At 36.2% G+C, this 103702-nt stretch overlaps 20 protein-coding genes, 1 long non-coding RNA gene, 3 other non-coding genes and 4 pseudogenes across 28 annotated transcripts; 14 read left to right on the forward strand and 14 right to left on the reverse strand.

Annotated features, from left to right (window-relative positions):
- Nucleotides 1-4610: 4610 nt before the first annotated feature.
- LOC116145077 lies at nt 4611-6925 on the reverse strand. Its single transcript, XM_031430520.1, has 5 exons — nt 6348-6925; nt 6036-6263; nt 5621-5942; nt 4999-5112; nt 4611-4872 (listed from the first exon to the last, which is right to left on the reverse strand). Exons 1-5 carry the CDS (start codon nt 6642-6644, stop codon nt 4751-4753), a joined length of 1083 nt encoding a protein of 360 aa, XP_031286380.1. The 5' UTR covers nt 6645-6925; the 3' UTR covers nt 4611-4750.
- A 3311-nt stretch (nt 6926-10236) lies between these two features.
- LOC116145079 (universal stress protein PHOS32-like) lies at nt 10237-11491 on the forward strand. The gene is made up of 4 exons (XM_031430522.1): nt 10237-10602; nt 10698-10807; nt 10908-11026; nt 11126-11491. Exons 1-4 carry the CDS (start codon nt 10428-10430, stop codon nt 11214-11216), a joined length of 495 nt encoding a protein of 164 aa, XP_031286382.1. The 5' UTR covers nt 10237-10427; the 3' UTR covers nt 11217-11491.
- A 130-nt stretch (nt 11492-11621) lies between these two features.
- Nucleotides 11622-13674, reverse strand: LOC116145078 (probable glutathione S-transferase). Its single transcript, XM_031430521.1, has 3 exons — nt 13553-13674; nt 12093-12418; nt 11622-12014 (listed from the first exon to the last, which is right to left on the reverse strand). Exons 2-3 carry the CDS (start codon nt 12402-12404, stop codon nt 11676-11678), a joined length of 651 nt encoding a protein of 216 aa, XP_031286381.1. The 5' UTR covers nt 12405-12418; nt 13553-13674; the 3' UTR covers nt 11622-11675.
- Nucleotides 13675-14453: 779 nt separating this feature from the next.
- On the reverse strand, nt 14454-15206 carry LOC116144924 (annotated as a pseudogene).
- A 1408-nt stretch (nt 15207-16614) lies between these two features.
- Nucleotides 16615-18890, reverse strand: LOC116145098 (glutathione S-transferase U7-like). Its single transcript, XM_031430541.1, has 3 exons — nt 18799-18890; nt 17060-17285; nt 16615-16959 (listed from the first exon to the last, which is right to left on the reverse strand). The coding sequence occupies exons 1-3, from the start codon at nt 18888-18890 to the stop codon at nt 16615-16617; spliced, it is 663 nt and encodes a 220-aa protein (XP_031286401.1).
- Nucleotides 18891-19190: 300 nt separating this feature from the next.
- TRNAV-CAC lies at nt 19191-19264 on the forward strand. The gene has a single exon. It is a non-coding gene; the product is annotated as a tRNA-Val (tRNA).
- A 3376-nt stretch (nt 19265-22640) lies between these two features.
- On the reverse strand, nt 22641-23649 carry LOC116145020 (glutathione S-transferase U7-like). Its single transcript, XM_031430470.1, has 2 exons — nt 23253-23649; nt 22641-23145 (listed from the first exon to the last, which is right to left on the reverse strand). The coding sequence occupies exons 1-2, from the start codon at nt 23562-23564 to the stop codon at nt 22783-22785; spliced, it is 675 nt and encodes a 224-aa protein (XP_031286330.1). The 5' UTR covers nt 23565-23649; the 3' UTR covers nt 22641-22782.
- A 763-nt stretch (nt 23650-24412) lies between these two features.
- Nucleotides 24413-25422, reverse strand: LOC116145023 (glutathione S-transferase U7-like). The gene is made up of 2 exons (XM_031430474.1): nt 25033-25422; nt 24413-24929 (listed from the first exon to the last, which is right to left on the reverse strand). The coding sequence occupies exons 1-2, from the start codon at nt 25342-25344 to the stop codon at nt 24567-24569; spliced, it is 675 nt and encodes a 224-aa protein (XP_031286334.1). The 5' UTR covers nt 25345-25422; the 3' UTR covers nt 24413-24566.
- A 502-nt stretch (nt 25423-25924) lies between these two features.
- TRNAD-GUC lies at nt 25925-25996 on the forward strand. Its single transcript has one exon. It is a non-coding gene; the product is annotated as a tRNA-Asp (tRNA).
- Nucleotides 25997-27299: 1303 nt separating this feature from the next.
- Nucleotides 27300-28035, forward strand: LOC116144974. Its single transcript, XM_031430427.1, has one exon. It carries the CDS (start codon nt 27392-27394, stop codon nt 28004-28006), a length of 615 nt encoding a protein of 204 aa, XP_031286287.1. The 5' UTR covers nt 27300-27391; the 3' UTR covers nt 28007-28035.
- A 73-nt stretch (nt 28036-28108) lies between these two features.
- On the forward strand, nt 28109-30140 carry LOC116145043. Its single transcript, XM_031430493.1, has one exon. It carries the CDS (start codon nt 28674-28676, stop codon nt 30138-30140), a length of 1467 nt encoding a protein of 488 aa, XP_031286353.1. The 5' UTR covers nt 28109-28673.
- Nucleotides 30141-30437: 297 nt separating this feature from the next.
- LOC116144975 lies at nt 30438-33157 on the reverse strand. 3 transcript variants are annotated; one of them, XM_031430430.1, is made up of 6 exons: nt 32751-33157; nt 32297-32396; nt 31722-31888; nt 31524-31596; nt 31375-31435; nt 30438-30588 (listed from the first exon to the last, which is right to left on the reverse strand). In XM_031430430.1, exons 1-5 carry the CDS (start codon nt 32874-32876, stop codon nt 31419-31421), a joined length of 483 nt encoding a protein of 160 aa, XP_031286290.1. In that variant the 5' UTR covers nt 32877-33157; the 3' UTR covers nt 30438-30588; nt 31375-31418. The 3 variants fall into 3 exon arrangements, with proteins under 3 accessions (XP_031286290.1, XP_031286289.1, XP_031286288.1); XM_031430429.1 differs by lacking the exon at nt 30438-30588 and adding an exon at nt 30966-31164; XM_031430428.1 differs by lacking the exon at nt 30438-30588 and having other exon boundaries at nt 30966-31435.
- A 1788-nt stretch (nt 33158-34945) lies between these two features.
- Nucleotides 34946-35027, reverse strand: TRNAS-AGA. Its single transcript has one exon. It is a non-coding gene; the product is annotated as a tRNA-Ser (tRNA).
- A 627-nt stretch (nt 35028-35654) lies between these two features.
- Nucleotides 35655-36962, reverse strand: LOC116145113 (annotated as a pseudogene).
- A 1227-nt stretch (nt 36963-38189) lies between these two features.
- LOC116145083 (subtilisin-like protease SBT4.3) lies at nt 38190-41186 on the reverse strand. Of its 2 annotated transcripts, XM_031430525.1 has the most exons (10): nt 41133-41186; nt 40955-41046; nt 40776-40867; nt 40420-40666; nt 39797-40295; nt 39618-39693; nt 39318-39555; nt 39120-39231; nt 38817-39030; nt 38190-38722 (listed from the first exon to the last, which is right to left on the reverse strand). In XM_031430525.1, the coding sequence occupies exons 2-10, from the start codon at nt 41029-41031 to the stop codon at nt 38190-38192; spliced, it is 2088 nt and encodes a 695-aa protein (XP_031286385.1). In that variant the 5' UTR covers nt 41032-41046; nt 41133-41186. The 2 variants fall into 2 exon arrangements, with proteins under 2 accessions (XP_031286385.1, XP_031286386.1); XM_031430526.1 differs by lacking the exon at nt 41133-41186 and having other exon boundaries at nt 39318-39527; nt 39599-39693; nt 40955-41055.
- A 6563-nt stretch (nt 41187-47749) lies between these two features.
- LOC116145044 lies at nt 47750-50627 on the forward strand (annotated as a pseudogene).
- Nucleotides 50628-52058: 1431 nt separating this feature from the next.
- On the forward strand, nt 52059-57393 carry LOC116145045 (wall-associated receptor kinase-like 1). Its single transcript, XM_031430495.1, is given in 3 exon segments — nt 52059-52116; nt 56157-57211; nt 57214-57393. Coding segments are annotated over 3 exon segments (1293 nt in total).
- A 7182-nt stretch (nt 57394-64575) lies between these two features.
- On the forward strand, nt 64576-69379 carry LOC116145046 (exopolygalacturonase-like; the record flags this gene model as incomplete). The annotated part of the gene is made up of 5 exons (XM_031430496.1): nt 64576-64628; nt 67225-67288; nt 67402-67704; nt 67803-68318; nt 69113-69379. Coding segments are annotated over 5 exons (1203 nt in total), but the record flags the coding sequence as incomplete, so codon positions are not given.
- Nucleotides 69380-72378: 2999 nt separating this feature from the next.
- On the forward strand, nt 72379-74193 carry LOC116144976 (UDP-glucose iridoid glucosyltransferase-like). The gene is made up of 2 exons (XM_031430431.1): nt 72379-72883; nt 73085-74193. Exons 1-2 carry the CDS (start codon nt 72403-72405, stop codon nt 73951-73953), a joined length of 1350 nt encoding a protein of 449 aa, XP_031286291.1. The 5' UTR covers nt 72379-72402; the 3' UTR covers nt 73954-74193.
- A 117-nt stretch (nt 74194-74310) lies between these two features.
- Nucleotides 74311-74911, reverse strand: LOC116144981. The gene is made up of 2 exons (XR_004130346.1): nt 74778-74911; nt 74311-74639 (listed from the first exon to the last, which is right to left on the reverse strand). It is a non-coding gene; the product is annotated as an uncharacterized LOC116144981 (long non-coding RNA).
- A 335-nt stretch (nt 74912-75246) lies between these two features.
- Nucleotides 75247-77116, reverse strand: LOC116144980 (elongin-C-like). The gene is made up of 4 exons (XM_031430435.1): nt 76853-77116; nt 76411-76516; nt 75714-75838; nt 75247-75575 (listed from the first exon to the last, which is right to left on the reverse strand). Exons 1-3 carry the CDS (start codon nt 76962-76964, stop codon nt 75760-75762), a joined length of 297 nt encoding a protein of 98 aa, XP_031286295.1. The 5' UTR covers nt 76965-77116; the 3' UTR covers nt 75247-75575; nt 75714-75759.
- Nucleotides 77117-77505: 389 nt separating this feature from the next.
- LOC116144979 (elongin-C-like) lies at nt 77506-78603 on the reverse strand. The gene is made up of 2 exons (XM_031430434.1): nt 78368-78603; nt 77506-78031 (listed from the first exon to the last, which is right to left on the reverse strand). Exons 1-2 carry the CDS (start codon nt 78477-78479, stop codon nt 77838-77840), a joined length of 306 nt encoding a protein of 101 aa, XP_031286294.1. The 5' UTR covers nt 78480-78603; the 3' UTR covers nt 77506-77837.
- Nucleotides 78604-80596: 1993 nt separating this feature from the next.
- On the forward strand, nt 80597-82527 carry LOC116144977 (ras-related protein Rab11C). 2 transcript variants are annotated; one of them, XM_031430432.1, is made up of 3 exons: nt 80597-80713; nt 80798-81014; nt 81856-82527. In XM_031430432.1, exons 2-3 carry the CDS (start codon nt 80850-80852, stop codon nt 82339-82341), a joined length of 651 nt encoding a protein of 216 aa, XP_031286292.1. In that variant the 5' UTR covers nt 80597-80713; nt 80798-80849; the 3' UTR covers nt 82342-82527. The 2 variants fall into 2 exon arrangements, with proteins under 2 accessions (XP_031286292.1, XP_031286293.1); XM_031430433.1 differs by having other exon boundaries at nt 80601-80713; nt 80815-81014.
- A 518-nt stretch (nt 82528-83045) lies between these two features.
- On the reverse strand, nt 83046-85980 carry LOC116144993 (metal tolerance protein B). Its single transcript, XM_031430448.1, has 2 exons — nt 85486-85980; nt 83046-84211 (listed from the first exon to the last, which is right to left on the reverse strand). The coding sequence occupies exon 2, from the start codon at nt 84209-84211 to the stop codon at nt 83081-83083; it is 1131 nt and encodes a 376-aa protein (XP_031286308.1). The 5' UTR covers nt 85486-85980; the 3' UTR covers nt 83046-83080.
- A 5963-nt stretch (nt 85981-91943) lies between these two features.
- Nucleotides 91944-94553, forward strand: LOC116145047 (serine/threonine-protein phosphatase PP1 isozyme 1). Its single transcript, XM_031430497.1, has 4 exons — nt 91944-91947; nt 92412-92971; nt 93075-93238; nt 94260-94553. The coding sequence occupies exons 1-4, from the start codon at nt 91944-91946 to the stop codon at nt 94273-94275; spliced, it is 744 nt and encodes a 247-aa protein (XP_031286357.1). The 3' UTR covers nt 94276-94553.
- Nucleotides 94554-95144: 591 nt separating this feature from the next.
- On the forward strand, nt 95145-96195 carry LOC116144994 (extensin-like). Its single transcript, XM_031430449.1, has one exon. It carries the CDS (start codon nt 95243-95245, stop codon nt 96155-96157), a length of 915 nt encoding a protein of 304 aa, XP_031286309.1. The 5' UTR covers nt 95145-95242; the 3' UTR covers nt 96158-96195.
- A 224-nt stretch (nt 96196-96419) lies between these two features.
- On the forward strand, nt 96420-97373 carry LOC116145107 (DNA-directed RNA polymerase II subunit RPB7-like). The gene is made up of 3 exons (XM_031430550.1): nt 96420-96912; nt 96999-97164; nt 97253-97373. The coding sequence occupies exons 1-3, from the start codon at nt 96566-96568 to the stop codon at nt 97349-97351; spliced, it is 612 nt and encodes a 203-aa protein (XP_031286410.1). The 5' UTR covers nt 96420-96565; the 3' UTR covers nt 97352-97373.
- A 2722-nt stretch (nt 97374-100095) lies between these two features.
- LOC116145111 lies at nt 100096-102642 on the forward strand (annotated as a pseudogene).
- Nucleotides 102643-103702: the final 1060 nt, after the last annotated feature.

The raw sequence follows: 103702 nt of genomic DNA on the forward strand, positions 1-103702 counted from the left end.
TCTTGAACTTGAACTCCTCGTGATGGTTGGGCTGTTAATAAGTCCATTCTTGAGGTAGACCAATATCTTGATGGTTCATGGCGGCACGTCCAGGGCTGGCGATGTTCCTGTGAATAAAAGCATTCCTTCATTCCCAGCCACATGCATAGAATCTGAAGAATGAAGTAAATTATTAACCTTTTAACTTGAAAGAAAAACAGGATTATACTATATAATTTAGATGCTAGAAACTCCTAGAGAATCTGATTTACGAATATTTAACTGTAGTTTACCATGTTGCAGAGGGAAATTTTCATTGAATTTTGATGCAGATGGCACACCCACTTTGTCAAAGTGTTTGTTTTAGGACCTGTACCACTCTGCTGGTATAAGAACTGTAGAACAACCTATGATGAAAACACAAACATTAAAAAACAAAATAATGGGTCTGCTATGCCGAAAGCAACTCTACCAGAACCCACCCCCAACAACGTGGACCAATGGGAAGATTCCACTGCATCCTTATCATATATCAATCTCATCATCTTGGCCACCACCCATCTAGAAGAATATGAAAGATGAAAAAGAATCTAAGAATATAGAACAAATTAAAACACAAACTCAAAAAAGTCACAACCAAATAATGGAAAATCCAAACCTAATCGACCTATAGACTAACTGATAGTCCACTCAAAATTAACTACCCCAACACCGTGGAAACAAGAAGAAATAAGGCACCAAAACCCAAAATCAATACTTATTTAAGACAAGTATAAATTATATTACCTGGTTTCTTGCGTGATTCGGAAGAGTTGCCGCCGATTCCTTTAGGCAAAAAGACACCGGTTCCACTGACCCAGTTTTTGAACCCGGCTCACCGAGGAACACCGCTCTCTACCCAACTGGGTTGTTGTTGGTTGCTCTGTTGCTGCTGTTGCATGTTAGAGTTAGACCAGGGCTAATTGAACTTGAAGTCGGAGAGGCACAGTCTTTTGCCCAATATTGTTATATCCACTATAGCTCTCGCTTTGTTTGGTACACTTTAGCTGTTTTTTGTACTCGAGTTGTTTCATAAGCTGCTCTTGTTTGAGCTTAAGGAACTTCAAAAAGATAAAGATAAAAAAATTAGTTATATAACAGAAAAAGAAAGGAAAAAAAAAATCTAATTTTGACAGGATCTATGCTTACTCGAATAGCTCGTATTTGATCATCAATAGAGATTGTTTAGAGTGAAACTCAACGTTGCTGTTGCTCATGCTTGAAGGGACTTCACTATTCATCTTCATCTTCTCAAACTCCTCCATCATGATGGTCCTGGTGGTGACGGTCTCGAGATATATCTATTTGCCTCCATGGTTCATGCGTAAAGGTGACCAATCGTTGATTGCGGCGAACCAGCCGAACCCCTGACTGAAAATTGCAGTAAACCACGAATTAGAGTCTTAAAATCAGATAATGCCAGAAAGGAACTAACTTGATCAATAAATTAACTACCTTTTCTATGTTATCATCTCCTGAAACATGAAGTGAACTCTGACGAATCAACTCAGCCATGAACTCTTCGTCCGGTCGCTTTCTGTCTCCGCCGAACCCACTTCTGACGCAACTTGCGAACTTAAAAAGAGTCAGATGAAGCAAGGAAGACCAACTGCGGTGGTAGGGATGGGCTTGTTGTTTGGTGAGGCAGAGACCCAGTTTGAGAGTGAAGTATCACACACTCTTGAAGATCATAAAACACAGAAGGCAGTGAGTGATCCGCGTTGCGTAGGTGAACATCCATAATAAATGGCTTTGAGTTGTGTTCAACAGAAAAGAGTTGAGTTGACAGAGGTCAGGTTTTGGTTTTGGTTGAATTAAATGGCCATTCACCCCAAATTCTGTTCCGATACTTGAATGTTGCCAACCCAAATTAATTTGTGGTTATTGAGTTATGTGGATAACCACCTCAACAGCCAAATGAACTACAGATTTTAAGGCTCTTCTTGAAGTACTTAGCGTGAGAATTTCTAGTTAAGAGATGAGTAAATGACTTTTTCCCACCCAAATAATGGCTTAATGACTATTTCTCATCCACAGAATTTTAAAATACCATTTTACTACTTAAATTTATATTCTGTTTTCGATTTTAGTATCGTTGTGACCTCACACCACTACCATTCTCTTTTTTAATCACCACTTATTAAAACCTCTCAAACCTTATTTCTATCGATCTCGTAAATTACCGATAATCGATCGATTAGGGTTTGCGAAACCACCATTCCCAAGTCAAAATCCAATCAATCCCAATCATTAAAATCCAATCTTCTATTACCAAATCTTTCCTCCTCAAAAACTTCAATAGTTTAGATCGAATTCACTCTTTATTTGTCATTAAAATATAAATTCAGATAATAAAATGATATTTTAGATGTGATGTAAATAGAAAATTATCATTAAATAATATCATTATTTAATGATACAATATGTTGAAGTAATACCTAGTGGGCCTCTCGATAATGGGTCATCCACTGACAAAGTTAAGACTTCAAATCTTTAGAAATCCAAGTAGTGACTGTCGAACTTCAGCCACAAAAACCAACTCCTTCCCTCACATGTGACATGTTTGTTTACCTCAATAGACTTTGACCCTTTTGTTTGCTTGGTTATTTTGTCATGGTGTTCCAAACCCGTGATATTGAGTAGTACAAATCCTTGGAAATAGCGGTCTGTGACTCATTTTCCAAATTCTAGATCATTTAATCATCATGAAAAGGCTTTATTAACTTGTTGCCATGCACAAGACCTTGGGGAAACCCATTTTACCAGAAAGTTTACGTGGAAAAAACTTCAACCAGCCGTGTACCTGGGTTTCCACCCGGGCCAGTTTGATAGCTCATTTGCACATGTTGCCAAGTCTTCGAGATCAACTCAACTGACTCTAACGATACAGTCATCTTGGATTCTCTCTCTTTGTCATTTTATCCTAGAAACAACCTTAATTGGCTTCCAGCTGGGTTTCTGAAACAATGTTCCAATCAGAGGGCAGTGGTCCCTTGTGGTTTATTGATAGCCGTGCACTTAATCTGCAGTAATCAAAGCGATGATATGCCCAAAAAGACGCCATGTTTGAAGGCGTCTTCAAAGCAAGCAACATCATCATCAACCCACCGTTTCATGTCATGTGTTGTGTGTACAAATTAATATCTATAATATAAGTCATGTATGTGTTGGATGATTAGCAAGTGACTTTTCACTTTCCCGGTGATTGTAAACCAAGAATGATCAATCAATTTCAGCCCAGAGTGGGGTGCAAATATTCCTTTAAGATTGAGAAAACATGACCAAGCAATCGCCTGAGCTTGTTTTGTCCCCTACCATTTATGCATCTTGAGAGACAATCCACTTGAAAACGCATGCAGGGTAAATCATTTCTCACTGTTAAATGTTATATTTCAAGCCACTTTATCCATTTGGGGGACAACATCACTTTTTTTAAGCCCTGCTTGTCCCAGTTGTGTGCTTCATCTCAGATGAAAACAAGTATAAAGTCTTTTGAGTCAGAATGATAAACAAATAAAAAAGACTACATGGCCTAACTTAATGATCTAAGAAGAAATAATTAAGACAATTAATGATTCTTTTCTCTTCTCTTCTTCAATAATATTATTATATAAACTGGGTGTAACAGTTAACATGAATTGATAAATTATTGGATCCGGCTGTTTGATTAATGGAACAAAGATCAGTGTCGTTTGTGATTCCAATGCTGCTGAGAAGTTAAACTAAAAGTTTGACCGTGTCATCAGATCTTCGAATAGAAGGAATCTGAACCGACAACCCCATATGCAAGGACTCTGCAGATATCCACATCAAGTCATCAACCCCCAAGTCCAAGACATCTCAAAGCTCGCCAGGACATCAGCTGCACGAGGGAGAGAGCTATTAAAGAGATGACAATAGTACAAATACGTAGACTAAATTCTCGCTTAACACCCCACCAACCTAACTCAAGTGTTAACTAAAAACTAAAGTTCAACCAGCCTCACTAGAGCAACTTGGATATATACCTAGGGTATATGTATCAATTGTCAAATTTTCTTGAATTTTTCCTCATAATATGTTACGTATATATAACTCCTCGAAAGACCTATGTGGCATGTTAAATGCAGGCAAAATGGGTCACAGCTGACATATGTTTATATAGAAACTACTAATAAAATAAGGGAAGTTTTGATCAGAACTAGCTAGAGTTCAACTGACTTTGAAAGGAATATGCATTTTGCATCAGCATTTCATCACAGAAAGCAGCATGCGAAGGCCTGCAATGAGAGATCGCATAAATTAATGTTTGCTTCAATGTTTTTATAACATTTAAAGACAGAATGGTCCAATTTGGAGCTGGGTTTGCTTGTCCTACGCGTAAGTAGCAATAGATATAAAAAATTGCACGGCATGAAAGCAAACAAAAACTATAACAATCAAGTCTGCATTGCTGACAACTGCATTATTATTAAGGGACTTCAAAAGGCATCCTCAGGTTACAACTACTTTAATCAATTGAGCTACATAAGCCAGAAGAAGGTACGAAGCCTGTATGAATATCTTTCAGACACCTTTTATTCTCATTTTTCAGACTAAATTTGGCTTTCCTCCGATAGTAAAAATAGAGAGAGAAATATTCTCTTCATCTTTATTTGTCCACCTACACTATATCAGATTCCCTATATTTAACCAATTTCTATTTTTTGTCCAAATCTGTCTTGAACTTGAACTCCTCGTGATGGTTGGGCTGTTAATAAGTCCATTCTTGAGGTAGACCCATATCTTGATGGTTCATGGCGGGCACGGTCCAGGGCTGGCGATGTTCCTGTGAATAAAAGCTATTCCTTCCATTCCCAGCCACATGCATAGAATCTGAAGAGAATGAAGTAAACTTATTAACCTTTTAACTTGAAAGAAAAACAGCGATTATACTATAATAATTTAGATGCTAGAAACTCCTAGAGAATCTGATTTACGAATATATTAACTGTAGTTTACCATGTTGCAGAGGGAAATTTTCATTGAATTTTGATGCAGATGGCACACCCACTTTGTCAAAGTGTTGTTTTAGAGCCTGTACCACTCTTGCTGGTATAAGAACTGTAGAACAACCTATAGATGAAACAACTAAACATTAAAAACGAAAAATAATAGGTCATGCTATGCCTTCAAAGTGTGTGTGTGTATGTTGATGATAAGATAACCATCGTGAAGATTTAATTAGAAGTAGAATCTATCCTAACTTAAGAATTTGCTGCTGTAATTGGCTTAATATTTTAGCCGAAAGCAACTCTACCAGACCCCAAACCCAAACAAGTGGACCATATGGGAAGATTCCCCTGCATCCTTATCATATATCAATCTCATCATCCTGGCCACCACCCATCTAGAAGAATATGAAAAAGATGAAAAAGAATCTAAGAATATAGAACAAATCTAAAAGCACAAACTCAAAAAAGTCACAACCAAAATAATGGAAAATCCAAACCTAATCGACCTATAGACTAACTGATAGTCCACTCAAAATTAACTACCCCAACAACCGTGGAAATCAAGAAGTAAAATAAGGCACCAAAACCCAAAATCAATACTTATTTAAGACAAGTATAAATTATATTACCTGGTTTCTTGCGTGATTCGGAAGAGTTGCCGCCGATTCCTTTAGGCAAAAAGACACCGGTTCCAACTGACCCAGTTTTTGAACCCGGCTCACCGAGGAACACCGCTCTCATACCCGAACTGGGTTGTTGTTGGTTGCTCTGTTGCTGCTGTTGCATGTTAGAGTTAGACCATGGGCTAATTGAACTTGAAGTCGGAGAAGGCACAGTCTTTTGCCCAATATTGTTATATCCACCATAAGCTCTCGCTTTGTTTTGGTACACTTTAAGCTGTTTTTTGTACTCGAGTTGTTTCATAAGCTGCTCTTGTTTGAGCTTAAGGAACTTCAAAAAGATGAAAGATAAAAAAATTAGTTATATAAGCAGAAAAAGAAAGGAAAAAAAAACAATCTAATTTTGACAGGATCTATGCTTTACTCGAATAGCTCGTATTTGATCATCAATAAGAGCTTGTTTAGAGTGAAACTCAACGTTGCTGTTGCTCATGCTTGAAGGGACTTCACTATTCATCTTCATCTTCTCAAACTCCTCCATCATGATTGGTCCTGGTGGTGACGGTTCTCGAGATATATCTATTTGCCTCTCATGGTTCATGCGTAAAGGTGACCAATCTGTTGATTGCGGCGAACCAGCCGAACCCCATGACTGAAAATTGCAGTAAACCACGAATTAGAGTCTTAAAATCAGATAATGCCAGAAAGGAACTAACTTGATCAATAAATTAACTACCTTTTCTAGTTTATCATCATCCTGAAACATGAAGTGAGCCATCTGACGAATCAACTCAGCCATGAACTCTTCGTCCGGGTCGCTTTCTGTCTCCGCCGAACCCACTTCTGACGCAACTTGCGAACTTAAAAAAGAGTCAGATGAAGCAAAGGAAGACCAACTGCCGGTGGTAGGGATGGGCTTGTTGTTTGGTGAGGCAGAGACCCAGTTTGAGAGTGAAGTATCACCACAATCTTGAAGATCATAAAACAGTGAAGGAGGCAGTGAGTGATCCGCGTTGCGTAGGTGAACATCCATAATAAATGGCTTTGAGTTGTGTTCAACAGAAAAGAGTTGAGTTGACAGAGGTCAGGTGGTGGTTTTGATGATTCGCTATGATGAGTGTTGCTGGTTAGACAAGATTCATAATATCTTGGTCTCTCACACACTGACACACGCACGCACCTCACAGGTACACACAAAAGAGAGAGGCTGAGTGAATCTGAATGAATATTGGACAAAAACACAGCTTTAAAGTGAGCTTTATATAGGAGAAGATGGTTGTTTTAGAGAGGATAAATTGGCTACAGGACATTTGGTACTTAAAACTAGTCAGTTGGTGGGTCTAGTTTTCGGGCACTAATGTTTAGTTGAACTGGCGTTAGTAGTTGGACCGTACATTTGTCCAGCTATACAACTCACCTGCCATTTGTTAAGGATTGTGATTTCCCTCACTTGGAACAAAGATATGAACTTAGTCTTGTAAATTCCTGCAGCTTTAACCTTTATTCTATTTGTTCTTTATGTTAAGGAACTGATAGAAAATTCATCCCCAGTTGTTTTCTGTCTGATGCTAGAGTCAAATAATTTGTTTGTCAACAAAGTCAGCTGGTTTTGCATTAGGTGAGTTAATGGAGTTGTTTCTTGTCAATTTTTTACTTGGATACTAAACTTAGAGATTGCTATATGACAAAAAAAACCTCACTAGTTCAACATTAATGGGCAGCTTGTAAGTGGATTTTTTACCAAAAAATTTCCTCCATATTCCCTTTATTCTCCCCATGCAGAAGCCATTTTATATTAAGATAAAACTTCAGTTTTCTGGCAAAATAGAAAAAGAGCAGTTGAGTTATGGGTAGTTGTTTTTACTCAACTGGACCGCCTTATTTGACCCATTAAGTTGGAAATCAGGGTCTCTGCCTCGGGCCCTCCATTAGTCAAAGGAACAGTGATAATAAGTTCTGAGAAGAAAATGGGCCAAATCAACCTCTGGGTTCCTGAAGTGGGCTAGAACTCTGTCAAACTCAAGATTAAGGGGAAGAGACTCCCTCATGCCATCAACATAAGAACATCGATTGAATTGATGTGATTACTGATATCAAAAACAAGAAGGGGTTGGGGGCTGACGAACAAGTTAGTTAAAACCTAATTAAAAGATTAGAAGAGAGGTTTAATGGAGCAGGTGAATGTAGCCAGTAGGTGAAGTTGAAGAATGAAAAGTTAAAAAGTCTTGGTGGTTAATATTATTAACAAGAGTAAACATTTTTTTTTCCTACCTAAATAATGGTTTAATGACACTTTTTCATCTATAGACTTTTAAAATACCTTTTTATTACCTAAATCGTTGCGACTTTATACTACCACCATTCTCTTATTCGATCATCACTCATCAAAACTCTTCAAACTCTACTCTTACCGACACCATCAATCGCCGACAATCGAACGATTAGAGTTTGTGCAACCACCCCTCCTTAGTCAAATTTCGATTAATACCGATCATCAAAATCCAACCTTTCAATACCAAAAGACCCATCAATCTCTGCTTTTTAAAAGTCTTAATAACTTAGACAAAGTTTACTCTTTCTTTGTCACCAAAATATAAATTTGAATAATAAAATAGTTTTTTTAAAAATGTCTAAGTGGGAAAATGTCATTAATCTATTATTTGGGAGTGAAAAATCTTAACTCTATTAACAACTTAACCAATATTTGTTCAATTCTCAAGAGACTGAGTACAGAGAAGCCCGTTTTGGTAAAAACTGATCCTTCGCGTGCAGGAGAGTTGACTAGTTGATTAGAATGGAATGGCAGTTGAGAGGCAATAAATCATTATAAATTTTCACTTTCATTTTCCAGACTTAATGATTATCTACTGTTACGTGCCATAGATACTGATTGAGTAATTAATTCCACCAGTTATCCTATCTAGAGTGGATGGTCTTCAGGGAACCTTGCTCTAACCCAAGTCTTCAATCAAATCTTCTCAATGTATCATAGATGAATTNTTGTTAAGGATTGTGATTTCCCTCACTTGGAACAAAGATATGAACTTAGTCTTGTAAATTCCTGCAGCTTTAACCTTTATTCTATTTGTTCTTTATGTTAAGGAACTGATAGAAAATTCATCCCCAGTTGTTTTCTGTCTGATGCTAGAGTCAAATAATTTGTTTGTCAACAAAGTCAGCTGGTTTTGCATTAGGTGAGTTAATGGAGTTGTTTCTTGTCAATTTTTTACTTGGATACTAAACTTAGAGATTGCTATATGACAAAAAAAACCTCACTAGTTCAACATTAATGGGCAGCTTGTAAGTGGATTTTTTACCAAAAAATTTCCTCCATATTCCCTTTATTCTCCCCATGCAGAAGCCATTTTATATTAAGATAAAACTTCAGTTTTCTGGCAAAATAGAAAAAGAGCAGTTGAGTTATGGGTAGTTGTTTTTACTCAACTGGACCGCCTTATTTGACCCATTAAGTTGGAAATCAGGGTCTCTGCCTCGGGCCCTCCATTAGTCAAAGGAACAGTGATAATAAGTTCTGAGAAGAAAATGGGCCAAATCAACCTCTGGGTTCCTGAAGTGGGCTAGAACTCTGTCAAACTCAAGATTAAGGGGAAGAGACTCCCTCATGCCATCAACATAAGAACATCGATTGAATTGATGTGATTACTGATATCAAAAACAAGAAGGGGTTGGGGGCTGACGAACAAGTTAGTTAAAACCTAATTAAAAGATTAGAAGAGAGGTTTAATGGAGCAGGTGAATGTAGCCAGTAGGTGAAGTTGAAGAATGAAAAGTTAAAAAGTCTTGGTGGTTAATATTATTAACAAGAGTAAACATTTTTTTTTCCTACCTAAATAATGGTTTAATGACACTTTTTCATCTATAGACTTTTAAAATACCTTTTTATTACCTAAATCGTTGCGACTTTATACTACCACCATTCTCTTATTCGATCATCACTCATCAAAACTCTTCAAACTCTACTCTTACCGACACCATCAATCGCCGACAATCGAACGATTAGAGTTTGTGCAACCACCCCTCCTTAGTCAAATTTCGATTAATACCGATCATCAAAATCCAACCTTTCAATACCAAAAGACCCATCAATCTCTGCTTTTTAAAAGTCTTAATAACTTAGACAAAGTTTACTCTTTCTTTGTCACCAAAATATAAATTTGAATAATAAAATAGTTTTTTTAAAAATGTCTAAGTGGGAAAATGTCATTAATCTATTATTTGGGAGTGAAAAATCTTAACTCTATTAACAACTTAACCAATATTTGTTCAATTCTCAAGAGACTGAGTACAGAGAAGCCCGTTTTGGTAAAAACTGATCCTTCGCGTGCAGGAGAGTTGACTAGTTGATTAGAATGGAATGGCAGTTGAGAGGCAATAAATCATTATAAATTTTCACTTTCATTTTCCAGACTTAATGATTATCTACTGTTACGTGCCATAGATACTGATTGAGTAATTAATTCCACCAGTTATCCTATCTAGAGTGGATGGTCTTCAGGGAACCTTGCTCTGACCCAAGTCTTCAATCAAATCTTCTCAATGTATCATAGATGAATTGTCAACCGTAGCATGTGAGTATGTGACACTTGCGGAAAAGCATATTATATTACCACCTTCATTGTATTTGCATTAAATAAATCACACCTAAAATTCAACAACTCAACAGTACCATCTCATATCTTCTTCATAGATCTTCCTCAAATCCCAATTGATTCTCAAAATTTAAGTTATTTGGTGTTTTGATCTTCATTTGAACTTCTTACAGGAAGAAGAGAGAGAGAAAAAAAAGTAAAAAAAGATGACAAATGATCGAAAAATAGGTGTAGCTATGGACTTCTCAAAGGGAAGTAAATTAGCTCTCCAATGGGCCACTGATAATCTGCTAGACAAAGGTGACACACTATATCTCATTCACATTAAGCCTTCTCTTGATGATGAATCCCGAAACCTTCTCTGGTCCCCCAGCGGTTCACGTAAGCACCGCACTATTGTTTTTGTATTAAGTTTTCATATAAACGGTGATATAATCTTTTCTGTTTCTGAATTAGTTTAATGAACTCTTGTCTAGCCTTGATTCCATTGGCGGAGTTTCGAGAACGCGAGGTGTTGCAGAAGTACGACATTCAGTTTGATCCTGAGGTTTTGGATTTGCTTGAAACTGCTTCAAGGCAGACACATGTACCTCTCTGTTACAATAATTGTTTTGTTGTGTAATTATGGGGTTATCTCTTGTTTTATTTTGTTTTTCAATCGAATTATGGGTTGGAATTGATTGTAGGCGAGTGTAGTAGCAAAGCTATACTGGGGCGATGCTAGAGACAAGCTGTGTGAGGCTGTTGGAGCTCTGAAGCTTGACGCTTTGGTTATGGGAAGTAGAGGTCTTGGCAGCATCCAAAGGTATAAAGATACATACATCTTATTAACCAAAACTTATTGATAGATGGGCTAGTGATTTGTACTCTGAGTTTGAGAAAATTATTGATTGATTGGAAATAGGGTTTTGCTGGGAAGTGTGAGCAGCTATGTGATAGCAAGTGCGACATGCCCTGTGACAATTGTCAAAGACCCGAGTGCTAAAGGTCATTGATTCTGATCTCAAGTTCTTAATCTCATCTTGCAAAGGATTGTATGATTAGGAATAATGTGTGCTATTGTTTCTCTCTGATGGTGGTTTTCGTGAGATAGACAATTGCACAATGTTATTTTCAGAAAGTATTGCCACAGAGTCAGGCTGTTCAATGTATAAACCTTATTCCAAGTATGTTTAAATAATTAAACCTTGAGTATGTTATTTATGTTCATGGTTGTGTTACAGTACTGTAAGTGACAATAATATATATCTGGGTTGTTTCTTGCTTCTTATATTTGTTTCTATCACAACTTCAATTTTATAGTTGGTGTTTCGAAAGAATTATATATACCTTCAAATATTCAGAACGGTGAGAAAAAAAATACTATTATTAGATCTTCAAATCATAAAACATGAGAGTTTTGAGGCTCATAGGGTCCTATCAACTCACATATGAGCCCTAAACTTTGATGCAAATCACTTCCTGAAGGCTTTCCGGGTATGTGCAAGAAGCTTTTCTCTTGGAGGCAAGGATTCCTGGACCATGGCAATGTCAAGGAACTTCACTATCCAATTATGTAAAATGGGAAATTTCTCTTCATTAATCAACTCTACTTCTAATACTTCTTGCATTATTCCAAACCAATGAGCCACGACTATCCCAACAATGTCTAAGTACCCGATGGTGTCACCTCCAAAGAAGCTCTTGTCCTTGAGCTGGTTTTCAAAAAATTTCAACTGCAGAGAAGCTTCGTCAATCGCCTTCTCCAGCTCATTCTCTTTGCTTGTGAAGGCCTCAAACACTGTCCATAGCAGCTTCAAATAAGAAGCAAGTGATTTTTATTAATTGCTGCGAATATTAAAGATTAAACATTTCTGGTATACTTAATTTACCTTCTCATCTATAAATTTTGCCCAAAAGCGTGCCATGGCTCTGTCATAAGGATCTTCAGGCATGATCGGATTATGTTTCCAAGTCTCGTCTATGTATTCGAAAATGGCTAGCGATTCTGAAATGGACTTTCCATTGTGTACAAGGACTGGAACCTTTTTATGGATGGGGTTATACTGGAGAAGCAAAGGACTCTTGTTGGAAAGGTCCTCTTCTATGTATTCAAACTGAATCCGTTTTAGTTTCAAGGCCATCTGTATTCTCTGACAGAATATGCTTGCCCACATGCCAATCAGCTTCACTTCTTCACCCATTGTCGATTTGGCACCTGGAAAATGTTATCGCAACAAGTGACTGATGTGCATTTTCTTGTATAATTTTATCCATTGGTTATTGGTAAAAGATGCATACTAAGGTTACTTTCCTAATAGAACTTGAGGCTGTATTATCATAAACATTGCCTGGAAAGCTACTGTTGTTGTCTTTTTTTTTTTTCGTGGTTAAAAGGTAATTTTATAAAGAACAATGAATTACAGCTAAAAAAGAGAAAGAACCCTTAACAACCAAGACCCCTGGACAGGACCAACCAAGGGACAAGCTACACAAAAGGTACCAAGGGCATCAGGCTAAAGACTGCCCATAACAACAAAACAAAACAAGAACTGTTAAACTCTAAGCAAAAAGTAAGTCCGGAACCAACAACTCTGTACAGACAGCAAAAAGGCCCTCGGAAACAACTCAAAGATCAGCTTCCAAAAGCTAAACCAGCCTGTACAAGCTGTATACCAGCAGCACCACACTGTACACGCTGCAAGGATGCAGCAACCACGGAGCAAAACAGCTGCTGCCTTAGCTGGAAAATACAGCAGCCCAAAACCACAGAGAGCAAACAAAGAGCAACCCAAAAACAGACAACTGTTGTTGTCTTTTTCTATGTTTGCAAGATGGAGAACCCATACTTCGAAATTTACTGGGTATAACCAATGATCTCTCTAAGATACGTCTTTCTGATCAAATTAAAATAGGATAACTTTCTGCTAATATGTTTCAAAGCATGCTGCTGATTTTTTTTGGGCAAGCAGCTAAGAAAAATTACAACTGTCAATAACTCTCTTAGAAGAATATAACTTGGAACAGGCAAATTTGTGTCAATCTGATAACTGATAGAGAGTTGTAACTTGGTAAAGTCAACAAATTTAGTGAAAAGGGTCATTTGTAAATTTTCAAGCTTAACCAAACTAAAACAATAGAAGTCCCATAACATTCTTCTGATATCTTCTGAACAACTAAGTGAACAAAATCCAATAAGAATCTGTTAACATTAATGTATCTAATGGATGAGAGGTATAAACTTTTACAAAATCGCATCTTGTATACTATACAAAGAAAGCATTATAAGCTAATCATACAGAATCTCAAACATGAGGTATAAAAGATACAAACTTATTATCCTTAATCCTACCTGATTTAAATGCAAACCCAATTTGCCGGCGAGCTCTTTCTCTTCTCTCCTTTGATAGCCTATTGATTTTCCTTTGTCACTCTTCTCTTTCACTCGGTTCTTTCCCCCCTTTTTCTGTTTCCTCGAGCTTTGACTGTGACCTGGGCATCTTCCCTAGTAATGCGAACTCCTTAACAGTCAATTTCGGCTCCTCCCTAACATGACGATAATTTACAGGGTTATTATCCCTCACCTCCCTTGAGGTTCAAAGACACCCCCACATGTATAATAAATTGTTTCTCACCTCCCTTGGCATTTCATTAAATCTGTCTTACCTCCCTCCTCCCCCGTTTATTTACAGAAAACTTTCACACCTAGTTGCTTTTAGAACTTTTATGTCATTTTATTTGTTGTTTTCTCTTGTGGTTTGGTTGACTGGTTATCACTTATCTGATCAACCACCCTATATTTACCTATCAATAATTATTCCCAAGAATTAGTCAAGGAAATTTTCTGAGTGAACAGAAATGCAAAGTTTTGTTATAAAAGCAATATCAAGGATCTAAGCCTTTGGTAGTAAATTTCTGCATCCTCACAAATGGGAGTGAAATAGCTATATCTAACTCATCCTCTGGTTTTGTACTGTTTTTACCACCCCTTATTTGGGGAAGTGGGTTTGGCCTTGGGGTCTTGCTAATGGTTGAAACAGAATTCAATTTGTCCTACTTTAGTTAACCAAGAATGGTAACCTCTTTCAAAAGCATACAGAGTAAGACAAAATAAAATTGCCATCGCAGCAAACAAACGAAGGTTTTATTTACGTCAACCCAATTAAACGTACGATCTCAACAAGTGGACACAACATAGTCATAAAACACAAGAGTTGGGCTGCAATCTTATTAACAAACTAGATTAATTTCTTCTACTTGGGAGCAGAGTTGAGTTTGAGGGCATCAAAGCGAGCTTTATCATGAGCAAGGTGTTTCTCTCTTGGTGGAATGCATGTGTTGACAATGTCAATGCTTTTGAGTTTCTCAATCCATTTGCTTAGAGCTGGAAACTTTTCTTCTGTGAGTAATTTTTCTCCAGTAACCTCTTGTGTTACTGGGAACCAAAATGCAATAACATTTGCAACAATGTCCACATACCCAATTGTTTCACCTCCAAAGAAGTCCTTTCCATTGAGTTCACCCTCCAGCATTTTCAGCTGCTGACGGATTTCTTCCATCAGTTCCTCTTTTTCTTTCTCTTCAACAATTGATAATCTTCATTCCTGTTGTCAAGATCTGCATAACGATATTGATATCTAAGTATTTAAATACATGGTTCCTAACGTGATCTTGTTGCAACAAAAAAACACTTACCTTTTCATCAATGAACTTAACCCAAAAGCGAGCCCTGGCTCTTTGATAAGGATCTTGAGGCAAAATAGGATTGGTCTTCCATGTTTCATCGATGTATTGAAGAATGACCAGGGACTCGGCCAATGGTTTTTCATTGTGTAAAAGCACAGAAATTTCTTATGAACTGGGTTATATTTTAGAAGTGAAAAGCTCTTGTTCTGTAGGTCCTCTTCGAAGTACTCATATGGTACCCCTTTTAGTTTCAGTGCAAGTTCAACACTGCGGCTGAAAGGGCTTGCCCACATGCCATAGACCTTCACTTGATCAGCCATTGTGTCTTCAAATTTATGAGAGAGACTGTTAGAGATGCGAAGATAATGTCTGTGGGTTGCGCTAGTTCATGAATTCGGCGCCTCTATAAGTCTTTTCCTTATCAAGTTTCTTGATGATCAAATCTGTCATTTGTAGTAAATGATCCAACTACTTTGAATTCAACACTCATGAGTGTAAGTATTTTTTTTTTTTATCCAGTTTCTTGACAACCAAATTTGTCATTTGGAGTAAATCATCCAACTACTTTGAATTCAACATTCAGGAGTGATTTAAAAGGATATACTTTTTCCACGGAAGTACAGATAAATAACACCATTTTTCTTTAGGTTGCCAAGACCTGCATACAAAAATCAATCACAAACGTAACAATACTGATGAGATAAATGTCTTTGAATTAGACCTATGAAGTTAGAAATATTCACTCCCTTACTTTGCTGAGATTTTTTTTTTTTTTTTTTTTTTTTTTGGTAATTAGGGTGTTTAGACTAATTTACGCGCATCTCAATTAATTCTCAGAGTCTATTGAATACCCTATAAACCTAATGAACCAGACAAGGCACAATTATACATTGACGTCCCAAAGTTTGAACCCAGAAAGTCAAAGAAAGGAGTACACCCCCTTAACCACCAGGCTAACCCGTTGGGGTTAGCTCTTCATATTTTGTTTCCGCCAACCATCATTTGGGAAAAAACCATTGGATATGGGTCACTTGAAACCTTCAAAGGAGGTTCATTTGTTAAGCCTTCAGTATAACTCTACCAACTTTAGTCACTGGAAAACTTGATACATCGACCAACTTACCATAAACAAATCAATTAAACTCAGAACATGTAACCTCTTGGACAAGCATGCAGATAGTGATAGGATGTAAAAATTTTATTGATAATATTACAAGAATTTATGGATTAGTAATAAACTGACTGACAGAAAAAGTGTAGTATTGAGTAACATCGAGGAATCTCTCTTCACTGAGCTGCTCCATTCCCACGAAATCTTGCAATAATCCAAATCAGTGAGCTATACCAAAAGGTTAAAATGCGTAAGTACCCAATTGTTTCACATCCAATTAGAGAAGTTCTCAACAATGATCTTATTCTCAAGAGCATTTGAAAAACTTCTTCAATGCCCTGTTCTTGTTCCTTCCCTTCAAAAAGATTATCCTTCTGTGCTGTTGCTTCAAACCTTTCCATGTTTTTCTCCACTAACTTTTTCAGGTATGATTTAGCCCAGAATGGATCGTGCATGGATCTTGAGGTGAAAACCAATTTTAATAGCATTTCACGCCCTCTATTAATTTTCAACATGCATAACAAACCAAACTTTTATTTATAGCTAGTATGCAATACACAATCATAAAACTCACAAGAGATGTGGGTTATGATCTTATAAAGGTAATGTATAACTCTTCATTTGGCAGCAGATTTGAAAGCTTCATAGCGAGTTCTAACAAATTCAAGATGTTTTTCTATAGGAGGTCGGCATTCATTGACTGCATCACTAGCTTGGAGCTTCTCAATCCAGTTAAACGGAAGTGGGAACTTTTCTTTAGTCAATAACTCTTCTTGTGTCACTCGGAACCAAAATGCTATAACAATTGCCGCAATGTCCACATAACCAATACTATCACCTCCAAAGAAGTCCCGCCCATTAAGTTCCTTCTCCAGTAATTTCGGCTGCTGAGAAGCCTCTTGTGTGCATTTCTCTTTTTCCTTCTCTGCACCAAAATAAGCCTCCCAAACTGTTGGCAAGACCTGCATACAAGAATCCAATGTACAATACTGTAAAAATATTCAGATCAACACATTATGTTCACACCATTTTCTGTTAGTTTAATCTTTCTGAAGAACTTACCTTTTCATCTATGAACCGAGCCCAGAAGCGAGCCATGGCTCTTTGATAAGGATCTTGTGGCAAAATAGGATTACTTTTCCATATCTCATCGATGTATTCAAGAATGACTAGTGACTCAGCGATTGGCTTCTCATTGTGTACAAGTACAGGAATTTTCTTATGAACTGGGTTGTATTTTAGAAGTAAAGGACTCTTGCTGGACAAATCCTCTTCAATGTACTCTAGGCTTCTTGCATTTTAGGCTATTGGGGTAACAATGGAGGTATTAGAGCATGATCTTGCACACGCGTGGCAGGCTGACCTTGGGCCCAGGCTGTTACCCCAAGGAAAGGGGATCCGCAAAGTCACCCAAGGGGTAAAGAGGCCGATGTGGAGCCCACGCAGTAAGGCCCAGTGGGCCTCTGGAGGGGTCGAGAAGGAGAGTTGCTGATAGGCTTCTAGGTGAAACAAGACCCAAAGGGAGGGCAGTAAAGGCCGATGAGGGCGGGCGCTCTCTAGAAAGAAGACCAACGAGGGCGTTGGGTCTCAAAGTGTAGGGGAATGTTAGGATCCCACATTGAAAGGGAAAAGGGTGAGCATGTGAGTTATAAAGGCTTGGGCACCCTCCCTTGGCAAGCCAGTTTTCCAAGGAGAGTTCTACCCAAACCCATGAAAGACCCATGGCCTAGCCCAAATTGTTGAGTTATTGGAGTGGGTTCCTATCAACAATGTTATGATCCCACATTAAAAGGGAAAAGAGTGGGCATGTAGGTTATAAAGGCTTGGGCACCCTCCCTTGGTAAGCTAGTTTTTCAAAGAGAGTTCTACCCAAGCCCATGAAATGCCCATGGTCCAGCCCAAATTGTTGAGTTATTGGAGTGAGTTCCTATCAATTGGTATCAGAGCATGATCCTGCGCACACGTGACAGGTTGACCTTGGGCCCGGGCTGCTACCCCATGGAAAAGGGATCCGCGAAGTCACCTAAAGGGTAAAGAGGCTGACGTAGAGCCCACGCAGCTGGGCTCAGTGGGCCCCCCGAGGGGTCAAGAAGGAGAGTTGCTAGCCTGACAGGCTTCTAAGCGAAATAAGACCCAAAGGGAGGGCAGTAAAGGCCGATGAGGGCCGGCGCTCTCTGGAAAGAAGACCAACAATGGCGTTGGGTCTCGAAGCATGGGAGAATATTATGATCCCACATTGAAAGGGAAAATAGTGGGCATATGAGTTGTAAAGGCTTGGGCACCCTCTTTTGGCAAGCCGGTTTTCCAAAGTGAGTTCTACCCGAGCTCATGAAAGACCCATGGCCCAACCCAAATTGTTGAGTTATTGGAGTGGGTTTCTATCAATTGTCAAGTTCACGTTAGAAGAAAATATTTGGATTAATTCAAGGAAATCCACAACCTCCAATACTCACTGATTGCAACTGTTTCGATACTTTTCTCATTAACATGAAAGACTTAAATACAGTTGGAAATAACAACTGACCGGATTACAAGGACTCAACCCATAAAAATAGCATAAATACGACGTTGATATTCAACTAACAACCCAACCTGAAGACCTATTCTTAAGCCAAAATACTTAGCTGTGAATCAACGGCTTAAGAACAAGTCTTAACCTGATGCCCACATACAGTTATTGGACCCAAATAATCAGACTAACCAAACTCAGCTGGACTCTGAACTCTACCAGATTAAATAATAAGCAACCAACAACTGGGCCCTTTATGCAGACCATGACCCAGCCCACTTGCACATGCCACTCATATGGTATCCCTTTCAGTCTCAGGGCAAGTTCAACTCTGCGACAAAAAGGGCTTACCCACATCCCATAGAGCTTTACTTTTTCAGCCATTTTTGCACTTCCAGAGAGATGCAATGAACTTGGTGAGACTCTACATTTTCTTCACTTATATTTAAAAAAAAAAAAAAAAAAAAAAAAAAAATCTTGGTAACCAAGAAAATATTGTATCTAATTCAAATGGTTTAAATTCAACGTAGTTGAGGTCGCAAGTGATTAACAGCAGACTATAGTGAAAGCGACAAAGGTGAATATGTCAACTACTCTTTTTGAAAAAAATTGAACTGGAAAAATGGAACTGATCAATTTGGTTCAACTTACTAAGATAGGCAAAAGTAGGCAAAACTTTCAATTGTCTGGGTGGTGTAGTTGGTTATCACGCTAGTCTCACACACTAGAGGTCCCCGGTTCGAACCCGGGCTCAGACATTGCCGATGTTTCAACATGTTTATAATTTTTTTCTGATCAAGGTGCTCTCTTCATAGTTCAGATTCTGTTTAGTAACTGGAAAAAATGATTTTTTGCTGTTTACATGGTACAGAATCCATCTTAATTTGCAGGAGCTTCTGACATTAGTTTCCCTCCATGGTTTTTGAGCTTGTTGTGACCACAAAACTAACGATCATTGATTGGCAATTAGTGCTGTTATTACGGATTAGGCAGCATCCCATATATCTGGCCAGCAATTGCTGTTTAAAAAAACAGTGCCAACTCCCAGGAAATTCCCCCACAAGTGAAGGCCACTATCTCAATTTTCTGTTGGTGAAACATTCCCAGTGCAACAAGCCAAGCTTTTATTCATATCAATAAGATTAAAAATACAATCACTCCAATGTCCACATACATGATATGCAACACATAAGAAAGGTGGGGCGGATGATCTTGTCAAGGCCAATAAACTCTTCACTGGGCAGAACATGCAGTTTGAGGGCTTCAATGCAGCTTTAACATAAGCAGATATTCTCTATTGGAGGAATGCATTCGTGACGACTCAAGGTCTTTGAGTTTCCCATTCCTTGTATAGAACTGGAAACTTTTCTTCAGTCTGTAATTTACTCACGAATTTCTTCGGTCACTGGAACCAAAATGCTACAGTATTTGCACATGTTCAGATATCCAATACTTTCACTCCAAAAGTCTTTTCCACTGAGAGCACCCTCCAGGATTTTCATCAGCTGATACATTTCTTCCATCACTTTCTCTTTTCATTCACTGCTCGTATTAAACTTGATTCCTGTTGGCAACATCTTCTCAATAATCTTTCTCAGAACATTTTATCTAAACTATTAAATTAAGAAAGATAATATTTTGACTTTCTAAAAAACACGAATTTCAATATCTTACTTTTCATCAATGAATTTGGCCCAAAAGCGAGCCAGGTCTCTTTGATGCGATCTGGCAAAATAGGATTTTTCTTCCATGTCTCACGTTGTACTCGAGAAGGACTAGTGACTCAGCGATGGGTTTTTTAATGTGCAAGCACAGGACTTTCTGATGAACTGGGTTATATTTTAGTAGTGGGGGGCTCTTGTTGTACAGGTCCTCTTCATGTACTCATGGGTACCCTTTCAGTTTCAGTGCAATTCAACTCTGCGGCTAAAGGGCTTGCCCAGAAACCATAGAGCTTCACTGTTTTGTGTTAGGTGTCAAAAATCGTCTTAGGCTTAACAAGACCCAATACGAAATACTATGTCACGGTCCAAGACCTTAACCCAATCTCGATTGAGCCTACGTTTAAAATCATCTTGCGACCTACCTATTTTATGAGTTGGGTCATCCATAAGGTTAGTTAAACTTGTTCAGCTCATTAGCCTGTAATCTATAAATAGGAAATCAGATTCTCATTCTATTTCCTCTTCTACTAAGATTTTAAATCTTACTCAAACTATTAAATTATCTCCCAAATAAGACTTAGTGTCCTATTAAGATTTCAAATCTTATTTAAACTATTAAACTTAATTTAATAAGGTCAAGAAATCATATCTCATATGATTATCTCCCAAATAGGACTTAGTGTCTTACTAAGATTCAAAATCTTATTTAAACTATTAAACTTAATATGATAAGGTCAAGAAATATATTTCTTTCTTGATAGGGATTATCTCCCAGAAAAGAGGACTCAATGTCCTACTAGATTCTAACCATTGAGTTCACTAGAAAAACAGAGGTTTGCCCTCTCATCAGGGGAATCCCCATAGTCAATCTATATTATTCAAAACCTTTATTTGCTCCTAAGTTCTTGCTCCCAAAACCTGACGCCTCCGCGTAGTCCTAGCCTCCGACAAGATTCCTAGTAATTCTCATCTCCTTAATTTATCAATAATCTCTTTCAGTCTCGTTGACTTGAGCGTCGAGTGCCTACGGCAAACACCACCCTGATATTTTCCGAAAGTTTCACGCTTGCCCTTTCATGTGTGCAAGTCTAGCGGATTGTTAGTGGCCCCAACCTCACGGATCAGACCCTATTTTCATGACGGTAGATTTTTGCATCTACAGTTTTTGGCCCAACGGCTTCTCTAATCACACAGTTTTAATCCTAAAATACAGTAGTAATCTTCTCAAAACACCCAAAGTCACTCCGAGAAACATGAAAAGAAACCTACCAGAGAAATGGGAAGAACCCACAAAACATGTCCAGCCTTCATCACACAAAAACCCCATAAACAGACACAAACCCTCTTAAAAAAAAATCTACCGTCTAAATAAGGTCAATCTCTGAAGTTGGTCACTAACAATCCGCTAGACCTGCACACATGAAGGGCAGTGTGAAACTTCCAAAAAACACCGAGGCGGTGTTTGCTATAGCGAGGTTGAAAGAGATTATTTGATAAAATTAAGGAGATGAAGAATTACCAGGAGTTCTTATCAGAGGCTAGGACTACGACGGAGGTGTCTTGTTTGTGGAGCAAAACTTGAGCAAATGAATGGTTTAAATAGTATTCTGTAGATTGCCCCCTAATGAGAGGGCAATCCTCTTGTTTTATAGTGAACCCAAGGGTTAGAATCTCTGGTAGGATTTGAGTCCTCTTTTGGGAGATAATCCCCTATCAAGAAGAAATATATTTTGACCTTATCAGATTATGTTTAATAGTTATTAAGATTTTGAATCTTAGTAGAACACTAAGTCCTAATTTTGGGAGATAATCCCTATCATGAAAGAGATATGATTTCTTGACCTTATTAGATTAAGTTTAATAATTTAAATAAGATTTGGAATCTTAGTAGGACACTAAGTCCTATTTTGGGAGATAATCCCTTTCATGAAAGAGATATGATTTCTTGACCTTATCAGATCAAGTTTAATAGTTTGAGTAAGATTTGAAATCTTAGTAGAAGCGGAAATAGAATGGGATTCTGATTTCCTATTTATAGACTGTTGCAGGCTAATAGACTGAAACTCAGTTTAGCTTAACTTATAGGATAGCCCAACTTATAAATTAGGCAGGTCGCAAGATGATTTTAAGCGTAAGCCCAATCAGGATTGGGTTGGGGCCTTGGGCCGTGACATGTTTATTTCGTTATTGGGCCTTGTCAAGCCCAAGACGATTTTTGGCTCTAACATTCAGCCATGGTAAATGTTGAACTTTCCGAGAACTTTTTGAGCGTGAGAGACGGTAGAGATGTAACGGACTCTGTTCCTTTATAGTTTTAATTCTTACAAAAGTGTCTTGATAACCAAGGATGCGATTTCTTCTAAATGAACCCATCCAACAGCACTGAATTCAACAATGAAGAATTCGCTGGCTTTTATCAAAAGAAAATTAAGAGAATAGTCTATTAGATTCTACTGGTAAAACATTCCCATAACAACAAACCAAATTTTTTATTCATATCAATAAGATCAAACATAAAATCTCACCAAGTCCAAATATTCAAACTTTGCATTACTAGATCATAAAACACTGGAGATGAGGGCTATAATCTTATCGAGGTGATACGAAATTCTTTACTTGGGAGCAGAACTGAGCTTGAGGGCTTCAATGCGAGCTTTAACATAAGCGAGGTGTTTCTCTCTTGGAGGAATGCATTGGTTGACAACATCTATGCTTTTGAGTTTCTCAATCCATTTGAATAGGACTGGAAACTTCTCTTCGGTCACTGTTTTTTTTCCAGTCACTTCTTGTGTAACTTGAAACCAAAATCCTATCATAGTTGCAACAATGTCCACATACCCAATAGTTTCACCTCCAAAGAAGTCCTTCCCAGTGAGTTCACCCTCCAGGATTTTTATCTGTTCACAGACTTCTTCCATCACTTTCTCTCTTTCCTTTTCTTCAGAATCTTTAGCTTTTAATGCTGTAGCCAAGATCTGCATATATAAGAATCAAACATACATGAAGATAATGTTTTGTTCAAATTTATGCGCAAACCATTTTCTATCAGAGAAAGTGTCTTTATCATGCACATATTACTCACCTTTTCATCAATGAACCGAGCCCAAAAGCGAGCCATGGCTCTTTGATAAGGATCTTGAGGCAAAATAGGATTGTTCTTCCATGTTTCATCGATGTATTCAAGAATGACTAGGGACTCGGCCAATGGTTTTTCATTGTGTACAAGCACAGGGATTTTCTTATGAACTGGGTTATATTTTAGAAGTGAAAAGCTCTTGTTCTGTAGGTTCTCTTCAATGTACTCGTATGGTATTCCTTTCAACTTCAGTGCAAGTTCAACTCTGCGGCTAAAAGGGCTTGACCATGTGCCATACAGCTTCACTTCTTCAGCCATCTTGACTCCTGAAACTTTCGAGAAAGAGATGCAGAGATAATGTTCTGTTACTCCTATGCATTGAACTTGGTTCCTTTTTATAATTTTTTGTTTACATAAGTTTCTTCGTAACCAAGTTTTTCATTGAAATTTGTAGGAATAATTTAAGGGAATAGCCGGCACCAAGGATAATTAAAACTATATATCTTTTACGTTGACAAGACTTGCATACAAGAATCCAAAACATATTATAGCAATACTAAAACAATGACAATGCTGTATACCATTTTATATAGTTTTGATGATAATTGCATTAATGTCTGTTCTCTGCCATTTTACTGTGTCAACAACTACTATCTTTGAAGAAACTGTAAACTAATAGCCACTTGTAAACAAATATTCATAAAAAAAAAAAATCAACAAAGCATTGAACAAGTAACCTTTTCATTGAACAGACTTATAAATGCAAGAATTTAGTCAACTGGAAATACATTGATTGACCTAAAACAAGGTGCAATTAAGATGAGAATAAACCAATAGTTCAATTAATAGACTAAACTTGGGCACATGAACTTATTTGATATAATTATTTCTGGATAAGGCTGTGATAACTAATTTGCAGGTTTCTATAAGTGATTTTGCTTCACAGACTATTTTTGAGTAAAACCGGTAATTACTTCTCCTGCGATTCGAACACAAAACTCTTGAGTATAATTAACTTTGATGGCTAAAGGGTTTGCTATCCGACCACAAGGGGAGAGGTTTCGTGGACTATTACCTTGGTCCTGGCAGCAGAAATGGACTAAATCTCCTGATTAGGCAATAAAGTTGCAAAGAAATTCCTCCACAATCAAACTTTTCGCTTGGTATAAGATTCCCATTATAACAAACCAAAATTTTATTCATATCAAAAAGATTAAACATACAATCTCAACAAGTCCAAATATAAAATACGAAATACATAATCATATATAAAATACTGGAAATATCGGCTATAAACTTATAATGGCAACATGAATCTCTTTAGTTGGGAGCAGATTTGAGTAGGGCGGCTTCAATGCGAGCTTTAACATAAGTAATGTGTTTGTCTCTAGGAGGAATGCATTCCTTGACAACATCAATGCTTTTGAGTTTCTCAATCCATTTGAATAGAACTGGAAACTTCTCTTCACTCACTATTTTTACTCCAATAACTTCTTGGGTCACTTGGAACCAAACTGCTATAATAGTTGCAACAATGTCCACATATCCAATACTTTCACCTCCAAAGAAATCCTTCCCATTGAGTTCACCCTCCAGGACTTTCATCAGCTGAAACATTTCTACCACCACTTTCTCTTTCTCCTTCTCTTCAGAATTAGTAACCTTCATTGCCAATGGTAAGATCTGCATAAACAACAATCAAACGTATATGAAAACAACATTAACGTACATCAGCTTTTTGTTCACACCATTTGGTATGTATCAAACACAAATATCGATAACTCACCTTTTCTTCAATGAACTTAGCCCAGAAGCGAGCCAGGGCTCTTTGATAAGGATCTTGAGGCAAAATGGGATTGTTCTTCCATGTCTCATCGATGTACTCAAGAATGACGAGTGACTCAACGATCGGCTTTCCATTGTGAACAAGCACAGGGACTTTCTGATGAATTGGGTTATATTTTATAAGATCAGGACTCTTGTTGTGCAGGTCTTCCTCAATGTACTCATATGGGATCCCTTTCAGCTTCAATGCAAGTTCAACTCTGCGACTAAAAGGGCTTACCCATGTACCGTACAGCTTCAATTCTTCCGCCATTGCAAAACTGTAAGTCTTCAGCTACGTGCTTTCTGGGATTTGCTGTTAACAATGTTGTGTTGCTTTGTTATGGAATGAACTCGGCGCGCTCCTTTATTTATAGGTTTCCATTAGTGATGTGAATGGTTTGAATTCTACGAAGAAGAAAAGTGAGTGGTAGTCAACTGTTCACAATTAATGACGAACTTAATGACGCCAATAAAAAGTAAAAGCAACTTTAAAATCCATGACGATCTCAGTGACGCCACAAAACCAGAAAGCTCTTTTCTAGAGCATTCCATCTGTAAAAGAATTTCAAATGGTATCTTATTTCGAAAGAAAAAAATTCCATCAGTACATTACGCCCAAAGTTAACCAGGGTCCAGGAAGGCAGGAAGTGTAACCATATGTACATTAAAGTCTTTTCCAACATTGTTTGTTTATGTCTTGATCATTAATTTATTAAGGTTTTGATCTCTTTTTTTTTTGCTTTTTTTTTCTTAATCTATTAAGATATTGAATAATTATGATATAAAATTTATTAAAATCAAAATATATGATTAACTATTAATTATAAGATAATTGCTTTTGAAAACACGAAGTCGTTGTAGTATAGTGGTGAGTATACCCGCCTGTCACGCGGGTGACCCGGGTTCGATCCCCGGCAACGGCGATTTTTTTCATTTAAGTCTTCAAGCCCACTAATGTCTTGATGTTACTGTAAGCCCTCATGCTTCTCACTTCTCATTTAAGTTCTTATACAGTTATACTTCTCAGTTCTCACTCCCATCAACCCCCTAATGTCTTAAGGGGTTTATTCAAAGCCCTCATACTTCCCACAACTCTTTTCAAGCCCGTAATGTCTCTTCTCTTACATAAGCCCAAAATCCCTCATACTTTTCACGTCTCTTCAAGCCCCTAATGTCTTTTTTTGAGTTTTTACATTTTTCCACACAAGGTTTGTCAAAACCACGTTCTTGAATCAATAAAACTATGCTTACTCACAATCTTACTAACCATCTTACTATCCTGATAAATATAACAACATAGTACAGGTACTATGCGTATGGTACCCGTACTATACCGTTATATTTTCCAAGATTGTAAGATGGTTAGTAAGATTGTGAGTAAGCATAGCATTACTCTTCTTGAATACCTAAACTAAAAGTAATTTTTGAAAAATTGAGAAATTGGAAACAAAATAAAAATCTTCCAGATAATTTAAAAGAAGGTTGTCGGAATCGCACTAGGCCAAATATGATTCTAGCCTACCAAATCGCACCTAGCCTGGTGCAATTTCGACCTAGTATGATTCTAGCTAGATTGTTGGCAACTGATTATTTTATTTTAATTTTTAATTTATTTATTAATTGTTAATTTATTTTAAAATTCATTTTATTTCAGAATTTTAGGGTCGAAATGGGAAAATGCAAATACTTATCGAGTTAAAATAGTCATTTAACATGTCTTTAACTTTTTAATAGCAAAAAACCTCAAAGTCAAACATTTAGGGGTATCTGGTACTTGACCAGAATTTTAGGGTCGAAATGGAAAAATGTAAATACTTATGGAGTTAAAATAGTCATTTAACATGCCTTTAACTTTTTAATAGCAAAAAACCTCGAAAGTCAAACATTTAGGGGTATCTGGTAATTGACCACAAGTCAGCAAACAAAATAATGACGCTGTGTCAGAGCTCAATATCCGTTAACGGAGTTGCATTTTCGGTGTGTATTTGTAGTTTAGGCATTCAAGGGATACGACCGTGGGTTTCGGAAAACTTTAGGTGCGAAACGGTAAATAACTCCTTTTTCACAATTTTCTTAAGCCCTCATATTTTCGTTTTTATAAATTTTGCCCCTGCGCTCACGTTTCCCACTGCTCTTCACTCAAGCCCTTACGTTTTCATTTTTTGAAATTTCACTCAAGCCCTCACGTTTTCATTTTTTGAAATTTCACTCAAGCCCTCACGTTTCCCACTCTGCTCCTTCCTTCCTTGCCTCCAAAGACAAGTTATGCTCCATCCCACACACAACAAACACTATTTTTAACACTTTGACGCCACGCCATGAACATCAAAAACTACAACACCATCGACATAGTTCTTCCCCACCTTCAAACTTTCCCCGCAACAATGTCTAACTCAACACCATACAGAAAGCCAAATACCACTACCATTCACATCATGGCACTCGATGGTATCATTAACGTTAACTCCTTGTTCACTTTGGGACTCTTCGTCGGCCTCTCGTTGTATCCTAATCCCTCCACCACTCTCGTCTCTGTTTCATGCTCTCCAGGACCCGCCGTCTTCGAGAATTTAGTTGCATTCCACGTCTACTCCTTCAGTTCTTTTCTCTTCTCAAGTCTTATAGCCTCTGCTTTAAAGCAAGCTATCAAGTTTACGAATAGTAGTGTAGAAAGCCAGTTACGTGGTGTTGGTTTGACAATGGTTGAGGTCAACTTAATATTGTTGCGGGTGGGGATTCTTCTTTCGGGTGTTGGGTCAGTTTCTGGGTGTGGGTTCTTGACGATGGCTTTGGTGAATTTGGTTCAGGTTAAGTTAGGGGTCTTGGATTGTAAGAGTTTTCATACTTTGGCTGCAATATGTCCTCTTGTGACTTTGGTCCCTTTGGCACTTGTTTTTTATGTTTGTTTAGTGCTTTATGCTTTTATTCGCTGAAGATTTATAAATAATGAACACTGTTTTTGCTGTGCAATTCATTTGTTAACTGCTAATAAATAAATTTTGTTTATGTTAAGCTTAGCTTGGGATTAGATTAGAAAAAAAACTTGTGGGGATTAGTTTAAACTGATTCACGAGACTTTGAATTATATATAGTTAATCTGAGTTCTACTATTTTGAGAATTTTTTATGTAATCTACTGGTTTAGGTACATGATTTGGCAGATGGTGGAGAATATTAAATTGCAGATATTGAGGATGGTTCATTACTTCACTTTGTTTCTGTTTTTTATATTTAATATGATCTATAGAGTTGGGTGTATCAGTGACCTGAAATTTTGCTTATTGCAATATACAAAGAAGGTGCAGAAATCAAAGTAGGCTATATTTAAATTTAATTCACTAGTCAACGGATGTTGTTGCTGCTTATGCAAGGTTCACCATTCTTCATGAGCAACTTACCAAGAATTGCTCAAATTTTGGGATCTGGTTTGTCTTAAACAGTAGAAATCCATGTGCAACTTCCTTCTATTCAAAACCAAAACCACAAATTAAGATTCCATATGCCTCTACGGCTCTACCTTCTACTTGTTAAATCATAGAGTTCATCAAGGAGAAAAAGAGTTGAGGAGAGCTTTGATTTGATATCTTTTTCCTCCACTTCCATGGCAAAGGATCAGGTTTTTATCTTCAGTTTCCGTACTTTATGCTGCATCATTTTTGTTTTATCTGCATTCTCATTCATCTCTTACCTCTATTGGTGTCATTGCTCTGGTCCATGCTATAGCCAAGACCAAATAATAGCCTATAAGCAAAATAAAACCATTAATTTACTTTTGTTCTCTTCTGCTTGGAACCATCTTTCTTTTCCTTCAAAACCATCACAAAAGCTTCTTAAAATTGCTCTTTTTGTCAAGAAATGGCCTCATAGATCTCATGCAGGTGGTCTTGAAAGGCATGCCTTGACTCTCCATCTTTCCCTTGCCAAACGAGGCCATGAACTTCATATTTTTACCACTTCTTGCTTTAACTGCTCTTTCCCCACATACCCTATAAAAAATCTCTACTTTCACCTCTCAAAACCAACTGCTGCTGGTTATCTTGATCAAGCATCAGTTTGGAAGCAATTTCAGACACAAAACACAACAGGGAAACCCTTTGATGTGGTCCACACTGAAAGCGTGGGTCTTATGTATACTCGAGCACGAAATCTGAAAAATCTAGTTGTTAGTTGGCATGGGATTGCATATGAAACAATTCATTCTGACATCATTCAAGAACTTTTGCGTACTACTGAAGAGCCACAGGCATATGCTTTAACTGAAAGAGTTGCCAAGGTTGTTGAAGAGGTTAAATTTTTCCCAAGCTATGCTCATCATGTTGCTACTAGTGATCATTGTGGAGATGTCTTGAAAAGAATATATATGATCCCAGAAGAGAGAGTTCACGTCATTGTCAATGGTGTAGATGAAGAGGTTTTCAAGCCAGATGCTGCCATGGCGAAGAATTTTAAGCAGAAATTTGGTGTTCCTGAAAGTGGACCATTGGTTTTGGGAATGGCAGGGAGGTTGGTGAAGGATAAAGGACACCCCTTAATGTTTGAAGCCCTGAAGCAAATGCTCATGGAAAATGATCATTTTCGTGGAAGCATTGTTGTTCTGGTTGCTGGAGATGGTCCTTGGGGTACTAGATACAGGGATCTTGGGACCAACATAATAGTTTTGGGGCCACTGGAGCAAGCTCAATTGGCAAGGTTCTACAATGCAATTGATATTTTTGTGAATCCAACTCTTCGAGCGCAAGGATTGGATCATACTTTATTAGAAGCAATGCTCTCTGGGAAGCCTGTAATGGCTACAAGGCTTGCCAGCATTGTGGGCTCTGTAATTGCTGGCACAGATGTGGGTTATACATTTTCACCAAATGTAGATTCTGTAAAGAAGGCTCTCTATAGGGTCTGGGGTGATGGCAGAGAAGTTTTAAAGGAAAAAGGTTTTGTTGCTAGGGAGAGAGGGTTGCAATTGTTCACTGCCACCAAAATGGCAGCTGCTTATGAAAGGCTATTTATTTGCATATCAAATGATGAGAGCAAAGGTGAAAACAATTGTGATTACCAACCTCCATTCAATTAATATCCTTGCGTCAGTGTGGCATCTTGTAAATGTATGCTGTAATATTTTAGAACTACTGGGAAACAAAGAAGGTCCTTGCATTTCTGAGACATTACTTCAAGAATGAAAGTATGGAAATTAGGCACTTTGTGCAACACTAGATTAGATTGACAATGATTTTGACATGATCTGCCAAAGGATGAAGAGATTTGACAGAAACACAAGCTGCTTATAGAAGTTGATTGTTTCCAGACATTGAAGAGTTCAGGGAAAGCTAGATTTAATTATGACCATTACTTTACCATGACTGCTTTTGGAATTGGAGGTAAGATTCCATATATTTGTTTCTGATTTTCTATCCTGCTCTTGCTACACTTGCTTCATTTTTGGGTTTTTGACTATTACCCAGGCTACAATTGACTTCAGAGATCGAAAGAGAGTAACTGATGTGAGTTGCAGATGACAAAACCTGCAAATGAGGTATTTCAGCTTTGAAGATAGTGGTGAGAAATGGAAACACAAAAGCTATTGGCAAACCTCATATGCAATTCGAAACATGAAACATTTAGAAGAATGTAAGACATTGTGTCTAGCGTACTACGTAGTTGATGCTTTCAGCATTAGAGGTAGTTTCTTTATACACTGCTACAGCTGCTCAACTACTTTCCATTGCTTATGTATCAGTTTTTCTATTCTATTTTTTGCTCAAGGAAATTGTGAACATTTTTGTTCTGTTCAAACTGTAAAAGGCTTTAATGCAGCAATAAGAAAAAGGATGCCACTGAATTACATAACAAACCTTAAAGCATCTACCTTGACATTCATGAATGGTTATCAGTTCTTCTATGCCTTTCCAGGCTTAAAAAAAAAAAAAAGCATATATACATGACACAATTGCCTCTTATAGACATAGCCCAATACAAAGTGGTAAAATAATAAAAACTGGAGAAGCTATTAGAAAAACTTAATGGCTCTCTACAACAGCTATTAATTGTTTATATTGCATGTCTTGCGTGGTCATTACTTCATTAGACTTCAAGAATTCCTGCAAAAAGTGGAATTAAAAGAAGAGAGGAACAGATCAAACAACTAAACAAACTATTTTGTTTTTTTATTCATCAAATTCTTTTACAAGAGAAAAGATGCTGCATTAAAACAGTTGATTCAGTGCAAATATGGGGTGAACATCCAAAAATGGCTTTACTGAGGAAAACCGAATCACCCTTTCTGAAGTAGATTCTATGATTCAACATACCTTATAACAGGCGGAGAATTCATGTGTCTAGGGAAAGAAAGGTCCTAATAATAAAGTGAACCTGCAAAAATGCAGCTCAGAAAATTGTACAAGTTAGCATATTCTACAACCATAAACATTTGTCGCAGATTTATTGAAAACGTCTGTACCTTGCCACCAATTTCCTCTAGAAGCACCATGTGAGTTGCCATTGGGATCATCTTCTTCCCCATCTTTCTTAAACTAATTCATTGACAAATTATGTAGCACTTAGCAGAATTATTATGATGCATCGTAAAATTAGCTAATTATGACAACAATATCATAGCATAGTATTTGTACAAAGTTATTAGGTAATAAAGACTCACCACAGGGTATGATCCAGCGGCACGAGAGCTTGGGGAATGGGAGTAGATGTCTTGTCCACCGTAATAAAGAGATGAACTTAGATGACATGGTTCTGCGATTTCTTCCTGTACAATAAAACTCTTGTTCTTGTTGGGTATGTTACAGCTTGCACCCCCAGTACATGAAGCTATATTATTCAGAGAAAAACACGAAGCATGAGGTGATATTCTCCGAATTGTAGCTTTTTATCTGATAATTAGAAGTACTCAGTTCACCAGAAGATTATGCTACTTTACATATAGCAAATCAGAAATAGATTTGTGCAAAAATATTGAGAAATAACATAATAAGTAACATAAAGAGAAAAAAAAAATGATGGATCTGTAATTGGTGTTACAGAATACACGAAGCTTCAGAGATTTTTTTTTTTTTTTTTTTTTTTTGAGGACCCCAAGTATTTGCAGCATTACAGGTATTTCCAAGAATACTGTTCCTTAAAAATAATGTTTAGATCAACAAAAGGACTGCATTTGTTCATACTTGCAGAAACAGTGAAGAGAAATTATACTTTTTGTAAACAAGCTTGTTCACCAACCTGCAGTTCCTTGTTTGGAGCTAATCCGGTCTTTGTTCCCCGGATGCTGTTTTTGCCAAGATCCCATAACCTCAGAATTCGAGGCATTCCTCCCTACCCCCTGGAAATTGGAAACATAAGGTTCAGATAACAAAAGTTTTATGAAAAATGAGTCCAGTATAAATTAAAGTAAATAACATATGATAAGAGATAATTAATAGAAAAAACTATTCAGCTTCACTTCATGAGTACTGATTTTATATTACTATCCACTGAAGTAAATAACATATGGTATCTTAATTAACATTAAGCTTGAGAATTATGCATTCAGAAAAGTTATTTCCAAATCAGACCAAAACAAACTTTTCCCATTTCTACTTATTTTATCATATCAGGAAAAATAATGAACCACAGCATCCAATGAACAGAACCCTTTTATCTATATTATACAATAAAGAAACAAGCATCGATATACCATAGATGGAGGTGACAGAATAGAAGCAAAAATCCCTGAGGAAGATGGTGGTGGTGACTCCTTGGTGCCAAAAAGATCAGCAGTGAAGGAAGAAGAAGAAGAACTCGATTGCCTTTTACCTTCCATAAATACTAAACTCAAATCTACCTCTCTGAGAACTAAGTAGTCAAATAGTCTAACAAAAGAACTTCCAAGAAAGACCAAAGTCGAAAGAAACAGATAAAGATTTTGTGCAGAGAAAGAAGAAACAAACAACAGTGAACGTGAAGATCACAGTTATGTATGAGCAGATAACTCTAAATTGCCATCAAATTTATAATGATACACAACACAAAAGACGGCACTAGCTGTGCCGCCCATGTGCCATTATCATCATAAAAAAAAAAGAAGAAGAAAAGCTTCCTCTTTCTACACTTTCTAAAGGGTTTCTTTTTTAAATACCAGAAGATTTGAAGGAACCTTCATTATTATTCCCTCTCATTCACATTCTGTACATTCTCTTCCTATATATAACTAGAATAATATCATCCTCAACTAAACCTAACGGATAAGTGCCACGTGGGGTCCAATGCATCCTAAGTGGATCCTGTCATGTCGTGACACTTGTCGTACAAATGGATAATTCCAACCTCTCCTGGTGCTCTAGAGTCAAATAAATAAATTGTTAAATGTAGAAGCCTAAAACAGTATCGTTTTGAGTTACAAGAATACGACGTCGTTTTAGGCATATTGACCGGGACAAATTTAGACCGCAGGATGCACTCCAGATCTAATGGCCAGGATCAATCACGAAGTCAAACCATATATAAACACTCTTTCGTTCAGATTAGAAAACGACACATATATTTTAGGGTTTTCTGGGTTTACACTTCTGTGTGTTAGGGTTGAGATTATTTTTCCAGATTGTGTGTTAAATCAGTCGAGTAATTAGGGAGTTTAATCATTCAGGTGAGAGTATTGTTCTTTCGGGTTAGGGATATTCAGAGAGTATCTTATAAGGCTGGTTGCAGTTTGTAATTGGGTAGATCTGATGAGTGTTGAATCTGTGTAATCCTGACAGTTCCTGATAATCGAAGTGCAGTGAGCTTATACCGTTCTTGAGCTCAACGTGGATGTAGCTTATCCATAAAAAGATAAGTGAACCACGGTAAATCGTGGCTTGTTTGTGTGTTTGTTCTTATTGTGTTTTCTTGTTTCTTGGTGTGATTGATTTGTGTTGGTGTATAGATCAGTATTAAGTTTCTGTTATAACATAAATAAATAACTTCATAAACTCACCACCCTTCTCACTGAGAAAACCTTTCTCTTTCTTGAGGCATCAGCCAATGACCCTTGATGGAGAGATTTTCTTAGATATACATAATTGTAAAGACATGGAAAGTGAGAGTGATGAAGACATATTAAATCATTAGATCCGACAGAGAAGATAACTAGATAAGATTGTTTTGATTTCCCAAATTCCACCCACCCAACTTGACTATTGGATGATGTTCTCAAAATGGTTGATTTGATTCCACTATCATCACTGTTGATAGTCTTGATACCATGTTACCAAGATATCATTCATTCATCAACTTGCACCTCATCCATGAAGAAGACGAAGTCATCTACTTGTCACCATATCTATATTTTTCTGGGTTTTTAAAACTTGGATTTGCTCATATAAAACTTCATGTTAAAAGAGAATCGTCTCTTTGAAGTAAACATAGATGAGCCCTTATGAAAGATAACATTTTTTTCATGAATTGATCCAAAATATCTTCTCCAAATATTCTTAAGATAGTAAAATATTGTGAGATTCTTTGAGGTAGTGATTAAAGTTCCATTTTTGTAGAGAGTGAGTACAATTATTGCTATAAACAAAAGGGTTTATCATCAACTTAAAAGGGAGTCAATGGGCCATCCATCTCACTGTAGAATACTGCTTGCGAGTTGGCTTGGTTTCGTTGGTGAATACTTTAATTTAGGTCATCTTCTCATGATTTACGTAAAAATTTGGTTCCAAAAATGAGTCATTAATCATACACTAACTAAACGATTGGGGCTTTTAATTCATCACAATCTTTGTTGCTTTAATAAGGCATCTTTGTTTGATTATAAAATTGAAGGTAAAGATGTAGTAACAGCAAACCTAGCATCCACTGGTTAAAACTTCCAAGAAAGAAGAGAAAAAGTATTTGCCTGAAAAAAAAAAACGTGAGCGGCAGGATTCGAACCTGCGCGGGCAGAGCCCACATGATTTCTAGTCATGCCCGATAACCACTCCGGCACGCCCCCGTGATTATGTACTTCCAGTGGTCAAAGCAAATGATGAATTGATCGTATGAAAAGTTTTCTACACACAAAGAGTAACTATGTTTACTCACCATCTTACTAACTATCTTGATATCCTTGTAAATATAACACATAATATGGGTACTATACGTATAATACGGATGCCATGTGAATTTTAACAAAGAGATAGGCGATTAGTACAACTCGTGAGTAAACTAGTGTGTTTTCGCATAGGGTAATACTATACTACTAACGGATTTTACTAATCAGTGTACTAAATCATAGTACAGGTACCATGCGCATAGTACAGGTACATGTTGAGACAAAATTAGTTATAAAATCCGTTAATATGCAAAATATATCATCCACCATACTCCACGTATTGGATGACCATTTGGTATAGAGAATTAGTATTTCCCTTATACATACTTCCTTTTTAAGACTACCGAAAGGGAATTTGGGCTGAGTTCTCAACATACAAAAGAGTCGATGAGTAATTACACTAGTACTAGTTAGAAAAAAGTTAAATTCGAGAACCAAGAAGAAACACAATCAAGTTTAGTGCATTGATCCAATACAAACATGAACCAAATGTTTTTCAATCTGTAAGTCATGAATCACAAACATGATTTGAGTCTTGATATATTCTCATAACAGTTAAAAGCAGCCTAAAAACATACAGTGCATGGATCAAAATGAAAACTCCCTTTCTCATACTTAATTTCAGCTGACGAAGGGTACAAAATGCAAGCCTCATAATCTGCCAAAAATCTCTTCTGGAGGGTCATAAGCATGTTTTTCAGGAAACAGCTCCTCAAGTCTTTCTTGACTTTGTTCCTCAAAAGAGGATGCGGCAAAGGCCTTTTAACAAAATCCTACGGCAACTCCTCGGTGGATCCGGAGACTTTACATGTCTTCATATATGTTCATTGCATCAGCAGGAGAACCATCATTCAAGAATCCCCTAATCACTTCTGTGTATGTTTGAGAATCAGAAACAAATTCTCCTTTCTCAGCTTTCCCAAAGCTTCATTGCTTCATCCATTTTTTTACATCTGGCTAATGCAATTATCAAGTCCTTGTAGAGAAACACATCAGGCGTATGCCAGTCTTGCTTTTTGATCACCTCGAATATCTGAAAATTCATATTATCAAGTTATGAGAACCCAAAGCTAATAAAAAAAAAAAAAAAAAAAAAAAAAAAAAAAACAACTATATTTCTTTGAAGCTTTTCATCAAACAGTGACAAACATTGTCCACCAAAAAAAAAAAAAATTCTAGAAAATTACAAGAATTTTCACCGCAAAAAAGTACATCCTCCCATTAAGAAAAAACAAGCTCAGACAGCAAAGCATTATAAATAGCCAAAATTGATTTGAAAATAAAAAGATGCAACTCATTAGATGAAGACAGGTTAAAAGAAAATTTTATAGAAGAACTAATTTTGTGTATTAAAGCAAGAATGTCATGCAAGAACGCCATTACCTTAACAGCTAAAACAGTCTCATGTTGGCGCTCAAGTTCAGTAAGAACAGCCACCATATCCATTTTCAAGAGCCTTAGAACATGAGATTTAATGAACTTTTGAAGCTTCTCTTCATCATCCTTAAATCTCTTCAATCCCAGTATTACGAAAAGTGCTTCTTTCCCTATAAGCTTCTTTCCTTTCCAAAGTGGCCCTCTTGGCCTCCCATCATGGTATAGCCTAAACCCTGATATGGGATTCTGTACATTCAAGTCCTCAAGCGGAGTTTTAGGTTTTAAAGCTAAAATTGAAGCCTCTTTAATGGGTCCTTTAGTGAGGCTTTGAAGGAAGATTGAAGCTAAAATTGGGATTTTTGATCTCGAAAACGCTCGTATTGCCATTAAAGAGCTTCAAAGTTTCACGAGAGAAAAGGTTTAAGGGTTTTAGAGCTTAAAGTACAGAAATGGAAAAGAAAACGGTGTCGTTCTAAGTCACCCAACCATGCAATATGCTTAGTAGAAGTAGAATGATGTGTATCGATAAGAGTAAACGACTTCTTTTTCCCACCCAAGGTTTGCCTTACTAACCTTGCCACCCAAAAAGTTTAAAAATACCACTTTTCTACCCAAAGTCAATATTCTGTTAATACCCAAAATACACTTCACTTTCTCAACCAACATTCGACGAGTCATCAAGAGTCAGGCTAAAAGGTGTTTTATAGAGTGGAGGCCGGTAGATCAAATAGTGATAACCGATTGAATATTTTCTGCCGAAATTAGCCAAAAGTTAGCTAAGAACAAAAACTCTTAACTTTGCGATGGTTGGCAATCGACAAGAAATCAGGTGTCGAAATGAGAGGAGTTTTGTATATATAAGATTGGAGGTTCAAATAGTGGTAACGGAGAGAATTTTTGCTATTGGAATTAGCCGAAATCAACTTTGGGTAATAATTGTCTAATAAATTATTAACTTTGAGTGAGAATGTGATATTTTGAAACTTTTTAGGTGAAAAGGGTCATTAAGGCAAACCTTGGGTGGGAAAATGTCGCTTACTCATATCAATAATGCTATTTTTCTTGGCACTTATCATTCATTAACCAACTTAAAAATAACAAATAAATTCTAATAAAATTCATATAACACACCATCACTTAATATTTTATCTAATGGAAATTCTAGGCAACATGAATAGAAAGCTTCTATTTTTCATGGTGATTGGTTATTTCTTTGGTTCACTATGTAAGAAATTGTATTCAATAGACTGTTATAGTTTATATATGGTTGAGCTTTCTTCTCCCTTAAAGCTAACTTTTGAAAATGAGTTCTATCCAAACTAATTTCTCGTTAGTATCATAGTCACGTTTGTTCCTCTTTGTAAGGATGATTCGATGAGAAGAGAAAGAGTTCGATGCCAAAAATGCTCCTCCAAGCGTCTAAGTTCAACAAAAAAAGACATCCATCTGGTTTAATACCGGAGGTTTCAGCTTTTCTTAGTAGGAATTTTCAATGCATTTACTCAAAAGGTTGAAAGATGTAATGCAATATCGTTGTAACAAAAGAAACATTATTACATCTAAATGCGTTTGATGTATAAAGACCAAGACAAAGCATAGTATCAGTTCATCATCCTTATCCAATGTCTAATCACATTTGTTATCACTGAGCCAGTAAAACCTCTTATGTTAAATTTTTGATTAAATCTAGGTCGTCGCGATGACAGCAACTGGACTTCTCACACTGTGCACCCCATCAGACCACACAAGGGATCCAGAAAAAATAGTAGTCACCGTAACACCTTTACCAGTAACAGTCACATCGAAAGATTTCTTCTCATTTTTTGACTCGAAGGAGAGAACTTCAGGTACAACTTCGATTCCAACTTCTGAGCTTGAAAAGACTTGTGCCTTGTATGTGGAGTTTGGAAGACCGACATTTGTAACTGTTCTATGAAAATTGATTGTGAAAGGCTTTTCTAGTGAAACTTTAGATGACATTGAAGGGTAATTGAGATCCTTTGGCGATGCCTTACCGGAGGCTTTTGGACAAGTGCTGTTATCTCCTGTAACAAGTCTAAGTGTTTCCTCATTATAACCTGCACTGCACAGCATTCTTATGTAGTCTTCTTCAAAAGCGTCATATACAAGTCCTGGATTTACAGCTTTTATTGGATTGACATGCCCGGATCCATATGCAAATTCAGCGTCTGTAGTTTTGGTTTCATTCATTGGAAATGCTGCAGGCAGAATAAAAATTGTTGATTTAGAAACACTGAACTTATGAAGAAACTCATCAAGAGTTCATGCAGTTTACTATAAAAAAATGATTACCAGTGGTCATTATAGCAGATTTGATGGCGGAAGGAGACCAAGTAGGGTTGAATGTTTTAACATATGCAGCTACACCAGCAGCATGAGGGCATGCCATTGAGGTTCCAGACAGTATATTGAATTTAACCTGCCTTTTATCTTCCACGTCCGCGGTCAATGGAGCGATAGGTGAAAATGCAGCCAAAATATCTACTCCAGGTGCGCTTATATCTGGCTGAATGACATTATATCACCAAGTTAACAAAGTAAATCAATATTTCCATTGAAAAGAGAGCGTAGATTTAAGTTGAGAGCAACATATACCTTAAGAATCTCAGGCAGAATAGTATTTGGACCACGAGAAGAGAAAAGAGCAAGAGAAGGAGCATCAGAATCCTTGATGATTTCGGTCTTTAGTATTTCTGCTTGAGGGCTTCTGAAAATCCAAATGCAAATATTTTACAATTTTCTGTGATAAAATAGGAAAGTACCCAAAAAATAGCTACTTAAAGGTATCAATACTTTGTAGAATCCATATAGTCGATGATACTGTCGTAATCACTAGAAGTCACTGATGTTGCTGGCAAAGAAACGACAAAGGAAAGCAGGCTATTTTCAATGATCGATCCTGCAGCACCTGCTCGATGAGCTGCGATATCTCCTGTAGGTTGTTCACATAAAACGATCTTTCCCTTTACTAAACTGCTGTTGAGACAAGTGCCAGAACACGACCTGAAAAGCAAACAATGTTCATTATTTGCTCAAGAAGTTATGAGTTCATATGGTTTTAGAGACGAACATACAAGTCACCCGGTGGAGGGCAATCGCTAGAGACTTGTGCTCCAATTACCAGAGGATATTTTTTTCCATTCTGAGTGAAACCATTAATTGCAGCTCCCTATTTGGGTTAACAAATCATTAGAGTATTGATAATGTAAAATATGAGTACATATTCATAAATTCGTTAGGTAAATGAAGATTCAATTGTTAATGATACATACCACTATTGCCGTTCCATTCCCAAGAACAACTCTGTCTATGAAGAGGCGATCGGTGGTGCTGGCTGCCACTGACATCATCCATGGAGATACACTTCCTGTTGATCCTAGAAAAGGACCAGAATTGCCAGCAGAATTTAAAGTCAATATCCCTTTCGCCATTGCATGAAAAGAACCAATGGCAATGGGATCCTGACTAAAATTGACTGCACCTCCTCCTATTGAGACTGTTAAAAGGTCAACTCCATCAGCAATAGCATCATCAAAACCGGCCAAGATATCTGCTACTGGACATCCTGTCGACGAACAGACTTTATATACAGCAATTCTTGAAGAGGGAACCCCTCCTCTTGCCGTACCCTGTCCCACTCCGAATAAATTTGCATCCTTTACTTTGTTGCCAGCAGCCGTAGAGGCAGTATGGGTTCCATGACCATCGTCATCTATAGCTGTTCCATTTACACCTTCTACTGAGGAATAAAACCGAGCTCCAATTACTTTTCTGCAAAATGGTAATCCAGCATCAATTGATATGCAAGCCTTCTCTAGCAGAAATTTTAACATTAGATCATTTGAGCATCAGCAAAATAATAACCATGGTTTAATTAACGAGAGAAACACATTACTTGTTGCAAGTGAAATTTCTGCCACCTTTACAAGCACCTTTCCACTTCTTGGGAGCAGGACCAAAACCTTCATCACTAAAACTTTCGGATTCTGGCCAGATTCCAGTGTCTAAAACTCCGATTATAACATCACTCTCAACACTGGGATTTCGTTTAGCAGAATCACCTAAACCTATAAAATCCCAGGATCTTGTGGTATGAAGCTGGAGAGTTGTACTTGGAAAAACTGAGACGACCCCTTTCATGCCTGCATATCACAGTTTGGAAATACATTCTGTAATAAAAAGGGCCAAAAAAAACAAAAAAAAGCGTTGTCTATATTCAAGTAAAATAGCGAAGTATTGTGCAGAACTCACTGGCAAGCTTTTGCCTCTCGTTATCAGTGAGCTTGGCAGCAAATCCATTAAAACTCCTCTTGTAACTTCTAACCATTATATTTTCTACAGAGCTGGGTGCCGAAATACAAAGAGAGAGGGTTTGAGGGAAAAGTTGAAAATACTATTATAGTAATTTAGATTCTGTCCTGGAAAACTACCTGGCATCAACAACTTCTTGAAGCATAGTTTGATGGGACGATGATGCTGAGTATTCACCCTCAGGAAGTGATCCCATGTAGACAATGTAGACCTGCATCAATACAATGGGAATTTTAAATTTATCCTGTAGTTTAATGAAAATTGAGAACGGTATCTGTTAAGAAAAAGATGACTTACTTTTCTATCTCCTTCAGTGGCACCATAAAATGTGCTCAGGTTGAGTAAAAGAAAGAACGAAAAGAAACTAAACACAAAGAATCCATTGTTAACCATTGCTTCGATGCTCCAATCTAAAGAGCAACAAAATGCTATTTATAGATAACAAACGCTCTCTCAAATTTATAGAATATGTTTGGTAAGCTTCCATTCCATATTCTTTTCCTAATGCATCTTTTGTGTTACAGCTAATAAGAGATTGGAATCAATGAATGTATTTACCTTTACTGGATACATACAGCAGAGATTATTCAATAAGATTAGTCTGAATAGGGTGTAGTAACATTAATGTGCTATTAAAAATTAAAGCGATGGCTGAACCTGGTTAATACAAATAAGGAAATGCAAAAGAATATCTAACAATGCATCAATCAAATCTGATTTCTCCTTAATGTGCTAATAATAGATTGATTTGTTTCTATTTAGTCAATAATTATGGTTTGATTGTAGGAGTAATATCTTGGCAATGAGTTGAGGCTCTTACCATAAAGAGAAAGAGTCTTTACTATGGTTCCACTTCTGCAAAGGATAAATGGGCAACGTGGACTGAGATGTAAAGTGACCAAAATCATCAACATAAATTCCACTTCATATGATATGAATTCTGCAACTGCCTAAGCATTTGCAATGCATTTTATTCTAAAGCTTGAAAAATCCAATGCATTAATCTCGAAGAAGAAAAAATCCATGTAACGTTTCTGATTAAACACTCCTTCAGTTGAGAACAATTGGACTTCTTGTTGAAAGGTGATATCATGCTGGAAATGCAGAAAGGTGGCAGAATTTTGAACTGCAATTTAATGCCTGTTGATCTCCCGTAATTCATGCAAAAGCAGTTTTTTGGTCACTGTGTTTGATTTGTTCAGTGACTTGTTTAAGTGTATTAAGTTTGGTTAAGTGTAGTTTCTCTCTTGCTTGTAAGTGTATTAATAGGTGGAGTTAGTTTAAAATTTGAATTTTGAATTGTTTTAGTTGAAACAGTGACATTGGCGTGTATATATTTTACCCCTGTTTTTTGAATCAAAAACAGAGCATTATTGCAGTCTTGAGTTTCTCTTTCGTTTTCTGTTTTTTTTTTTCTTTCGTTTGCATGCAAAACTAACAAATGGTATCAGAGCGTTAATTGATCTTAGAGAGCCTGATAATTAATCTTCTTTCTTCTCACTTTCAACCCCGGTTTCGTCACTCTCTTTGTCAAAAACTCAAAAAAAACTTTCAGTTTCAATGGCACAACCTCCAGTCTCTCTCACACCTCCAGTCTTTAATGGCGATCAATACCACATGTGGGCAGTCAAGATGAAGGCATTCCTTCGTGGACANGTTCTGCCCGAGCGATGCAGGATTCCGTCGAGTATGACAATTCCAAATTTTGGCTCTGCGCATGCGTATTGAGATATTTAGTGCTCTGCCTAGGCGTTGAGCTTGTTTGCCAGGTATTGAGATGGTTTTCTTTTGACTCTGCCCGCGCGATGATAGATCTTGCCGGGTATTGAGATGTATTTCCCAGCTCTGCCTGTGTGTGGGATGCCCACCAGGTATCGAGATTTTTTTCCAAGGTACTAGTTGTGGTGAGAGTTTTCTGTTATTAACATCAGAATCGGTTTTAGAATGCTCAAAATCACATTCAGTTTTTAACATCTACTATGAGCGATAGCCTCAATATGAGTTTTATGAATATTAGGAGAGCCTTCAGTATTAGCTACAGTTTCGAAATAAGATATCAGCTTATAGTTTTCAGTATCAATAAAAGCTACAGTATCCAGTTTAAAGTTCAGTTATCAGCATAAAGTTTACAGTATTCTAAAATCAGTCATCAGTGCATAGTTTCAGAAAAATCAGTTTTCAATTTTATGTCATCACAATAGCTACCACCATTTCATGTTCATGGAATCATGTTGTTTTCAGTATTTCATAAGAACCATTGCATGCCATAACTTTTGTTTGACAAATGTTTTGCAAACTTCCCCTTCCCCCCACTCACTGAGTATTTTAGCTCACCCCTTTTCAAAAAATGTTTTCCTCCCCCCCAAGTTTACAGGGAGATAGTGCCGAGCAGTGCGTCATAGCTCAAGGTTGTAGCACACATCGACATCTTTTTATGTGTGTTTTACATTTATGTCGTATTGTATTTTTGGACTTTTGTTTCAAAACCTCATGTTTCCCATCATTTATTTCCTTTTGTTTATGTTTCGAAATGTGTTGTATAAGTGGAAAACCTGATACCACAAGTTTCCCTAAATCTTTTCTTTTGTAAAACGAAAGATGTACGCTTTTTTTGTTTTTTTTTTTACAACAGCCCCCAAATTCTCTTAATTCTAGTATAACCCTACCACATCATCTTTTTCTTGCAAAAACCTCCAAATTTTTGCCCCTTGTTACATCCAAACCCAGCAACTTCCTTTTCTTGCAATTTCATTCCCAATATAACTTTTAAAAACTAACAGAAATCCCCTTCCATAAAGATAAAATCACAAAGAATATATAATATATATATTGTGATACCAAGTTGACACGATCCGTTTCGAATTTCCTCATCCCGTAGGATTTGGGCACTCTCACAAAATTTGGATACCCGAGATGTGCCATGTAGAAAAAATGTGAAACCTGTTAAAGAGCTTACTTTTTCTGAATAACATCATAGTATTTCCATTTCCAACATCTCAAAAAAAAAAAACGTACATCTTTCGTTTTACAAAAGAAAAGATTTAGGGAAACTTGTGGTATCAGGTTTTCCACTTATACAACACATTCCGAAACATAAACAAAAGGAAATACATGATGGGAAACATGAGGTTTTGGAACGAAAGTCCAAAAATACAATACGACATAAATGTAAAACCCACATAAAAAGATGTCAACGCGTGGCACAACCTTGAGCTTACTGCTTGGCACTATCTCCCTGTAAACCTAGGGAGGAGGAAAACATTTTTTGAAAAGGGGTGAGCTAAAATACTCAGTGAGTGCGGGGAAGGAGAAGTTTGCAAAATATTCATCAAACAAAAGTTATGACATGTAATGGTTCTTATGAAGTATTAAAAACAACATGATTCCATCAACATGATATGGTGGTAGCTATTGTGATGATATAAAATTGAAAACTAATTTTTCTGAAACTATGCACTGATAACTGATTTTGGAATACTGTAAACTTTATGCTAATAACTAAACTTTAAACTGGATACTGTAGCTTTTACTGATATTGAAAACTATAAGTTGATATCTTATTTCAAAACTGTGGCTAATACTGAAGGCTCTCTTAATATTCTTAAAACTCATATTGAGGTTATCGCTCATAACAGATGCTAAAAACTGAATGTGATTTTGAGCATTCTAAAACCGATTCTGATGTTTATAACAGAAAACTCTCACCACAACTAGTACCTTGGGGAAAAATCTCGATACCTGGTGGGCATCCCACATACAGGCAGAGCTGGGAAATACATCTCAATACCCGGCAAGATCTATCATCACGTGGGCAGAGCCAAAAGAAAACCATCTCAATACTTGGCGGACAAGCTCAACGCCTACGCAGAGCACTAAATATCTCAATACACATGCGCAGAGCCAAAATCTGGAATTGTCATACCCAGTGGAATCCTGCATCGCTCGAGCAGAGCCAAAAATTTGTATCTCTGGGGGATGGGTACTTCGTATGGTGGTTTTAGCACCACAACATACTCATGCATAATCTCAAGTAACATGTAAGTCAAGAGTATATTACGTATGTGCCTATAAATCATACATATATGACATAATATTCAAAAATCACATCCAAGGGTGAAATTGGAAATTTCCAAACATGTTTCAAAACTGACAGTTTAACCCAGATTAAAAATTACTTTCAACATCACATTACCATAGCATATGTGTCCGACACTAATCATAAGATATATACCACATTTCATAAAAAAAGCAAATCATGCCAAAACGTATGAAATTCCATGCAAAATGGGGGTAGAATGCAAGTTTTAAAACATACTTTCAAAACTGACAGAAAGCACCCCTTCTCTCTCTTTTTTTTTTTTTTTTTTTTTTTTTTTTTTTTTTGATGTGAAACCCCTTTTTTTAATCCTAATATTATACATATTCTTTGTGATTTTATCTTTATGGAAGGGGATTTCTGTTAGTTTTTAAAAGTTTTATTGGGACCGAAATTGCAAGAAAAGGAAGCTGTGGGTTTGTATGTAATAAGGGGCAAAACATCTGGAGGTTTTTGTAAGAAAAGATGATGTGGCAGGGTTATAATAGAATTAAGAGAATTTGGGGGCTGTTGTAAAAAAATAAATAAATAAATTGTTTTATATAAATTGGGCTGCTGGCCCAAACGAAAGAAGAAGAAAGTTGAGAGAGAAAAAACAGGAGAAGAAGAGAGGGGGAAGAGAAAGAGAGAAGAAGAAAGAGGGAGAGAAGAAGAGAAGGAAGAAGAAGAAAGAAAAAAGAGAAGAGAAGAGAAGAAAAGACCGAGTTCGGCCAAGAGATAGAGTGAGAATGAAAGTGAAGCAAAAATGGAGGATGAGAAATGTTGAACAGGTCACTCTATTTTGGTTTCGGTTGTGGAGGAAGAAAGTGCTTGAGGTTGCTTCCAATTTTCGGATTGAGCTAAAATGGTGAGTGGATCTTAAACTGTTTCCTTAAAAACTTAAGCTTATGCCCTGCATGTTGATTTCCTTTTACTACCGTCCATTTTTTTTCGCAAAAAATCCTTACAAGCATGATGTTTGTGAGTGGAATAGTAGAACTTTGCATAAAATCATGTTTTTAGTGAAATGATTCTATGTTTGTGCATAAATGCCTTAAACTCCGAATTTATTTCAGCTTTGATATGGTTATATTCATCTTCTGTAAACTATCTTGGCATGCATGTGAATGATGTTAATATCATGAAAATTTGGAGCAAGTGTGGACAATGCATGTATAAATAATTATGCCTATACCAAATGTTTTGAATGGAAAGCAGAATTTTGTGTTCCGCCTGTTTGATTTGGTTGATGATTGAGAATTCCAGCTAATTTTGGTAGGGCTGGTTGTGTGGAAATTAATGGTGGTAGTAATGGTTGGAATGAAGGGTATGGAAATTATGGATTTTATATATTGATTAATTTGACAAGCATGTTGCATTTTTATGCATATTCACAATGTTTGTGATAAAAGAAATTATAGGAAGTTAGTATGTTGGATATGGTGGCTGAATTTGTGTTGACTGAAAATGGAGATTAATGCAATAGTTTTATATGGATAGAGCAATCATGTTGATCCTAAAGAACCAAGAGTGATTAAAGTATGTTTTTTGTTATAAAAAGTTATGCTGTGAAATTCTGACAGCCTGAACTTCTGAAAATTTTATATATGTTTCGGGTCGGCAAATGAAGCCTAAATTTCAGATATTTGTTTTAGACTTATTAGAGATTGTTTGAAAATTGATTTCACCCCAAAATTCGAAAGTATTGGATTTTTTTACGAATTTTGAATTCTGCTATGAAATTCTGGAATTCATGTTTTCTGTAGAGCATGCATTTTTAAGAACCGAAATAATGCATTATACTTATCCAATTGAGTGATTTTAAATTCTGGTGAATCCTATATGTGTCTAGTTTAATTTTGGAGAGTTTCATGAGGTTTAGATTAAGGGCTGAATTGTTATGAATTTACAAGTCAGTAACCTCAATTCTGAAAACAGTTGACAAATTTAAATGAGTTGAAAGAAATTGTGTTTTAATAGTTATGATTCTGAAATGACTTGAAAAATTACTGGATCAACATATATTGTCTAGAATGCCCCATTGAAATTATAGCTTGATTTGGTGAGTGGATTAAACCAAATCTTCTTCCAAAAGCTTAAATCCATGTTTGTATGTAATTGTGAATTTATTTTAAATGTTTTGATGAAGTTTGGTATATAGAATTTATATGTATTCATGCTATATGAATAAAATGTTGCCGTTGAGAGTAAAGAATTGTGAATTGTAACGAGTTGAGGTTCGTGATGTTGGTAAATGGTTTCTTGGTTTAAAAAAAAAAAAAAGATAGAGAAGGGGTGCTTCTGTCAGTTTTGAAAGTATGTTTTAAAACTTGCATTCTACCCCCATTTTGCATGGAATTTCATACGTTTTGGCATGATTTGCTTTTATAGAAATGTGGTATAATCTTATGATTAGTGTCAGACATATGCTATGGTAATGTGATGTTAAAAGTAATTTTTAATCTGGGTTTAAACTTCAGTTTTGAAACATGTTTGGAAATTTCCAAATTCACCCTTGGATGTGATTTTTGAATATATGATATATGTATGATTTATAAGCACATAAGTAATATACTCTTGACTTACATGTTACTTGAGATTATGCATGAGTATGTTGGGTGCTAAAACCACCCTACGAAGTACCCATCCCCAGAGATACAAGATTTTTGGTTCTGCCCGAGCGATGCAGGATTCCGTCGAGTATGACAATTCCAAATTTTGGCTCGCGCATGCGTATTGAGATATTTAGTGCTCTGCCTAGGCGTTGAGCTTGTTGCCAGGTATTGAGATGGTTTCTTTTGACTCTGCCGCGCGATGATAGATCTTGCCGGGTATTGAGATGTATTTCCCAGCTCTGCCTGTGTGTGGGATGCCCACCAGGTATCGAGATTTTTTCAAAAGTGATGTCTATAGTTATGGAGTAGTTTTTGTTGAACTTTTGACGGGGCAAAAGCCGATATCTTCCGCAAGGTCAGAAGAATTCAAAGGTTTAGTAGCATATTTCTTTCATTGTATGGAGGAGAATCATCTTTATGACATTGTTGATGCTCAAGTACTTGATGCTCAAGTACTAAAGTTAGGCAGGAAAGAGGAGATCATGTGTATGGCTAATCTCGCGAAAAGGTGCTTAAATATGAATGCAAAGAGAAGGCCTACAATCAAAGAAGTAGCAACGGATTTGGAAAGAATTCGGTCTTCAACAGGTAATATTCCGCTGAATTTTCAAGAGGATGAGTATGAAAGAGACGAAGTGTTAGATGCTTGGGATGTTGATTCTACTTCAACAAGTACTACTGACAATATAAGTCTATCGATAGACATCCAACCACTGTTAACCAAGCGGTCATTATGGAAAAAAATATAAATTGCAGTACCTATTCATTCATGCTATTGTATTTAGAAAACTCCTTTAATTAGTCACTTAGGATTTAAGATTTTTCTTATAGTCGCTTAAGAACATTGGTAGAAATATTCAAGAGGATAATGACATAGAGATTGTAATTGAACTTTGTCATCTTGTTTCTATTGGAATTGATATATTCTACTGTTGACAGCACTGATTAATTCCTCCAGCACCATATGTTGATTTACTATTAAATAACAGTACTACCATGAATGTATATAAAAGCTCTTGAAGATTAGCAGTTTTCTACTGATACGTACTGAAAAGAAATGTCAGTGAGCACAGTTACTAAGCTACTCAACTTAATGTAATTTTTACACATTTTTCATTTGCTTAATAAAGTTTGCTTTGTTATCATGCTGTTAGAGCTATTTTTTACAAACGTCAGTTAAAAGCTCAGTTTCTTTTATTTTCTCAGCAACAAACACTGTTTCCATCAGTTTTCTTGCACTTTCTCTCCTGCCAAAAAACTACGTCTCAAGTTTTTGTTTCGAAATGACTTCTGAACAATATTCTTCGTCTAAAATGACGGGTGATTCATATGAAAATACTGTTTTGTCATCCTCACTTTCACATTATCTAGCTTATCAATCATTTCTCCTAAATTGACAATAGAGAACTACAATTTCTGGCAATCTCAAGTTTTGTTTACTGTTGGGAGAAAATGGGTGCATTGTGAAATGGCCAACCCAAAAGTGTTATTAGCACACAGTGCAATTGGAGGATTCTGGAGCCACTATGGTTGGAATTCGGTCCTGGAAAGTATATGTGAAGGGGCTCCAATGATTTATAGACCATGTTCTGGAGATCAAAGGGTGAATGCAAGGCATGTAGTCATGTATCGAGAATAGGCTTGGAATTGGGTAACAAATAGGACAGGGAAGAGATAAAGAAAACTTTAAGAAGGCAAATGGTAGGCAAAGAAGGGGAAGAGATGAGGCAGAGAGTGAAAAGTTTTAAAGAACACATAGAACTTAGTATATATCCCAAAGGGTGGTTCTTCCTACAATTCAATGAATGAGCTTTTAGACTTCCTCAACTCATAAAAATTACACAGAAAGTTTCTGGGAGTGGTAGATTACACGTTCTTCTCAGACTTCAGTTTTTCCGGTAATAGTGAATTTGAATACTTTCAGTTGAATAAGTCATTTAATAGTTTCACCATATTTTATCTGTATCCCCATCTCCGTGTATAATTTATTATCAGAAAATACTGAAGACACAAAATATGCCAGCCTGCTAATGTGGGCGGTTTACTCTTGTTTGCCTTTTTGCGTTGTCCTTGCTGCTTGAAAGGCTGTAATCTTTTCTTTTGTTTGATATGGTTGTAGTTTATAATATTTGCTACATATGTATGCCAAGGTTTTCTTTCTCTGGTGAGAAAGCCATGTGTACTATTCCATGGAAGTTGATATTAGAATTTTTACGTATACAATTGGAGATTAGTGGAAGATGAAGAAGAATGATGATGAAGTAAACCAACTTGATTCCACTACAATCTAATAGCTCAAATCAAGAAAAATCCAGCTCTTTTTGGCTTATTCCTTATTGATTTCTAATTCTATATAAACCGTAGAGCTACAACTCATTTCTTGCTCAAAACTTCACCTTTAAAACAACTTAGGATTAACGGCTAAGCGCTACATGTTTTTTCTCTCTTTGTTATTAACTCTTGCAGGAGCATTGATGCAAGGAAGCCATGCAGATGCAGTCAGCTACGTTCTCAACAACACCGCCACCACAACCACCGGCAGCGTCCGCTTCAACTTCGAAATCGTAGAGAACTACACCAAGCAAACACTAGCATGCATCCGCCACAGATTTTATCTGGACAATCTTCCAACAATACAACGCAACTGACAGGAAGAATGTAACCAACGCCACCTTATTTGTCGACAGCATGGACGGAGTTGCATATGCCATCGACAATGAAATTCATGTCAACGTGGATTATATCGGAAACTATTCTGGAGATATGAAAAGAGAGATCACCGGGGTACTTTATCATGAAATGACACATATATGGCAGTGGCATGGAAACGGAGAGGCTCCTGGAGGACTGATCGAAGGGATTGCAGATTTTCTGAGGTTAAAAGCCAACTACGCGCCGAGTCATTGGGTGCAGCCTGGCCAGGGTGAGAGGTGGGATGAAGGGTATGATGTTACAGCCAAGTTTCTAGACTACCTTAATGGCCTGAGAAATGGTGTTGTTGCAGAACTTAACAGGAAAATGAGAAGTGAGTACAGTGACAACTTCTTCACTGAGTTGATGGGGAAGACAGTTGATCAGCTATGGCTTCAGTACAAAGCTTAATATAATGGAACTGGTTAAGTCATCTAATTATGCAAAAAACGTATTGGAAAGAATTCGGTCTTCAACAGGTAATATTCCGCTGAATTTTCAAGAGGATGGAGTATGAAAGAGACGAAGTGTTAGATGCTTGGGATGTTGATTCTATCTACTTCAACAAGTACTACTGACAATATAAGTCCTATCGATAGACATCCAACCACTGTTACCAAGCGGTCATTATGGAAAAAAATATAAATTGCAGTACCTATTCATTCATGTTATGTATTTAGAAAACTCCTTCAATTAGTCACTTAGGTATTAAGATTTTTTCTATAGTCGCTTAAGAACATTGGTAGAAAATATCAAGAGGATATGACAAAAATTGTAATTGAGAACTTTGTGATCTTGTTTCTATTGAATTGATATATCTATTGTTGACAGCACTGATTAATTCCTCCGCACCATATGTTGATTTCTATTAAATAACAGTACTACCATGAATGTATATAAAAGCTTTTGAAGATTATAGCAGTTTTCTACTGATACGTACTGAAAAGAATGTCAGTGAGCACGTTACTAAGCACTCAACTTAACGTAATTTTTACACATTTTCATTTGCTTATAGTTTGCTTTTTATCATGCTGTTAGAGCTATTTTTTACAAACGTCAGTTAAAAGCTCAATTTCTTTTATTTTCTCAGCTACAAACACTGTTTCCATCAGTTTTCTTGCACTTTCTCTCCTGCCAAAAACTACGTCTCAAGTTTTTGTTTCGAAATACTTCTGACAATATTCTTCGTCTAAAATGACGGGTGATTCATATGAAAATACTGTTTGTCATCCTCACTTTCACATTATCTAGCTTATCAACATTTCTCCTAAATTGACAATAGAGAACTACAATTTTGGCAATCTCAAGTTTGTTTACTGTTGGGAGAAAATGGGTGCATTGTGAATGGCCAACCCAAAGTGTTTAGACACCAGTGCAATTGGTGTTGAGAAGGAAGGTCAATGGCATTCATTGACAAATATATTATATTAATTGTATTTATTTAATTGCCTTTTATACTTAGACTACCTAGAATAGATTAGCATGATTGTAGGACAATTGTTTTTTTTGTCTTTTATATTTAGACTACCTAGAATAGACTAGCATGATTGTAGGAAACTTTTGTATAAAGCTACGCCTCCTTATTCAAAAATACAATTCAAAAGGCATATATTTTCTCATATTTTCTGGTAAGAGCAGGGCACGATACCCAGCTCTGCGCATTTGTCTTCTTTCTTTGCCTTCTTTTATCACTGTTTTCTCTGCATCTGCTCCCTTTCTTTGCTTCCTTTTATCGCTGTTTCTCTTTATCATGTCTGAACAGCAACCTTCGAATGGAGGGCAAGAAGTGCCATCAGTGACAAATGGGCTCTCTGATTTGCAAATCCGCAAATCTTATCTATCATGCAGGGTAAAGGAACAACACAATCTGTCAATCCTAAAGCTAATGCTGCTTCCTCAGGTTTGTTACAAAAATTGTTACGCCTCCATCAATTAATTATCGACAGTGGTGCCACAGATCACATTACTTCATCTCCAACTTTGCTTGTCAACGGCAGTAGAATACCTTTTTGCCACCAGTTGCTATCCACGTGGAGACAAGCTCCGATTACATCCATTGGGAATTTACCTTTGAATTCTGCTGTTACTTTAAAATGTGCTTGGTGTGCCATCTTTTAAGTGGATTTAATGTCTGTAGTCGAGTTACCAGAGATCTAAATTGTTCAGTAACTTTTTTCCCTCATTGTGTATTTTGCAGGACTTGACGACGAGGACGACGATTGGTTTGGGTGAACAACGAGACGGATCTTTATTACTTGGTTGCGTTAGCATCAGAGAAGTCAAAACCTCAAAATCCATCTGCAGCAGCCACTCTTTCCGTTCAGCCAGTTCCAGTCACCTCCCCTCTTTATGCATTGCGATTGGGCATTTGTCTTCCTCTAGATTAGATTTTATGGCAAAACATTTGTTAAATTCCCTTTTCAGTCTAATAATGCTTGTGTGATTTGTGCACTTGCAAAACAAAGTCGACTTCCATTCTCTGTTAGTTCAATTTCATCTGTTAGACCCTTTGAATTAATTCATTGTGACATTTGGGGTCCCTAAATTGCCTCTCTTCTGGTGCAAAATATTTTTGACTATTGTGGATGATTATTCTAGATTCACCATGGGTATTTTTATGCATCACAAAAGTGAAACACAACATTACTTATCAATTTTTTCTCATTTGTCCAAACACAATTTCATGTTTCTATAGCCAACATTCGGGTTGATAATGGTGGAGAATTCTACTCTATGAGAGATTTTTAAACAAAAAGGACCACTTACCAACATTCTTGTGTCTATACTCCTCAACAAATGGGGTTGTAGAGTGCAAGCATCGCCATATACTTGAGTCTGCTAGAGCTTTTGTTTTCAACCCACCTTCCTTTACATTTTTGGGCAGAATGTGTTTCTACTGCCGTTCATATAATCAATCATTTGCCCACACCACTTCTTTCTCCAAACACCTTTTGAACGACTTTATAGTAGACTTCCTTCTTATTCACATATTCGGTTTTGGGTGCCTTGCCTATGCTACTAATGTGCAGGTCCCATAAATTCGCTCTTCGAGCCAACATGTATTTTTCTTGGCTATCCGTCAGTCAGAAAGCTTACAAGCTTTATGACCTTGCCACCACACAAAAATTCACTAGCCGTGATGTTGTTTTTCATGAAACTTTTTTCCTTATGAGTCCATTCCATCCACTTCCTCAAATTCAGCCCCAGTGATTCCTCTTTCTGTACCTGATTCTTCCCCACCAGTCCAACAACCCTCACCATTGGAGCCAATTTCTCTTGCCCAACAACCCTCACCGCCAAATGCACCTGCTACGCTCCTCCCGAACCTATTTTACGCCGCTCTCAAAGACCGCATCACCCCCATAGCTTTACGTGATTAGTCTGCAACCAAGTAACGTCTCCCAACCATTTGCCGTCTTTGTCATCAAGTCCACAAAAGGTACGCGATCTCCATTTGCAATTTTGTCTCTTATCATCGTTACTCACCCAACATTGCTCTTTTATTACTGCTGTCAGTCAAGATATTGAGCCTACATCTTATACAGAAGCAGCTTCTCATTCACATTGGCAAGAAGCAATGCAATCTGAATTGGCTACTTTAGAAGCTAATCACACTTGGTCTCTCACTTCTCTTCCTCCTGTAAAAGCCTATTGGTTGTCGTTGGTTTATAATCAAACGACACCCGGATGGTACTATTGAGCGTTTCAAAGCTCGTTTGGTTGCAAAAGGTTCACACAGTTGGAAGGTATAGATTACCATGACACTTTTCTCCCCTGCTAAATGATTACGTCCGTTGTCTATTGGCTTTAGCAGCTGCCCAGAATTGGTCTCTTCACCAACTTGATGTCAACAACGCTTTCTTCATGGCGATCTCCATGAAGAAATTTATAGTCTCCACCTCCTGGTCTTCGGTGACAGGGGAGAATCTAGTGTGTCGCCTTCACAATCGTTATATGGCTTAAAGCACTTCCCGACAATGGTTTGCCAAGTTCTCTACAGCTATCCAAGCTGCTGGCTTTGTTCAATCCAAAGCAGATTACTCATTATTCACATGTCAGAAAGGCAAAAGTTTACACTTTGTTGATATATGTTGATGACATTCTTATTACGGGTAATGATGTCAATGCATACTAGCTCTCAAGCAATTTCTACATAGTCATTTTCGGATTAAGGATTTGGGTGATTTGAAATATTTTCTGGGCATCGAAGTTCTCGGTCGAAGAAAGGTATTTCCATCTCGCAACGAAAATATCTTTGGAAATTTTAAAAGATGGAGGATTTTTGGGTGCTAAACCTGTGAACTTTCCCATGGAACAAACATAAAGCTTTCAGATTCAGGCGAATTGCTTAAAGATCCTCTCAGTATAGGCACTTGTTGGACGCCTAATTTATTTGACTATTACCCGACCGATATCACCTATTCGGTCCGTGTTAAGTAGATTCATGCATGCACCACGGAGACCACACATGGAAGCTGCCTTGCGTGTATTGCGTTATTTGAAAAGCAGTCCAAGGCAAGGCTTGTTTTTCCCTTCTCAAAAGATTTACTTTGCGAGCTTTTTCTGATTCAGATTGGGCTGGTTGCCCAATATCTCGTAGATCACTACGGGTTCTGTGTTTTTCTGGGATCTTCTCTTATTTCCTGGTGGACAAAGAGCAGAAAACCGTATCTCTTTCCTTAGTAGACCCGAATTAGAGCCATGACAGGTACTTGTTGTGAATTATCCTGGCTACGTTCATTATTGAAATATTAGAGATATTGCATCCGAAGCCACATTGTTATATTGCGATAACACAGCCGCCTTACATATAGCTCCCAATCCCGTTTTCCATGAAAGAACCAGACATATAGAGATGGATTGCCATTTTTTCGTGACAAAATACAGATGGTTCAGTTGTAACCAAACATATTGTCTCAACAAATAAACTTGCAGATGTGTTCACCAAGCCATTGGGAAAGGAAGCTTTCTCAACTATGATACGCAAGTTGGGAGTTCTTGACATTCACTCTCCAACTTGGGGGAGTGTTGAGAAGGAAAGGTCATGGCATTCATTGACAAATATATTATATTAATTGTATTATTATTTAATTGCTTTCAACTTAGACTACCTAGAATAGATTAGCATGATTGTAGGACATATTTGTTTTGTTGTCTTTTATATTTAGACTACCTAATAAACTAGCATGATTGTAGGAAAACTTTTGTATAAGTTACGCCCTCTTATTCATAAAAATACAATTCAAAAGGCACATATTTTTCTCATCTTTTCAATTGGGGATTCTGGAGCCACTGTGGTTGGAATTCGGTTCCGGAAAGTATATGTTAAGGGTTTCCAATGATTTATAGACGATGTTCTGGAGATCAAAGGGTGAATGCAAGGCATGTAGTCAGTATCGAGAATAGGCTTGGAATTGGGTACAAATAGGACAGGGAAGATAAAGAAAACTTTAAGAAGGCAATGGTAGGCAAAGAAGGACTAAACAGTCACAACGAATGATTTCTTTTCATATAGTGAAGTGAAAGACAGAATGCTAGGCTTCACGATAACATCAATCTGGGAATTGTTGGAGACTTCTGCTTTATAATTGGAGTTTGCAATGCCAACATTTGTAACGTTTCTTGGGAATTCAATTTCAAATGGTACATTGGACTCAACTTTAGCTGCCATTGAAGGATAATTGAGGTCTTTCCCTGATTTTTTACCTTCCAATACATTGGGGCAAGTAATGTCACCCCCTACTACAAGTCCAATCGCCTTTGCATCGTAACCAATATCACAAAGCATGGTAATGTAGTCCTCAAAAGAGTTCTCATATACTAGTCCAGGATTTAAAGCTTTTTACTGGATTGATATGCTCCAGATCGCATTCCTCATGTTTCCAGAAAGATTTCACAAGGCTTAACATTATCCTTCTGATTTCTTATTGAATTTTACAGGTACAAGCGGAGGCCTTGTAGGTTTGATTTTACTTACGGTTGGGAATTGGTGGGTGCTCAATATAATAAAGAGAAAAAAGGAGATCAAGCCCAAGGAGAAGTACTTCAAACAGAACGGTGGTTTGCTTTTACAACAGCAGTTAACTTCATCTGATGGCAGTGTGGATCGAAACAAACTGTTCAACTCAAAAGATTTAGAAAAGGCCACCGATCATTTTAACGTGAATCGAGTACTTGGTGAAGGTGGTCAAGGTACTGTTTACAAGAGAATGTTGACAGATGGAAGAATTGTTGCAGTAAAAAAATCAAAAATAGTTGATGAAGTTGGTACGTTTGAGGAGTTTATCAACGAAGTTGTCATTCTTTCACAAATTAATCATAGGAATATAGTTAAGCTTTTGGGTTGTTGTTTGGAAACTGAGGTCCCTTTACTAGTTTATGAATTCATCCCCAATGGAACCCTTTTCCATTGTCTTCATGATCAAACTGAAGAGCTTTCACTCACATGGGATATGCGTTTGAGGATAGCGGGAGAAGTTGCAGAAGCACTTTGTTACTTGCACTCGTCAGCTTCCATGCCAATCTGTCATCGGGATATCAAGTCTACCAATATACTCTTAGACGAGAAGTATAGAGCCAAAGTAGCAGATTTTGGGACTTCGACATCAATTGCCGTTGATCAAACTCGTGTCACCACAAAAGTGCTTGGGACTTTTGGATATTTGGATCCAGAGTATTTCCGTTCAAGTCAATTCCCTGACAAAAGTGATGTCTATAGTTATGGAGTAGTTCTTGTTGAACTTTTGACGGGGCAAAAGCCGATATCTTCCACAAGGTCAGAAGAATTCAAAGGTTTAGTAGCATATTTCTTTCATTGTATGGAGGAGAATCATCTTTATGACATTGTTGATGCTCAAGTACTTGATGCTCAAGTACTAAAGTTAGGCAGGAAAGAGGAGATCATGTGTATGGCTAATCTCGCGAAAAGGTGCTTAAATATGAATGCAAAGAGAAGGCCTACAATCAAAGAAGTAGCAACGGATTTGGAAAGAATTCCCCCCCCCCCCCGTCTTCAACAGGTAATATTCCGCTGAATTTTCAAGAGGATGAGTATGAAAGAGACGAAGTATTAGAGGCTTGGGCTGTTGCTTCTACTTCAACAAAGCTACTGACAAATAAGTCCATCGATAGACATCCAACCACTGTTAACCAAGCGGTCATTATGGAAAAAATATAAATTTGCAGTACCTATCATTCATGCTATGTATTTAGAAAACTCCTTAATTAGTCACTTAGGATTAAGATTTTCTTATAGTCGCTTAAGAACATAGTAGAAAAATTCAAGAGGATAATGACATAGAGATGTAATTGAACTTTGTCATCTTGTTTCTATTGGAATTGATATATTCTACTGTTGACAGCACTGATTAATTCCTCCAGCACCATATGTTGATACTATCAAATAAAAGTACTACCATGAATGTATATAAAAGCTCTTGAAGATTAGCAGTTTTCTACTGATACTACTGAAAAGAATGTCAGCGAGCACGGTTACTAAGCTACTCAACTTAATGTAATTTTAACAAATTTTTCATTTGTTATAAAGTTTGCTTTGTTATCATGCTGTTAGAGCTATTTTTTACAAACGTCAGTTAAAAGCTCAGTTCTTTTATTTTTTTCCAGCAACAAACACTGTTTCCACAGTTTTCTTGCACTTTCTCTCTGCCAAAAAAAATACGTCTCAAGTTTTTGTTTCGAAATGACTTCTGAACAATATTCTTCGTCTAAAATGACGGTTGATTCATATGAAAATACTGTTTTGTCATCCCAATTTCACATATCTAGCTATCAATCATTTCTCCTAAATGACAATAGAGATGTGAAACCCCCTTTTTTTAATCCTATAATATTACATATTCTTGTGATTTTATCTTTATGGAAGGGGATTTCTGTAGTTTTAAAAGTTTTATTGGGACCGAAATTGCAAGAAAAGAAGCTGTTGGGTTTGTATGTAATAAGGGCAAACATCGGAGGTTTTGTAAGAAAAAGATGTGTGGCAGGGTTTAATAGAATTAAGAGAATTGGGGTGTTGTAAAAAAATAAATAAATAAATAAATTTGTTTATATAAATTGGGCGTTGGCCCAAACGAAGAAGAAGAAAGTTGAGAGAGAAAAACAGAGAAGAGAGGGGGAAGAAAGGAGAGAGAAGAGAGGAGGAGAAGTAGAAGGAAGAAGAAGAAAAGAAAAAGAGAAGAGAAGAGAGAAAGACGACGTTCGGCAAGAGATAGAGTGAGAATGAAAGTGAAGCAAAATGGAGGATGAGAAATGTTGGAACAGGTCACTCTATTTTGGTTTCGGTTGTGGAGGAAGAAAGTGCTTGAGGTTGCTTCCAATTTTCGGATTGGCTAAAATGGTGAGTGGATTAAACTGTTTCCTTAAAAACTTAGCTTATGCCCTTGCATGTTGATTTCCTTTACTACCGTCCATTTTTTTTCGCAAAATCCTTACAAGCATGAGGTTTGTGAGGTGGAATAGTAGAACTTTGCATAAAATCATGTTTTTAGTGAAATGATTTCATGTTTGTGCATAAATGCCTAATCGAATTTATTTCAGCTTGATATGGTTATATTCATCTTCTGTAAAACATCTTTGGCATGCATGTGAATGATGTTATATATCATGAAATTTGGAAGCAAGTGTGGACATGCATGTATAATAATATGCCTATACCAAAGGTTGAATGGAAAGCAGAATTTTGTGTTTCCGCCTGTTTGATTTGGTTGATGATTGAGAAAATTCCAGCTAATTTTGGTAGGGCTGGTGTTGTTTGGAAATTAATTGGTGGTAGTAATGGTTGGAATGAAGGGTATGCGAAATTATGGTTTTATATATATGATTATTTTGACAAACCATGTGTTGCTTTTTATGCATATTCACAATGTTTGTGATAGAAAAGAAATTATAGGAAGTAGTATGTTGGATATGGTGGATGAATTTGTTGTTGACTGAAATTGGAGATTTAATGCAATAGTTTTATATGGATAGAGATATATGTGATCCTAAAAACCAAGAGTGATTAAAGTATGTTTTTTGTTATAAAAAGTTATGCTGTGAAATTCTGACAGCCTGAACTTCTGAAATTTAATGTTTTCGGGTCGGCAAATGAAGCAATTTCAGATATTTTGTTTAGACTTATTAGAGATTGTTTGAAAATGATTTCACCCCAAAATTCGAAGTATTGGATTTTTTTACGAATTTTGAAATTCTGCTAGAAATTCTGGAATTTCATGTTTTCTGTAGAGCATGCATTTTTAAGAACCGAAATAATGCACTTATACTATCCAAATTGAGTGATTTTAAATTCGGGTGAATCAATATGTGTCTAGTTTAATTGGAGAGTTTCATGAGGTTAGATAAGGGCTGAATTGTTATGATTTTACAAGTCAGTAACCTCAATTCTGAAAACAGTTGACAAATTTAAATGAGTTGAAGAAAATTGTGTTTAAATAGTGTATTGATTCTGAAATGACTTGAAAAATTCTGGATCAACAATTATTGTTCTAGAATGCCCCATTGAAATTATAGTTGATTTGGTGAGTGGATTAAACCAAATTTCTTCAAAAGCTTAAATCCAGTTTGTATGTAACTTGTGATTTTATTTTAACTGTTTTGATGAGTTTGGTATATAGAATTTATATGTATTCAGCTATATGAATAAAAATGTTGCCGTTGAGAGTAAAGAATTGGTTGAATGTAACGAGTTGAGGTTCGTGATGGTTGGAATGGTTTTCTTGGTTTAAAAAAAAAAAAAAGATAGAGAAGGGGTGCATTCTTCAGTTTTGAAAGTATGTTGTTAAACTTGCATTCTACCCCATTTTGCATGGAATTTCATACGTTTTGGCATGATTTGCTTTATATGAAATGTGGTATATATCTTATGATTAGGTCAGACATAGCTATGGTAATGTGATGTTAAAAGTAATTTTTAATCGGGTTAACTTTCATTTTTGAAAATGTTTGGAAATTCCAATTTCACCCTGGATGTGATTTGAAATTATGTCATATATGTGATTTATAAAGCACAACGTAATATACTCTTGACTTACATGTTATTTGAGTTATGACTGAGTATGTTGTGGTGCTAAAAACCACCCTACGAAGTACCATCCCCCAGAGATACAGATTTTTGGTTCTGCCCGAGCGATGCAGGATTCCGTCGAGTATGACAATTCCAAATTTTGGCTCTGCGCATGCGTATTGAGATATTTAGTGCTTGCCTAGGCGTTGAGCTTGTTTGCAGGTATTGAGATGGTTTTCTTTTGACTCTGCCCGCGCGATGATAGATCTTGCCGGGTATTGAGATGTATTTCCCAGCTTGCTGTGTGGGGGATGCCCACCAGGTATCGAGATTTTTTTCCAAGGTACTAGTTGTGGTGAGAGTTTTCTGTATTAACATCAGAATCGGTTTTAGAATGCTAAAATCAACATCAGTTTTAACATCTACTATGAGCGATAGCCTCAATATGAGTTTATGAATATTAGGAGAGCCTTCAGTATTAGCTCAGTTTCGAATAAGATATTCAGCTTATAGTTTTCAGTATCAATAAAAGCTACGTATCCAGTTTAAAGTTCAGTTATCAGATAAAGTTTACAGTATTCTAAAATCAGTCATCAGTGCATAGTTTCAGAAAAATCAGTTTTCAATTTTGTCATCACAATAGCTACCACCATTTCTATGTCATGGAATCATGTTGTTTTCAGTATTTATAAGAACCATTGCATGCCATAACTTTTGTTTGACAAATGTTTTGCAAACTTCCCCTTCCCCCCACTCACTGGTATTTTAGCTCACCCCTTTTCAAAAAATGTTTTCTCCCCCCAAGTTTACAGGGAGATAGTGCCGAGCAGTGCGTCATAGCTCAAGGTTGTAGCACACATCGACATCTTTTTATGTGTGTTTACATTTAGTCGTATTGTATTTGTGGACTTTGTTTCAAAACCTCATGTTTCCCATCATTTATTTCCTTTTGTTATGTTTCGAAATGTGTTGTATAAGGAAAACCTTGATACCACAAGTTTCCCTAAATCTTTCTTTTGTAAAACGAAAGATGTACGCTTTTTTTGTTTTTTTTTTACAACAGCCCCCAAATTCTCTTAATTCTAGATAACCCTACACATCATCTTTTTCTTGCAAAAACTCCAAATTTTGCCTTGTTACATCCAAACCCAGCAAACTTCCTTTTCTTGCATTTCATTCAATATAACTTTTAAAAACTAACAGAAATCCCCCTTCCATAAAGATAAAATCACAAAGAATATATATATATATATTGTGATACCAAGTTGACACGATCCGTTTTCGAAATTTCCATCCCGTAGGATTTGGGCACTCTCACAAATTTGGATACCCGAGATGTGCCATGTAGAAAAAATGTGAAACCTGTTTAAAGAGCTTACTTTTCGAATAACATCATAGTATTTCATTCTTCCAACATCTCAAAAAAAAAAAAAGTACATCTTTCGTTTTACAAAAGAAAGATTTAGGGAAACTGTGGTATCAGGTTTCCACTTATACACACACATTCCGAAACATAAAAAAAAGAAATATGATGGGAACATGAGGTTTTGGAACGAAAGTCCAAAAATCAATACGACATAAATGGTAAAACCCACATAAAAAAGATGTCAACGGTGGCCAACCTTTGAGCTTATGCTTGGCACTATCTCCCTGTAAACCTAGGGAGGAGGAAAACCTTTTTTGAAAGGGGTGAGCTAAAATACCAGTGAGTGCGGGGGGAAGGAGAAGTTTGCCAAATATTCATCAAACAAAAGTTATGACATGTAATGGGTTCTTATGAAGTATTAAAAACAAACATGTCCATCAACATGATATGGTGGTAGCTATTGTGATGATATAAAATGAAAACTAATTTTATCTGAAACTATGCACTGATAACTGATTTTGGAATACTGTAAACTTATGCTATAACTAAACTTTAAACTGGATCTGTAGCTTTTACTGATATTGAAAACTATAAGTGAATATTATTCAAACTGTGGCTAATACTGAAGGTCTCTTAATATCTTAAAACTCATATTGAGGTTATCGCTCATAACAGATGCTAAAAACTGAATGTGATTTTTGAGAGCTCTAAAACCGATTCTGATGTTTATAACAGAAAACTCTCACCACAACTAGTACCTTGGGGAAAATTCTCGAACCTGGTGGCATCCCATACAGGCAGAGCTGGGAAATACATCTCAATACCCGGCAAGATCTATCATCACGTGGGCAGAGCCAAAAGAAAACATCTCAATACTTGGGGACAAGCTCAACGCCTACGCAGAGCACTAAATATCTCAATACCATGCGCAGAGCCAAAATCTGGAATTGTCATACCCATGGAATCTGCATCGCTCGAGCAGAGCCAAAAATTTGTATCTCTGGGGGATGGGTACTTCGTATGGTGGTTTTAGCACACAACATACCATTGCATAATCTCAGTAACATGTAAGTCAAGAGTATATTACGTATGTGCCTATAAATCATACATATATGACATAATATTCAAAAATCACATCCAAGGGTGAGTGAAATTGGAAATTTCCAAACATGTTTCAAACTGACGTTTACCCAGATTAAAAATTACTTTTCACATCACATACCATAGCATATGTGTCCGACACTAATCAAAGATATATACCACATTTATAAAAAAGCAAATCATGCCAAAAACGTATGAAATTCCATGCAAAATGGGGGTAGAAGCAAGTTTTAAAACATACTTTCAAAACTGACAGAAAGCACCCTTCTCTCTCTTTTTTTTTTTTTTTTTTTTTTTTTTTTTTTTTAAACCAAGAACCATTTACCAACATCACGAACCTCAACCGTTATACATTCAAACAGTTCTCTACTCTCAACGGCAACATTTATTCATATAGCATGAATACTATAAATTCTATATACCAAACTTATCAAAACATTTAAAATAAAATCCAACATACAAACATGGATTTAAGCTTTGGAAGAAGATTTGGTTTAATCCACTCAACAAATCAAGCTATAATTTCAATGGGGCATTCTAGACAAATATAGTTGATCCAGTAATATTTTCAAGTCATTCAGAATCAAAACTATTTAAAACACAATTTTCTTTCAACTCATTTAAATCTGTCAACTGTTTTCAGAATTGAGGTTACTGACTTGTAAAATTCATAACAATTCAGCCTTAATCTAAAACCTCGTGAAACTCTCCAAAATAAACTAGAACACATATAGGATTTACCAGAATTTAAAATCACTCATTTGGATAAGTATAAGTGATTATTCAGTTCTTAAAAATGCATGCTCTACAAAACATGAAATTCCAGAATTTCATAGCAGAATTCAAAATTCATAAAAAAATTCCAATAATTCGAATTTTGGGGTGAAATCAATTTTCAAACAACTCTAAAGTCTAAAACAAATATCTGAAATTTGGCCTCATTTGCAGACCCGAAACTATATAAAATTTTCAGAAGTTCAGGCTGTCAGAATTTCACATCATAACTTTTTATAACAAAAACAACTTTAATCACTCTGGTTCTTTAGGATCAACATGTATGCTTTACCCTATAAAACTATTGCATTAAATCTCCAATTTCAGTCAACAACAAATTCAGCCACCATATCCAACATACTACTCCTATAATTTCTTTTCTATCCCAAACATTGTGAATATGCATAAAAATGCACATATGCTTGTCAAAATTAATCAAATATAAAAATCCATAATTTCCATACCCTTCATTCCAACCATTACTACCACCAATTAATTTCCAAACAAATCAGCCCCTACCAAAATTAGCTGGAATTCTCCATCATCACCACAATCAAACAGGCGGAAACACAAAATCTGCTTTCCATTCAACAACATTTGGTATAGGCATAATTATTTATACATGCATGTCCACACTTACTTCCAAATTTCATGATATATAACATCATTACATGCATGCCAAAGATAGTTTACAGAAGAGAATAACCATATCAAAGCTGAAAAAATTTGGAGTTAAGGCATATGCACAAACATAGAAATCATTTCACTAAAAACATATTTATGCAAGTTCTACATTCGAATCACAAACATCATGCTTGTAAGGATTTTTTGCAAAAAAAAAATGGACGGTAGTAAAAGGAAATCAACATGCAAGGGCATAAGCTTAAGTTTTTAAGGAAAACAGTTTAGATCCACTCACCATTTTAGCTCATCCGAAAATGGAAGCAACCTCAAGCACTTTCTTCCTCCACAACCGAAACCAAAATAGAGTGACCTGTTCCAACATTTCTCATCCTCATTTTTGCTTCACTTCATTCTCACTCTATCTCTTGGCCGAACTCAATCTTCTTCTCTTCTCTTTTCTTTTTCTTTTTTCTTCTCTTCTTCTCTCCTCTCTTCTTCTTCTCCCTTCTCTCCCCATCTCTTCTTCTCAGTTTTTCTCTCTCAACTTTCTTCTTATTTGGGCGAGCAGCCAAATTTATATAAAACAAATTATTTATTTATTTACAAAGCCCCCAAATTCTTCTTAATTCTAGTATAACCCTGCCACATCATCGTTTTCTTACAAAAACCTCCAGATTTTTGCCCCTTGTGACATGAAAACCCAGCAGCTTCCTTTTCTTGCAATTTCATTCAATAAAACTTTAAAAACTAACAGAATCCCTTCCATAAAGATAAAAATACAAAGAATATGTAATATCTATTGGATTAAAAAAACGGGGATCACAAGAGAACTACATTTTGGCAATCTCAAGTTTTGTTTACTGTTGGGAGAAAATGGGTGCAATTGTGAAATGGCCAACCCAAAAGTACTGTTATTAGCACACAGTGCAATTGGAGGATTCTGGAGCCACTGTTGGAATTCGGTCTGGAAAGTATATGGAAGGGGTCCAATGATTTATAGACCATGTTCTGGAGATCAAAGGTGAATGCAAGGCATGTAGTCATGTATCGAGAATAGGCTTGGAATTGGGTAACAAATAGGACAGGGAAGAGATAAAGAAAACTTTAAGAAGGCAAATGGTAGGAAAGAAGGGGAAGAGATGAGGCAGAGAGTGAAAAGTTTAAAGAACAATAGAACTTAGTATATATCCCAAAGGGTGGTCTTCCTACAATTCAATGAATGAGCTTTTAGACTTCCTCAACTCATAAAAATTACACAGAAAGTTTTGGGAGTGGTAGATTACACGTTTTCTCAGACTTCAGTTTTTCCGGTAATAGTGAATTTAATATTTCAGTTGAATAAGTATTTAGTAGTTTCACCATATTTTATCTGTATCCCCATCTCCGTGTATAATTATTATCAGAAAATACTGAAGACCCAAATATGCCAGCCTGCTAATGTGGGCGGTTTACTCTTGTTTGCCTTTTTGCGTTGTCCTTGCGCTTGAAAGGCTGTAATCTTTTCTTTTGTTTGATATGGTTGTAGTTTATAATATTTGCACATATGTGTAGCCAAGGTTTCTTTCTCTGGTGAGAAAGCCATGTGTACTATTCCAGGAAGTTGATATTAGAATTTTACGTATACAATTGGAGATTAGTGAAGAAGAAGAAGAATGATGATGAAGTAAACCAACTTGATTCCACTACAATCTAATAGCTCAAATCAAGAAAAATCCAGGTCTTTTTGGCTTATTGATTTCTAATTTTATATAAACCGTAGAGTACAAACATTTCTTGCTCAAAACTTCACCTTTAAAACATAACTTAGATTAAACTCTTGCAGAAGCAAGAAGAAGGAAGCCATGCAGATGCAGTCAGCTACGTTCTCAACAACACCGCCACCACAACCACCGGCAGCGTCCGCTTCAACTTCGAAATCGTAGAGAACTACACCAAGCAAACACTAGCATCCGCCACAGATTTTATCTGGACACTCTCCAACAATACAACGCAACTGACAGGAAGAATGTAACCAACGCACCTATTAGTCGACAGCATGGACGGTTAGTGCATATCATCGACAATGAAATTCATGTCAACGTGGATTATATCGGAAACTATTCTGGAGATATGAAAAGAGAGATCACCGGGGTACTTTATCATGAAATGACACATATGGCAGTGGCATGGAAACGGAGAGGCTCCTGGAGGACTGATCGAAGGGATTGCAGATTTTCTGGGTTAAAAGCCAACTACGCGCCGGTCATTGGGTGCAGCCTGGCCAGGGTGAGGGGTGGGATAAGGGTATGATGTTACAGCCAAGTTTCTGACTACCTTAATGGCCTGAGAAATGGTGTTGTTGCAGAACTTAACAGAAAAGAGAGTGAGTACAGTGACTTCTTCTTCACTGAGTTGATGGGGTCATGGGGAAGACAGTTGATCAGCTATGGCTTCAGTACAAAGCTATTATAATGGAACTGGTTAAGTCACCTAATTAGAATTAATCAATACAGTGTTGGCTGAAGGGATTGAATATTAAATCAATCACAAACTTTTATTTGTTCAGGACAAAACTCGTCGTACAGAAGAGGATGTAATGTAACAGAAAATAAACAAAGTCTACTCTTTTTGCAAACCTAATTCATCGTACAATTAGTAGGAACAAATATCAATATGCCACAGCTGGCTCTTCTACCTAGTTAGTATAACCTGTTTCATAATATAATTTATAGATCGATGTAAACTATCAAATAGAATATTAGAAAAACCCATAAAATTTTAATAATATTTCTTTATATTTATCCTCATTTTGTTAGGATCTAAATAGAATAGAGCACCTCAATTTTAAAGTACCAATTAAATTTCATAATCCTTCGTTGGACTAACGTAAATGAAAACCATTAAAGAAATAATAACTGAAAAGTAGTATAACCTATTAATATAACATTAGTAAACAGAAGATAAATTTGGCTAAAGTTTGGTATAAGTTAGAGGCATGAGCTTCCTTCATTGCAGTATAAAATGGTATGAACTATGATTTCATAATATTCCTTCAAGACAATAACAAAAGCCTGACGAACAATATAAGAAAATGGATAAAATGATAAAAATTACATTCTTATTTGTTTCTTTGTATCATCGACTAGAGCTCAATCAATTTTTGATGTGACGAAATATGGTGCCAAAGCTGGTGGATCTGATATTAACTCGGTAATGCTCTACTGTAATGAACATCATACATTTGCATAAGGATTTCGATTTCGTTAATTTTTTTTATTTTTTTTTTTTTGGTCATTTTAATCAAGTTATGTTTCTTGTCTTAGGCTTTAATGAGTACATGGAAAAAGGCATGTGCATCAACTAGCCCAAGCAAAGTGTTGATTCCATCGGGAACATTCTTGTTAAGTCCAGTGACTTTAGCTGGTCCTTGCAAAGCTGCTATTGAGGTTCGAGTTCAAGGTACCCTCAAGGCCCTATCAGGAGTTGGTGAAATGACAAAGGATGGTGGTTGGATTGCTTTCCAACAAATTAAAGGCTTTACATTGTCCGGTGGTGGAATTTTTGATGGCCAGGGAGCTGCAGCTTGGGGATCCTGTGATAATAACAACTGCAAGCAACTTGCTATTGTAAGTTTATTATCCAATCATACATATCCTTCACCACTAATTAAAAGTATTTCATTTGTATGACACTAACAAAAATTTTATTTTAATTCTATGAACAGAATTTAAGGTTCGACTCCATTACCAATGGTTTGGTCCAAGATGTAACTTCCTTAAACAGCAAACAATTTCATGTTAACCTCTTACTTTGTAAGAACTTTACTATCCGTCACTTAACTGTCACTGCACCTGCTGATAGCAAAAACACCGATGGAATACACATCGGAAGATCTAGAGGAATTAAAATTACAGATTCGAAAATTGGAACAGGAGATGATTGTATTTCTATTGGTGATGGTAGCCAAAATGTATCAATTACCAGAGTTTCATGCGGACCTGGACATGGCATCAGTGTTGGAAGCCTAGGAAAGTATGAGAATGAAGAACCTGTAGTTGGAATTAGTGTTAAGGGTTGTAAGCTCACTAATACTGACAATGGCTTGAGAATCAAAACTTGGCCAGCTTCTTTTGCAAACTCTGCGTCCAACATGCATTTCGAGGACATTACGATGGTTAATGTCAGTAATCCTATTATCATAGATCAAGGTTATTGCCCTTATGGTGATTGCAATGCAAAGGTATAATTTTCTTTTTATTTTATTCTATTTTTTTTTTATCAAATCTAATGATATTGATGGGTCTATTTGTTTTGTTATTTTTTATAGGATTTTGGGAATAATATTAGGTAGTTGAATAGGGTGAGTATTACGAGGTAAATTTTAAAAATTAAAAAAAAACCCCCTAGGTTTGCTAATTTAACTAAACACCCCAATATATAAAAATTTTGTAAAATAACATAAACACCCCCACCCACCCACAGTGCCAGATTCCAGCCACCACCACTGGAAAATGGCATTACGACGCAGACCGGTCGGATCTGGCCGGTCGTGCATCGATATGGCCTTTTCCGATCAGATTCAGCACTGATCTGGCCGGAAAAGGCCAGATCTGGCCTTCGACGGCCAGAAAAGGCCAGATTTGGGCGTCGTTGACCGTCAACGACGGCCATTTCTTTGGTCGTCACTTATGGCCAGATCCAGTGTGGATCTGACCGGGAAAGGCCAGATCGACAAATTACTAGCCATTTTCGATCGTTTCTACGCCGTTGTGACAGATTCGGTGGTTGCCAGAATTTGGCAACTATGGGTGGGTGGGGGTGTTTTTGTTAATTTTTAAACTTTTTTTTTCTAGGGGGTGTTTAATTAAATTAATAAACTTAAGGAGTTTAAAAGTAATTAAAAAAAAAAAGCATTTCTCAAATAATAAAACAAACAAGTATTTTGGGAATAGGATTGAGAATATGAATAGGAATAACAAAACAAACGGAGCCGATAATATCCATTTCCTTAATGCTTTCTTTTCTATTCTTTAGGCTCCATCACGTGTAAAGATTAGCAACGTTGGTTTTGAAAATATTCGAGGCACTTCTGCAACTCCAGTTGGTGTAAAGCTTGACTGTAGTAATAGTTTACCATGTGAAGGCGTGGAGCTTATTAATATTGACCTCAATTACATCGGAAAGAAAGGATCTATTAAATCAGAATGTAGTAATGTTAAACCTAAGGTGATAGGCGTATATAATGCCCTAGCATGTGACAGCACAACTAGCACCACATCTAAAGCCCCAACTAAGTCTTAGTCTCCTACTCCCGGAGCTTAATTTAATTGATATCATGATTTCGACTATAATATATAGGGTAATGCTATGCGTACTAACGGATTTTACTAACCAGTGTACTAACTTTTGTTAAAATTACATATGATACCCGTACTATGCGTATAATATCCGTACTATGCTTTAGGTTAGTACACTGGTTAATAAAATCCGTTAGTACCCAAAGTATTATTGTAATATATATTCTTCCATTATGAGATTAGTATAATATTTTTGTTCTATTTATTGAATGAATGTTGTACGAGTTTCTCAATACAAATACAATAAACTTAGTTTGGCCCTTACATATCTTAAATATGATAAAAAAAAATTTCATTGTTGTTGGTGGATCTTCAGAATTTCATTATTACAAGTTTATAAATATATACAAAATTACTCTTTTGCCTTTTATTTTAACACTTAAAATTGAACGAGACAAACGAATGTCTATTATTTCAAAAACATATGAGAGATTTTTTTCATTTAATCAAACCTCAAAAGGATTAATATAATTAACTCCTTATACAGTAAAACCTCTCTATAGTGATACTCTATATAGGAATAAACTCTATATAGTCATAAAAAAATATATTTCCAATTTGGGATAGTTATAAATAAGAATAAACTTTACATTGTAATAAGTTATAATTTTTTTAATTCTCATCTTAAGGAAATGTGCCTCCATATAGTAATAATTATCTGTATATTGCAAAAAAAAAATATGGTATGTTACATTAAAGGTTTAAGATGAAATAAAATATTTATCTGAAGTTGTTTGAGATAATAATTTATGCTTTAGAGTTGTTATTACATCTTTTAACTTGCGGGTATATTACTCACTAGCATGAACATTTTCTTATTAAAGCCAAAACATTTTTAGCTTCTCAAGCATGTTTAGAGCTTCTTGACATGAAACCTTTTGTATTTTCGTACTATCATCCTCATAATTATTTCCTTGCTCTTCTTGTTCAATTGTAGAAATGATTTCTTCTTTTGTTAAAGCATACATGACTTATTACTCATTTGAATGATTAAGGAAGACATTAATATTCATTCGATTAATGTAGTGAATTTGTCGAATCTGATCACTCAATTCTACAATGACTCTTTGATTCTCCTCATCTACTTCATTTGTAACTTGCAATTCATCAACATCGGCAGTCCTAATTTTGTAATGCTTAAAACAATTGTCAATTGTCTGTAGCTTTACATCAGTTGCCATGCAGCAACTGTATTTACAATTCCATCAATGACAGTTATTTTTGTTGGTTTCAAAACACGATCTTCTATCCATTTCAAAAGTAGGCAATTGAAACGTTGAATTGAAACCCTAATATTATTAAAACATGAATTAAAATCCTAATATTATACTACTAAACCATGAATTATGAAATAAGAAATTTTTTTAACTACACATTTATTAAGTTATAACCTCCTCATAATAATAAAATTAGTTAGTGTCACCATTATGACTGTAAAGAGGTTTTACTGTATTAATATAGAATAGGCAATTTGGATGGTAAATCATGGTCATGTATGCAGCAAATCTTTTAGAGGACGAGAGATTTCTCAACATTCATCATGTTGGATATTAGTTTACTTAATGTGGATCCTTGTAGATTGCATTCTTTGGATCTGGCCTCTAATCATGCCTTCCAATTAGCATGTTAACATGTTGAAGTAATAAAATAAATTATCTTCCTCCTCCAAGAAAGTTCATCCCAAGGAAGGTTTATATATATGTATAACAAAAAGAAAGAGATCTAAGGTTTAAGTGGAAGGCTATGACGGTGGATCGTTGCGCTAATCTCTTTCAAGAATTAATCGAAATACATATAAACTGGCTCAAACATCTTAGAGCCCGTTTGTTTTAGTATTTTCGAAAAAGTAAAAGTTGGGTGGGAATAACGATGTAGAATTTAAAAATTAACAAAAACACCCCCTTAAGTTTGTTAATTTATTAAACACCCCTATAATAAAAACATTAAAATTACAAAAATACCCCCACCCACCCATTAAATACCGGCAGCCACCACCACCGTCGGAGGGTGGCCGGAGTTGCCGTATCGATGCACGACCGACTGGATCTGGTCGATCGTGCGTCGAGATGGCCTTTTCCAACCATATCCATTGTGGATCTGACCAGAAAATGCTAGATCTCGCCATGTTTGGTTATCAACGATAGTCAAGGATATGGTTGTAGATCTGGCTTTTTTCAGCCTGATCCACTATGGATTTAATCGAAAAATGATAAATCGGTGCACTACAAGCCAGATCCAGCCGATAGTATGCCATTATACTAGATTTTGACCATCTTCTGACGGTGGTGGCCAGAATCTAGAAAATGTGAGTGGATAGGAGTGTTTTTGTCAATTTTTAAATTTTTTTTTTTTTAGAGTGTTTAGTTAAATTAACAAACTTAGAAGGTTTGAAAAATTGAATAAAATAAAATAGGATTTTCAGAATAAGAAAATAAATGCATATTTTGGATAGGCTAATGAAAAATGATTAAACAGACGACCTATTTAAAAAAAAAAAAAAAATCCCAATATTTTTGTACTCATAAAGAGAAACCAGTATTACATATTCCTAAATCCAGCTAGTTTCCCACAGCAATTCCATATGATTTTAATATATAAAAATAGCAACCATATCAAACAGGCAATGTGAACTCAGTTCCTTGTCAAATCAGTCTTCCAGCAGCAGCTCACCAGTAGGAATTCCGTGCCTTCAAGTAACTAGATTTTGTTGTTCTCTGTTCCACCAATAAAAAAAGATCCCAAGTTCCAATAATTGCATGTGCTTGCTGAAAGCTACCACTTAATGAGACAATGGTGATGATTCTGAAAGATCTGATTGGAGTCAGCAAGTTTAACTTATTCTGGCTGCAGTAAAATAAAATAAAAAAATAACCCAATCCCGTCAAACAAATCAGGTTACCTGAAGACTTTTATAAATATTTTGTTTGTAGGCATTCAGGGGAGTGGCCAAAACCAGCAAGAAGAGATATGGAAGAACAAGGACAGAAATGTAGACGAGTGGTGCTAGTGCCGTGTCCATATCAAGGCCACATAACTCCAATGCTTCAGCTTGGCTCCATTCTTCACTCAAAGGGCTTATCCATCACAGTTGTTCACACCCAATTCAATTCTCCTAACCCTTCCTTGCGCCCTGAATTCGACTTCCGATCTTTACCAGATGGCGTACCTGATCATATTATCTCCACGGCGAATTTAGTTGATACTATAGCACTTATTAATGTGAACTGCTTAGCACCTTTCCGCAAATGCTTGGTTCAGATGATGGAACAACATGGCCAATATGGTGAGATTGTGTGCATCATCTATGATGAACTCATGTACTTCTCTGAAGCAGCAGCTAATCAACTGAAGCTTAAAAGCATGATCTTGCGCACCACCAGCGCGGCCACACTTACAGCTCGCGTTGCCATTTTCCGGCTCAAGGAAGAAGGTTACATCCCCTTGAAAGGTATGTGCCTTGAATTACCTGCCTAGTACACACAGAAGTCAGATTTGAATTAGCTTGTAATTAAAGTAGAGCAAATGAACTTGCAAGAATTATACCTTGACATTTCCATATCGTTTGATTTTCCCTCTAGCAATGATCTTCTTAGCTAATCAATTTCTCCATAAACACCAATAACTGATATGATCTTTTATTCTGGGACAGATACTATACTGCACGATCCAGTGCCTTGGCTTCATCCCCTCCGGTTCAAGGACCTGCCTGTTCCAAGGATTCAAATACCAGAAAGTTTATTGCAACTGATAACCAACATGTACAAAATAAGAACATCTTCAGCTGTCATTTGGAATACCACGGACTGCCTTGAAAAATCAGTACTGACGGAACTCCAACGGCAATGCCAAGTTCCAAACTTCCCACTTGGCCCTTTGCCCAAAATTGCCCCATCCTCCTCTAGCGGCTTATTTAAGGAGGACACTAGCTGCATTGCATGGCTTAACAACCAAGCTCATAAATCTGTCATATATGTTAGCTTGGGGAGCATAGCATCCATAGATAACAGAGAGCTAGTTGAAATGGCTTGGGGCCTCGCGAACAGCAAGCAACCATTCTTATGGGTAGTTAGGCCGACTTCAATTAATGGTACAGATGAAACAGATTTACTGCCGGAGGGTTTTAAAGAAGCTGTAGGAGAAAATGGGTGCATTGTGAAATGGGCACCGCAAAAGGAGGTATTAGCACACAGTGCAATTGGAGGATTCTGGAGCCACTGTGGTTGGAATTCGGTCCTGGAAAGTATATGTGAAGGGGTTCCAATGATTTGTAGACCATGTTTTGGAGATCAGTGGGTGAATGCAAGGTATGTAAGTCACGTATGGAAGATAGGCTTGGAGTTGGGTAACAAATTGGACAGTGAAGAGATGGAGAAAACTGTAAGAAGGCTTATGGTAGAAAAAGAAGGGGAAGAGATTAGGCATAGAATTAAGAATTTGATGAAAGAGATTGAACTTAGCATCACAAAAGGAGGTTCTTCCTACAAATCATTGAACGAGCTTTTAAAGCTTATCAACTAGTTTTGTTTATTACTGTAGCTTTTCTTATTATCAAAGGCCAAAATTTCAACATTAACAAATTTTTTTTTTTATCGCATTGTTATTTCTACCTTTATTTCTGAAATTGTAACTTGGTAGTAACCAGTTAAAAGATAATGCTCATATGGAGGATTGGGAAAGGAAAAAATGTGAGAGAAACGTAAGGCTACCAATATGAAAATCAAGGCCATTTCATTTATAAGTAAAATGTGCATTAGTAAAGGAAATCTGCAGTTGCTATTTGCTTGAGTTTTTAAGTCCCATTCTGATTCAAAGATACCAAAGTGATCTTTAAGCTCTGCCTTCAGAATGTTCATAACAATCGTTGACAACTAAACGTGACTAATAAAAGTATGACATTATATAAGCTTAAGAACGTCAAGCAAAATACTTCTTTGACAGAGAACATGATGAAACAATGTTTCTCTTCATAAGACTTGCCACTTGAGTTCTATAGCATACAGCAACCAAGTTAAATCATTCAATTACTACATACATTTTCGGCTACATAGGTCTTACACTACTCTTAAGTAATGACAATTAACATTCAAATATACTTCTGAATACAACTTTTTGCAGTGGCAATGAACTCCAATGCAGGGCATTAAAACAGAATCCTAGTATCTTTAAGCCTTCTCAGGCAACAATATCATCCTTAAGCAGTTGAGCTAGACAAAGAAAAAAGGGATAAGGTCAGATTGCAACAAATTGAAGCTAACTAAACAACAGATTAAACCAACAAACAGAAGAGTATATACCATAATGAAAACTTGTAACCAGAAAATGACAATAAGCAGAAGGCTTACCATGTTAAAAGTACTCGCCACTCAAGAAGCAAGTACAGTAATTCACTCAAGTGTGGAGATAGTTAGCAGCCATCATCAGCTCCAGAGTTAGTTCAGGTTCAATGTGGAAATCAGTCTCCTTACCCCTGACCAAAAGAGCAAAATTCTATGTCAACTTAGTGCATTATGAAGAAAAAAGGCATACAATTNTGCTATTTCTACCTTTATTTCTGAAATTGTGACTTGGTAGCAACCAGTTAAAAGATACTGCTTATATGGAGGATTGGGAAAGGAAAAAATGTGAGAGAAACGTAAGGCTACCAATATGAAAATCAAGGCCATTTCATTTATAAGTAAAATGTTCATTACTAAAGGAAATCTGCAGTTGCTATTTGCTTGAGTTTTTAAGTCCCATTCTGATTCAAAGATACCAAAGTGATCTTTAAGCTCTGCCTTCAGAATGTACATAACAATCGTTGACAACTAAACGTGACTAATAAAAGTATGACATTATATAAGCTTAAGAACGTCAAGCAAAATACTTCTTTGACAGAGAACATGATGAAACAATGTTTCTCTTCATAAGACTTGCCACTTGAGTTCTATAGCATACAGCAACCAAGTTAAATCATTCAATTACTACATACATTTTCGGCTACATAGGTCTTACACTACTCTTAAGTAATGACAATTAACATTCAAATATACTTCTGAATACAACTTTTTGCAGTGGCAATGAACTCCAATGCAGGGCATTAAAACAGAATCCTAGTATCTTTAAGCCTTCTCAGGCAACAATATCATCCTTAAGCAGTTGAGCTAGACAAAGAAAAAAGGGATAAGGTCAGATTGCAACAAATTGAAGCTAACTAAACAACAGATTAAACCAACAAACAGAAGAGTATATACCATAATGAAAACTTGTAACCAGAAAATGACAATAAGCAGAAGGCTTACCATGTTAAAAGTACTCGCCACTCAAGAAGCAAGTACAGTAATTCACTCAAGTGTGGAGATAGTTAGCAGCCATCATCAGCTCCAGAGTTAGTTCAGGTTCAATGTGGAAATCAGTCTCCTTACCCCTGACCAAAAGAGCAACATTCTATGTCAACATAGTGCATTATGAAGAAAAAAGGCATACAATTGAAGGCTTCAAATCTTTGTTTAGCTCCATTATGCAATCAGTGCTAGTGAAAGGTAGGAAAAAAAAAAAAAAGCTTATTCATATTAGTTTAAAAACTGACATAGAGAGGATCAAAAGCATGTACTTGTCTTCAAAATATGTAAAATGAACTCAACAATGATGACTGAAGCACTGCCCATCTCACTATAAAGCTAAGATCCTATCAACAAAATAGTCATTTCCCACATGGAACGGATGACATTCTTCAATAATGCAAGTAGAGAAAAGCAGCTTTTAAATTCTTATAGAGCTACTGCTCCATTGAACACTAATAAACTTGCGAAGCATAATTTCAACATAGAGTACTTGTTTCTCAAAGTAAACCAAACTTTAAAAATTAACCAATACACATAGTCGACAAAACTCGGATTTTGCATCCAAATTTACAGTATCAAAAGACAAGTAAATACATCAATAGACTGCAATAATGTCTCCACAAAAGAATACAAATTACTAAAGAAAAAACAGAACCTGGCATACTGAAGAGACCAATAAAAATATTGGCAGATCTTCTCCAAAATGGTGGTGCTTATCTCAGGGAATGTCACTTTTCCATCCTGTGTTTCAGCAAAACTCCCTGCAACACATCAATACAATTCTAATTTTACAGTAATTACACAATTTACACTCCGGTAACATTATCGGTAAATTAAAAACGCGAAAATGATAACATTCACAAATTACAATTCAAATTTCATTGCCGATGTGTGGTTATAAAATTATAAGTACTGACAATGCGATACTAAACCGTTGATTCCAGTAACGTTACGGGATTTTACATCACGGTACCGTAACTTTCGCCCAAAACATAACACTCGTCATCAACCATACAAATTGTATGCAATAAATTACATGAAATAAGGTACTTTCGCGCAACAAAAAAAGTAAATAAATAAAAGAGACAAAGATAAACCCGGAGAGGTGAGCATGTTGCGGATGGTCTGCGAAACCATGGCAGCTTCCTTGTCGATCACGAACTCGAAGCCCTCCGCGCTGATCAGCTTCACCGTGTCTTCCTTCTTCATCTTCTCCTTCTTCTTCTGAGGAGTTTCGATTTGATGATGTGAACGGATCGGACGATCGAAACTCGGTGTGGAGGTGTTTGTTGAATTCTATCAGTGGGAGTTTGTCTTACGCTATTTGTGACGCGTGGTTTTCACACGATTATCCGAAGGGAAAGAGTGTGGAGATTGTTTGGGTATAGGGTTTATTTCATTCCGAGTTGTGGATTGGAGGATAGCCCTATGCCCACCGAATCAATTGAAAAAGATGAAACAGACTAGCGTTTGGTAGGACGAAAATATCAAGATGATTGGAGGTGTTAGTGATAATATTATTAAATATTATAATAAAATTTGCATTTCGACAAATTATAGGATCTTTTACTTAATAATTAAAAATCAATTTTATTGAATTTTCTTTCAAATATCATTTATTTTTATTAGAATATTAAATTTTTAATTTATTTCGCTGTGTATTGTGAAATAAACAAAACCCAATCCTAACAATACTAAAGGATTTTAAAATATATATATNAAAAAAAAAAAAGCTTATTCATATTAGTTTAAAAACTGACATAGAGAGGATCAAAAGCATGTACTTGTCTTCAAAATATGTAAAATGAACTCAACAATGATGACTGAAGCACTGCCCATCTCACTATAAAGCTAAGATCCTATCAACAAAATAGTCATTTCCCACATGGAACGGATGACATTCTTCAATAATGCAAGTAGAGAAAAGCAGCTTTTAAATTCTTATAGAGCTACTGCTCCATTGAACACTAATAAACTTGCGAAGCATAATTTCAACATAGAGTACTTGTTTCTCAAAGTAAACCAAACTTTAAAAATTAACCAATACACATAGTCGACAAAACTCGGATTTTGCATCCAAATTTACAGTATCAAAAGACAAGTAAATACATCAATAGACTGCAATAATGTCTCCACAAAAGAATACAAATTACTAAAGAAAAAACAGAACCTGGCATACTGAAGAGACCAATAAAAATATTGGCAGATCTTCTCCAAAATGGTGGTGCTTATCTCAGGGAATGTCACTTTTCCATCCTGTGTTTCAGCAAAACTCCCTGCAACACATCAATACAATTCTAATTTTACAGTAATTACACAATTTACACTCCGGTAACATTATCGGTAAATTAAAAACGCGAAAATGATAACATTCACAAATTACAATTCAAATTTCATTGCCGATGTGTGGTTATAAAATTATAAGTACTGACAATGCGATACTAAACCGTTGATTCCAGTAACGTTACGGGATTTTACATCACGGTACCGTAACTTTCGCCCAAAACATAACACTCGTCATCAACCATACAAATTGTATGCAATAAATTACATGAAATAAGGTACTTTCGCGCAACAAAAAAAGTAAATAAATAAAAGAGACAAAGATAAACCCGGAGAGGTGAGCATGTTGCGGATGGTCTGCGAAACCATGGCAGCTTCCTTGTCGATCACGAACTCGAAGCCCTCCGCGCTGATCAGCTTCACCGTGTCTTCCTTCTTCATCTTCTCCTTCTTCTTCTGAGGAGTTTCGATTTGATGATGTGAACGGATCGGACGATCGAAACTCGGTGTGGAGGTGTTTGTTGAATTCTATCAGTGGGAGTTTGTCTTACGCTATTTGTGACGCGTGGTTTTCACACGACTATCCGAAGGGAAAGAGTGTGGAGATTGTTTGGGTATAGGGTTTATTTCATTCCGAGTTGTGGATTGGAGGATAGCCCTATGCCCACCGAATCAATTGAAAAAGACGAAACAGACTAGCGTTTGGTAGGACGAAATTGTCAAGATGATTGGAGGTGTTTGTGATAATATTATTAAATATTATAATAAAATTTGCATTTCGACAAATTATAGAATCTTTTATTTAATAATTAAAAATCAATTCTATTGAATTTTCTTTCAAATATCATTTATTTTTATTAGAATATTAAATTTTTAATTTATTTCGCTGTGTATTGTGAAATAAACAAAACCCAATCCTAACAATACTAAAGGATTTTAAAATATATATATTAGGTAACTCAAAGTGGTAGGTAATATGAGCGCTTAGATATGTGATTAAGAGTATACGGTCTTAGGTTATCATTTACGGGGACTAACCGAAGTGTACGACACCTTGTTTTAAAAAAAAAAATACAATATTATGAGAAATTAAATATTATTATTTGACCTATCATTAATAGATTCTTACTTGATTTTTTAAATAATTTTTATTTGTTAAAACAAATACTATAATATAGTAAACATGATAATAGATAAATTTATTAAAATTTATATGTAACACATAAAATCATCATATGTAACATAGTCATATAACTACAATTATTGGTTGTAATGTAAAAACATACACAAAAACTATTATCATGATTTAAATTCACCTAACATAAAAATGTGGTGACTTTTATAATACGCCTGATGTAATCATAAGGGTGCACTTATCGGAGTAAATAATTGTCCTTTATAACAGTGTCTTAATCACGTCAGAAATAAAAATCATAAATCCCATAATACAATCTTGTAACAGAAGCAAATGGTCAACTTTTCATTGCCGTTCTTGTATAATGATTCAATCATTGACTTCAGGAGAAAGAAAAAAAAAAAATCAGCCGACATGCCCTATTAAGTTATTATAGTCTACTCTTAAATAATTTAATATTTTTTTATTTATGATAAATGAATTTGAAAATCCAGCTACCATGTGTATATATTATAATAATTATAATTTAAAACCCATTATCACTCCAAACAAACATCAATTGATAATATAATAAAATAGTTTAAATATAATTTATTCTTCAGAGTTAGTTTAAGAGATGATGGATTGAGAAAATTCAATCACATATATACAATATAATAGTCAATCAAATTGACAAAATAAAATAAATACAATTTCTAGCCATTTAATTTGTAATTATAATTCATTTGAATTAACTTTTAAGAGCACTTACTTAAACATGCCATAAAAAAATCATAGCGTTCTTGAATTTTTATGCATAATCTTCCTTACTACCACTCAACAAATTTCCCACTTTCACTGAAATCTATTCTTGAATATTTTTATTATAAATTAAATATCAAATATACTAAAGTTTAGCTTTTATTCATGTCACTTTCCTAGTATTCCTTGAATATTATAATTTTATATATAAAGAAAAAAGAATTATAAATTATTTATTTTTGTTAAGAATAATTCTAATTCCACGTATAATTGATTAGTAATTTAGTATCATAAAAATAAACCTCACATTAAAAGTACATAAATCAATTAAATACTTTTTAGTCTGTTAATCAAGAAAAATGTACTGTATTTAATATAATTTTTCGTATTGATTAATTTATATTGATGACGTGGCAAGCATAATTGATTCTGTTACATTGAAAAAGCTAGATGTGAGCCTATGATAACCAACCCCAACATAAATTTAAATAAAATAATCCCAAGTAACAAGGGCGTGGCAATCACTAAACATCCACTGCACACCACCTGCCAGCCTGCAACTGTCAGTTGCCACCTCATTATTTTGTCATTTTTCCCCTTGAAGGAAACGTCGCCGTTCCATCCGAAACAAAGTATATATAAAAACCCCCTCCCTGTCCGTTTCATTCTTCTTCTTGTTTCCAATTACTCCCCCTGTCTCTCTCTCTCATTGGACTCAGTCCCTGCAATTCCTCCAATTACCGTACCGAAAGTCGCATTTCTCTTTCTCTCTTCTCGATCTATCCGCCTGTGACTGAAAGTAAGAACACTCTTAACTTACCTATCTGTCACTTTAATTTTTTCAAAATTCGAGTGAAATTTGATTGATTTTGAGTTGTGTGTGTTTGTTTGTTTTTACAGGTGTTCAAAGAGAGATCGGAGAGGGAGAGGCTGTGATGGCGAGTAGAGTTGATCACGAGTACGATTATTTGTTCAAGATCGTGTTGATCGGCGACTCTGGTGTGGGGAAATCAAATATTCTTTCGAGGTTTACGAGGAATGAGTTTTGCTTGGAATCTAAATCCACTATCGGTGTTGAGTTCGCCACCAGAACTCTTCAGGTGATTCTCTTTAAAAGACGTGTCGCTTGATCTATTTGGAAATTAGAGTTTGATTGAGCTCGTTGATATGTTCAGCTTATTTATGTGTTTGTAACGCCTTTTTGTAACTAACAATTGGTACAATGTTTCTGTGTTACTGATGTTACATGATACTGAAAAAGTGCTCTGGTATTGTTACCTGTAGTTTGAGTGGTGAGAAGAACGAGGGATCTTGTAAGTTAATTTGACAATTTAGTATTGGAGGTCTAATTTGACAATTTAGTATTGGAGGTCATTAGATATGTTTTTTGGCTGAAATTGTATACAATTCTTTATTCTTACAGTCAAATTTCATCTATAAGAGCATCTTGAATGGTTTATTGTTGTTGGAATTAACAGGGAAATGTTGGTCATAATTGCAATTTTGTGCATATGATGAAATTTCACCAACTGATTATACTTTATAATTAATAGGTTTCTGTGAATGGAAAATTTTTGTATTGGATGCTTTTTCTTGCTGTGAACTACTATACCTGAAACTTAATCAGAGTGCAATAGGACATCTTAGTGAAAGGAACACATAGTTGTTTGGTCGAGAAATATAGATAATGGCATATTGATTGAACACTTAATATAATGATGAATGGGACAGTGTGGGGGTGGTGAGGTCCTTTTTGAAGTTTATTATGATGTTGAAGTTGTAAGATCAATAGTCAATTGACTTTCATATAATTCAAAGAAGCGAATAACTTGTCCGTGACTGTGAATAATATAACTGTCTGATGGATTTTTTGTGAAGATGGAGGTCAATGATTTTTTTTACTATTAAACTTCTTTTATTACCTGTAATATTTTGATGCAGGTAGAAGGAAAGACAGTTAAAGCACAGATTTGGGACACAGCAGGGCAGGAGCGATACCGAGCAATCACCAGTGCTTACTACAGAGGAGCTGTTGGTGCCCTCCTTGTCTATGACATAACCAAGAGGCAAACTTTTGACAATGTCCAGAGGTGGCTCCGTGAATTGAGAGATCATGCTGATTCTAACATTGTGATAATGATGGCTGGGAATAAGTCTGACTTAAATCATCTTAGAGCTGTTCCAGAGGAGGATGGGCATTCCTTGGCTGAGAAGGAAGGTCTCTCATTTCTTGAGACATCTGCACTGGAATCGACCAATGTTGAGAAGGCATTTCAGACAATTTTGACGGAGATTTACCATATCATAAGCAAAAAAGCATTGGCAGCCCAGCAGGCAACTGCTACTACCACTGTTCCCGGCCAAGGAACCACTATTAATGTCGGGGACTCATCAGGGAATGTGAAAAAAGGTTGCTGTTCTACTTAAGATGATGTGGATATTTGAGGAAGGAAACAGAATTACTACCAAGCAGACAATTTTCTTTTTCATGTTTTTTTTTTTTTTTTTTTTTTTTTTGAATCTTTGGCTGAGAGAGAGACATGTAGAATACATTTTTACTTGATTGAGTTGTGATAAGGAAGCTTGTGAAATTTAATTAGGTAATTCAGCCTTTTCTTCTGCCCCATTTCTTAATACATTGGCTTTAAAAGTAGAAAATTGATGTATGCAGGGGAGATGTTAGAGTGGGAAGTGGGGACTTAATTTGAGTTGGAGAAATATGGGGAAGAATATGAGGCATTGTAAGTTTTCGGGTTACTTGCTAACTTGTAATAGATGTATTAGTATTGGGTGTGGCAGATATGATTCCATAACTTGTTCTATTTTTTCTTCTTCTTTCTTTGAACCACCTAACCAAGCGTCTGGTAAAGTTTGTTGAAGCTATACCATTGACTTATCGCACGTTATCTGGCTACTGAGCACATTATGACAAAAGAAAAAGATGCATACAAGAGCATGACTACCTTTAAGCACATGTAAAATAAACTGTTGAGGGCCATTTTCATTTAATTATGATGCTTTCTTGCGACCACCGCTAATTGCTAATCAAAGAAGTTACTTATCGATTACTCTTACTTCAAATAAGCAAGTAACTGTAACTCCATCAGTGTGGATCTTTTGAATTTTAAGAGATGAATACAAGATATATTGAGGAATCTATTGACTACTATTCAATTTGTACAGTTACATGATGAATTCTATATGTTTTCTTACAATAATCCCTAACCTTATCAAGTATTTCACTAGACTTGACTCCAGGCTCAGCTATCAAATGGCAACACAATGCAAGTTTCCCAGTTGTAATAGCCCAAACATGCAGGTCGTAAACAGTTTGAACTCCATAAATACATTTTAGATCACTTTCTAGCTTACCAACATTGATTTCACTTGGTGTCCTCTCCATCAGTATGCCAAATACATCTCTAATCATCGGCAGTGTAGTAGCAGCAGAAAAAGCAGAGAAAACAAAAGTGCATATAAGATCCACAACACACCAATCTGGTCTTATCCACATAACCCCTCCGGCAATCATCACCCCAACTGATTGAATTAGATCAGCCATGACATGCAGATATGCCCCTTGGAGATTTATGTTTAATATTTTTGTCTTTGCTGGAGAACTCGGGACCGGGTAATTTCCATCACCTTCAGCTACTAAACCTAATTTCTCTACCTCAACCTGATTATGATGATCATGATCTTTGTCACCACAAGCATGATGAGCATGAGCATGATCATGACCAAGACAAATGATCACAATTAAATTGATGATAAATCCAAATGCCGCAACTCCAAACATGAGTGTCCCATTCACCTCTGCACATTTATGAACCATTCTGTAAACTGCTTCGTAAATTAAGTAAGCAGATACTAACCATATAAGTTGCATTGATATAAGGGCTCCCAAAACTTCAAGACGATGGAAACCAAAAGAGTAATGTGACGTTGCCTCCCAACCTGAAGCCCAGACTGAGAAAAGAGAGATGGAGAATCCAGCAACATCCATCGCCAAGTGGGCGGCATCTGTCATAACTGCAAGACTGTTGGCTTTAACCCCACCAACAATCTCTACCACCATAGCTATTAGGTAGAAAATTATGAGTGCACAGAGTTTTGTTGCTGATTTAGATCGTTCTTTCAACTCCGATGTATTATTTTCTTGTTTCAAGAAGGCGCAGACAGAATCACAAGGTAGCTGTGGTGCCAATAAATTGGCAACATTTCCTCCAGAGACCATTGCCATCTCAACATCATGGTGGTCCTCTGATCTCAGAGTGGAGACCTTCTTGCTTTCCATCTGCTTGGACAATGAGGTGATTAATTTAGAAAAGGAACGTAAATTGAAGAAATTGAAACAAGTTGAGCATGACTGATCAACTTTACAAACAAACAAACAACTGCATCTTTCTTAGCTAAAAACAACAAGTATAAAATAGAATTATAAGGAAAAAAGTAGAAAAGAAAACACCATGAGAAAGCATGATTTTCAAATGTATATTCTCCCAACTACTTTTCATTGCACTCAACCAGCCTAGATTACTTTCTCTTGTTCATGTAGTGCAGTCATTTGTTTTCAGTGCAACATGAGCAAATCATCTTAGGTGATTTCATGCATCTTTTCCTTGATGTACGCTAGCTCAAACATGTCAAAGATATGTTCTCATCTTCCCTTGCACTGCTGTTATACAAATCAATACTATTATACCCTAAGAATTCACTTTAGTTTATTTGTTGGGAGGAACGGCATTTTCATTTTAAGGATCCCTAAGTATAATTTGCCAAAAGCATCATGAATACTTTTCACCTTAAATTGAATAGTATCTGAAATAGCATGCAGCGAAATATCCCCCCATCCCATCCATTCAAACTCTATACACAGGCTAACCCCGCTAAATCAAGAAATTCACTTTGTTAAATGCCAAGCCAGTAATTTGCATTCACAACTCAAAAATGGTGATTCAATCAACTCGACTTAACTCAATGAGCCTCAATTCTGAACCAATTGGGGTTGCAGAAAAGGCTGATTCAATTCCCATGTCTGGAATGCACTTTTTTCCCCCATAAAAGTAAAGCATAATGGATCTCCCTATGGACTCATTACATTGCAAATGATCCATCGAATATATCTTTATTGACAGAAAGAACTCTACATAGTTTGCTGCTAAAGATTCTACATAGTTGTTCAATACAACTTAAGAAAAAAGAACAACTTTATCACCTTCCAAATTTTCAAACCCAGAAGGAGAGAATTTTTAATCCTGTTCAAGTCAATAAATTCATTCAAGACCAACCATCCACCTGATCTTACTTCAAAATACTATAAATATAACTAAACTCACGTTCACATCCTTAAACACAAAATCAAATATGGACTTAAAGTTATTTCAATACAACATGAACACCATTAAAAAACTACAAGCTAGCAAATCATGATCAATGAATTAAAATCAAACAAAACATTTGTCTAACAAATAAAACACCAAACACCCATTTGAAAAAAAGAAAACCCAGAAAAAACCTAAACATAACCAAAACAATCGTCTAAAAGTCAATTGGAGAAGAAGAAGGTACCTAAGAAAGCTTGAAGGAGATCTGCGGGCTGTTGTATTGTATATCATGAGATGATAGCAACTAATGGATTATATATAACAAAACATTGTATAAAATCTGATGAAATTAAGCAGTCTCTCACATGGAAAGCAGTCCTCACATGGAAAGATCATATCGATTCACACTTCCCACACTTTTGCTGGATTTAAGGCTTTGAATTGGGACGACCGGTACAAAAAGAGGAAAGAAATTCGGGTCAGCAGTTTGAACAGCACAGGTCCAACAACAGAGGACAAATTTGGGCAGCAATATGAAAGCCTCACGCTCACGCGCTGCTAAGAGAGTATAAACATTTGCCGAGTGCTACCTTTTTCCTAGTTTTCAGACAAGTCAGTTACTTCTGACACCCTATGTAATGACTTCCACGACAACATTATACGGTTAAAATATTCTTATAAATTTATAATTCACGAATGGGAATTTAGCAAATTGTCTTCATGTCTTTGGCAGCAATCAGCTATCATAAATCGGTTGTTTTAAGAATAAAAAATAAGGGAGTAGTTTGACAGACTTGATTTCAGCTTCATGGGCGGCCTGTATATTGTTGTTTACTATTGTTTTGGTGGGTATGTAGAACTATTACCTTTCATTTGAACATATGGGAGATGAAGTTCCAATGAACTTGGACTCAGTGCTATAAACATTTGACCCAAACAAGGGTTTGGTTTGGTTTGGTTATTACTGTTAGATTAGATTTTAATTGAGTTGTCTTTAACTATAACAAAATATTTGTTTGTTTTGACATGTTACATGTATAACATACAAAAAGAAAAAAAAAACGTAATTTTTAATATATTAAAACAATGAATATTATGTTTTTGTAATATTCTTAATAGTGAGTCTGGAGGGTTCAACTAAGTGATTTATTAAATCATTTCTTTAGCTGGCCATTCGTGATCTTAGGTATGGTGCAATGCCTACATAATAACTTCTTTTCTACTAGTATATTTTATGAAAAATATAATATTTAATAAATAAAAAGTAGTTGGGTTCAAAATTTTCTTTACTTAACATATATTATTCTGTACATAGCAAAACCACATATACAAAAGCTTTTATAACGGTGGACAATCATGTCATTTTGAGCACAAAAATACTCAGTAAGTAAATCTTTTACTCCTCTATTCCCACGACTTATACTTTGATTCTTTCCTTACTCTATTCTTTTCTTTTTTTCATTCATTCTTTTTTCTTTCTCTATTTCTAGTTCTCACTGTTCTTTCCTTTCTTTCTAATTCTCTCTGTTCTTTCTTTTTATTCTTAGGCTCACTAACCATGATGGAAATCATGGTAACATGCATGAATGAAATGTATATGCACTAATGCATAGACATGCGTTTTCTTTTCTTCTTTTTCTTTCTTATTCTGTTTCTTTTCTTGTTTGTTCAAGTTTTGCTTTGCTTTTCTTGCTTGTTCAAGCTTTCTCATTCTTTCTCATTCTTATTCTTATTCTTTTTCTTTTTCCTATTCTTTTTCTTTTTCTTTTTCTTATTTTTATTCTTTTTCTTTTCCTGTGCCGATCGGACTCCGTTGATGCATGGATTTGGAACTCTGACCATGGCTCTGACCATGTGAGTGAGTACAGTCCTCATCTACATGCACTCTTACGGACTATACAAATTCTTTTTTCTTCTTAGGCTACTCAATTAAGGTGGCGTGCATGTAGGAAATTCTTCCTGGTACAGCTTTCATCCACATACACTCTTACGAGCCATACAAATTCTTCTTCTTCTTATGCCACTCAATCAAGGTGGCGTGTATGTGAGAATTTCTTCTTCTTAGCACTCACGGGTTCTCCATCGCAACCACCTATTCTTTTATCTTCTTCAGCACTTTTCTTTCTTTAATTCTTTAGTGCTTTTCTTTCTTTCTCTTTACTCTTATAGTTCTTTATTCTTTCTTTTCTTTCTTAGGTGCAAGTAGGGGTGTAGCCGAGCCGAGCTGTTCGCGAATGGCTCAGGCTCGACTAGAGAAAAGCTCAATCGAGCTCGAGCTTGAGTTGTTCAAGTGCCTTTTCAAGTCGAGCCCGAGCCACCCAGTGCTCGGCTCGATAGGCTCGTGAGCCTCCATGGCTCGAAAGGGTATGAGTGTAAGTTTTTTAAATATAAAGTGTAAGTTTTTCAAGTATAAAGGTGTCTATACAATTTATTATTTTACATATAAATTGTTTATTCTAAAAACCCTAACACATTTTTCATCACAACCGCACTTCTTCTCCTTTCTTTTCTCTTTTCTTTTCTTCTCCTTTCCATCACAGCCGCACTTCTTCTCCTTTCTTTTCTCTTTCCTTTTTCTTCTCCTTTCCTTCTTCTTTCCCTTTCCTTTCTCTTTCCTTCTTCTTTCCTTTAGCTCTTCTACCTCAAATCTATGACATTACAAATCTTGTCTCACTCTCCCTTCTCCAAGCTGCTTTTTCTTCTTAAAAAATGAGGTTGTTGCTTTTACATTATCGTTAAGGTTTTGAAGAATCTGGTGGGTTGGCTTTGGATTTTTTTTTTTTTTTTAAAGATTATTGGTGGGTTGCTTTGGATTAAAGCCTGTTAAACGAGTCAAGCTCGAGCCGAGCTTCGAGCTCAGCAAATCATCTCAAGCCGAGCTTCGAGCTTGGTTTCTAGAGCTCGTCGAACCCAAGTTCGAGCTCGAGTTCGTTAAATTTTCTCGAGCCGAGTGTCGAGTCCTATAGTGTTCGGCTCGACTCGACTTGTATACACCCCTAGGTGCAAGTATGCAATGTTGCACAAAATTAAGTTTTTCTATTCATGCATATGCTTCTCTTAAACATTTCATCAAACAACAAGCATGCATACTTAAATTATACTTTAACTATGCTTCTCCTTCTTTCTTAAACCATCCATAATTAGAGTAAAACTCCCTTGAATCATCACAAATCCTGGCCAACAAAATACACTACATAAATGCTCTTAAACTCTTTCTAAATTCAACCCAACTTCTATCAAATTCTAACAACTCAACCAACCCTTCTCATGTAGAAAAACCCATTCATGGATCAGCATCAAACTCAATAACAAGTTTCATACACAAATCTCAAGCATATGAACCTCATATAAAATTCACATAAAACAATTTATATGCTTTACTTGCTCAAACAAGGGTTAGGGTTGGATTTACTTACCTTTTTCTTGAGTAGTTTCACAAAAGCTCACTATCTTTGTTGGACTTGTTCTCTTTCTCAAACCCTAAGCATAAACTATATAAGAATTCCATACTAACATAAATTAATCTCAAGTCTAAAGTAAGAATCCTTACCTCTTGATGCTTAGGATCAAATCCTTGTCAAAATCCAACCAAAAGCCCTCAATTTCCTTAGCAAAATGGATGAAGAATTGAGAGAAATGGAGAGTAGTAGAAGTGTATGGAGTGTAGAGAAGGGAGGGTTTCTAAGGCTAAACCCTTGTTAGCTCATATAAATAAGCATTCTTTCCCATTTTGCCCTTGCACTTTTTTGAAAATTCCATCTTACCCCTACTCCAGTGCATGCTCCTTGCATTTTACTCCCCACTTTTCCTGCTAATTAGGGGTAGAATGGTCACTTCACCCCTAGGAAAAATTCTCTAGAAACTTCACTAGAAAAATCAACCGACTCTTCGCCCCGACGAAAAAATACAGAGCATACATTGTTGCAGCGAAGCTTCTTCTTCGCCCCGGCGAAGTCTGCACTTCCATAATTCTCCAAGGCTGTACCAAATTCAGGGCATCCAAGCAACTTTAACACCTTACAAACTTACCCAAGGGCAACCAATCAACAATAACAACATAGCAATTTAACTTAGGGCCAACAAACAACACCAAGACAAAAATAAGCATACCAAACTACGTACCTCAAAGTGGGTGTTACAGCCTACATGGTTTAGGCAGGTTGTCCTTCGGTTTTAATGTTCTTTTTGCGTCTTATAGTGTTGGGGCGGCCTTGTTCAATGCTTTTGCATGCTTGATGGCTATTGTCATCAAGGTTTGGTTCATTTGGCATGGCTGCTTGCAAGTGAGTGCAACAACCATGTGATTGGTGTTTTGATGGTGTGGGTTGACAGACTTCTTGCTCTTGCATTGAACTGTTGACTGCTCCTTGTCTTTAATCTTTCCCCGAGCGCAATTATTGTCTTGCGAGTGGTCTCGGTATCCTGTATTGCTTACCTATGAAAAAGAATTCGATAGTATCGTTGTCGCTTTCCGCTCATAATTTGATCTTCAGGGGTAGGGTTTAAAATTTAATGAATAAGATTTATTTTTTTAATATTAGTCGGTAGGTGAGTGGGAGTTTGGAATGAAATATACAAAATAAATATAAATTTTGATGATTAAAACAAAGTATAAAGTTACCTATTGTACAAGGTGTGATGACCTACAAAATCTATAAAGTAGATATGTTAACAAACATAAAGAGGTTTATGAAAATCATGTGTGGAGACTTTGACAACATATTTAACTATTTTATTTCATGTCAATCTCAAACAACTACACCATCAAAAACAAACCAATCCTCCCTTTTAAGTTAATATAATCTTTCTCCATGGACTAATACAATATTTTGTCAATTTTTTATTATTTTTTTAAAGTATTTTTTAGCATTTCTCGAAAGGTTATTGTCAATCGAAGAATACTTATTTAAAAAAATAGAGAAAAAAGATACAAATTTATTATTTATATTAATAAATGGATACCTTTATCAATTAAATAAAAAACTATTTTTTATCAATAAACCTTTGAGTGATAAAAAGTGTCTATTTATTAATACAAATAAAATTAATGTCTTTTATTTTTAAAATTTTAAAATGAGTGTCCTCAAAAGAGAATAACCCTTTCTCGAAATGTAAAGAACTAAAGATTGTGGATAAAGATAGGACAATATTGTATTAAAGTAGAATAAGAAGGGTATTTACGAAACAAGTGATATTATTATTTTTGTTATTAGCCACTAGGCTCCTCCGCCACATCGGAGCCGCAGTCAGTGTCTCTGTTCTCTGCCCACCTCCATTTTCTTTTGTTTAAATTATTTATTATTTTATCAATAAAAAATCAAAATTATTTTTTTAATATTATTTTCTTCATTCTTTAAAAGTAGAGGGCTCTTCATATTCTTTTGGCTTGCGTTTCTTTGTTCTCCTGTTGTTGTTTAAGATTTCTTAAACACGACATCTTTCCTCATTTTTTACCGCGTCCCTTCATACCTGGGACGGCAAAACCTGCTATAGTAATCAGCAAATAACCTAAAGTTCTTGCCCTCTGGACCGTTTGTTCAAGTTGAGTCACTCAGGCTCTAGGCGGTTGAGACATGCCAGAGGTCTCTTTAGAAGGAAGTTGTTGGATTAGAAGAACTTGAGCGACGTGGGTAGTTCTAGACGCCATGCGGCAGCAAAAATGGGGGGGAAAAGACAAACTTCCAATTTAATCACTAAATGAGATAAGAACAGTAATAAAGTTGTGATTTTTTTTTTTTTTACTTATAACCTGTAGCTTTTAAATGATACGGTAAAGGTCTCTCTTTTAGTGCCGTTGATGTTGTTTTTGTGTTTGGGTTTGATTTAGTGGAAATTTAGTAGGAAAGTTTGTGGCTTTTGAGAAGAAAAATTGGGTTTTTAAAATGAAGGTAAAGGATAAACACAAAAGAGTGCATTGAGGGATTTTAAAAAGATATGATTTTTGGTTTCCGTAGCTCATTTGAGTTTTGTGTATTTTGATTTTGTGTTACAATGGGATTGAAACCTTTCTATAGCCTTGTAATACTCATCCCGAAATGTTAAAAGGAACAAGGGGGGATAAGTGGATGGGTTTGAGCATGTCGGTGCTAAAGGCCTTCATTGAGGCTGATGTAGTAATATAGAGCTTGTCTGAACTTGGTTTTTGGATATTTAATGTGATGTTTGTGCTTGAACTGGATTAGTTGTAGAAGTTATTGCTGTATATTTGTCAATATCTTTGTATTGAAGTTTCTGTTATGGTGTGAACTGTTTTCAGTTAAGTTCTCTCATGTTTGATATCTAAGAGAAGGTGAATATACTATTAATTCCACCTTGTTATCTTTAACAATTATTAGTCTCTGACTGTTTGACATTGATCTATTCGTTGAAATTCATTCTGGTGTGCTTTAGCTATTGGCTTTGCCTCACTTTCAGTGTCTCTTTTTGGTAATGGATGGTGGTAACCTATTGATTTCAAATCTTAAATATGAGAGATTTGGAGAGCATAACACGAAACCGGCAACTGTATTGAGGGAAAAAGGGCATTAAGGGGAAATAATCTGTTTCTTGTTTGCTTCCATTTACATTAGGGAAGTGGTGCCACTACAGTATTGCTGCTTGTAGGATTCACATTGTAATATTCATCTACAGAATGCCAGAGTAACCTCAATTGTGTGCCTAAATTGCTCTTGCAACATAGCAGAGCAGGTGAAACAAATAACTATGGGTTATATCTTATATGGCTAGTTGTATTTGGTCAAACAAATAGGAACTCTTGAGAGTTGAATCAAATTTTGATATCTCACCTCACTGTTATGTGAAATTAAGTGACAGACAACGTTAAAGGATTCGAGCAGTATGAAGCTTAGATTACTGGTTAAGATTTTACCTATTGTTATGTAAATTTCGATTTTAGAAGCCTATTATCTCTACATTTTTTAGTGCAGTTTGTGTTTGGTTTTTAAAGTAGGAATTGGTGCAATTTCATTTTTCAAAATCTTTGTTTTGACTAAGAGTTTGACTGGGTTCTATTATGATCCTTTAACTGGATTTCTGTTTTGGTTGTCTCTTTTGTTTGCATATATGTACTATGAAATTCTTCAATCATTCTTATTTATATTGTATCTGTTGCCACTAAAGTTGAGTCTCATTAACCTTTGTGCTTTTGGCTTTCTTTTTCTGAATTTCCAGGAGATATTCATGGGCAGTATTCGGATCTTTTGAGGCTTTTTGAATACGGGGGTTTCCCTCCTAAGGCTAATTATTTATTCCTTGGGGACTATGTTGACCGTGGCAAGCAGAGTTTGGAAACAATATGCCTTTTGCTTGCATATAAAATCAAATACCCCGAGAACTTCTTTCTTTTAAGAGGAAATCATGAATGCGCCTCTATCAACCGGATTTATGGATTTTATGATGAATGCAAACGCCGATTCAATGTGAGACTATGGAAAGTATTTACTGATTGTTTTAACTGCCTTCCTGTAGCTGCTCTAATCGATGACAAGATATTGTGCATGCATGGTGGCCTTTCCCCTGATTTAACAAATTTGGATCAGATTAGGAAGTTACCCCGTCCAACTGATGTTCCAGATTCTGGTTTACTTTGTGATTTACTTTGGTCAGATCCTGGACAAGATGTCAAGGGCTGGGGAATGAATGACCGGGGAGTCTCATACACTTTTGGGCCAGATGCGGTGTCAGATTTTTTGATGAAGCATGATATGGACCTGGTCTGTCGTGCACATCAGGTTAGGGACATTAGCTTCTCTCTCTCTCTCTCTCTTTCTCTCTCTCTCTCTCTCGCCCCGTGTTCTTGAGGCAAGTAGCTTACCTTGATGCTTATTCTTCCAGGTTGTTGAGGATGGGTATGAGTTCTTTGCTGATAGACAGCTCGTCACAATATTTTCTGCTCCCAACTATTGCGGTGAATTTGATAATGCTGGTGCAATGATGAGTGTTGATGAAAGCTTAATGTGCTCTTTCCAAATCCTTAAGCCTACAGATAAAAAGCCAAGGTTCTCATGAAAAAATCTGGTGATTGCTGTTCAAATTACTGGTTAGAATTGCTAATGTGAGTTTCACATTGCTTCTTTTGCTAAATAAAATTTGTTAATGTGATCTTTAAATATAAACGAGGAAATTGCTTTCTAGTGCTGAAATCTTGAAGTAGTTTCCTAAGTGTAATGGTGCATGCAGTTGTCAGTCTTATTGGTAGAATTCAAATGTGCTAGTAATCATGTGAATCTTTGCTGATATATGTTTATATCACCATTTTTTGGTCTAGAGCCTTAAAATAAATTGGAATATTAAACTAGAATAAGTTTGAGTTCAGAGTAACAGTGATTTAATTAATTGAGATGAACTTCACATGAGCTTCTCAACCTGCCAGTTCATCTGAATTGACGGCACAGAATTTGCTGGAATTGTGTTTTCCTTCCACAAATACTACTTGCCTTATTTATGGCATCTGCCTTGCTATCTGATGTTCCATGAGTAAACACAAGCATCATAGGATGCAGACTTCTCATGCCCCTGTAACTTTCAGTCCATTCTCCTTCCCATATATGTTGGTCAAATTTTAATGCTTTTACCTATAATAATAGCAAATGATAGAGATGGGCCATCTCTTTCAATTTTATCTTGGTCGTATTTGAATGAAGCCTATCTTGTGGTTTCCTCTTTATTGTGTCTATCTATATGATTAAATTATTTTAAGATTGTGGTTAATGATCTCTCTGCTCTATACTAGTTTTGTGATATGGTGAAGACAATGATATGCGCAGCCAAGAGAAGTCATCTTAGTTTTGTGGGATTTTCAAACATCCATTTGGATTCTTGAACATATTATTATATTGTTGTTAAAATTTCTATATATTAGTTACACCATCTTGTTAAAGTTCTTGCTGCTTCTATATGACAAACTCGAACCCATACCAAAAGTATTTGAGCTTTCTATAACTTCACTCTTTAAACATTCATTGGTTTATTCTGACTGTTCTGATTTCTGATTTTGCTAATGTTACACATTCCTTGCAGTCTATTTGTGAGTTAAGGAAAAATCAGTTGAAGATAAACCTGTTTTATAGCTCCTTCAGTGTCGGAAGTTGCAGATCATTATGCTTCTTTCAGCATTGAGGGGATGAGTTATTTGTTAAAATTTATTGCGTCAAAAGAGGAGCTCTCCTACTTCAACGTGGAGGTAACTTCTTCATAGGGCGGCATCAATGGGCAGGGTATTCATTTTTTTCAATTAAGTTTTCACACGGAAATTCAATGGCCGTGTATATTCATAATGTTTTGTAAATTACTGCACTTTGTAGAATGTAAGACCCAGTTGGAAGATTGTCTTCTTCAATATAAGGTTTCTCTCTACTTCTCTAGTTAGCTTTGGCTGTAAACTCTTGAGGTATGGTGCTGTCTTGATTGAATGGATTAGCATGTATTGTCATCTCTATTGCTGTTTGCATTGTATTGCTAATTTGCTGCTAGTGACAAAACTACTAGTTGAATGAATTTGAGTTTGCATTTCATTTCATGCGTATGAAATTTTATGACACTGATTAGCCACCTCTTGACCACCGCTGCCTCCTCTTGCCGTCAGAGCTTTAGCTCTTTGTCATAGCCCTGTCGTCACTGTTCACTTGAAATGTCAAAATTGGCATGCTATAGATCCAAAACCTCTACTATTCTCAGAAAAGTTCATTCTTGAAATGTCAAACTTGGCACGTCACTAGATTCAAAATCTACTATACTTAGATAGTCAATAACAGCTTTAGTCGACAGGGTTAACGTGGAAGCTGATGCAACTATTAGTTTTGCATGTTCATGTGCTCAAGCCCATTTGTCACTCCAGTTTTTAGTGCTTAATTCACAAGGTGCATGTTCATGCTCATGTTCATGTGCTTGTAACTGGTAAGTGACAAAAAGCTCAAGCCCTATTTATAATCTAACTGTGAACCCTTTTTCAGTACTGCATCAGAACCCTAATGAACTTCACAAGTTAGCATAGACAGGCAAAAATGAAGATGCTTACTTCTTTATTTGTTCACGTTTTGCTTGTAGTGGTTGCCTCTACTACCAGAGTTTTTGGTAGTGGATACCTTGAAGATGAACCTCATAGTGATGGAAGACATGTAACAACACAAGGAGCAATCTACGGGCATCCTCCACCACAACATTATGGTCATTTACCTCCAATTCACAAACACCCACCTCATCATAAACATCCACCACCTCACAAGCATCCTCCACCCCCTCGTGGCCATCCACCACCGTTGCAATACCCTCCACCGCCCTCTCATGGTTATCCTCCACCTTCCCAATCTCCACCACCTACTCAATATCCCCCACCCTCTCATGGTTATCCTCCACCTTCCCAATCTCCACCAGCCTCTCATGGGCATCCTCCTCCTTCCCACTCTCCACCACCCTCTCATGGGCATCCTCCGCCTTCCCACTCTCCACCACCCTCTCATGGGCATCCGCCACCTTCCCAATCTCCACCACCCCAATCCCCACCACCATCTCCTATGTATCCACCACCATCACCACCCACAACAACTTATCCTCCACCTACTGCAACTTATCCACCACCATCACCACCCACTACAACTTATCCACCACCATCGCCGCCCACTACAACATATCCACCACCCTCTCATGGGCATCCTCCACCTTCCCAATCTCCACCACCCCAATCGCCGCCACCATCTCCCAGGTATCCACCACCATCACCACCCACGACAACTTATCCTCCACCATCACCACCCACTGCAACTTATCCACCACCAACCCAGTACCCTCCACCTTCTCCTAGATATCCACCTCCAACTCATACGTATCCACCACCAACTCAAACGTATCCACCACCATCCCAATATAATCCACCACCATCTTCACCATACCCTAGACCACCGCGTGCATGGAATTACTAACCACCTTACACGCAGTCAGTTACCCTTTGAGTATATGAATCAACTCTATATAGCATGTGTACTTGTTGCTAATAATAATAATATGTGAAGTACTGCGAGAACTCTTTGTCCTCGCTCCTTTTCTTCGGTGAAACATAGTGACTGTCTAAAACCCTATGCCTATTAGTAGCAACGAAATAATATTATATATTGTACTGAAGTTATCCAATATTCCATGCTTTTCTTTTTGTTTAACCTGTAAAAGAGTGAAGTTTTGAGAAAAGCACAACCAAAACAATAAGAATTACGGCCAAACTGAAATGATCATTGATTCACTATATCTTTCATCGTGTACGTAGCAAGAGAAAAAAATTGTAGATTTAACCACTCATGATTCCATAGAAAGGATATTCAAGTTTAATTACATGAATGATATCTATTTCCATAAACTTTCGTATTAATGATCCACTATCACAAAAGGGTGTGGCATCGGCCAATTTGATGATGATATATAAACAAGATCCTAAAGCTGAAGGTTTTGTATTTGCCTCAAACAATTTTGGAACTCAAAACGCATATAGCTTCACCGTTTTAGTCCAAACTTCTCCGTATAATAACGTGGAAGCGCAACCAAGTTTCATTCTTCAGAGAAAATCAAAGATGTTCTTCCATATAATATTGGAGCGTAACATGCAACTTCACCCACGCCATTTCGGTCGCACACTGCGCGACCGTCTCGTCTCCAAGCTCATGAAAGATGTTGAAGGCACCTGCAGGTAATTAATTCAAAACTCTTAAACTATCTAAATTCAATAACGAAACACTAATTGATACGACACCACCTTGAGACATTTCTCTCCAGTGGCCGTCACGGATTTGTGGTGGCGATAACGGGCGTAGACAACATCGGGAAAGGGCGGATTCGTGACGGAACGGGTTTCGTCACGTTTCCGGTGAAATATCAGTGTGTTGTGTTTAGACCCTTTAAAGGAGAAATTTTAGAAGCTGTCGTTACTATGGTAAACAAGGTACGATTAATCAGTCAAGTTGATTTTTTTTTTTTTTTTTAATGATAATTTTTGTGCCTCATTTTAACTGAGTTTGGAAATTTTGCAGATGGGATTTTTTGCTGAAGCTGGACCTGTTCAAATTTTTGTTTCAAACCATGTAAGCTTATGTTTTAACATATTTGGTTTGAGTACTTTAGGAATATAAGATAGTCAAACCTTAGTTTTGACAGTGATCAAAGTGAATGATAATCATAAGGTTTGGAGGGTAAACCACCGTAGCAATTTGAGGGGTTTTAGTAACGTTTTTAAAACACCCAACCTGTGCTTGGGAGTTTATTTTCTAACGGTCGACAGTTTTTTAAAATGATAAATTTACATATATGTCCATAAAAATACCCCCAACTTCAATCAATATTTGGGAGTTTTTTTTTTTCATTACCGATACTTAGTATCAAAGTTCCTTCCAAGTTTAATTTATTTGTAAGTTCTTCATGTATATTATTTATTTCACACAATCATTCGAAATCTGTCATTTAAGAGAATAAATATGTTGCCACAATGTTGGACTTCGCAAATTATCAATATAACAGCCGCAACAGCATTTCTAAAAATAGTTTTTTGTCTTTTCTTCAATCAGTGAAGGAAGCCATAAAAACAATCTTTATTTAACAAATAACAATGATTCAATCAATCACCTAAACACAAATAAGAAATAAGCAAATAGAGGAAAAACCTAATTTGTGAAAACAACTGGTAAAGAAATGCAATTAAATCATATACAGTCTGCAGAGAGTTTACCAGATTAAAAGAACAAAAATTGAAGGGGAAAATGAAGAAAGAAAGAAAGACAAACCTTCTATCTTAATGAAGGATTAGAAAGCCTAAGATAAAAGATTCAAAAGCATTGTAAAGTCATCTAAAGTTGAAGATTGAATGGAGTTTGAAGAAATTTTAAATCAGCAAAGGGATTATTGTTATGAATAATTGTGGAAAGGGGTTTTTTTGGGATAAAATTTTAAACCAGCCCAAACACCCGTTTGGGGTGTTTTATAACCCCCAAAAATACATACACTGGTTTGTAGGGGTTTTAAACAAGTCAAAACCAATCCAAAAAAATCTAACAAGTAATGGTTTTCAAACACCCAAAAACCAGTCTAATTAAAACCTCCCAAAACCAATGAAAAAAAAACTCTCAAGCAGACCCTAGCAAAATGGTGAAGAATTGAGAGAAATGGAGAGTAGTAGAATTGTAGGGGTGTAGAGAATGGGAGGGTTTCTAAGGCTAAACCCTTGTTAGCTCATATAAATAAGCACTCTTTCCCATTTGCCCTTGCACTTTTTGAAAATTCCATCTTACCCTTAATCTTCACACATCCACCCTTACTCCATGCATTCTCCTTGCAATTTCGCGTTTCCTCTCACTTTTCGTGCTAATTAGGGGTAGAATGGTCACTTCACCCCTAAGGAAAATTCTCTAGAAATTTCACTAGAAAAATCAACCGAATCTTCGCCCCGGGAAAAAAACTATAGCTACGTTGTTGCAGCGAAGCTTCTTCTTCACCCCGGCGAAGTCTGCACTTCCATAATTCTCCAAGGCTTTACCAAATTCAGGGCATCCAAACAACCTTAACTCCTTACAAACTTACCCTAGGGTAACCAATCAAAATAACAACATAGCAATTTAACTTAGGGCCAAAACAACACCAAGACAAAAATAAGCATACCAAACTACGTACCCAAAGTGGGGTTACAGCCTACATGGTTAGGCAGTTGTCCTTCGGTTTTAATGTTCTCTCTGCATCTTAGTGTGGGGTGGCCTTGTTCAATGCTTTTGCATGCTGTGATGGCTATTGTCATCAAGGTTTGGTTCATTGGCTGGTTGCTTGCAAGTGAGTGCAACAACCATGTGAGGTGTTTTGATGGTGTGGGTTAACAGCTTCTTGCTCTTGCATTGAACTGTCGACTGCTCATTATCTTTATCTTTTCCCGAGCGCAATTATTGTCTTGCGAGTGGTCTCGGTATCCTGTATGCTTACCTACGAAAAAGAATTCAATAGTATCGTTGCCCTTTTCCGCTCATAATTTGATCTTCGGGGGTAGGGTTTAAAATTTATGAATAAGTTTATTTTTTTAATATTAGTGGTAGGTGAGTGGAGAGTTTGGAATGAATATAACAAAATAAAAATTAATTTTGATGATTAAACAAAGTATAAAGTTACCTATTGTACAAGGTGTGATGACCTACAAAATCTATAAAGTAGATATGTTAACAAACATAAGAGGCTTATGAAATCATGTGTGGAGACTTTGACAACATATTAACTATTTTATTATGTCAATCTCAAACAACTACACCATCAAAAACAAACCAATCCTCCCTTTTAAGTTAAATAATCTTTCTCCATGGACTAATACAACATTGTCAATTTTTATTATTTTTTTTGAAGATTTTTAGCATTTCTTGAAGGTTATTATCAATCGAAGAATACTATTTAAAAAATAGAGAAAAAAGATACAAATTTATTATTTAATTAATAAATGGATACCTTATCATAATAAAAAAAACTATTTTTATCATAAACCTTTGAGTGATAAAAAGTGTCTATTTATTAATAAATAAAATTATGTCTTTTATTTTAAAATTTTAAAATAAGTGTCCGAAAAGAGATAACCCTTTTGGAAATGTAAAGATTATGGATAAAGTAGGACAATATTGTAATAAAGTAGAATAAGAAGGGTATTTACGAAACAAGTGATATTATTATTTTTGTATTAGCCACTAGGCTCCTCCGCCACATCGGAGCCGCAGTCAGTGTCTGTGTTCTCTGCCCACCTCCATTTTCTTTTGTTTAAATTATTATTATTTTATCAATAAAATCAAAATATTTTTTATATTTTTCTTCATTCTTAAAAGTAGAGGGCTCTTCAGATTCTGTTGGCTTGCGTTTCTTTGTTCTCCTGTTGTTGTTTAAGATTAATTGTTGCTGTAGAAAGGAGTAAAAATGGCGAGGGAAGTATGGACCCTGCCGTTTTGGACGATATCATTAGTCGTTTATTGGATTTCAAGAACGGGAGACCTGGCAAACAAGTTCAACTCAGTGAGTCCGAGATCCGCCAACTCTGTACGGTCTCCAGAGAAATTTCCTTCACACAACTAACTTCTTGAACTCGCTGCACCCATCAAGATCTGCGGTACGCCGTCGTTTTTACCCCCCTTTTCTGTTTGGAGGTTAAATTAGTGATATGAGATAAGAACAGTAATAAAGTTGTGATTTTTTTTTTTTACTTATAACCTGTGCTTTTAAATGATACGGTAAAGGTCTCTCTTTTAGTGCCGTTGATGTTGTTTTTGTGTTTGGGTTTGATTTAGTGGAAATTTAGTAGGAAAGTTTGTGGCTGAGAAGAAAAATTGGGTTTTAAAATGAAGGTAAAGGAAACACAAAAGAGTTCTGAGGGATTTTAAAAAGATATGATTTTTGGTTTCCGTAGCTCATTGAGTTTTGTGTATTTTGATTTGTGTTACAATGGATTGAAACCTTTCTATAGCCTGTAATACTCATCCCGAAATGTTAAAAGGAACAAGGGGGATAAGTGGATGGTGTTGAGCATGTCGGTGCTAAAGGCCACATTGAGGCTGATGTAGTAATATAGAGCTTGTCTGAACTTGGTTTTTGGAGATTAATGTGATGTTTGGCTTGAACTGGATTAGTTGTAGAAGTTATTGCTGTATATTTGTCAATATCTTTGTATTGAAGTTTCTGTTATGGTGTGAACTGTTTTCAGTTAAGTTCTCTCATGTTTGATATCTAGAGAAGGTGAATATACTATAATTCCACCTTGTTATCTTTAACAATTATTAGTCTCTGACTGTTTGGACATTGATCTATTCGTTGAAATTCATTCTGGTGTGCTTTAGCATTGGCTTTGCCTCACTTTCAGTGTCTTTTTGGTAATGGATGGTGGTAACCTATTGATTTCAAATCTTAAATATGAGAGATTTGGAGAGCATAACACGAAAACGGCACTGCAGGAGGGAAAAAGGGCATTAAGGGGAAATAATCTGTTTCTTGTTTGCTTCCATTTACACAGGGAAGTTGCCAATACAGTATTGCTGCTTGTAGGATTCACATTGTAATATATCTACAGAAGGCCAGAGTAACCTCAATTGTGTGCCTAAATTGCTCTTGCAACATAGCAGGAGGTGAAACAAATAACTATGGGTTATATGGCTAGTTGTATTTGGTCAAACAAATAGGAACTCTTGAGAGTTGAATCAATATTGATATCTCACCTCACTGTTATGTGAAATTAAGTGCAGACAACGTTAAAGGATTCGCGCAGTATGAAGCTTAGATTACTGGTTAAGATTTTACCTATTGTTATGTAAATTTCGATTTTAGAAGCCTATTATCTCTACATTTTTTAGTGCAGTTTGTGTTTGGTTTTAAAGTAGGAATTGGTGCAATTTCATTTTTCAAAATCTTTGTTTGACTAAGAGTTTGACTGGGTTCTATTATGATCCTTAACTGGATTTCTGTTTTGGTTGTCTCTTTTGTTGCATATATGTCTATGAAATCTTCAATCATTCTTATTTATATTGTATCTGTTGCCATAAAGTTGAGTCTTATAACCTTTGTGCTTTTGGCTTCTTTTTCTGAATTTCCAGGAGATATTATGGGCAGTATTCGATTTTGAGGCTTTTTGAATACGGGGGTTTCCCTCCTAAGGCTAATTATATTCCTTGGGGACTATTTACCGTGGCAAGCAGAGTTGGAAACAATATGCCTTTTGCTGCATATAAAATCAAATACCCGAGAACTTCTTTTTTAAGAGGAAATCATGAATGGCCTCTATCAACCGGATTTATGGATTTTATGATGAATGCAAACGCCGATTCATGTGAGACATGGAAAGTATTTACTGATTGTTTTAACTGCCTTCCTGTAGCTGCTCTAATCGATGACAAGATATTGTGCATGCATGGTGGCCTTTCCCCTGATTTAACAAATTTGGATCAATTAGGAAGTTACCCCGTCCCACTGATGTTCCAGATTCTGGTTTACTTTGTGATTTACTTTGGTCAGATCCTGGACAGATGTAAGGGCTGGGGAATGAATGACCGAGGAGTCTCATACACTTTTGGGCAGATGCGGTGTCAGATTTTTTGATGAAGCATGATATGGACCTGGTCTGTCGTGCACATCAGGTTAGGGACATTAGCTTCTCTCTCTCTCTCTCTCTCCCCCGTGTTCTTGAGGCAAGTAGCTTACCTTGATGCTTATTCTTCCAGGTTGTTGAGGATGGGTATGAGTTCTTTGCTGATAGACAGCTCGTCACAATATTTTCTGCTCCCAACTATTGCGGTGAATTTGATATGCTGGTGCAATGATGAGTGTTGATGAAAGCTTAATGTGCTCTTTCCAAATCCTTAAGCCTACAGATAAAAAGCCAAGGTTCTCATGAAAAAATCTGGTGATTGCTGTTCAAATTACTGGTTAGAATGCTAATGTGAGTTTCAATGCTTCTTTTGCTAAATAAAATTGTTAATGTGATCTTAAATATAAACGAGGAAATTGCTTTCTAGTGCTGAAATCTTGAAGTAGTTTCCTAAGTGTAATGGGCATGCAGTTGTCAGTCTATTGGTAGAATTCAAATGTGCTAGTAATCATGTGGATCTTTGCTGATATATGTTTATATCACCATTTTTGGTTGGCCTTAAATAAATTGGAATATAAACTAGATAAGTTGAGTTCGAATAACAGTGATTTAATTAATTGAGATGAACTCACATGAGTTCCAACCTCCAGTTCATCTGAATTGACGGACAGAATTTGCTGGAATTGTGTTTTCCTTCCCCAAATACACTTGCCTTATTTATGGCACTGCCTTCTTCTGAGTTCAGTAACAAGCTCATGGATGCAGACTTCTCATGCCCCTGTAACTTTCAGTCCATTCTCCTTCCCATATATGTGGGTCAAATTTTAATGCTTTTACCTAATAATAGCAAATGATAGAGATGGGCCTCTTTCAATTTTATCTTGGTCTATTTGAATGAAGCCTATCTTGTGGTTTCCTCTTTATTGTGTCTATCTATATGATTAAATTATTTTAAGATTGTGGTTAATGATCTCTCTGCTCTATACTAGTTTTGTGATATGGTGAAGACAATGATATGCCAGCCAAGAGAAGTCATCTTAGTTTTGTGGGATTTTCAAACATCCATTTGGATTCTTGAACATATTATATTGTTGTTAAAATTCTATATATTAGTTACATCATCTCGTTAAAGTTCTTGCTGCTTCTTATGACAAACTCGAACCCATACCAAAAGTATTTGAGCTTTCTATACTTCACTCTTTAAACATCAATGATTTATTCTGACTGTTCTGATTTCTGATTTGCTAATGTTACACCTTCTTGCCGTCTATTTGTGAGTTAAGGAAAAATCAGTTGAAGATAAACCTGTTTATAGCTCCTTCAGTGTCGGAAGTTGCAGATCATTATGCTTCTTTCAGCATTGAGGGGATGGTTATTTGTAAAATTATTGGTCAAAGAG

This window comes from Pistacia vera, unplaced genomic scaffold (assembly GCF_008641045.1).
Source record: "Pistacia vera cultivar Batoury unplaced genomic scaffold, PisVer_v2 Contig46, whole genome shotgun sequence".
Taxonomy (NCBI): Eukaryota; Viridiplantae; Streptophyta; class Magnoliopsida; order Sapindales; family Anacardiaceae; genus Pistacia; species Pistacia vera.

Excerpts from the sequence above, each read along its gene's own strand:
- LOC116145077 (XM_031430520.1), bottom strand. The coding sequence starts at position 6,644 with ATGGATGTTCACCTACGCAACGCGGATCACTCACTGCCTCCTTCACTG. Across the intron at positions 6,264-6,347 it reads ATGATGATAAACTAGAAAAG|TCATGGGGTTCGGCTGGTTC; the intron begins GTAGTTAATTTA and ends TGCAATTTTCAG. Across the intron at positions 5,113-5,620 it reads CGAATCACGCAAGAAACCAG|GTTGTTCTACAGTTCTTATA; the intron begins GTAATATAATTT and ends TTTCATCTATAG.
- LOC116145079 (XM_031430522.1), top strand. The coding sequence starts at position 10,428 with ATGACAAATGATCGAAAAATAGGTGTAGCTATGGACTTCTCAAAGGGA. Across the intron at positions 10,603-10,697 it reads CTGGTCCCCCAGCGGTTCAC|CCTTGATTCCATTGGCGGAG; the intron begins GTAAGCACCGCA and ends ACTCTTGTCTAG. Across the intron at positions 11,027-11,125 it reads GGTCTTGGCAGCATCCAAAG|GGTTTTGCTGGGAAGTGTGA; the intron begins GTATAAAGATAC and ends GATTGGAAATAG.
- LOC116145078 (XM_031430521.1), bottom strand. The coding sequence starts at position 12,404 with ATGGGTGAAGAAGTGAAGCTGATTGGCATGTGGGCAAGCATATTCTGT. Across the intron at positions 12,015-12,092 it reads CAAAATTTATAGATGAGAAG|CTGCTATGGACAGTGTTTGA; the intron begins GTAAATTAAGTA and ends TCTTATTTGAAG.
- LOC116145098 (XM_031430541.1), bottom strand. The coding sequence starts at position 18,890 with ATGGCTGAAAAAGTAAAGCTCTATGGGATGTGGGTAAGCCCTTTTTGT. Across the intron at positions 17,286-18,798 it reads CTGAAAGGGATACCATATGA|CCTAGAGTACATTGAAGAGG; the intron begins GTGGCATGTGCA and ends AAATGCAAGAAG. Across the intron at positions 16,960-17,059 it reads CTCGGTTCATAGATGAAAAG|GTCTTGCCAACAGTTTGGGA; the intron begins GTAAGTTCTTCA and ends TCTTGTATGCAG.
- LOC116145020 (XM_031430470.1), bottom strand. The coding sequence starts at position 23,564 with ATGGCTGAAGAAGTGAAGCTGTATGGCACATGGTCAAGCCCTTTTAGC. Across the intron at positions 23,146-23,252 it reads CTCGGTTCATTGATGAAAAG|ATCTTGGCTACAGCATTAAA; the intron begins GTGAGTAATATG and ends TTATATATGCAG.
- LOC116145023 (XM_031430474.1), bottom strand. The coding sequence starts at position 25,344 with ATGGCGGAAGAATTGAAGCTGTACGGTACATGGGTAAGCCCTTTTAGT. Across the intron at positions 24,930-25,032 it reads CTAAGTTCATTGAAGAAAAG|ATCTTACCATTGGCAATGAA; the intron begins GTGAGTTATCGA and ends TTGTTTATGCAG.
- LOC116144974 (XM_031430427.1), top strand. The coding sequence starts at position 27,392 with ATGAACATCAAAAACTACAACACCATCGACATAGTTCTTCCCCACCTT.
- LOC116145043 (XM_031430493.1), top strand. The coding sequence starts at position 28,674 with ATGGCAAAGGATCAGGTTTTTATCTTCAGTTTCCGTACTTTATGCTGC.
- LOC116144975 (XM_031430430.1), bottom strand. The coding sequence starts at position 32,876 with ATGGAAGGTAAAAGGCAATCGAGTTCTTCTTCTTCTTCCTTCACTGCT. Across the intron at positions 31,889-32,296 it reads CTCCAAACAAGGAACTGCAG|CTTCATGTACTGGGGGTGCA; the intron begins GTTGGTGAACAA and ends TGAATAATATAG. Across the intron at positions 31,597-31,721 it reads CCGCTGGATCATACCCTGTG|TTTAAGAAAGATGGGGAAGA; the intron begins GTGAGTCTTTAT and ends TCAATGAATTAG.
- LOC116145083 (XM_031430526.1), bottom strand. The coding sequence starts at position 41,052 with ATGCAGGTCTACATTGTCTACATGGGATCACTTCCTGAGGGTGAATAC. Across the intron at positions 40,868-40,954 it reads CAAGAAGTTGTTGATGCCAG|CTCTGTAGAAAATATAATGG; the intron begins GTAGTTTTCCAG and ends TTCGGCACCCAG. Across the intron at positions 39,694-39,796 it reads GGAATGGAACGGCAATAGTG|GGAGCTGCAATTAATGGTTT; the intron begins GTATGTATCATT and ends TAACCCAAATAG.
- LOC116144976 (XM_031430431.1), top strand. The coding sequence starts at position 72,403 with ATGGAAGAACAAGGACAGAAATGTAGACGAGTGGTGCTAGTGCCGTGT. Across the intron at positions 72,884-73,084 it reads AGGTTACATCCCCTTGAAAG|ATACTATACTGCACGATCCA; the intron begins GTATGTGCCTTG and ends ATTCTGGGACAG.
- LOC116144980 (XM_031430435.1), bottom strand. The coding sequence starts at position 76,964 with ATGAAGAAGGAAGACACGGTGAAGCTGATCAGCGCGGAGGGCTTCGAG. Across the intron at positions 76,517-76,852 it reads CAACATGCTCACCTCTCCGG|GGAGTTTTGCTGAAACACAG; the intron begins GTTTATCTTTGT and ends GATGTGTTGCAG. Across the intron at positions 75,839-76,410 it reads TGGTCTCTTCAGTATGCCAG|GGGTAAGGAGACTGATTTCC; the intron begins GTTCTGTTTTTT and ends TCTTTTGGTCAG.
- LOC116144979 (XM_031430434.1), bottom strand. The coding sequence starts at position 78,479 with ATGAAGAAGGAAGACACGGTGAAGCTGATCAGCGCGGAGGGCTTCGAG. Across the intron at positions 78,032-78,367 it reads CAACATGCTCACCTCTCCGG|GGAGTTTTGCTGAAACACAG; the intron begins GTTTATCTTTGT and ends GATGTGTTGCAG.
- LOC116144977 (XM_031430432.1), top strand. The coding sequence starts at position 80,850 with ATGGCGAGTAGAGTTGATCACGAGTACGATTATTTGTTCAAGATCGTG. Across the intron at positions 81,015-81,855 it reads TCGCCACCAGAACTCTTCAG|GTAGAAGGAAAGACAGTTAA; the intron begins GTGATTCTCTTT and ends ATTTTGATGCAG.
- LOC116144993 (XM_031430448.1), bottom strand. The coding sequence starts at position 84,211 with ATGGAAAGCAAGAAGGTCTCCACTCTGAGATCAGAGGACCACCATGAT.
- LOC116145047 (XM_031430497.1), top strand. Across the intron at positions 92,972-93,074 it reads TGGTCTGTCGTGCACATCAG|GTTGTTGAGGATGGGTATGA; the intron begins GTTAGGGACATT and ends TTATTCTTCCAG.
- LOC116144994 (XM_031430449.1), top strand. The coding sequence starts at position 95,243 with ATGAAGATGCTTACTTCTTTATTTGTTCACGTTTTGCTTGTAGTGGTT.
- LOC116145107 (XM_031430550.1), top strand. The coding sequence starts at position 96,566 with ATGATATCTATTTCCATAAACTTTCGTATTAATGATCCACTATCACAA. Across the intron at positions 96,913-96,998 it reads GATGTTGAAGGCACCTGCAG|TGGCCGTCACGGATTTGTGG; the intron begins GTAATTAATTCA and ends ATTTCTCTCCAG. Across the intron at positions 97,165-97,252 it reads TCGTTACTATGGTAAACAAG|ATGGGATTTTTTGCTGAAGC; the intron begins GTACGATTAATC and ends GAAATTTTGCAG.